General features: G+C 65.0%; 7 protein-coding genes across 17 annotated transcripts; 3 read left to right on the forward strand and 4 right to left on the reverse strand.

Moving 5' to 3' along the window:
- Positions 1-11,874: 11,874 nt before the first annotated feature.
- BAHCC1 (BAH domain and coiled-coil containing 1) lies at positions 11,875-39,423 on the forward strand. 11 transcript variants are annotated; one of them, XM_072880762.1, is made up of 27 exons: positions 11,875-12,011; positions 13,973-14,309; positions 22,770-22,949; positions 24,045-24,167; positions 24,635-26,359; positions 26,444-26,549; positions 26,651-26,859; positions 26,986-27,144; positions 28,400-28,593; positions 29,022-29,379; positions 29,471-30,193; positions 31,331-31,515; positions 31,633-31,769; positions 31,998-32,099; positions 32,925-33,039; positions 33,106-33,367; positions 33,592-33,756; positions 33,875-34,200; positions 34,429-34,536; positions 34,619-34,881; positions 34,980-35,055; positions 35,135-35,243; positions 35,350-35,475; positions 35,562-35,735; positions 36,254-37,398; positions 37,932-38,168; positions 38,265-39,423. In XM_072880762.1, exons 2-27 carry the CDS (start codon positions 14,135-14,137, stop codon positions 38,469-38,471), a joined length of 7,689 nt encoding a protein of 2,562 aa, XP_072736863.1. In that variant the 5' UTR covers positions 11,875-12,011; positions 13,973-14,134; the 3' UTR covers positions 38,472-39,423. The 11 variants fall into 11 exon arrangements, with proteins under 11 accessions (XP_072736863.1, XP_072736864.1, XP_072736866.1 ...); XM_072880763.1 differs by having other exon boundaries at positions 35,353-35,475; XM_072880765.1 differs by having other exon boundaries at positions 33,124-33,367; positions 35,353-35,475.
- A 5,273-nt stretch (positions 39,424-44,696) lies between these two features.
- On the reverse strand, positions 44,697-47,839 carry ACTG1 (actin gamma 1). The gene is made up of 6 exons (XM_072880958.1): positions 47,683-47,839; positions 47,161-47,293; positions 46,839-47,078; positions 46,061-46,499; positions 45,760-45,941; positions 44,697-45,646 (listed from the first exon to the last, which is right to left on the reverse strand). Exons 2-6 carry the CDS (start codon positions 47,281-47,283, stop codon positions 45,503-45,505), a joined length of 1,128 nt encoding a protein of 375 aa, XP_072737059.1. The 5' UTR covers positions 47,284-47,293; positions 47,683-47,839; the 3' UTR covers positions 44,697-45,502.
- Positions 47,840-51,268: 3,429 nt separating this feature from the next.
- On the forward strand, positions 51,269-55,201 carry FSCN2 (fascin actin-bundling protein 2, retinal). Its single transcript, XM_072880996.1, has 5 exons — positions 51,269-53,070; positions 54,174-54,330; positions 54,436-54,557; positions 54,637-54,804; positions 54,893-55,201. The coding sequence occupies exons 1-5, from the start codon at positions 52,248-52,250 to the stop codon at positions 55,096-55,098; spliced, it is 1,476 nt and encodes a 491-aa protein (XP_072737097.1). The 5' UTR covers positions 51,269-52,247; the 3' UTR covers positions 55,099-55,201.
- Positions 55,202-55,966: 765 nt separating this feature from the next.
- FAAP100 (FA core complex associated protein 100) lies at positions 55,967-65,377 on the reverse strand. Its single transcript, XM_072881305.1, has 10 exons — positions 65,277-65,377; positions 64,673-64,863; positions 63,593-63,711; positions 62,285-63,249; positions 60,925-61,075; positions 59,394-60,184; positions 58,893-59,029; positions 57,509-57,625; positions 56,881-56,967; positions 55,967-56,745 (listed from the first exon to the last, which is right to left on the reverse strand). Exons 2-10 carry the CDS (start codon positions 64,835-64,837, stop codon positions 56,620-56,622), a joined length of 2,658 nt encoding a protein of 885 aa, XP_072737406.1. The 5' UTR covers positions 64,838-64,863; positions 65,277-65,377; the 3' UTR covers positions 55,967-56,619.
- Positions 65,378-66,947: 1,570 nt separating this feature from the next.
- On the reverse strand, positions 66,948-97,632 carry NPLOC4 (NPL4 homolog, ubiquitin recognition factor). Its single transcript, XM_072880679.1, has 17 exons — positions 97,467-97,632; positions 96,120-96,200; positions 93,395-93,507; positions 92,401-92,580; positions 89,924-89,972; positions 89,014-89,108; positions 87,649-87,772; positions 86,844-87,023; positions 85,215-85,301; positions 83,526-83,597; positions 82,679-82,805; positions 80,545-80,705; positions 73,328-73,399; positions 71,400-71,495; positions 70,216-70,332; positions 69,110-69,212; positions 66,948-68,738 (listed from the first exon to the last, which is right to left on the reverse strand). Exons 1-17 carry the CDS (start codon positions 97,479-97,481, stop codon positions 68,581-68,583), a joined length of 1,830 nt encoding a protein of 609 aa, XP_072736780.1. The 5' UTR covers positions 97,482-97,632; the 3' UTR covers positions 66,948-68,580.
- A 2-nt stretch (positions 97,633-97,634) lies between these two features.
- TSPAN10 (tetraspanin 10) lies at positions 97,635-99,678 on the forward strand. Its single transcript, XM_072880680.1, has 3 exons — positions 97,635-98,271; positions 98,691-99,283; positions 99,369-99,678. Exons 1-3 carry the CDS (start codon positions 98,194-98,196, stop codon positions 99,673-99,675), a joined length of 978 nt encoding a protein of 325 aa, XP_072736781.1. The 5' UTR covers positions 97,635-98,193; the 3' UTR covers positions 99,676-99,678.
- A 261-nt stretch (positions 99,679-99,939) lies between these two features.
- On the reverse strand, positions 99,940-101,496 carry PDE6G (phosphodiesterase 6G). The gene is made up of 4 exons (XM_072881246.1): positions 101,392-101,496; positions 100,330-100,556; positions 100,173-100,213; positions 99,940-100,057 (listed from the first exon to the last, which is right to left on the reverse strand). Exons 2-4 carry the CDS (start codon positions 100,473-100,475, stop codon positions 99,981-99,983), a joined length of 264 nt encoding a protein of 87 aa, XP_072737347.1. The 5' UTR covers positions 100,476-100,556; positions 101,392-101,496; the 3' UTR covers positions 99,940-99,980.
- Between the last annotated feature and the right edge of the window lie 1,344 nt (positions 101,497-102,840).

Genomic DNA, 102,840 nt, shown 5'->3' on the forward strand with positions numbered 1-102,840 from the left:
CCTGGCCCTGCCCGCCTGCCCGCTTGCTCTCCATCCCCTCAGCAGGAGAAAACAAAAAAAAGAAAGAAAATAAAAAGCTGGAGGCGGGGGGCTCTGGATGGCTCCCCCAGGGCCACGCACCGCGGCAGGTCGGAAAGGCGCACGCCGACTGCACGCTGCCGTTGGAACGAAACACACGGCGCTTGTATAATTTGCAGCAATTGCAATGGGTAACCGCAGGAATTTGCTCTACAAAAGGTTTGCAGGGAGGTGAACACGCTTGCCTAATTCCCTCCAGGTGCTGTGCGGGCTCGGGGGCCGGCAGCGGCACTGCCGGCTGCGTTCCTCTGCCTCCTGCGCCGGGGCTGTGTCCGCATCCCTGCGTGTCCCCGGGGTGGGACGGGGGGTCCCTGCGGGGCTGTTGCTGCCCTGATCTGGGGGAGTCCCAGTCGTGGCCTGCAGCACCCGGGCATGGGATGTGGTACCCAGGTATGGGGCGTAGTACCTGGACACGGGATGCGGTACCCCGACACGGGATGCGGTACCCCGACATGGAATGCGGTACCCAGGCACAGGACGGGGGGCTGCAGGGGAGGGGAACCCCCTGTGTGCCGTGGGGATTCCCCTGTGCCCCCAGGAACACGCAGCAAGGCCCCCACGTCCCCCCCCAAAAGCTGCCACGGCCCCAGCCCCCGGCACAGGGTCACCCCTGGGGCCATCCCTGCGAGGGGGGCCAGCACGCAGCGGGGCGCACGCACGCCCTCACCCCGCACACGTGTGCAAATGCACGCGCGCACCCGCGCATCTGCGCCAACGCCCGCACACCCGTGCGTGCAGGCACCCCCATACACGTGTGCAAACCCGTGGACGTGTGCGCACGCACGCGCACGTGCACGCCCGTCCCTGCATGCGTGCGCACGCTATGGGGCCAGGAGCACCCCACAGCCCTGCCCTGGCGCCTGCCTGCTGCCACGGGACGGTGCGGGGCTGGGGCCAGGCATCTCCCACCCATGGGTGCCCGAGCACCCACCGGGAAGGGCAGAGCTGCCGGCACGCACCCGCGGCAGCCACCGGCCAGGCCAGGAAGGGAAGGGAGAACACCTTGCTCCTGCGCGGAGGAGACATCTGCAGCGAGTTAGAGGGGAAATCATGTTTATCCAATTAGCGTTACACGGCCCCTAACTCAGCACTGGCAGAAAAAAGGGCTCAGGTGGCTTCTCTGCGTGCCGAGCGGCCGCCGGCAGCCAAGAGCCCCGGCAAGTGCCGATAGCCGGCCGGCCGCAAGCCCCCGTGCCGTGGGACGGGGATGCCAGGGGAGCAGCCCCTGCTCTGCCACCCCTGCGGACCCCGACCCTGTCACCAGCACGGGTGAGCAAGTGCCAGCTCAGGGGCATGGTGCGGCACGGTAGCCCGAGCTCCTCTGCCCCGGCGCTCACCGGCACGGCCGGCACCAACATGGGGCCACCGGCACGAGCGAAGCCACCGGCATGGGCCACTGGGACAGGCTGGGGACAGCTCGGGCGCTGTCCGGCTCCCTGCGCGGTGCCGGCCGGTGCTGCCGGGACAATGTGTTTCCCATCGCCGTGTCCCCAGCCCCGCTGCAATCCAAACCACCTGCGGCCGCTCGCCTGCAACCCATCAGCTCCTGGCTACCGAATAAATGGATCGCACGCGGCCCCACGCCGTGGGCTGGCCGCCGCTTGCCACGGCACCGCAGGCAGGGACAGGCAGCTGCCCCTTCCCAGGGCAAACGCAGGGCGGGTGCTGCCTGCAGCCCCCCGGGGCAGGCCCTGCCCGTGCCGGGTGGTCTCCATCCTGCCCCCTTCCCGTCCCTGGGAACACCGTTGGCACGTGCATCCCTTCCAACAATGGCCCGTTCCTCTGGCAGGTGCCTGCGGCGGCCCGGCGCCCAGCCGCCGGCATCCCCTCGCAGCACCGTAGGGTAGGGGTGCTCCCCGGACCCCAAGGGGACACGGTGCCGGCCGCACCACGCACCGCACTGGGGGGACGTGACCGGGATGCCCAGGCTGGCACCAGGGTGGCATCCCAAGTCGGGTGCCGGGAGCCTGGTGGTGTGCAGGGTCCTGGGGAGCCCCAATCCCCCCCCATGGTGCCGGGCTCAGCCGGGGCGAGCCCCCGTCGCTCCCCTTCACCAGCATCACCGTGGACCTTGTTGGGGGCAAGACAAGGGCCCCCACCCCGGCCAACCCACCTTCTTCCCCCAAATCAACAGGGGCTCAATGCCGCTGCTCAGCAAACGGGAAAGGGGCTGTGAAAGGGCTGAAATAATTAGACAAATACGGACTAAAATGAAGGAAAGCGGAGCTGGCCGTGGCACCGGGGGCGGCACCCTGCAGCCGCCGGCGGGAGCCACTGCAAAGGGCAATTACCACCAGCCCAAAGCGCTCCCTGCGAGCCAGCAAATATATTTATTGCTCGCAATAACCGCCCGATATTGCGGCGGCGGCCGCAAGCTTGGTGCTGCCTCCTCCTCGGGTTATTTTATTTATTTATCCCCCCCAGCAGCGGCACCCCCCACCCTACACCATCCCCTCCTCCTGCTCCGCTGCTCTCGGGGCTTGTCCATGCCCGTCCCGAGGGACCACAGTTCTCTCCAGCTCCTCGGGTGCCTTCAGCTGCTTGGCAGTAACTGACAGCCCAGGGCCAAATCCTGCCTCCAGCGTGAGCCGGGGTCTCTGTCCAGCCGTCTGTCCGTGTCCCGGCCACGGCCAGACCCTCCCCAGCAGCACCGGGACCATTTCCCCACTGCAAACCTGCCGAGAGCAAGCGCAAAACTCCCTGGCAAGCGTTGAAGACCCTGCAGCCCCGGGAGCGCAGCCAGCCACTGGCACAAGGAGATGCCAACCGGGATGGGGACAGGGACGGCGGGGCTGCACCAGGGACCCCCAGCCCCGCTCAGCCCGGCACGGCGTGGGGCATCGCAGCTCCGGCTGGCTCCTGGGAGCCGGCAAAGGGCGAAGCAAGGCGCCGTTTGTTTTGTTAGCACGAGAAAGGAGCGGAGCTGGCGGCAGCGTCTCCGCCGCGGGAGCTGCCGGGAAGCCCTGGCAGCTCAGAGCCCTTCCCAGTCCTGCCCGATGGCCCAGATTCCTCCCGCCTGGATTTGGAGCCACCGAGAATAAACAGCCCCGGAGGGCTGCCGGAGCCGCGATTACTGGAATTAGAAAAGGTGGCTTAGGGCCGGCTGGGGATCCCGCGCTGTTTTATGAACAAGCAAACCCCCCCCCCGGGAGGTCCGGCAGCAGCCGGGGCTGGGCAGGGGCCGCTGCTTTGTCTGATGCTGCTCCGCAGGGGTGCACGCACCTCCATGCGTGTGCACACGTGTGCTTGTATGTGCACGCACGTGCACAGGTATGCTTGCACACACGCACCTGCCTGAGCAGAGCTGTGCAGAGGCAGATTTTGCAATTCTCACAGGTGATGTTGTCCCAGGAAAAGAGCCGGCTTCGTCTCTGCCCGGTGGGATGCAGGTGCCAGAGCTCCCACCCCTGCCCCGCCATCCCACCGACCCTTCCTTGCCCACAGCTGGTATTCACCTCTACAAGGATTCGCCTCAGCAGCAGTGCCGGGTCAGGGGGCTCTGTGCCGCAGTGTGCCGCGGGGCTCGTATGAACCACCCACGGCGCAGGGCAGCTCTTCCCCAGGACCCCCGAGCCCCCCGGGGGCATCCCTGCCCTCCCTTCCCTGCCAGGCAGCTTCCCTGGGGCGAGGGCGGGGGGGGGCATAGCGAGGGGCACGGCAGGGTGGGGGACCCCGGCTCAGGGTCCTGGGGGCTGGTGGAATGGGAACCCCCTTCCCAGGCTGCCAGGGCAGAGCCCACCCACGCCACAGCCCAGCGGTGGGTGCACCTGAGGGTCAGCACCCGGTTCCCCCCCTCCCTGGGGGACCAGCACCCACCGCCGAGCAGCCCAGGGCCGCTCCGCTCCCCGCCGCGGCCGGCCCCGATGACAGATGCCTGGCAGAGGCCGGGAACAACCCGGCAAGTATTTAAAAACATAAATTAAAACAAATTGCGTTTTTATATTGCAAATAAGGGCAGTTTTATCGGTTTTATTGCATAACAACCATTAATGAAGTGCAGTTTCAGGCACCTTAATTGCTCGGAGACTAAAGTTCAAGCCATATCGGCGGCGCGGGCTGGAGGCCGCCGCGCGTCAGGCAGCACCTGCGGAGGGGGAACGTAAAGAAATTTACGGTCGCTGTTTGGAAAACGGAGGAGAGGGACCCGCTTCACCCGGGCGATTTATCCAGGCGGGAAGCGGTGTGGGTGAAACCCCACAGACAGGCCCGGGGGGAGGCGAGAGGCCGTGGTGGCCCCCCCGGTGCCGCCCCAATGTCCCGGCGCAGGAGCCGTGGGGCCCCGCAGCCGGTGCTGGCCGTGGGGCCGGTGTCCCCAGGCCGTGGGGAAGCGGGTGCTGCCCGGGCCGGCTGACCCCCGTGGGCTGGGGCAAATGCAGGCCGCCCCCGGCGCCGCCCCCAGCACAACACACGCGTGGGCGTGCACGGGAGGCGCAGCCGCACACGCGTGTTTCTGCAAAGCACGCAGGGGCGTGCGGGTGCACGCTGGTCCGCAGCACCGGGGGGGGGGGGGGGGTGTGCACACCCGCGGGGGCTGCGCGGGGGCTCCACGCGCGGACACGCAGCCACGCACACGCCGGCCACGCAGCACACGGGCCACGGCGCGCGCCCGTCCCACGCGAGCCCCGGCACCGCCACACCCGCGCACGCGCCACACCCGCGCACGCTCCCCACCCGCGCGTACCCACGCGTACCACAGGCGCCGGGCCGGGCCGGGCCGCACCGTGGGACGGAGCCCCGCCCCGCGGGAGCGCGCGCCGCGAGCGCGGGCGGAGCCACGCGCTGGGACCGCCTCTCCCCCCACGCGCATGAATGGGCGCGCTCCGCCCCGCCCCTTATAAGGCAGCCAGCGCGGCTCGGAGGGCGGGGCCTGCCAGGGTCCATCCCGCCCCCCCTCGTCCCGCCCCCTCTCCGCGGCCCAGCCAATCAGGGCGGCGCGCCGGGCCCCCCGCGGGCGCCGGCCTTTGTTTGTGGAGGGCGCCGGGGCCAATGGGCGCGAGGGAGGGGGAGGGGCGGGCCAATGGGCGCGCGGGGGGAGGGGCGGGGCGGCTGCGTAGGGCCCGGCCCGGCCACGTGCGCGCGGAGCCGCCGCCGCCGCCGCCGTGCCCGGGGGCACCGGGCAGCCCCGGGACGTGCCGGGTCCGGCGCCGGCCCCGCCGCTCCCTCCGCCTGCTGGCGTGTCCGCCCCGGGGACACCGAGCCCCCCCCGGGGACACCGAGCCCCCCCGCCCCGAGCCGCTCCCCACGGGGGGGGGATGGGCCGCGGCGCCCCGCCCACCGCACCCCCGGGCCCTGCACCCCCGGGCCCTGCACCGTGCTCCCACCCCGCTGGGCTGCGCTGCCGGCGGGGTCCTGCCCGGCCCTGCCGGTCTGTCCCCGGGGCGCGGGGTTCTGGGCACCCCCGGCACTCGGCGGTGTCCCCGGGAGGGTGCCGCCTCCCCGGCGGCCCCCAGGAGCCGTGCCCGGCCTTGCACTCTCAATGACGGACCCCGTGCGCTGGCACCGGCTCCGCACCTTCCCGCCCCGGCAGACCCCGCGGTGTCCGGTGGGCTGCGGTGAGGAGCGGCCCCAGCCCCGCCGGGTCCCTCGGGCTCTGTCCCGGGGCTGTTGCGGGTCAGGGCAGGCCCTGAGCAGACAGGGCAGCAGAGGCAGCGTGGGGGCTGCGCCGTGCTCGGGCGCCTGCACCCCACTCACCCGCTGTGGCTGGGTCCACAGGGGCCGTCGTGTCGGGGGGGGGGTCTGGGCAGCGAAGCCCAACCGCCTGCAGCCCCCCGGTGCAGCCGGAGCTGCACCGCGCCTGGACCCCCAGGGCCGGGACTTGCAGCACGGGGGAGCGTGCCAGCAGGACAGGGCACCCCCTCCGAGCACCCACCTCCTGGAGGGGAGCAGGGAGCGGCCGTGGTGGCCGCGCTGGGTGGGAGCCTCCCGAGGGGCCCGGAAAGGGCCACCCGGAAATCCCAGCCCGTGCCTGGGTTGTGTCCGGGAACCGCTGGCCCGTCCTCGGCCATGAGAAATTTCCTGCTTCCCACCCGGCCCCAGCGCCAGGCCGGCCGCATGCCCGTGCCGTAGGGCCGCCCGCTGCTGGGCCGTGCTCCCGGCAAAGCCGGTGCATTAAGTCACTCCCAGGCTGGTGGCGGTGAGCACGGCTGCTTGAGATGAGCCCTTTGCTGGAAAGGTGAAGGTCACGGTCATTTTTACCATCACAGGCAGTCCCGGGTCCCATGTTTGACGGTTCCAATCCCCTCCAGCGCTCCAGGACGCTGTTTGTCACGGCAGGGGCTCAGCCTCACGCTGGCCATGGCGCCGCCGTTCCCGTCCGGGAGCCATGGCGGCGGCCGGTGATGGCTGGAGCGAGGGGTGCTGCCCCCACCACCAGGTTTGCCAGGCTCAGGCTGCGCTTCTCATCCCCCTCCCCGTGTCCCCCCGCCACCAGCCTCCAGCTCCGGGGCCGGCTGCCTGCACATCTCCACCAGAGCCCGAGGACAAGCTGTCCGTCCATCCGTCCGTCCAGGCCTGCCTATGATGCTGCCCAAACCGTGGGCAGCAGCACCGCAGCAGCCAGGCAGGGTGACAGCCCCGGTGTCACCGGGGGAGGCAGGGATGCCGGCGATCCCCGGGCCAGCACCGCCGCGCTCTCCGGCAGGCGGGGAAGCACCGGTGCATCTCCCCTGGCTCGGGGAGAGAACAAAGGAGGGCATCTGCGGCAGAGGGAGTGCCGCTGCCGGATGCGCTGCAGCGCGGCTAATCCGCCCCGCGCCCTCCTCGGGGCCCCGGCACACCCCGCTGCTGCCGTGCCCCCGCTGCTGCCGTGTCCCCGGCACAGCCCTCCTGCGTGGCCCCGTGCACCGGCCGTCCCCTGCACCGGCAGCACCGAGTGCCGGGGAAAGGGGCCGCTCAGCCCGAGACGCGAGGGCCCGTGCGGAGCCGGGGGAGTGGGCCCAGCCCGGCTCCCCCCGCGGCACCGCGGCACCGCAGCCCCGGCCTGCCGCCCTCGCGGTGTGCGCCGTTCAATCCCGCCAGGCGCACCGGTGTCGCGGCGGTATTCACCCCAGCTAATGCCGCGCCATAAAGGAAAAGTCTTACATTAATGACTTTTGTCACCGAAGTCATTAACATAATAGGACTTCCACATCAAAATTGAATATTAATGCTACACCCGGCTGCGGAGTGAGGCGGATAATTGCTCTAATACATTTTCCAGTAGGATTTTCGCATCGCAGCAGCAATTGCATTAGCAAACCCGATTATTACCACGGCCAATACAATGGGACAGTTAATGGGAGTTAAGTTCCTTCCTTTTTCCTTGGGACCCCAGAGCACGGAGGCTCCGCGTCGCCCGCCGCCCCCCACCCACAGAAACCTCCCCGGAGCAGGGGGACGACATCCCCAGGCTGGGAGCAGAGGTGACGGCAAGCGCTGAGCTGCCTCTTCCCTCCGCGCTTGCAAACACGACCCTTGGTCGCAGACAAGCCTTGCAACACGCCGGCAAACCGGCGGCCAGCTGGAAATCCGCCTGCCCCGAGCGCCAGGAGGCCGAGGCGCCCGCGTCGTGCCGCGCCGTGCCGTGCCGTGCTGTGCCACGCCGTGCCACAGAGCCTTTGGGATGGGCACTGCAGGGGGGTCCCGCCGTGGGGGTGCCGGGGAGAGCAGGGGGTTACTCCAGCCTCCTCTCCTTTCCGAGGGGGTTTGGCAGCTCCCGGCAGGACGAAGCACCGAAACATCCGGGGTAGGTGCCCGCTTCTGGGTGAGCGGCTCCGGCCGGGCAGGGAGAAGATCTGGGGACCCTGCCGTGTCGGGGCGCCAGCACGCAGGTTGCAGCCTCTTCGCTGCACCCCCAAATATGCCAAAGGAAGACCCCTACCCCCCTCGTGTAGGGCCATGTCCGCAGCCCCTGCCTCTGCCACCGCACGCCTTCCTCTCCTGCCCACCCAAGGGTGCTCAGGGTGCTCTGCAATGGTTCAGCCCCCTGCGTGCATGCACCGACACCCCGGAAAGGAGCGGGGAGCTCGGCCCGGCTCCGGCAATGGGCGGCGGAAGGGGCCCGGTCCGCGGAGCCCCGTCCCGGGGCTCCGCGGACCGGGCCCCTTCCGCCGCCCTTTGTCTCCGGTCCCGGTGGGGCGGCCCCGGGCGTGGGACAAAAGCGGCTACGGGGCCCGTGGGGGGGCGAGGAGGGTGAGTGTGTGCGTGGGGGGGGGCTGTCATTAAACTGCCTTTAATTGCACTTGTCCGGGCTCGCTTCATTGAGCAACTTCACTGGGGGAGCCCACGGGTGGGCTGCCCACGGGTGGGGCTGCCCACGGGGGGGCTGCCCACGGTGGGATGTATACCCACGGGGGGATGTATACCCATGGGGGATTGGCCCACTGGGGGGTGTGTGTGTGGGGGTCTGCCCACGGGGGATGTGTACCCACTGGGAATCTGCCCACGGGGGATGTAAAACCACGGGGGGGGTGTCTGTCTACCCACTGGAGTGTCTGCCCACAGGGAATCTGCCCGTGTGGGAGGCTGCCCACAGAGAGGGGGCCTGCCCACGGGGGGGGGATGTCTGCCCACGGGGATGTGTACCACTGGGAATCTGCTCACGGGGAATGTATACTCATGGGGGGGGGGGGGGGGCCTGCCCACGGGGGGGGGATCTGCCCACGGGGGGGCTCTGCCCACTGTACCCAGGGATGCAGGCTCGGGGCTCGCACATCTCCCAGCTCCACAAGCCCCGGCTCAGCCCCTTCCCACCCGGCACCGCGGGGTTTCCCGGCCCCTTCCCACTCCCACTCCCACCCGGCGCTCACTCGGGGAAGGAAGAGCCTCACAGCTGCTTTTTTGGGGGGTTGTTTTTTTTTTTTTTTGCAGTCAAGCAACTGTTTCCGAGCGCTCCCCGACCAGCAGTGGCTGAACAACGCGCCGGCCCCAACCCACCGCGCTGCTGGCACCCGGCACGCCGTTACCCCAACGCCGGGATCCGCATCGCACGCTCCCGGCTTGGCGATGATTCCACGCGCTGGGTTAATCCGTAATGTTACTTATCGGGCCGGAGCCCTGTCCCGGCCTTTCCCAGATGGAGAGGGATCCACCGGGGACGTTTGAGCGCGTTTCCCAGAGCGTGGGGGTGATGGCGGGCTGCGGCTCCGCACCGCTGGGCACGGCCACGGGAGGATGCTCGCCGGGCGGTCAGGATGCGGCCAGCCCTGCTCCCTGCGGCAGGTTTCCCCGGGAGAGGGGGAGTCCTGGATCCGGCCGCGGAGCTCAGCCCGTGCCGGCCGGGGTGCTCTGCTCCTGCAGCTGCTTTGAAACACCACGGGGAAAATAATCGAGGAAGAAAAAGAGCTTTTTTGGGGGGCCGCATGCAGGGAGGGGGTGTGCCGGGGCGGCAGGACAGCGAGGGGCTGTCCCCGGAGGGTCCCGGCACGTGCCCCCTCCCGCAGCGCGGCCCGCACCCCGCTCCCCACCCGGGCAGAGGAGAAATCCCCGCTGCAGCGATGGGCCCGCGGCACCGCGGTGCTCACCCCGGGCAGCGCTGCCGGCACTGCGCTGGTGCCTGCCGGCACCGCGGCCTTTGCACCGCAGCCGTGGAGGAGGCTGGGCGCGCGCCGCCTCTGTGCACGTGAAGTCCGTGCTCACGGCGTGATCCCGTGTCCCTCTGTCCGTGTGTCCGCGTGTCCCTGCGCATCGCTCCTCGCTGCGGCTGCACATCCCCGTGGCACCAGCGCGTGTGCCGGGGCTGGGCCCTGCGGTGCAGCCGGCTGTCCCCGCAGTCTGTCCGGCTGTGCCCGCGGTCCATCCTTGTGCCCCGTCACCGGGGGTGCGTGAGCGCTGAGCCGCGTGCCGTGTCCGTGCATCCGGGTGTGCGCAGGTCTGTCCGTGCGGTGCCGGGGCGCGGTGTGGCTGCGGTGCCGGAGGGTCCCCACGGGCTGTGCCGCATCCCCCGGCTGCTCGCCCTCCTAACTCGATTGTCGTCCCGGCGTAATGAATAGCTCTGTTGTAATCTAATAGCTTTTACAAGTTATTTGGATTTATTTGAGCATTTTCAATCAATTACGTCTTTTTATTTCGACTAAAAAAAAAAACCAAACCCCGCGCTGCCCTGACGGGGACCCGCGGTCGCAGGCGCTGCCGCTCCCGGTACCGGCCGCAGCCTCCCCGCCGCCTGCTCGCCGCCCTTCCCGTTGCACGGCCCCGGGGATGCACCGGCCCCGGCTCCCCTTACCCTGCGCAGCCCCCCTGTGCCCCGCGGCCCCTTAATAATTGCACTGCCCCCCCCCCTTGCACCGCACGGCCCCCAGCATTGCGCACCCCTCCAACACAGCACCCCCCACCTTGCACCGCATGACCCCCAACATTGCACCCCTCCGCATTGCACAGCCCCCTCATTGCACGCACAGCCCCCCATTGCACACACAGCCCCCAGCATTGCACACCCCCTCAGCGCTGCACGCACAGCCCCCCATTGCACACACAGCTCCCCATTGCACACACAGCCCCCAGCACTACACACCCCCTCAGCACTTGCACACACCCCCTCAGCATTGCACACCCCTCTTAGCATTGCACACACAGCCCCCCACTGCACACACAGCCCCCAGCATTGCACGCCCCCTTAGCATTGCACACATCCACCCTCAGCATTGCACACCCCCCATTGCACACACAGCCCCCAGCACTGCACACCCCCTCAGCATTGCACACAGCCCCCAGCATTGCACAGCCCCTCAGCACTGCACGCACAGCCCCCCATTGCACCCCCAGCCCCCAGCACTGCACACACAGCCCCCTCATTGCACACCCAGCCCCCAGCATTGCACCCCCCAGCATTGCACACACAGCCCCCCATTGCACGCACAGCCCCCCTGCACACACCCCCCAGCATTGCACACACAGCCCCCCATTGCACGCACAGCCCCCCCTGCACACACCCCCCAGCATTGCACACACAGCCCCCCATTGCACGCACCCCCCAGCATTGCACACCCCCCAGGCCTCCCGCCCCCCCGCAGACCTGCCGGCAACGCGGCGGAGCCGGTGAGTGACTCCGGCCCGTTCCCCTCTCGCCGCCGCCTTTGATCTCCCCGCGTCGCTCCCGGGCCTCGGGGTCCACCCGGGGGGTGGGGAGCCTAGAAACCGCCCCCCCGTTCCCTCCCCCTTCCCCCTCCCTCCCCCCCTCCCCCGCTCCTCCGGGGCCGCCTTGAAACCGCGCGCGGGGCCCGTCATCGCTGTTCGCAGGGGCTGGCCAATCAGCGGCTTGTTTACACTGCGTGATTGACAGCGGGCTGGCGGGCGGCCAGCCAATCAGTACCCGGGGCGGGGAGAGCTGGGAGGGGGTTGTTGCAGCGGGGTTGCATTGCACCGAAGGTGCAATGCAACCCCCGCTGCAACGCAACCCCCCCGCTCCCTTCACTGCGCCGAACAGCGCATGCGCCCTCCTCCCTCCCCTCCCATTCATCCGCCGGGCTTGAATTAAGCGCCCGCCGCTCGGCGTCGCAACCCCCACCCCCGCCCCGCCGCGCCCTGATGGGCAGGCCGCCTGGCGGGACGCCAGCCTATTGGGGGAGGGCGCGCTGGAGGCGGGGCGGAGGGGAGTGGGGGGGAAAGGAGTAAGCGAGGGGAGGGATTGTAAGCCGGCGGGGCGCGAGCGCCGCGCGGCGGCCAATCAGGGGGCGCGCGCGCGGGGCACGCGCTTATTAGCATGCGGGGCGCGTCGCCCGGCGGAGTGCGCGGCGTGAGCGGGGAGGCGCGGCGGGTCCCCCCCCCCTTTTCTTTTCCACCCCCTTTTCCACCCACCCCCCCAACCCCCACCCCCCATCCCCCCGGTTCCCTTTGCTGCAGGAGCAGCCGGTGCATGGGCAGTGCACGGGCACCGGCAGGAGCACGCTGCGCACCCCGGCAGGGCCGCCCCGCGCCGGCGGGACCGCACTCGCCCCGCGCGCGGAACGCCTCCTCCGGTAAGTAACGGCGGGTGTACGGGCGGTTATTGTTGTTGTTGTTGTTGTTGTTCTTCGGGGGTTATTTTCCTTTTTGGCGCTTCGGTGTTATTATTTTGGGTCGCCTTCGCAATTTTTTTTTTTGGCGTTATGGGTTTTTTTGCCTTAAAAAGCCTTTTTTTTTTTTTGGCGTTAAAATATTTTTTTGCCTTAAAATCTCTTTTTGCGTTATTTTTCCTGCCTTCAAGTGGCTTTTTGCATTTTTTTCGCCTTAAAATGTCTCTTTGCGTTATTTCTTTTCCCTTAAAGTGTCTTTTTGCGTTATTTTTTTTGCCTTTACAATGTCCTTTTGCATTATTTTTTGGCCTTAAAATGTCCTTTTGCATTAATTTTTCGCGTTAAAATGGTTTTTTGCATTAATTTTTCGCGTTAAAATGTTTTTTTTTTTGCGTTATTTTCCTTGCCTTAGAATGTCTTTTGGCGTGATTTTTTTTTTTGCCTTAAAATGCCTTTTTACCTTATTTTTTGCGTTAAAACGTCTCTTTGCAATTTTTTTGGCCTCCGAATGTCTTTTTTTTTGCATTAATTTTTTGCCTTAAAATTTTTTTGCATTGATTTTTTTGCGTTAAAATTTTATTTGCACTAAACCGGTTTTTTTGGCCTTAATTTCTTGCCTTAAAACATTCTTTCCCTTAAAAACCTTCGCGTTAAAAATCCCCGCCTTACAATTCTGTGCGTTAGAACGTGGTTTGTTGTTTGTTTTTTTTTTTTTTTTTTTGCATCGAGCCTTTTCTGCCTTAGAATTTTTTTGCGTGGAATTTTTCGCCTCAAGTTATTTTCCCCCTTAACATTTTTTGTCTTTTTTTCGTTACGGTTTTTGTCGCCTTCACAGCCTGCCCTCTCCCCGGGCTCGCCTTCAGTTTTAGTTACCAAAATGCCCCTTTTCTGGCCGTGCGCGCGTTCCCGCTCCCGGGCCGCTCCGCCGCTCCCAGGACAATGCGGCCGCGCTCGCTCCGCCGCGGCCCCGGGCCGCGCAGCCCCGGGCCGGGAGGGGCCGCGGGCCCCCGGCCGCGCTCGCTGCTCCGCGCCCCTTTGTTCGCCGGCCCCGGCCCCGGCAGCCGCCGTCTCCCCGCCGGATCGGGCCCGCCGGCCCCGGCGCTGCCGAGAACAATGCCCCGGCGGGCCCGGCGCACCGGGCGGCCTCCGCGCCGCTTCGGGCGGGCGGGGAGCGGGGCCGGGGAGAGCCGGGGAGCGGCGGCCGCGCAGCCCGGGGCGGGGAAGGCGCCGTGCGGCGACCGGGGAGAGCGGGGTCCGTGCGCCGGGGAAGGAGCGGGGACGCGGGGCCCGGGGGAGAAGGGAAACCGGGGCGGGGAAGGCGACGGGAAACGGGGCCCGCGCACCGGGGAGGCCGGGGACGAGGCGAGCGCCACGCACCGGGAAACGGGGCCCGCGCACCGGGGAAACCGAGGGCGAGCGGGGGGCCGAGCACCGGGGGAATCGGGGTAAAACGCAGCCCGAGCACCCGGGGAAATAAGGGCCCGCGCAGCGGGGGGGGGGAACCGGGGCCCGGGCAGCGGGGCAGGGACGGGGCCGTGCACCGGGGAAGCGGGCCCCGAGCAGCGGGGAGAACAACGAGCGTTGCAGCGGGGAGCGGCCGGGCCCGAGCTCCGGGCGGCCGGGGCGGGGCGGGCGGGAGGCCGGGGCCGTGCTCCGGGAGCACCGGGAAACCGGGGGGGAAGGGGGGCGGCCGTGCACTGGGGGTACGGGGAAATGGGGGGGGGGGCTGTGCTCCAGGGATGGCGGCGGAGTCGGGGACCGTGCAGGAGCGGTAGCGGGGAAACCGGGGGCCCGTGCACGGGGGGGGGGGGGGGTACCGGAGAAGAAGGGGGCCGTGCACCGGGGGAACGGGGGATCCTGGGGGGCCGCAGCCCCCGGCCCGGCCGCGCTCTCCCTCACGTTCTCCCTTCTCTCCCTTGCTCCAGGAGCGGAGGATGAGCCGGCAGCCCCGGCGCGGAGCGCGGCTCGCCGCCGCCCAGCCCGGCCCGCCGCCGCGGCGTTGAGGATCGCCGGCCGCGCCGAGGAGCCGTGTCGGGGTCCCGCCGAGCCCCCCGCGGGCGACGCGCGGGCGGGTGGGTGTCCCCGGCATGGACGGCCGTGACTTCGCGCCCCCGCCGCGGCTGCTGTCGGAGCGGGGCAGCCTGGGCCACCGGCACGGCGCGGGGCGCGTGGCGGGTTCGGCACACGGTGCCGTGCAGCCCCCCGGACACTTCCAGCCCACCAAGTACTTCCCCGCGCCCATCGCGATGGCCACGCACACAGGTCAGAGGCGGCGGGGCGGGGGGCCGGGAGGGGCGCGGGGGCCCGGGGCGCCGGGGGGGGGGGGGGCTCGGCCTCCCCTTTGTGCCGCGCCCGCTGTCACCGCGCCCGGTGGTTTTGGGGGGTGGGTGTATGGGGGCTCACGCACACGGGGGGCATTTCCCCGCGCCCGCCCGCCCGCTCTGCCGGAGCAGGAGGAGCGCGACCCCCGGGCCGGCCCGGCGAGATCCCGGTGCCTGAACAAGGAAGCGTTTTCTGGGCGAACAAGGAGGCCGTTATGCGCGGGGCCGGAGCGGCGGTGCCGTGGCGCGGCAGCGGGGAAAGGCCAGCAAACCCCGGCTCTCTATAAAGCGCCGAAGTGTCAGGGTGAGAAGGGGTTTGCAGGGCAGGCGTTCGCCTCCGCAGCTGCTGTCCTGCCGGAGACGGACAAAGCACGGCGTGCGGCCGAGCACGGCACGGCCAACCGTGCCGGCACCGGGATGGGACTCGCCGGATCAGGCCACTGCGCCGGCATCCACAGCATGCGCTGCCCGCTCGGCTTTGTCTGCGGTGGCGTGTGCGGCGTGCGCTCGGCTGCGGCCGTGCAGGCCTAAAGCGGGGCGCAGGGTGCCCAAAGCGGGGTGCACGGCGCAGGGTGGCTTTGAGGGAGCGGGGGCAGCGAGCGGGGCGCAGGCAGCGGGGAGCCCATTTGCTGCCACCGAGCTCCGGGACGGAGCCGAAGCGGGAGCAGGGCCGGATCCAGTGTTGCGGCGTGCCGGCTCGGCACGGTGCTGCCCAGGGCCCCCCGCTTCCCGCCGGCACAGGCGGTTTTCTCGCCGCAGCACGGCAGCAGCGCCGGTTATTGTCGCCGCCTTGATGAGCTGTGAATACTAATAAAATTATATCTGCTTTAATGGGATTACAATTAGTGCGTGGATTAGGGCGGGGGGCATGGCCGGGCCGGCGCGGGGGTGGCGGCGGGGCTCGAGGCTCCTGGAAGGAGAGGGAAGGGGGGGGACACGGGGGGTGCCGGGGAGGCGGCACCGGATCAGGCCTGTGGCCAGGGCGGTTTTGCTTTGTGCCGGCAGCCCCGGCGCTGCGGCCGGGCCCCCCAGGACCACCACCGGGCTGGGGGGGGCCGCCCTGGCCTCCCCTTGGCTTTGGGGTGTAGGGGGCCTGAGTGGGGGCTTGGTGCCCGTCCCCAGGGTGGGGGACCAGGGTGGGGGCTCGGCCCCTCTCTGGCTTGCGGTGGCCGGAGGGGGGGGAATCCCCGGGGGACGCCGGCGCTGGGGTGCCGCTGGCTTCCCTCCGGCTTCTCGGCGTGGCGGTGTCCCCGCGGAAGCGGCGGCTGGACCCTCGCGCCCACCGGGGCCTGGGCGACACATGGGAGCCCGAATGCAATGGAGGTTGTTAAAATTAAATGGATCAGGCTAAAAATACCCCAGCAGAAACTCGCCTTAAAATAAAAAAAAAAAAAAAAAAGGAGAAGCCAAACCCAACAACAGAAAGAGCTAAAAATATTCGGCTTTGGCAGGGCCGGCGCAGCCGGAGCCGTTCCCGGCGAGTCGCGCTTGGAGGCTCCCGCGCGTACGGGAACGTTGCTCAAGCGAATAAAAATGATAATTTAGTGCCCGGCACGGTGCCGGGGCCAGCGGGAGGGGGGGTCCCTGGGCCCGGCACCCCGGTGTCCCCGCGGCGCGGCTGTGCCACGGGGCCGGGAGCCGTGGCAGCGTGCGGAGCGGTAATTAACGCCGATGATTGATAATTACCCCACCCAGCAAATAAAGCCAGCCCACGGTTTGCCGGGCAGTGGTGGCGGGGCCGGTGCGGCACGCGGCAGCCCCGGGGCATCGTGCCGGCCGGGGGGGCTCCGGCCACGCTCCCCCAAATGGCTCCCGGCAGCGGGCCGGACTACACCTCCCAGGAGCCTTTGCCGAGTGCCGGGGGCCGGAGGCTGCCCTGGGAAGGGGAGATAAAAACTGTTTAGCTTGATTTTATTAAAGCCATAATTCAGGGCTGCGCAGTTATTGCAAACAAATGCTTCGGTTTGCGTCTGGTTTTGGCACCGGGACCATGCAAATGACGGTGCGAGACGGCGCTGGAGCGTGAGGAGCCGCGGCCCTGCCCGGTGCTGGGGGGTCAGGGGCACGGGGACCCCCGGGGCTGCCAGGAGCCCAGCCCAGGCTGGGGTGCAGCCCCCGCTCCCCGATCATGGCACTGCCGGGGGCACAGCCCGGCTGGGGGCCGCGGTCCCACCACCCCGGCACACCCGTGCCAAGCGGGGCCGGGGGTCCCAACACCCCCGCCCCGGGCAGGGGGGTAGGAAACTTCGGCAGAGGCTCAGCCGAGCCCATGCTTTATGCCGGGGCCTCAATTTTTGTCCTTCTGACGTTTTTATGGACTAATATATAGTTGAGATCGCGCCGGGCTGTTTGTCACCGCGGCGGAGCCCTCGGTGCATTGCAATGTATAATAGCGCCGGGGGGGCTTGCACAAGCGCGCCGGGCTTTGCCGGGAGCACCGCTGCTGTGGCGGTGCCGGTGTGCAGCTTGACCCCGGTGCTGCTGCTTTGCATCCTGGTGCCGGTTTGCAGTCCGGCCGTGGCAGTTTGCAGCCCGGTGTTGGTTTGCAGCCCGGTGTGGGTGTGCAGTCTGGCCGTGGCCGTGCCGCTTTGCAGCCAGGTACGGGTGTGCAGCCCAGCCGTGGTGGTGCGGGTGTGCATCCTGGTGCGGGTGTGCGTGCCAGTGGTGGTGGTCGGGGCGGCGAGCCGGCGCTGGCGGCCGGCTGGGCTCCCGCAGCTGTCCCCCTCCCTGGATTAAGTTGCAGGCCGGGCTCAGGCCGGGTGCTGCGCGGTTCCCCGGCGTGGCTGGGGGGGGGGCGGATGGCGGGGGGCAGGTGGGGACGGTGACCCCCGGCCGGGGTGGTGATACGGGGCTGGGTGCCAGCGCTGCAGCCGCTCCACATCGCAGCTTCCTCATTAGTGACCGAAGACGGGGTCTGACGAGGAGCTGGGAGGCCACGGCGTGGCACCGGCACGGCTTTGGCACGGCCGTGGCACGGGGGCTCCCCGCTCCCCCCCTTGGCACCGCGTGCCAGCCCGGCCACGCCGCCGCATGCGCTGCATTTTAAAAAGTAGGTGTCAAAGTTAAAACAGATTTTGAGATTAACTCGTCTGCTCCTCGTTAGCCACACTTGTGCCGGGGTGGGACACGCGCGCGTGTGTCCGGTGGGAAGAGCGGGATGTGGAGAACCCCAGATCCTGTGGAATTACCCTGGAGTGGTTTCATCTGTTCGTTAGCGATTAGCTGGACCCGTGCGGAGACGCTGCTGCTGCGCACCGGGGCCCGGGGGGACGGGCGGCCTGAGCGGCCACACGGTGCGATCCGGGCAGCTGCCGTGAGCCCCGGTCACCGCCGGTAATAGCGGTGATTGCCCCAAAGTGGGGGAGCGCGGGGGGTCTCGGCACCCTGGGCTGCGGGCACCCGGCCTTTACCTCCCGTCCCTGCGTCCCCGGGGCTGCCTGGCCTGGGGGGGTCCTGTGCCCGGGGGGGGGCTGGCGGCAGTGCCGCCGGCGCTGCTGCCACCGGGTTCTGCGGGCCGTGCACCACGTGCACGGTGGGCTTGGCCGATCCCCGAGTGGGGGCTGGGGGTGCAGACGGGCTCCACGGAGCATTCGGGTGCCCCTCTGGGCACCCCTGGCTCCTCGGGACCCCCCGGCCCGGAGCATCCCCGTTCCCCCCTGCAGCCGGTTCCTCTCCCGGTGCTGATGGCAGCGATACGCGACAGCCGAGCGGGGAATTACGGAGGAAAATAAAAATAGCAGGATTTGGCGATTCGGTGGCTCTGCAGAGATTCACACGGGCTGCACCCCCCACCCCCCCCACCCCCTCCGCGGTAAATAAACACTCGCCCAATAATCTCATTCTTTGAGTTCTTCTTTATCCGCTCCGTAAAACGAAACAGATGGGCGCAGCACGGCCCTGCCTGCCGCCCTGCCTGCCGCCCTGCCTGCCGCCCTGCCTGCCGCCCTGCCTGCCCTGCCTGCTGCCCTGCCTGCTGCCCTGCCTGCCCGCAGCATTGCTCCGGGGCAGGATCCGACCCCATGGGGTGCTGGGGTCCCCCGGCCCTGGGGGGACAGAGGGGACGAGTCCTCGCAGCCCCTCGGGGTTGCTCCCTCCCGCGTAGCGCACGGGCAGCTGGGACCCCGCGGGTGCGATGCTTTGCAAGGGGTCACGGGGGGGATGGGGTCACCGTGGGCCCCAGGTTTGGGGGGGATCCCCTGGGGGGGCCACGTGTTTGGCCTCTATGGGACAGCAGGCACCCACGGGGCCGTGCAGCGTGGGACACTGGGACCCCCCGGGTCCTCCCTGGCTTCCCCACGGCCCCGGCCTGGGCCGGGCCTGCGGCTGCTCCCAAAATGGCCTCTGGGTTTTGCAAGCCGCGTGCGTCTGGCGTGCAAGCCATGCACTGGGCGTGCAAGTCGTCTGTGCCGGCCGTGCAGGCGGCGCGCACCGAGCAGCGTGCACCGGTCCTGCGAGCAGCGTGTGCCAGTCGTGCAAGGAGCACGCGGGGAGCAGCCCGCGTCAGCCGCGTGCGTCGGCCGTGCAAGGAGCGGGCACCGAGCTGCGTGCACCGGCCGCGCAGGCGGCGTGCGCCGTCCTCACGAGCAGCGTGCGAGCCGCGTGCGTCGGCCACGCGAGCCCCGTGCAAGCAGCGGGCACCGAGCGGTGCGTGCGCGCAGCCCCGGTGCAGCGCGCGGCCCCGGCGAGCGTGCAAGCGTGCGGCAGCGTGCAGCCTCTCTCGGCGGCTCCGGCTTCCCCTTCCCTCCGTCGAAAGCCGACAGCTTGCGAGTGGCACTTAGCACGGAGCGACTGCCGTGTGATTACCCATCGGATAACGTTTTAATTGTACTTCTGGCACTCTGTCAAGCTAATTTGAACTGCATTTCAATATTACAGCATTTATTTAGTGCCATAACAATATGGATTAATCTTAAATTATAACACCGAGGAAATTATATTACACTTATTTCCTATTTGCCAAATATTTAAAGGGGCTGCGTGGGTTACAAAGCGGGGGGGGGGGGCACATCCTGCCCGGGTCCAGGGACTGGGGGCGGCACCTTCCTGGGGTGCCCGGCCGTGGGGACACGGTGCGGGAGGGTCCCTGCCAGCTCCCGGTGTCTCCGCGTGCGGCCCCGGCCCCGGCCCCGCCAGGAATGTTCCAGCCCTGAAATAGCCGAGGGAGTAACCCAACCCTGCGCCCCGCGCACGTCCCCGCTGCCGTGGGGACCCGGGGACCGTCACCTTGCCCGGGGCTCCGGGGGGCTGCAGCCCCCCTGCCTCCCTCCGCAAAACAGAGCCCCTAAATATCAGGGTGCAGCCGTGCGCCCGTGCTGGGGGGGGCTGCTGGGGTGCAGCCCCCACCTTCCCAGAGCCACAGGGAGGGGCAGGGCCGGGGCGTCCCGGAGAGGGGGGCCGGCGACCACCTCCTTTTCCCGGCAGCGCCGCCTTGGGGACCCCGCTGCCGGCCCCCGGCCCAGAAACCTGCTGGGCCAGAGCAGCCGTGGCCGGAGTGACCCCCCCACGGGGCTGCGGCCCCCCCACGCCCGCCCTGGCCCCGCTTGCTGGCAGGGGAAACTTTCCATCTTCCCAGCACATTCCCATCTGCGCCGCGCTCGGCGTGGGGGTGAAGAGTGGCTGGGGGTGGGGGGGAGTGCCCCTTGCTGCCCCCCCCCGTCCCACCAGTGCCCACCCCCAGCCCGCGTCCCCCGCCCGGTGCTGTCGGTGCGGTTTGCTGAGACCTGGCACGATTGTCACATGTGTGACCCTCTGTGGATTTGGGGCCAAGGCGAAAAGCCCCCCCCCCCGGCCCGCCCCGGCTGCGGTTTGGCAGTGATGAGGGGAAGCAGCTTCGCTTCCCTCTTAACCCTTTCCTCCGGCTGCCGCCTCCCCCCAGCCCCGGTTGGGGGGTCCCGGGTGCCGCCAGCCCCAAAACCTGCCAGCACATCCCCGCCCCCTGCCCTGCCTCGGTTTCTCTGCCGCAGGGTCCGGCTTGGCGTGGGGGTGAGTGGGACATGACCAGGGGTGTGCCGGGGCGGTTGTGGGGTGGCCAGGGCCAGCACGGTGCCTTCACAGCCGTGCTGGAACTGCCGGAGTTCCCGGCATGGGCGTGAGGTGTGAAGCCCCACACGGCCCCCAAAAAGCCGCCAGAGGCCGGGACCGGTGGCCGTGGCCGGGGCCACCCTTCCCTCCCCGCTGGCGCCCAGCATGGGGGATTTTCTTGCCGGCCATGCTGGTGCCAGAGCCGGGAGCGGTGCCGGTGAGGCTGACTCACGGCGCTGGCCGCAGGGAGCCCGGCCAGGGAGTTCCCGGGCTGATGCTGCCGGGGGGCGGTGGGGGGCCGGGGTGGGACCCCGCTGCCCATCTGCCCCATGCTGGCAGCCAGTCCCACGGCGACGCAACCGTCCCGGTGTGGGGCTCCTCCGGCACTGCCAGCTCACGGGTGAGATGAGTTGTGCACGGTCTCGGGGACCCTCGCCGGCACCGCAGCTGGAGAGGGCAGAGCCGGGGGGGGAGGGGGGCTGCTCACTGACCGTGCGCCATGCCGTGCCATGCCATGCCGAGCTTTGCCATCTCGAGCCGTGCCACGCCACACTGAGCCGTGGCAACACGGGGCAGAGCACAAGCGTGCAAGGGGCCAAGGCGAGCGTGCATGTGGGCGTGTGAGGCGGGTGGGAACCGCACGGCCGGCCGCGGGGCCAGCGTGTGCCGGGGGATCCGGCCATGCCAGTGGGCGTGAGTCAGCAGGTGGGAGGTGTGGGGAGCGGCAGCCGCGGCCCCGCCAGCCCCGCTGGGACGCTCCACGCCAGCCCGGCCCCGCCGCCGTCGGGGGGGGGTGTTATTTTTTTACAGCCTGTTTCACAGCTTCCAGAAAAGGCTCGTTCTGGAAACCTCGGCTTCCTGCCCAGCGCAGCCGCCCGGCACGCTGCCGGCTCCACACCCCGCGGCGGGGTCCCCCAGCACGGCCGGGGCCGGGGCACACCGGGGCGCTTGCCCATGGGCAGCACCGGGCACAACTCCTCCGGCACGCGTTGGCACGGCCGGGCCGGCCCGTGGGCTGCGCCCACCCGTCCCGGTGCGTGCCAGTGCAGGGGATGCAGCGTCCGGCCCCGGGGGCGCGTGGTGCCGGTTCCCAGGGCCACGGACAGGGTGCGGCCATGCCCCCGGCCCACGCGGCCCCTGCCCGGGCTCGGTCCCCGGCCGGCCGGCCGGCGCAGGAAGGAGCGAGCTGCCTGAAACCACATCCCCGACACTCATCCCAGAGGCATCCCGGAGGGATTAGCTGGGGAGCGTGGGCCGGCTTAGAGAGCAAAGCATCGCTTCCTGCCCCGGCCGGGCGGCCGGCCAGCCCAGGCTCCTCCGCACCGTGCCGTGCCGAGCTGTGCCGGGGAGGGGGCGGGTGGCCGTGGCCCCGCCAGCCCACGTCGGCACACACATGGACGCGGGGAGCGGGGCCACGCGGCAAGGGGCGGATGGTGCTCCCCCCCCCCCCCCCCCCCCCGGCTCCCTCCCGGCCGCTGGCCACCGGCTCCGATGTTTCCACCGTGATCTCACAGCTCGGCCGGGGTGGGGAGCGCCGGCCTGGGCCTCCCCGGGGGGTGCTGGGGTCCCCCCAGGCTGTGGGGGAGGCCACGGGGGTCAAGGTGAGGGCTGCCCCCCTGTCCCGCGCTTCCCACGCTACCCGTGTCCTCCCTGCATGCCTGCTCCTCCCTGCACACGCGTGCACGTGTGCACGTGCACGCACATGCACACGCATGCACCCCTGCCCGCAGCCAGTCCCCCCCTGCCCCGTGGTGTCCCGGCCCTGGGGAGCTGCTGTCCTGGTCACGGGTGGCTGTCCCCGTGTCCCCAGCCTTCCTGCCACTGCCCATGCTGGGAGCGGGATGGCCCGGCTCGCCCTGGCACGGCTCGGCACAGCCCGAGCCCCGGGGAGGTCGGGCTCGTTCCCGGCAGCGGGGGCAGCCAGAGTCCATCAGCAGCTCAGAGCTGCCGCTGGAGCCGGGGGGAGAGCAGCAGCGTGGGGAGCCACACGCGTGTGCAAAGCCTCCCACGTGCCGGCACACGTGTGTGCCGCACACGTGTGTGCCACACACGGGGTCAGGGCAGGGCACCGGCGCCCCTCGCACGGCTCTGCTGCGCCTCGCACGCCCCGGTGCGCGTACCAGCCCTGTGGGGCCGAGGGGACGCGAGGGGTGCAATCGCGCAGGGGACGTGCGTGCACGAGAGGTGCGTGCGTGCGAGGGATGGCGCGTGCACAAGCAGTGTGCGCGAGGGACGCGCAAACGCAGCGTGGGCTGTGCGCAGCCCTGCAGCGGGCGCGGGTGCACGAGTGTGCACGAGCGTGCCCGAGTGAGCGTGGCGGGGCGGGCGTGCGAGGGGGCATGCGGGCAGCCCTCCCTGACTCTCTCCTGTCCCACCGCAGCCGGCAGCGGCCTGATGGGGAACGCGCCCACCTCCTCCTTCATGGGGGGCTTCCTGAGCAGCAGCCTGGGCTCGGGGGCACCCAGCCACCCCGCCGGCCCCACCGCCTCCCCGCCGGAGCCGGCTTTCCGCGGGCCTCACTCCGGCACCTCCCAGATCTGGTTCTCGCACTCCCACGAAGGTGAGCGGGCGCCGGGGCAGGGACGGGTGGCAGCGCCCCGGGGCGGGCGGGCAGGGTGTCCCCGTGGGGTGTCCCTGCGGGGTGGCCGGGATGCGGCCGGGGCTCTGCCCGCTGCTGGCAGGTGACGTCCGGCCCGCGCGGACGGGATCCGGACCTCCCAGGCGCTGGCACGCGGGGTGGTCGTGGCAGCCGGCCGGCGCGGGCGTGCGGTTGGCACGCAGCACGCTTCGGGGTGGCGGCGGGGGGGGGCAGCGTCCCCCACAGACCCCCCTGGGCATCCACGGGGACCAGGCTCAGCCTCCCACAATTGGGGCTCGGGGCGGGCTGGAGAGGCTTGTGCCGGGCTGGAGAGGCTCGTGCCGGGCTGCAGACCCCTGCCCCGCGCCAGGAGCTGGGCTGAGGCCAGGCCCGCTCATGTCACCGGTGATGAACCGGGGGCTGCGCTCCCCTCCCGCAGCAGGGACCCCCGTGCCAGGCTGCGGCATGGGGACCCCCGGGGCAGCGCCCGTGGCCCCGGTTAAACGGACACCCCACGCGGTGGGAGCGGGGGGCTCCCGGCGCTGCCCCTGGTGCCCCACGGCACGCCGGCGTCCCCGTCCCCACCTGAGCGGCCAGAGCGAGGGCCGACAGAGTTAAGGAGCGGGGAGGTGGTATTGGCGCGGGGCCCTGGCAGCCGGCCCAGCTGGTAGTTTGACCGGCTGCCAGTTGGCTCCCAGTGTGCCGGGGCCCGCGCAGCGTGCCGGGGGGGGCGCGGGGGGGGGCCGGGCAGCGCACGCGGTTCCGGCAGCGCAGCGCCCGCCGCTGATGGACGGCCCGCCCGAGCGTGCCGGCTAACGAGCCTGCGAGGGCCGTGCCGAGCCGCCGCGATGTGGCCGCCGCCGCCACGAGTCTGCGGGGTCTCAGCGGCAGCTGCCGGGCGGGCGGGGGGGTCCCTGGCCTGGAGGAATTACAGCCTCCGGCAAAGCATTCATGGCCGGAGCGGCGCGTGGCCGGGCTACTGCGGCGCGGTGCGTGCCGTGGCACGGCACGGAGGTGCCGTGGGGAGCCGTGTGCCTGCGAGTGTGCCGTGGCCCCCCTGACCGCTGTGCCCCCCAGCCCCGGGGTACCCCCGCTTCTCTGGGAGCCTGGCCTCCACCTTCCTGCCCATGAGCCACCTGGACCACCACGGCAACAGCAACGTCCTCTACGGCCAGCACCGCTTCTACGAGAGCCAGAAAGGCAGGTACCGGGGTCCTGGCATGGCACCGCGGTGCCACCACAACCTCTGGGGCCGGTCGGGGTCCCCCATGGGGGCATGTGTCCCCAGCCTGTCAGGGGACGGCGGGGAGGCTGCCGGGCAGGGGTGGGGGGCTCAGCACCCGTCCCCAGTGCCGGTGCCCGGCGTCGGGGCTGGCGGCAGAGCAAGCGCTGGGTCCCCGGGGAGGAGCGGGACCGGCGGGCACGGGGTGGTGGGCACCCGTCCCAGCCGCCGCTGCCGCTCTCGCTTTTCACAATATTGTGGCGGGCGCTTAATAGGGAACATTGTTTGGGTGGGAAATGGAGCTAATTAGGCCGTGCCTTCCCCCGCGCTCCTCCCCTGGTTAGCGGGGAGCCGGCGCTGGCACGGCTGCAGCCCCGGGTGCCCCGACCGCACTGTCGTTCGGCAGGGGGGCCGCAGGGGGCTCACCCATCGCCCTCCCCTCCAGATAACTTCTACCTGCGCAACCTGCCCGCCCAGCCCGCCCTGCTCCCTGCCGGCCACGGCTTCCCCGGCATCGCCCGTGCCGCCCCTGGGCCCCCCACCAGCTCCTGCAGCCGGGAGCGGGAGGCCGGACCCCTGCCCAAGACCCCCAAGGACTACGACCGCTTCCTGGCGGGCAAGGAGAAGGCGGGCAAGGGGGATCCCAAGGAGCGGCCGCCCGAGGAGGACCCCAAGGATCGGCACAAAGCGGTGCTGCCGGTGTCGCCGGAGGGGCACTGCAAGGAGGGACTGCCCCCTCGGGGGGCCGGCGATGGCCGCCCCAAGCACCTTGCCTCCTGCCTGCTGGGCGCCAAGGGGCTGGAGGGTGACGTCGGCCGCGCCGTGCTGCCCAGCTGTGCCGGTAGCGCCCTGCCCCGCGCCGGCCGCTGCAGCGCCAAGGAACCGTGCCGGGGCGAGCGGGAGCCGGGCGCCCCCGAGGCGCCCCAGCCCTACGGCGAGTGCATGGAGCGGCGGCAGATGCTGCACCACGCCGTTTCCTACGCGGTGCCCACCGGGCCGGCCCCGCTTGGCCCCGCCGCCGGCTCCTTCCCCTGCCTGCAGCTGCACGCCGGCTCCGAGGTGCTGTGCCCGCTGCCGGAGCCGGCCGGCCGGGAGCTGAAGCTGAGCGGGGCCACGCTGGTGCCCTCGGTGGGACACCTGACGGACAAGAGCCGCTCCTTCCAGGTGGCGGCGGAGGCCGGCGGGCTGGAGCGTGCCGAGGGCAAGGACCGGCACGCCGAGGTGGGGGCCGAGCCCCCGGCCGCTTACGGTGGCCCCTTCCACCACTCGCTGAAGGCGGAGGGCCCGGCAGAGCGGCGGCTGGAGTGGGGGGCTCCCGGCGCACGGCTGAAGGGGCTGGAGTACCTGGGCGGGGGGGCAGCTGAGGGGCCCCCCTTTGCCGGCCGGGGCCCAGCACCCAAGGGTGCTCTGGAGAAGGGCTACTTCGAGGTGCCGCCGGCACCCGACTGCTCCCGCGCCGCCCGCCCCGACCCCCTGGGCGTCCGGGTCGGCCCCTCCTGCTGCACTTTAGAGAAGGGCCCCCCCAAGGACCCCCCCCCGGGGCCGGGTCCCCAGAAAGTGGCACGGATCCGGCACCAGCAGCACCCCGAGGCGGAGGCGGCCGCGGCCGGCCCCGGCCCCGAGGGCAAGCGCAAGCCCCTGGAGCTGAGCGCCCTGGGCTACGGCGGCCCCCCCCTGCCCCCCTGGGGCGTGCAGGGCCAGGGCCCCCCCCTGGCCGTGGCGGAGGAGCGGAAGGGGCCCTACCTGGACCCCTTCGGCACGAGTCTGCAGCAGGCTGCGTTGATGACTCAGGGCTCGGTGCTGGGCCAGGAGGTGCCGGCCGCCCCGGACGAGGTCTCGGCCATGAAGAACCTGCTGAAATACAGCAACCAGGCGCTGCTGGGGGGGCAGAAGGGCCCCCCCTTCGTGGGGCTGGGGGGCGTCAAGGGCAGCTGCGCCCACCAGGACGCCAAGTTCCCCCCGGGGAAGGGGCAGCCGGAGCTGGAGCGGCCGGACTGTGCCCGCGGCCGGGAGCACGACGGGCTGGCCCCCGGCGAGGGCGAGGTGCGGCAGCCGCCCGTCGGCATCGCCGTGGCCGTGGCGCGGCAGAAGGACACGCTCGGACGTCCCGAACCCTCTTACGGCGGCGGCAGCTCTGGGCGGCAGGGCCGGGCGGCTGCCGGCATCAAAGGTATGGCCCGGGGAGGGGGGCCGGGGGGGTGGGGTGGGGGGCTGGTGGTGCCACGCTGATGCCGCCGTCCTGTCCCCGGCACAGCGGGCACCGCGCGGCCCATGCACCTCATCGACCTGGAGGCAGAGGAGGAGCGGGGCCGGCTCTGCGAGGAGCGCCTGGGGCTGCCGGGGCGAGAGCTCCTTCTCCAGTAAGCGCCCGTGGCGGGGGGACGGGGGGGTCCCCGCGTGCCGGGGCTGGTCCCTACGGTGCCACCCTGCCCCTCGCCCCGTGTTCCCCTTCTTCCTGCAGGGACAACAAGGACCTGGTGGAGTTCGCCCGGATGCACCCGTCCGGGGGGTGTCCCGGTGAGCTGACCCCCCACCTGATGATCGCCGGGGGCTCCTCGCTGCCGGCGGGGCAGCTCGGGGGGGACCCCGCTGCCCACGCCCACCCGGCACACACGCACTGGCTGCCCCGCACCCGCAGCCCCTCCATCTGGATGGGGGGACACTCCTACGGTCAGCGCTGCCGGCAAACGGGATGGGGGGGGGGGTGCGGGAGGGGGGCCGGCTGGGTGCGTCCCCCCCCCGACAGCGGGGTGCTGGCCCCCCAGCCTCTGTGCTGACAGCCCCCCGGCCCCACAGGCATCGGCCACCCCGCGCTGCACCAGAACCTGCCGCCCGCCTTCCCTGCCTCCATGCCCAGCACCATGCAGCCCGTCTTCCCCCTCTCCCAAGACCCCCCTGCCCAGCTCGTCATCCTGCCCACCGAGCCCCCCGCCCACGGCACCCCCCACACGCTGGGTGAGCCTGGGACGGGGGATGGCGGTGGGCGTGCCCCCTTGTGTTGGGGGCCCCAGGGGTACTGCTGTGGGGTTTGGGGCTGGAGGTGCTGGTGGGGGGGAAATGGGGTCTCTGGGTGCTTTTGGGGGTGCAGGAGTGGGAGATGGGTCCCTCTGGGTGTGTTTGGGGGTTCAGGGGTGGGAGATGGGTCCCTGTGGGTGCTTTTGGGGGTGCAGGGGTGGGAGATGGGGACCCTCTGGGTGCGTTTGGGGGTTCAGGGGTGGGAGATGGGTCCCTCTGGGTGCGTTTGGGGGTTTAGGGGTGGGAGATGGGTCCCTGTGGGTGCTTTTGGGGGTGCAGGGGTGGGAGATGGGTCCCTCTGGGTGCGTTTGGGGGTTTAGGGGTGGGAGATGGGTCCCTGTGGGTGCTTTTGGGGGTGCAGGGGTGGGAGATGGGGGACCCTCTGGGTGCTGCTGGGGGTTGGAGATGCAGGGGAGGGTGATGGGGTCCCTGCTGGTACTGCTGTGGGTGCAGGAGTGGGAGATGGGTCCCTGTTGGTGCTGCTGGGGGTGCAGGGGTGGGAGATGGGGTCTCTGTGGGTGCTGCTGTGGGTGCAGGAGTGGGAGATGGGTCCCTGTTGGTGCTGCTGGGGGTGCAGGGGTGGGAGATGGGGTCCCTCTGGGTGCTTTTGGGGGTGCAGGGGTGGGAGATGGGTCCCTCTGGGTGCGTTTGGGGGCTCAGGGGTGGGAGATGGGTCCCTGTGGGTGCTTTTGGGGGTGCAGGGGTGGGAGATGGGTCCCTGTGGGTGCTTTGGGGGTGCAGGGGTGGGAGATGGGTCCCTCTGGGTGCGTTTGGGGTTTAGGGGTGGGAGATGGGTCCCTGTGGGTGCTTTTGGGGGTGCAGGGGTGGGAGATGGGGGACCCTCTGGGTGCTGCTGGGGGGTTGGAGATGCAGGGGAGGGTGATGGGGTCCCTGCTGGTACTGCTGTGGGTGCAGGAGTGGGAGATGGGTCCCTGTTGGTGCTGCTGGGGGTGCAGGGGTGGGAGATGGGGTCTTTGTAGGTGCTGCTGGAGGCACGGGGGGAGGATGGGGTCCCTCTGGGTGCTTTTGGGGGTGCAGGAATAAGAGATGGGGGTCCCTGCAGCTGCCGGGTGTGCAGGGGTGGGAGATGGGGTCCCTGCGGGTGCTGCCAGGGTTGCAGGGCTGGGGAGGGCACTGCTGGGGTCTGCAGGGCGACCCTAAGGCGGGTCCCTGATTGACCCCCCGCCACCGGCAGCCGACGTGATGGACCAGGCATCGCTGTGGCCCCCGATGTACCCGGGCCGGGGTCCCGGCGCCCACCTGCAGCACACGGGGCAGCTGCCCGTGTACTCGCGCTCCCAGTTCCTGCGGCAGCAGGAGCTCTACGCCCTGCAGCAGCAGCAGCGGGCGGCCCAGGCCCTCGAGATCCAGCGCCAGGCGCACGTCCAGGTGCCCACGGGGCTGGGGGTGGCGGGGGTGAGGGGGCGGGGGCGCGGGGTTGTGGGGCTGGGACGCGGGGCTGGCTCGAGGACGCGGGGCTGGCTCGAGGTTGGGGCGTAGGGTGGGGATGCGGGGCTAGGAGGGGGCTGGGGTCGGAGAGGCAGCGCGGGATGTGGGGCTGGGTTGCGGGATGTGGGGCTGGGGTGTGAGACGCTGCTGCGCGAGGGGCAGGGCAGGGGGGATGCGGGGCAGGGCTGGGGGGCTGGGGCCGGGCAGTGGGGCAGGGGCCGGGCCGTGGGGCTGGGCTGTGTGGTGCTGGGCAGGGCTGGGGGATGCGGGGCCGGGATGTGGGGCAGGGTTGCAGGGGGCTGGGCAGGGCTGCGGGGCAGGGGCCGGGCTGTGGGGCTGGCATGTGCCGACCTCGGTGTCCCCCGCAGCGGAAGCCGGAGGAGCAGCCCCTGGAGCTGGAGGACGGGGGTCCCGAGAAGCCCCTCAAACCCTCCCACAAAGCAGTTGCCTTAAACCCCCCGGCCAAGGGCCTGTCCTCGGCAGCCCCCGGGCCCCCCAAGCTGTCCCCTTGCTGCCACTCTCCCGCCCTGCGGCACCCGGCCAAGTGCCCCGTGGCCCTCCCTGCGGCCCCCTGCACTTTACCCGTCTGCCCCGCCGCCAGCTCCGCCGTGGCCCCCCGCTCCCCGGCCGACAGCCCCCTGCCCGTCCAGAGCAAGGGCAGCGACGGCGAGGACAAGCGCGGAGAGGGGCAGCCGCCCCGCGACTACCCCAAGTCCCTGGAGCCAGGTAGGACCGGGGCGGCGAGGAAGAGGAGGGCGGCTGCGGCGCCGGGGGGGTGCCGGGGGGTCCCTGTTGAGCATCGCCTGCTTCCTTGCAGACCTGCCCCCCGGCTACAGCTACCCAGCCGCTGGCATGGGCTTCTCCGAGGCGCACTCCGCCGAGCCGGCTGACCCCGACACTATGCACGCCGGCTCCCCGCCGGCTGAGCCGGAGCAGTCCCGGACCTTCAGCCCCGCCGGGGAGGTGCTGCGGGAGCCGGGCCCCCTGCGGGAGCCGGCAGCTGGGGGGGCGATGGCCGAGGGTCCCGGGGCGCTGCTGCACCGTCACCACCTCCTCCTCGCCCCGGGGTCCCTCTGCGGCGAGCGGGGGCCGGCCCCGGCCGCGGGGGCTGCCGAGGAGCGGGCGCCGGTGCCCTTTGGGGTGCGCCGGGAGGCGGCTCAGGGAGCGCCGGAGCAGAGCCCACCGGAGCAGCAGCACCCGGTGCCGGTGGTGGGGGCCTCCCCGCTGCCCCCCGCTGTGGAAGAGGAGGAGGAGGAGGAGGAGGAAGAGGGTGACAGTGATGGCTCGGAGCCGGAGGGCAGCTGCGACGAGGAGGATGGCGACAGCCCCAGCGGGCGACAGGGCTGCCCGGGCGGGCTGGAGGCCCTGATTGCCGCTGGCATCGACCTGGGGGAGCTGCCGGCGCTGGGCTCGCCCAGGGAGCCCCCCCCGGCCCCCCCCTCGCCCGCCCCCCACGCCTCAGGGATCCCTGGCATCGCCCTGCTCAGCGAGCTCGCCGACCTGGAGCTGCGCCGGCGCCGCTGCGACCTGGCCCTGGAAGGTGAGCGGCCCCCGGTGCCCCCCAGCACCCCCTGCCCCACGGCACCCTGTCCTCCCGGTGCCCCCCGTCCGGCGGTTGGGCGCCCCGGCGCCCCCCGCCCGCAGCGCTGCCAGCCCGCGGGGGCGCGTGGCGGGTGTCGCGCGCAGGGCTTGCAACGGGGGGCTCGTGTGGCGCGCGCGGGAGTGGGGCCGCTTTTGCACAAGCTCTTGCACAAGCAGGGCTGGGCAGGGCGCCTGCGGTGCAGCAGAGGGGGGGGGCTGCCTTTGCGTTTTTGGGGCTGGGGGGCCGCACGCGTGTTGGCGGTGGGGGGCCGCGCGCCCATTCGCGCCGCGGGGCCGCACGCGCGCCGGCGGCAGCGGGAGCGGGCTGCCCGCATGCTGGTGGTGCAGCGCGGTGCCCGGCGGCTGGGCCCTGCTCGCAGCCCGGCTCCGGGGCTCTGCTCCAGCGCTGGCTCCGGGCAGGCGCCGGGATTCCCTCCCGGCCCGGCTCCCCCAGGGAATCCCGGGGGCCCCGGCGGGGAAGGCCGGCCGGCCGGCCTGGCACGTCCCCAGCGCCGCCGCGGGCGGGTGGCAGCGGGGCCCCACGTGCTCGGTGCTGCCCGCGGCCGTGCGTGGCGTGGGGCCGTGCCGCTGTGGGGCGGGGGGGCGGGGGGTGGTGGCCGTGGGGCCCCGCTCCCCGCTGCTCGCCCCGCCGCAGATGGGGCGGCCGGATGGGGTGCGTCACCGCGTCCCTCCCAGCCCTGGCCTTGGCTCCGCTCGCCGATGAGTTCATCGCTGGCCGCCGCTGCGCGCCTGGCCCCGGCCTCCCCCGGCCCCACGGCCGCCCAGGGACGCTGGCCATGCCGCACGTGCGGCACCCTGTGCCCCGTCCCCCTGCCCGCCGCCACTCCCTGTGCGGCCCCACGGCCGCCCCCGGACACCCCGCTCGTAACATGGCACCCCGTGGCACGGCCCCGTGCCCCACGGCACCCCCTGCCCCACAGACACCCCTTCTCTCCCCGCACGGCCCCCGTGGTGGTTCTGGTGCCAGCGTGGCGCGTGCGTGCGTGCACGGGCCGTTGCACAAGCGCGCACGTGGGGCAGCGCGGGGGTCCGGGGCGCGTCTCGTGCTGGCCCCGCTGACCTCCCGTCCCGGCAGGGGAGGACGAGGACCTGCTGGCCTTCAACCTGCAGAACCTGGCCACGGTGGCGGCCGCCTGGTCGCTGGTGGAGGCGGCCAGCCGGGAGGGCAGCCCCCCCGTGCTCAGCCCCCTGCCCACCTCCCCGCCGCCCCGCGCCCGCGTCCCCCGCCGCAAGTACACCTGGACGCCCAAAACCAAGGCCGTGAGTGTTTCCGCGTGTGTGGTCGGTGCGGGAGGTGGGATGAGTTGTGCCCGGTCTCAGCCCGGGGGCTGAGGCTGCCGGCGCTGCGAGCTGCCCGCCCCCTCCCCCGGCCCCCAGGTTTGTCCCCTGAAGGCGGCCATCGAGCAGCTCAACACGCAGGAGGTGGAGGTGCGGATGCGGCTGGCCGAGCTCCAGCGCCGCTACAAGGAGAAGCAGCGGGAGCTGGTGAAGCTGCAGAGGCGGCACGACCACGAGTACGTCCCCGTTCCCGTCCCCGTCCCTGCTGGGTCCGGGGGGGCAGGCGGGGAGGTGGCCCGTGGGAAGCGGGGAGGCCGGGGAGGGAGCGCCCTCCGCCGAGTGGGACGGCGGTGGCAGTCACCGGTGTGATGAGTTTGGGGCCGTCCTCAGTCCGGCTCGGCGGAGGGGCACCGCCTGCGGCAGCCGCGTGGCTCAGGGTGCCCCCGGTCTTGCCGCGGCTGCAGGCGTGACGAGAGCTCCCGGAGCCCGGCGCGGCGCGGCCCGGGGCGGCCGAGGAAGCGCAAGCACTCCAGCACGCTGGGCAGGGCCGAGAGCCGCAAGGTCAAGTGAGTGACCGGCGCCGCGTGCCCTCCTTGTCCCCGGGGACGGGCCACCAGCCCTGCTGCCGGGGGGTCCGGCCGTCCCGCCGTGGGGGTGTCGCTGCTCAGGGGCCGCCCCATCGCATCCCCCCCCGCCCCCGTCAGCAGCAGCCGCATTTCGGGGCGGGGGGTGAGGGGGTCCGGCCACTCGCTCCGGCGCGCTCCCGCTCTCAGCCCGCTTGCGGTGGGGGGGCTCGGCTGGGCGGCAGCACCGCGTCCCCCCCCGCCGGCTGCGGGAGCAGCGTTGCATAAAAGCCTCTTTATCTGCGCCGTATAAAGCCATTGGTCACGCTGCAGCGGCGTTCATCGCTGCCGGCGCTTTATTATTACCCATTAGCCGCCCGGCGCAGCCGTTTCCCCACTCCCGGGCCCTGTATAATTGTCCTTCTCCGCTACAAATTGCCTCTCCCGACAGGCCCATTTGCATAAATCCTCCGAGCGAGTCCAAACACGCTTGGAGCGCGTGTGCGCGCGCGGCCCCCGGCCCCCCCGTTTGGTAATAACAGTTAAATCTGCGCTAAATGGTTCCTTCAATTAAGACGGAGGCGAAGAGGGGGGAAAAAAAAAAAAAAATTAATCTCTAGGTTTTATGTCACAAAACATTAGCGAGCGAGTGAAGGTTACGGGGCAGGGGAGAAAGAAGGGGGGAGCTGGCGGCGGACGGGGGGTGCAGGATGTGGCTGGGGGTGCAGGATCGATCCGGGGGTGCAGGATCCAGCCAGGGGGGTGCGGGATCCATCGGGGGGAGGGGGGGTCCGGCGGGCGCCGTGCCCACGCTGCGCTCCCCTCCAGGGCGGTGAAGACCAGCCTGTCGCTGCTGTGCGCCGAGCTGCGGGGGGACCCCGAGCCCAAGAAGAAGATGAGCAAGCTGGCCGAGGCGGCGTTCGGCAGCCTCAAGGGCTCCCCGGTGAGTCTGGACCCACCACCGGCCGACCCCACCCCGGGGCTGGGGGGGTGCCAGCCCCCTCCCGAGCCTCCCTGTGCCCCCCAGGAGAAGGTGCGGTGCAAGAAGAGCGGCTCGCAGGGCAAGCTGGCCTGCAAGGTGGCTCACAAGGTGTCGCAGCTGAAGCAGAAGGTGAAGAGCAAAGGGCTGCCCGCTGGCATCAGCCCCTTCCGCCGGAAAGACCCCAACCCCAGTGGCCGCATCCAGAAGAAGCTGTCCCGTCCCAAGAGCTCCAAGGCCACCAAGTACCAGCCGCAGGACCCCGATCCCCGCCAGCCGGCGGGCTTCAAAGGCAAGGCCGGCACGGGGCTGCGCGTGCGGAGCGGGTGCCGGGGGGCCGGGCCATGGGGGTGCATCCAGCCGCAGGGGTGGCTTGTGCCGGGGGGTCCCGCAAGGCTGGGGTCAGCCCCAGCCCACCCCGTCCTGCACGGGGAAGCAGCATCTCCCTGGGCGTGGGGGGTGCAGGGGCCACCCTGGGTGCACAGGGTCCCTCATTGCTGCCCCTTCCTCTTGCAGACGAGCACGATGGGGACACAGACAGCGAGGACGGTGACGACGAGCCGGGCTTGTCCCTGCTGCCCTCGGTGCCCGTGGCCGTGCTCGGACCCTCCCCGTCCTCCGTGGTGAAGATGGAGGCCAACGAAAAGGCGAAGAAGAAGAAGGAAAGGCAGGGATTGCTAGGTAACGGGATCGCCCCGCGGGGATGCCAGCGGTCCACAGGGGACGGGGACCCCCTGCGCGCACGCACCAGGGCCGGGTGGGCGCCCACGTCGTGCCCTGAGCCCTGTCCCCCCCACAGGGCCCTGCCGCCTCGGCAGCCCCGAGGGCGAGGTGAAGATCAAGCGGCGGCCGGTGAAGCCGGGGACCGGCAAGCTGGAGAAGGTGCCGGCGCGGCGGAAGGCGGGCGGCTGCGAGGAGGGCGGCAAGAAGAAGCTGAAGGCCAAGCCCAAGGAGAGCCTCCGGCCACCGGCCCCCAGCGGCCCCAGCGCCCCGGCCCCCGCCGGCAGCCTCTTTGCCGGCACCGACCCCCGGCACTTCGGGCCGAGGGACGAGGGGGCTCGCCTGGCCAGCGAGAGGCTGAAGAAAGCCACACGCAAGAGCAAGGTGCTGCAGTCAGCCCTGAGGGTGAGTGCGGGGGGCAGAGGATGGGGGGGGCACCCAGGGACCGCGGGGTGCAGAGGGATGGGTGCAGGGTTTGCGCAGGGGCTGGGGGTGCTGAGGCGGTTGGCAGCACCGACGGGCCCGTGGGGTGCGGGGGCTGGGGTGGTTGGGAGCCGCTGGTGGGCCCCAGAGGGCTGGGGTCGCCGTGGGGGGGGGGCCCTCGGCCGGCTCTGACCCCCTCCCCTCCCGCAGCGAAAGAACGGGGCGCTCTCGCTGGCCCTCTCCCCCCGGAGCGCCAAGACCATCCTGAGCAAGGGCAAGAAGCTGGCCAAGGTGAAGAGCAAAGTGGCCACCAAGCAGGTGAGAGGCAGGGGCTGGACCCGTGCCCCGGCACAGCCCCCTCCCCGTGCCCCCCGCCCACCCTGCGCTCCCTTTCCCGCAGTGCAAGGGCCGGGCGGTCAGCAAGCTGCTGGAGAGCTTCACCGTGGAGGACGACTTCGACTTCGACGACAACAGCAGCTTCTCGGAGGAGGAGGAGGAGGGGGGCTGCCTGGCGGGGGTGGCACGGGTGGGATGCCGCTCCCCCCTGCCCCACGCCTGCGCCATCCAGAAGGAGGATCTGCGGGACGGGCTGCACATCCTCATCCCCAAGGAGGACAGCCTGCTCTACGCCGGCAGCGTCCGCACCATCCAGCCTCCCGACATGTGAGTGGGGGCCGGGGTGGGGGTCCCTGCCGCGGGCGGGGATGCCGGGGCGGCCGGGCGGGCGCTGAGCCCCCCCCCTCTCCGTGCCCCCTCCCCAGCTACAGCATCATCATCGAGGGCGAGCGGGGGAACCGGCAGCGAATCTACTCGCAGGAGCAGCTGCTGCAGGAGGCGGTGAGCGGGGCGGGGGGCCGGGGCGGGGGTCCCGGCGGGCGGCGCGCCCCACGGAGCCCAGCACGCCGCTTCCTTGCAGGTCCTCGACGTCCGGCCCCAGTCGCGACGCAGCCTGCCGCCGGGCACCCGCGTCTGCGCCTACTGGAGCCAGAAATCCCGGTGTCTCTACCCAGGGAACGTGGTGCGAGGTGAGGAGCGGCCGCGGGTGGCTGGTGGGGTGTGTGTGGGGGGTGGCCGGCGGGGCCGGGGGGGGTCAGGGACCCCTGCCCCATCCCGATAGCCCTCCCCGTGCAGCAGGCTCCTCCAGCGATGAGGAGGAGGACGACCCCGAGGCGGTGATGGTGGAGTTCGATGACGGGGACACGGGGCACATCGCCGTCTCCAACATCCGCCTGCTGCCCCCCGACTTCAAGATCCAGTGTGAGTGGGCCGGGGCGGGGGCCGCGGGCAGGGGGTGGGCGGGGGGGGGCAGCGGGGCTGGCCCTGACCCCGCGCTCTGCCCGCAGGCACCGAGCCGTCCCCCGCGCTGCTGGTCTCCAGCTCCTGCCGGCGGACGAAGCGGTCGTGCGGCGACGTGCCCCCGCCCAGCGAGCTGCCCCCCAGCCTCTGCCCGGACCGCCATGACGGCCCCGAGCCCCCCAAGAACTCGGGCAAGAAGGCGGCCGGCAAGGACAAAAGCGGTATTGGGGGGGGGCTGCCACACATGGACCACCTTCCCCTGGGGTGCCCAAGGGAGGGGGTGCCAGCAGTGCTGGTGTGAGGGATGGTGGGATGCGGGGAAGGGTGCTGGGATGCGGGGAAGGGCGCTGGGATGCAGAGAAGGGCGCAGGGATGCGGAGAAGGGCGCTGGGATGTGGGGAAGGGCGCTGGGATGTGGGGAAGGGTGTTGGGATGCAGGTGTGGGGGAGGATAGGAGACAGGGAAGCAGGCAGGGATGCAGGCAGGAAGAGGGGATGCAGGGAAAGATGGGGTGCAGGGGTTTGGGAGCGGGGCACGGCAGGACGCAGGGAAGGGCGCAGGGCCGGGGATGGAGGGAGGGGGTGGCGCAGGGCGCCGCAGCGACAGGGGAACGGAGATCAGGCTGCAGGGAAGGCCGTGCAGGATGGGGGGCAGTCCCGGAGCATCCCTGCCTCGTCCATCTGTCCGTCCGTCCTCCCTCGCGGCCGCCAGCCCCCTCCTGACCCCCGTCTCCCGCCAGGCAAAGCCACGGAGGTGCTGTCGGGCGGCAAGGCGCCGGTACTGAGCGAACCCTTCCTGGGGCGGCGCGGCGGGCCGCTGCTGAGCTGGTCGGCGGTGGCGCAGACGAAGCGGAAGGCGGCGAGCAAGGGCACGGCCGTGCTGCAGAACCTCTTCCAGGTCAACGGCAGCGCCAAGAAGCTGCGGGCCAAAGAGGCCATCTTCCCCGTGCACCACCACCACCACCTCGCCGCCCCCGTCTTCGGCAACGGCTTCGGGGCCGACTCCTTCAGCCGCATCGCCAGCTCCTACGCCTCCTTCGGGGCCGGGGCTGGGCTGGTGCTGCCGGCTGCCCAGAAACTCCTGCGCTCCAAGAAGGCCGAGCGGCTGGAGGCAGAAATGGGCAAAAGCAGCCGGAGAAAGGCAGGCAGTGAGTACCTGGTCAAGCTGGACCACGAAGGGGTGACGTCCCCCAAGAACAAGAACTGCAAGGCCCTGCTGCTGGCTGAGAAGGACTTTGGGGCCAAGCTGGAGCGGCCCCTGGCCAGCCACGGCTATGCCCACGCGGCCCTGGCAGGCAAGGATAGGAAGGGGCGGGCGCCCGTGCACCAGCTGCCCGTGGGGCTGGCGCTGCGGAAATACTCGGGCCAGGCCGAGTTCACCCTGAACTGCGACAGCGACTGCCACAGCTCCTACTCGGACATGGACGAGGATGAGGAGGCGGGCGGGCTGGGCGCCGACGTGCCCTCGCGCTTTATGACCCGCCTCTCAGTTTCCTCCTCTTCCTCGGGCTCTTCCACCTCCTCCAGCTCCGGCTCCATCTCCACCTCCAGCCTCTGCTCCTCCGACAACGAGGATTCCTCCTACAGCTCCGAGGACGAGGACTCCACGCTGCTCCTCCAGACCTGCCTCTCCCACCCGGTGCCGGCGCTGCTGGCGCAGCCGGAGGCCCTGCGCTCCAAGAGCGGCGCGCCGCAGCGCTGCTTCCTCACCAAGGCCGCCGCCGCCGGCCCCAAGGCCAAGCTCAAGCGCAAGGAGGCCCTCAGCTTCTCCAAAGCCAAAGAGTTCTCCCGGAGGCAGCGCCTGCCCTCGGTGGAAAACCGGCCAAAGATCTCCGCCTTCCTGCCCGCGCGCCAGCTCTGGAGGTGGTCGGGGAACCCCACGCAGGTACGGCCGGCGCCTGCCGCAGGCGCCCGCCGCTCGGCACGGCCGGGGGGAAGGAGCGGGCACGGCACCTGGGGGCACGGGGCACGGGTGGAGGGGTATGGGTGCGTGGCAGCGTGCGTGGGTGCAGGGTGCACGGGTGCCTGGCAGGGTGCCTGCGCACGGGCAAAGCGCATGGGCGCGTGGGTGCAGCAGGGTGCCTGCGTGCACGGGGCAGGGTGCCTGGGTACGCCGGCCGTGGCACCCGGGTGCACACAGGGCCAGGTACCTGTGTGCGTGGGACGTGGGCGTGACGCTGGGCAGGGTGCCTGGGTGCGCGGCGCAGGGTGCTGGGTACAGCGGCTGCGGCGCTTGGGTGCACGGGGCAGGACGCCTGTGGGGTGCGCGGGGCTGGATGGGTGCTGTGGGAACATCCCGCCCCGGCTCGGCGCTGCTTCCCCCGGCTGCCCGGGGTCTGGCGGGGCGGGTGTGTGTGGGGCTGGGGGTCCGCACGCCGTCCCTGACCCCCCGCCCCGTTCTCCCCCCCACCCCCGCAGCGGCGGGGCATGAAGGGCAAGGCGCGGAAGCTGTTCTACAAGGCCATCGTGCGGGGCAAGGAGACGCTGCGCATCGGGGACTGCGCCGTCTTCCTCTCGGCCGGGCGGCCCAACCTGCCCTACATCGGGCGCATCGAGAGCATGTGGGAGTCCTGGGGCAGCAACATGGTGGTCAAGGTCAAGTGGTTCTACCACCCCGAGGAGACCAAGCTGGGCAAGCGGCAGAGCGACGGCAAGGTGAGGAGCGGGCCGGGGCGGGGGGGGGGGGGGGGGTGGCACGCCGGCGAGGGGGGGCGGCCGGTGACGCCGTGTTGTCGTCGTCCCCCCCCGCAGAACGCCCTGTACCAGTCGTGCCATGAGGACGAGAACGACGTGCAGACCATCTCCCACAAGTGCCAGGTGGTGGGACGGGAGCACTACGAGCAGATGACCCGCAGCAAGAAGTACCAGGACCGGCAGGACCTCTACTACCTGGCGGGCACCTACGACCCCACCACGGGCCGGCTGGTGACCGCCGACGGGGTGCCCATCCTCTGCTGACCCCCCGTGCCCACCCCGGGCGTGGGGAGGGGGACAGGGACGGGCAGCTCCCCCCGCGCGTCCCCTCGGCCGCGGGGCTCCTTCCCGGCAATTATGCAAAGCCCGGGGTGGCCGGGGGGGGGGGAGGTGAGGGGGGTTGCGGGGGCATCATCATCGTCGTCGTCGCGGGGGGTGCGGGGGGGCTCCCCTACAAGCCATACTTTCCCTAGTACCTCTGACTGTTTGCCAGCAGGTAAAGCAGAAATCAGGTGTGTTGTTCTATTTATTTTGCGTGTAAATATTGTATTTCTTCCGGGAAGTTTTATGGAAAAACAGATGAACCAACAAAAAAAAAAAAAAAACCAACAACCCCAACGACAAAAAAAGACAAAAAACCAACAAAAAAAATTAATAATAATATGGGGCGGGGGGGGGGTCGCGTTTCCGTTTCAGTGCACTGTTTCCCCCAGCCTGGCTGGGACGAGGACAGCGGGGGAGCTCTGTATATAGGGGGGACGCGGCGGCAGGGCGGGGGGCTCGGCCCCCGGCACGGCTGGGGCGCGGAGGCGGGCAGGGGGCTGGCGGGGCGGCTCTCCCGGCCCCCCCCCGGGGTCCCGCCGCAGCCGTCCGGCCCCAGTGCAATAGCGGGGCGGCCGCGGTGCCGGCGGACGCTGGCCCGTCCCGCCGAGCTCTGCCCGCCGCTGCCCGCCGCTGCCCGCCGCCGCCCCGCGCTGTAAATGTGTACAGGCCGCACGGCGGCGGCGGGGGCTTTTCCAGTGTAAACACTAAAAAAACACAAAACGAGACAAAAAAAAACAAAACAGAAAAACCAATAAGAAAAAAAAAAGGAAAAAAAAAGGAAAAAAAGGATTAAAAACACAAAGGTTTTATGAACAGCAAACTCTATGTAAAGGCCTTTTAGTATGGAACTTTTTTATTGATAACTTGGCTTATGAATAAATATATGAACCGTTGCTGGCGCCGGCTCTGCTCGCTGCTCTGCCTCAGTTTCCCTCCCGGCGCGGCCACCCCCAGCGGCACCCTGCTCCTCCCCCAGTTACGGGCACCCCCGGCCGGACCCTGACCCCCTGTTACGGGCACCCTCCCAGGCACCCACAGAGGCCTCCCCAGCTCGGTGCATACAGGAGACGGGCAGGGTGCTGCGGCCACGGCAACGGGGTGAGGGCGAAACCCCTGGGCACCCCGTCCTGCTGCCAGCCCGTCCCGGTGGCACCCTGTCCTGGTGTCACCCTGTCCTGGTGTCACCCTGTCCTGGTGGCGTGTGCAGGACAAGGCAGGGGCTGTGCCTCGCAGGGGGTGCAGGGATGGGGGGATGCAGGCAGGGATGGGGGACGCAGGCAGGGATGGGGGATGCAGGCAGGGATGGGGGCACACAGGCAGGGATGGGGGGATGCAGGCAGGGATGGGGATGCAGGCAGGGATGGGGGATGCAGGCAGGGATGGGGGCACACAGGCAGGGATGGGGGATGCAGGCAGGGATGGGGGATGCAGGCAGGGATGGGGGACGCAGGCAGGGATGGGGGGCACACAGGCAGGGATGGGGGATGCAGGCAGGGATGGGGGACGCAGGCAGGGATGGGGGACGCAGGCAGGGATGGGGGGCACACAGGCAGGGATGGGGGATGCAGGCAGGGATGGGGGATGCAGGCAGGGATGGGGGGCACACAGGCAGGGATGGGGGATGCAGGCAGGGATGGAGGGACGCAGGCAGGGATGGGGACGCAGGCAGGGATGGGGGATGCAGGCAGGGATGGAGGGACGCAGGCAGGGATGGGGGACGCAGGCAGGGATGGGGGACGCAGGCAGGGATGGGGGATGCAGGCAGGGATGGGGGATGCAGGCAGGGATGGGGGACGCAGGCAGGGATGGGGGGCACACAGGCAGGGATGGGGGATGCAGGCAGGGATGGGGGGGACGCAGGCAGGGATGGGGATGCAGGCAGGGATGGGGGACGCAGGCAGGGATGGGGATGCAGGCAGGGATGGGGGGATGCAGGCAGGGATGGGGGGACGCAGGCAGGGATGGGGGGATGCAGGCAGGGATGTGGGATGCAGGCAGGGTGCAGGCAGGAGGAAGCTGCCGATGGGGGAAGGGAGGCTGCAGGGTGGGAAGGAGGCTGCAGGAGGGATGCAGGCAGGATGCAGGAAGCTGCAGGCAGGAGGAAGCTGCAGGCAGGAGAGACGCAGGCAGGAGGGGTGCAGGCAGGAAGGTGCAGGCAGGAGGTGCAGGCAGGAGGGTGCAGGCAGGAGGTGCAGGCAGGAGAGACGCAGGCAGGAGGGGTGCAGGCAGGAAGGTGCAGGCAGGAGGTGCAGGCAGGAGGGTGCAGGCAGGAGGAAGGTGCAGGCAGGAGAGACGCAGGCAGGAGGAGTGCAGGCAGGAAGGTGCAGGCAGGAGGTGCAGGCAGGAGGTGCAAGCAGGAGGGTGCAGGCAGGAGGTGCAGGCAGCAGGGTGTAGGCAGCAGGGTGCAGGCAGGAGGTGCAGGCAGGAGGGTGCAGGCAGGAGGGTGCAGGCAGCAGGTTGCAGGCAGGAGGTGCAGGCAGGAGGGTGCAGGCAGGAGGTGCAGGCAGGAGGTGCAGGCAGCAGGGTGCAGGCAGCAGGGTGCAGGCAGGAGGTGCAGGCAGGAGGTGCAGGCAGGAGGGTGCAGGCAGGAGGGTGCAGGCAGCAGGTTGCAGGCAGGAGGGTGCAGGCAGGAGGTGCAGGCAGGAGGGTGCAGGCAGCAGGGTGCAGGCAGGAGGTGCAGGCAGGAGGGTGCAGGCAGGAGGGTGCAGGCAGGAGGTGCAGGCAGGAGGGTGCAGGCAGGAGGGTGCAGGCAGGAGGTGCAGGCAGGAGGGTGCAGGCAGGAGGGTGCAGGCAGGAGGGTGCAAGCAGGAGGGTGCAGGCAGCAGGGTGCAGGCAGGAGGTGCAGGCAGGAGGGTGCAGGCAGCAGGGTGCAGGCAGGAGGATGCAGGCAGGAGGTGCAGGCAGCAGGTTGCAGGCAGGAGGTGCAGGCAGGAGGGTGCAGGCAGGAGGTGCAGGCAGGAGGGTGCAGGCAGGAGGGTGCAGGCAGGAGGTGCAGGCAGGAGGGTGCAGGCAGCAGGGTGCAGGCAGGAGGTGCAGGCAGGAGGGTGCAGGCAGGAGGGTGCAGGCAGCAGGGTGCAGGCAGGAGGGTGCAGGCAGGAGGTGCAGGCAGGAGGTGCAGGCAGGAGGGTGCAGGCAGCAGGTTGCACGCAGGAGGGTGCAGGCAGGAGGGTGCAGGCAGCAGGTTGCAGGCAGGAGGGTGCAGGCAGGAGGTGCAGGCAGGAGGTGCAGGCAGGAGGGTGCAGGCAGCAGGTTGCACGCAGGAGGGTGCAGGCAGGAGGGTGCAGGCAGCAGGTTGCAGGCAGGAGGGTGCAGGCAGGAGGGTGCAGGCAGGAGGTGCAGGCAGCAGAAGCCGCCGTCGCTCCGGGCCCGTCCCCGGCAGCGGGGGGCGGGGTCAGAGCGCTCCCACCCCACGTGGGGACAGACGGACAGGCAGAGCTCGCACGCCATTGGCCGCGCCGTAGCCAACCAGAGGGTGTCGGGATGCAGAGCCCGGCGCCCATTGGCTGGCGGGGCGCCCTTTTGTTCTCACCACCCGGGTGCCGTTAACCCTTTCCCTCCGGCCGGCAGCCGCGGGGGGGGGCGGCGCCCATGGGGGCGGGGCGGGGGGATGGGGGCGTGCATGGGTGCGGGGAAGGTACCCGGGTGCGGGGGTGTTGGCGGTGCGGGGAACACGGGTGCAAGGGAGCAGGGGGGGGGGGGGGCGGGTGTAATGGGGCGGGGGTCCCGTTGGGGCCCTTCCGGGCCCCCCCCCCCCCCTTCGGGACCGGAACGCTACGGGAGGCCCCGCCCGGCCCCGCCCGGCCCCGCCCGGCCCCGGTGTCCGCGGAGCTGAGACCGCGCAAACTCGTGTCGTGCGGCGGAGCGGCGGAGCCGTGCTGCCCCCTGGCGGCCGCCCCGGGCCAGGGCGCGACCGACGGACGCGGGGGGGGGGGGCAGGATGGACGGACCGACGGACAAAGGGCCGCAGGGTGCGCGGCCGGCCCGACGGTGGCTGGGCGGTGGGGAACGGGCGGGCCGGACAGATGGACAGGCGGACAGGTGGGGGGAGGGCTGGGCAGACAGATGGGCGCACGGCGGGCTGGAGGGACGGACAGACAGACGGGCGGACAGCTGGGCGGGGTGCCGGGGGGGGGGGGGGCGGCCAGTTGGTGAGCACAGGTGCCACCGGCCGGGTGGCCCCGGGGACTCATCCTGCACCGGGGACCCCGGGGCCGGGTCACGGCCCCGCTGGGCGGGGGCGGCGGCTGCCGGGGCGGTGCTGGGGGCACCCAGACACCCCCACCGCCCCCACCCTCACCCATCCCCCCGCGCTGGGCCCGATCCCGGCCCGGGCTGCGTCGCCCCGGCACTGGGCACTCGCTCGCACACACCGCGCTTGCCCGGCCGTGGCCCCAGCCGGCTCCCCCTGCCCCCCGCCCGGGAGGGGTGCGCACCCGCCCCTTCCCTGCACCCCCAAATCAACCCCCCCCGGGCCTCGCGGTGGCCCTGGCACGGAGGCGATGGTGACCCGCAGCACTGCGGCCGCTGCTCGTCCCCACCGCCGTGCCGGGGCAGCCGCGGTGCTGTCCCACCGAGGGGCCGCGGTTCGGCCAGGCCCCGCGCGTGGCCGACGCCGGTGTCCTGGTGCCAAAGCGGCTCCTGTGGCCTGTGTGCGGGCAAGGACGAACGGGGACGCTTTGGGGACAGCCGGGCAGTGGTGTCACCGTGGGACACGCCGGGAGGCCGCCTGGGACAACGCGGCAGGGAGCAACGTGGCACGACACGGCACGGTGCAACACAACGCGATGACGCGGTACCACGAACCCCGCGCAGCACAACCTGGCACGGCACCCCGCGGTTCACCGTGCCACGGTGCCGTACGGCCGGTGCCGTGCAGCACGGCCGCGCTCGCCAGCGAGCAGAGGGGCCGTGGGCCGGCGTTGGCACCGCTTTGGCCTGCCCGAGCAGCCCCAGCCGCAGCTCGTCCTCCCCTGCCGCAGCCGGTGTCCTTGCGGCACGGTGACACGCGCGCGGAGCAGGCAGCGTGCCCCGGCCCCGCTGCACCCCCCCTTCCCGGGTGATGGATGTGCCGCCGTCCCCCTCGGCGGTCACGGCCATCCATCCCGCCCACGGTCACCCGCTCTCCTGGGGATGCCGAGCGTGGGCAAGCGGGCGCGGATCTGCACAAGCCCGTGGCCACCCCGAGCACCCCTACGGCTTCGACGCCGGCCGGGTGTCCCCGGAGCAAACCCCACCTGCCACGATGGACGCTGGGTGCTTCGGTCGGCGCCTGCCTCGCACCGGTGAAGAGGAGGAGGAAGAGCGTGGGCCCGGCTGGAGACGCTTGTGGTGGTGGGCAGCGTCCCCAGGGCCGGGCTGGGCCGGGGGTGCCGGGGAAGGGCGCGAGGGGAGCCCGGCCTTCGGCGGAGAACCGGCCCGGCACCGGGAGGACGCGGCAGCCCGGGAGCCCGTGTCCGGCTGTGCCATATGGCCAATGCACCGGATCCGGCTGACGGAGGGGCTCCGGTGGGTTTTGCCGGTGCCCCCGTGCCGCCCCGGCGTTTGACACGGCGCAGGATGGCGGCGAGCAGGGACGAGCGGAGCCATGTTTGCGGCAGCCCCAGGCGAGGTCCCAATCGCAGCAGCGCTGCCTGACCTTGGGTTACTTTAATTAAATTAATTAGCAGGGTTCTCTCTCCCCTCAGAAACGAGAGCAGTGCCACGGGGCCTGGCAAGAGCCGCGACACCGGGCACAGGGGGCTCGCTCACGCCGAGTGCAGGGTTCGGGGGACCCCCGGCCCCGCTCACCTTCGCCCAGGGCACCAGGTAGCCGCCGGTGGCACCGGCCCAGCGCCGCGGGACTCCCCGTGCCCGAGGCAGGACGGGCAGCTGTGCCAAACCAGTTCTGGCAGCACCAGAGCTCTGCCCTGGGCAGGGTGGGGGCAGGCGAGGGCCAAGGGCAGCACCCATCACACTTCCTTGGCACCCAAACAGCCACTTTTAACCCCAAAATGCCACCGTGGCTTCACCAACAGCTTCCTGGGGAAGAGGAGCTGGGAGCTCCACCTCGGTGCCAGCTCAGCTCCCACTTGTCACGCACAGGGGGACAAGCCTGGGGGGGTGTCACCCCCCCCCCCCAGGGACCCCCCCCAGCCCACAGAGCCCCAGCTGGACTTCACTGCAGCATTGGTTTTTTTGTAGTTTTTTTTTTATTTTCCTTACACCATGATGTGCTGTCGGGCATTACAATTTCTCAACTTTAGGATGACTTACAAATTTCGGTTTCCTACCGTCATGTGAGAACATTAAGGCAACGTACAAAAAAATCTGACATAAATTAAACGATGCATAAATTTACAGGTGTAAATGCCAAGTTTCAGCAACTCAAGTTGAGTAACTTCAGCCCCGTGATGTCGACTGGGATACGGGTGGGGAGGAGAATGAAGACTGGTTCGTAAGGCTCGGATGCGATATGTTTTTCCCAACCTTGCTAGAACGGCAGCGACAGAAGTGAATTCTTGATGGACTCCTACCAGCCTCTACAGGAAATCTGGAATACTCCACACTGGATGTACGGCAAGTCGGGACTCCGAATACCCTGTACACACCGGTCCCGGCCCGGGGCGCGGGGAGACGGGCCACTGTCAGTGTAGCGAGCTGCGGGAGCCCCGGTCAGGCGTGGGCTCTCCTCCGCGGCGAGGTGCCACGCCGGCCCCGGGGCTGGGAGCGGATCTGTACAGGGTATTTCACTCGGGTGTAGAGCGAGGGAAGGGTTAACTCGAGTAACAAGGTCAAATCAAGCGACAGCTCGACCATCCAGTGCTGACATTTGTCTAAACATCAGGTAGAGACTTTCCGAGGGCAAGTTTCTTTTGAGAGAAGGCTTATTCCAGTTTTATGAGGCTAGCATGAGGTGTATAGATTTGCCTGGGCAAACATATACTAGTGAGACAACTCATGCAGCAGGCGCGGCGCGCCTGCCAGCAGTCCGTTTAGAAGCATTTACGGTGGACGATGGAGGGGCCGGACTCGTCGTACTCCTGCTTGCTGATCCACATCTGCTGGAAGGTGGATAGCGAGGCCAGGATGGAGCCGCCGATCCAGACGGAGTACTTGCGCTCAGGCGGGGCGATGATCTGCGAGAGGAGAGCGGCGGCGGTCAGAGCGGCGGCGGGAGCGGCCCAGCCTTCTCCCACCAGGCCCAGAGGCCGCAGCCCCGTCCGCTGCGGGACGAGGGAGCGTTCCTTACCTTGATCTTCATCGTGCTGGGCGCCAGGGCTGTGATCTCCTTCTGCATCCTGTCAGCGATGCCGGGGTACATGGTGGTGCCGCCGGACAGCACCGTGTTGGCGTACAGGTCCTTCCTGATGTCCACGTCACACTTCATGATGGAGTTGAAAGTGGTCTCGTGAATGCCGCAGGACTCCATGCCTGGGGAGAAAGGAAGAGTTGCCGGCTCGTTTAGTACCCACGCAGCACCTCGTTTTGGTCACGCCAAGCCCACGCGCCACGGAGGCAACCCTGGTGGTACCGCCCCGGCCCGCACCTACCCAGGAAGGAGGGCTGGAAGAGGGCTTCTGGACACCTGAACCGCTCGTTGCCGATGGTGATCACCTGGCCATCGGGCAGCTCGTAGCTCTTCTCCAGGGAGGAGGAAGAGGCAGCAGTGGCCATCTCCTGCTCGAAGTCCAGGGCGACGTAGCACAGCTTTTCCTTTATGTCACGGACAATTTCCCTTTCGGCTGTGGTGGTGAAGCTGTAGCCTCTTTCTGTCAGGATCTTCATGAGGTAGTCTGTCAGGTCACGGCCAGCCAAGTCCAGGCGCAGGATGGCGTGGGGCAGAGCATAACCCTCGTAGATGGGCACGGTGTGGGTGACACCGTCCCCGGAGTCCATAACAATACCAGTGGTACGACCAGAGGCGTACAGGGACAGCACGGCCTGGATAGCCACGTACATGGCTGGGGTGTTGAAGGTCTCAAACATGATCTGGAAGGAAGAGGAGGAAAGACAAAAAAAATAGATCGATTAGCACCAAGTAACGGGCACTGGGTCACTCGCACCCACGTTAGAACACACATGCTGACATGCAGAAAAAAAACCAACACAACTCAAGTGTGTGAAGGAAAAAGCAAAGAATGCAGGCAGAAAACACAAATGAAAGAAACCTGAGGCGTCAGGAAGAAATGCCAGGAGTACAGAACCCTGAAATGTCGGAGAAAAAAACAAAACAAAACAAAACACCAGCTCAGGTTTAAGATGCCGCAACAAAAAGAGGTTTGTGAACAAGATGAGAGTAAGGGGCGGCCAGCGGGCGAGTGACGGTACCTGCGTCATCTTCTCTCTGTTGGCCTTGGGGTTCAGGGGAGCCTCTGTGAGCAGCACGGGGTGCTCCTCGGGAGCCACGCGCAGCTCGTTGTAGAAGGTGTGGTGCCAGATCTTCTCCATGTCGTCCCAGTTGGTGACGATGCCGTGCTCGATGGGGTACTTCAGGGTGAGGATCCCTCTCTTGCTCTGGGCCTCATCCCCCACGTAGCTGTCCTTCTGCCCCATGCCCACCATCACGCCCTGGGAAGCCAAGGGTGAGTCAGCGCCCGCCCGGCGGCAGCACCGCCCCGCCCGCCCTGCCCTGCCCTCCCCTCCCGCCTACCTGGTGCCGGGGGCGCCCGACGATGGAGGGGAAAACGGCGCGGGGGGCGTCGTCCCCGGCGAAACCGGCCTTGCACATGCCGGAGCCGTTGTCGATGACGAGGGCGGCGATCTCCTCTTCCATGGCGGAGCCTCTGCGGTGGAAGGGCGGCTCGGTCAGCGCACCCGCCCCGGGAGGCCGCGCTGGCGGCGGGCCCGGCCCGGCCCCCGCCCGCCCCCCGCCCCCCTTCCCGGGACGGACCCCGGCCCCCCCCGCCCCGCCGTTTGAATCTCCCGCGCCCTGACGTCACCCGCCGCCGCCGCCAATCGCGCCGCAGCCGCCCCCCCTCCCCCCACCCAACGGCCCGTTCAAACGGGCGAGACCATTCCAGCATGGCGCGGGGGGGGGGGAAGGGGGGGGACACACACACAGCCACAGGCCACCCCGGCGCCGGCCAGGACCGAGCCCGCCACCCCCCGGGAACTGCAGGAGAAGGGGGCGGCAAGGGCGCGGGCCACGCCCCATAGCCGCCGGTGCCGGTACCTGTGCGGGGGAAGTTGCTCTCGGCGCTGGGGAGACGGTGCCGCCTGGTCCGCTGCCGCCGGCTGAGTGAGACCGTCCGGCTCCCAGCCCCGCGCTTTTATACCCAGGGGGCGACGGCCCCGCCCGCCCGGCCGAGAACATCGCCATATATGGAGATCTTTCAGAAACACGCGTTCTCATTGGCTGGCGCGGCCCCGGCCACGTGGGGCGGCTGCCGGGCTGCCCCCGCCCCGCGGCACCCCGGAACCTGCATGGGGCGGGGGTGGGGGGTGCGGGGGGGGCGCCGACCCCCGGTCGCGGCGGGGACCCCCGGCCGCGCCGCCCGGCAGCACCCCCGGCAGCGCCGGGCACCCCCCGCCGAGCACCGGGCACCCCCCGGGCAGCGCCCGGTTCCCCTCCGGTAGCGCCGGGCCCCCGCGGGCCTCGCCGGCCCCGCACCCCGAAGGTGGCACCGCGCCCCCCCCCGCCCCCCCCCGGGCAGCAGCGGGCACCCCCGGGCAGCACGTGCGAGAGCCTCAGGCAGCACCTGCACCCCTCGGGCAGCACGTGCACCCCACCCACTCCGTGTGCACCCCACTGACGGCATCTGCACCCCACCCACAGCACCCGGCACCCCCCCGCAGCAGCGGGCACCCCCACCCGCTGCACCGGGCAGCACCCACACCCCGCCGGCAGCACCGGGCGCCCCTCGGGGCTGGGCGCCCTCGCCGCCCACCGCCCCGCCGGCGGCACTGCCCGGCCCTCGGGCAGCACCGTGCACCCCAGCTGCACCCCGGGCTCTGGCAGCGCTGCCCCCGAGAGCCCCGCGCACCCCCGTAGGTAACACCGCATATCCTATAGGTTCTGCGCCGCGCACGGGCGCGTGCATCCCACGGCTATAAGCACCCCCTGACCGTCCGCCCTCCTGCCAGCACCTATAGGCAGGCTGTGCCCCCGGTGCAGCACGCAGCACCCCGCAGGCAGCACCCTGCACCCGGCACTGCCGGCCCACCTGCAGCACCGCACGGCCGGCACCGGGCACCCCAAAAAGCTCTGCCTCAGCTCCAGCGCTGCTGTGCACCCGCTGACGGTGCCGACGCCCCACGGACGGTGCTGTGCGCCCCACCGACGGCACCCTGCCTGAGGGCGGCATCCCCCACGGCTGCACCACCCCACCCAGAGCATCTCCCCAGGGAGAGCCCGGCTGGCACCCCCGCTCTGGCAGCCCCCTGGCCCCCGCCAGCCTGGGGCCCTCCTCGTGTCCGAGCCCCCCTGCTTGGTCAGGGGGTGCCACGGGCTGTGCGCCCCACGCTGCTGCTGGGCGTCATGGGCACGGCTCGCACCAGCGCACCGTGCCAGAGACCCCTGCACCGTGCCGGATAGCCGTGCACCGTGTTGGATAGCCACACGCCACGCCAGAGACCCACGCGCCGTGCCGGCAACCCATGCACACGTCACCCAGTGTGGCTCCCGTGCCCCCAGCCCCTCCGTGCCGGTCAGGTGCATGGAGGTGGCGGCTGCCGGCCTTGCCGTCACCCGTGTCTGTGCCAGGAGCAGCCGGCGGCAGAAGCTCGCCGTCTTCCAAGGGATTCCCAGCACCGCTCGGGGATGAAACGCCGCGTGCTCGGGCCTTCCCCAGCAGGCCCCAGTGCCGCTGGCGGCTGAGCCTGGACGGGCGTCGTGGAGGGGTGTCAGCGGTGCAGCGGCAGCAGGCCGGGGGTGCCGGGTGTGGGGCAGGGCGGTGCTGGCGCCGGGTGGGTGGCAGAGGGACGGGGGGTCCCGCACGGGGCCCGGCACAGCTCGAGGGGTCTCACGTTCCCGTGCCAGCGCCGAGCGGCCGGCCTGGCCCAGCGTCCCCGCGGGCCACGGAGGGCTCGGGCTGGTGGCCGGGTGGGCGCCGGCACCTCGGGCTGGGGGCCTGGCTCAGGGGGGCTGCGCAGGTGACGGCCGCATCCCGCGGCTCCCCGTCCCGGGGCGCGGGGACCGGCTGGACCCCCCGCACGGGCACGCAGCGGCGGGGCTCCCCGGCGTCGGCAGCCCCTCGCCCGTGACTCGGGACCCCCCCCCGGGCCCACGGACACTGCGGGGGGCTCCCGGGCAGGAGACCCCGGGGGACGAATGCGAGGCTGCGGGGCCGGATCCCGCGGGGCGAGGCGACGCCGGGGGCTCCGGGGCGGTGCCGGGTCCGTGCCCCGGCGCTTCCTCCTGCCCAAACAAGGCAGCCCCGGCGCCCGGTGAGTAAGGGCCGGGCAGGGCCGGGCAGGGCGGGCAGGGCCGGGGGTGCCCCCGCGATGCGGGGCGGGCGCAGGCAGCGCGTCCCGGCCGTATTAGGAGCGATCGGGCCGGTGGCAGCGGGACGCCCGGCCCCGACACCGCCCCGCGCCGCCGCGGGGACCTTCGGCCGGGACGGGGGGAGCGGAGGAGGAGGAGGAGGAGGAGGAGGAGGAGGAAGGCGCCGCGCCGCGCCCCTCCCCGCTGCCCGTCGCCGCGGTGATGCGGGTGTGTCGTGTGTGTGTCGCCCCCCCCGCTGCCTGTGCGCAGCCTCCGTCGCCATGGTGACACACAGTCATCGTCCCCTCCCGTCGCCATGGTGACGGCCGGGTGTTGGCGCGGGGCGGGGCGATGGGGCGGGGTCCCCGCGGGGTCCGGCCGGGCACCGCCACCCACCGCCCCGATACCGACCCTGACCCCCACCCCAGCCCCCCAAACCCCTGCCCTGCCCCCTGGGCTCTTGGGGCGCGGCTGAGCCCCCCCCCCCCATCCGCCAGCCCCCCACCAGGGCTGGGGCCGCGCTGGCTGGGGGCTGGGGGACCCCCCCCATCCCAGCACCCCCCATCCCTCCCAGGGAGGGGAATGGATGGAAACCGGGGGGGAGGGGGCACACGACGACGGACACCCACCCCGGCCCCCTGCGGTGCCCGGGCGGGAGGGGCTGTCATGAGCTCGTCGGGTCTCAGAAGCCGCCACCCCCCCGCCCTGGGAGGGGTCCGGCTGTCCCCAAGCCGGGGGGTGCAGGGACAGGCGACGGCTGCGGGGCAGGGCCCAGGCGGGCCCCCCCTATGGGAACCTGACCCCCACCGGGGGGGCTGGGGGGGCCGGCACACATAAATACGGCTCCCGCTGCTCTGCCGGGCAGGTGCCGGTGTGCGCCCACTGAGAGCCGGCGCTGCCGCCCTGCCAGACCCCGGGGAGCCCACGTCCCCCCCAGCCCCCCCCCAGCCCCCTGGAGCCCCCCAGCCCCTGCAGGACCCTGACCTACTTATCCCTGCCCCGGCCCGAAAGCCGACCCGTATCCGTTTCGGCGGGGGTCAGTTACACCGTGCCGGGCAGCGCAGCCGCGGCTCGGGTAACGCAGCGGCCGGGGGGCCGCGGCACCCCCCGCCATGGTAAGAGAGAGCCCGGCCATGAAAAAGTCATGAGGCAACCAATCCCCGGGACCTATTTTCGGGAACAATAACTGGGCGCAGTGCTGACACCGGAGCCGTGGGGCCGGGGGGAAGGTGGCAGCGGGAGCCATCGCGGCCAGGGCCTCGCCGCGGCACAGCGGCATCACCGGTGCACGGCCGGTCCCCGGCGCAGGGGCTGGCACCGGGTGTCCGAGCGCTTTGGGGTGCAGGCGGTGGTGGGGCCCGGTGCCAGCGTGGACAGAGCATGTCCTTGCCCGTCCCCGGGTCACTGCGGTGGAGCGTGGCCGAGGCCGGCTGTCCCCGCGGCTGTGCCTGCCCCGGCCGGGGGGTCCCGGCTGGGCTGGGGGAAAGGTGCTGCAGGGCAGGAGTGGGGACGGTCCCCTGCCAAGGCAGCACAGCCGCACCGCTGTCACGAGCTTCAGGCGGTCTTAGCCCCGTGGAACCGAGGACCCCGCACCCCGGGCGATGGGGGGTCCCAGCCGTCGCCCCAGCGGGCCAGGGTGGGGGGGGTGGCTGTGACCCCGATCCACAGCTGCAGGAGGGATTTGGGGCCACAGGACAGATGGAGGCCAAGGGCCCCAAAGCAGGATAAAAGGTTTAAACTAATCAAAATGCCTGGCTAATTGGTAAGGCGCTTAGGGGCTGGCCGGGAGGCGGCGCGGCTGGAGGTGACCTGCTGCTGAATCAGAGGGGCCGGTAACCTTAGCCCGCCGGGAACGGATACGCCGGCCCGTGCCCGGATCGGGTTCCCACCCAAGTTTTCCACCCACGGCTCCGCGGCAGGACAGGCGAGAGCCGGGGCCGTGGTGACGGAGGGCGGCGGTGCGGCCGTGCACCCTGAGGAGCCGGCCGGGGGCTGCTGCGGTCCCCCCCTTGCCTGGGGTCTCGGTGAAAGCCCTGCTGTAGGTTACGGCCACCCCGGTGCCCGCCGCAATCTGGCCGGACTTTGTAATCCTACCTGCGGCTAATTAAACGGGCCGCGGCCCCCGGCCCACCCCCGGCACCCCCCCGCTGTGCCGCCCTGTGCCGAGCCGCCCCGTGGGGCCAGTGCGGCAGCGGTGCCGGGGCAGTGCAGACGTCCCCGTGGGTGCAGCCGGCCGGCCCCGCCGCGACGCCTGGGCTTGGCAGGGCCGGGGAGCCCCCGCCGGCCCCCCGGGGGCCACCCCGCGCCGGCGGAAGATGCCAACGAATGGGATCCACCAGGTCCTGAAGATCCAGTTCGGGCTGATCAACTGCGACAGCCGGTACCTGACGGCGGAGAGCTTCGGCTACAAGGTGAACGCCTCGGCGCCCAGCCTGAAGCGCAAGCAGATCTGGACGCTGGAGCAGGACGAAGCCGACAGCTCCGTTGTCTTCCTCAAGAGCCACCTGGGCCGGTACCTGGGTGCCGACAAGGACGGGAAGGTGCGGTGCGAGGCTGAGCAGCCGGGCCGGGATGAACGCTTCAGCATCATCACCCAGTCGGACGGGCGCTGGGCGCTGCAGTCGGCTCCGCACCGGCGTTTCTTCGGGGGCCGGGAGGATCGACTCTCCTGCTTCGCCCCCAGCGTGACGGAGGGCGAGCTCTGGACCGTGCACTTGGCCATGCACCCCCAGGCCAACCTGCTGAGCGTCAGCCGCCGCCGCTACGCCCACCTCAGCGCCCACGAGGACGAAATCGCCACCGACAGCAACCTGCCCTGGGGGGTGGACGCCCTCATCACCCTCTGCTTCCAGGACAAGAAGTACAGCCTGCGCACCGCCGACGAGCGCTACCTGCGCTGCGACGGCACCCTGGTGCCCGAGCCTGGCGCCCGCACTGGCTACACCCTCGAGTTCAAGGCGGGCAAGTTGGCTTTCAAGGACTGCGATGGCAAATACCTGGCACCCACGGGGCCCACCGGCACCCTCAAGTCCGGCCGCAGCTCCAAGCCGGGCAAAGACGAACTCTTCGACCTGGAGGAGAGCCACCCCCAGGTGGTCTTCACGGCGGCCAACGGCAGATACGTCTCCATCCGGCAGGGTAAGGGCTGCCTGCACCCTGCTGCCTGCTCCCTGCCTGCCTTGGGAGCCCCGGCTGCCCCAAGGGGATCACCGGGGATCAGCTCAGCCGAAAGCACCCACAGCCATGAAGGGCTCTGTGGGAGCACCCCGGGGACCCCCGCCACGGGAGGAGACCCTACAATAACAACAAGGGGGAGGCTGGGGCAGCGGGGCTGGGGTGGGAGCAGCGGCGGGGCTGTGCCGGGTTCCGTGGGTGTGTATGGGGGGGGCGCGTGTGTGCAGGGCTCCGTGGGTGTGTACGGGGGGGTGTGCGTGTGTGCATACGTGTGTGTGCATACGTGCGTGCGCGCGTGAGCAGGGCTCCGTGCAGTGCCTGCAGGTCCACGCATTTGTGTGTGCGGCCCGTACACGCTTGTGCACGGACGATGCTGTGCGTGCACAGCTCCGCAGCCCATACGTGTGTGCACGTGTGCGGGGCTCTTCCTAGCACTGCGTGTGCACGCGTTTGTGCGTGCACGGCTCTGCAGCGCTGCACGCGTGCACGTGCGCGTAGGGCGCAGCGCCACGGGCACGCGCGGGGGCTCCCTGCGGCGCCACGTGTGCGCGGGGCTCCGCGCAGCCCTGGGGGGACGCGCGTGTGTTTGCACACGCAGCTCCGTGTGCGTCCTGCCCTGGCGTGGGGCTGAGCCTGGCAGCCCGGGGCAGGCAGCTGCAGGCAGGAGGGGCTGGGCAGAGCTGTGCCCATGGCCAGACCCCGCAGCAGGGAGCCGGGCACGGGCCGTTAGATGGGACCACGGCCTCCAGAGCCCGTGGGGGTCCCCGAGCGGCCCTGCTTGCCCGGGCAGCGGTGGCTGTGCCGTGGCCCCGAACGCACCTGCCCCTGTGCCAAGTGGCTTAGGGCCGGGTGACGGTGGCGGGCAGGCTATAAATAGGGGGTTTGTGCGCCGCGGCGCTAACCAGATGGACACGGCAGCAATCAGATTAACCAGCCCAATTAGCACGATTGTTCGCAGAAGGATTTACCGCTGCCGGGGAGGGGCCAGGGGAGGGAAAGCGCAGCCGGGGCTCATCGGTGCACGTGGCTGGAGCAGGGCCAGTGCCAACGGCCGCTCCCACCCGCAGGCGTCAACGTCTCAGCAAACCAGGACGAGGAGTTGAACCACGAGACCTTCCAGCTCCAGATCGACCGCGACACCAACAAGTGCAGCCTGCACACCAACACCGGCAGCTACTGGACCCTCGTGGCACATGGGGGCATCCAGGCCGTGGCCACCGAAGTGTGAGTGGTGCTTTGCCGCGGCGTGGGGCTGCAGGGGAGCTGGTGGGGGGGGGGGGGGGGACACGACACAGGCCGCCCCGGCTCACGGTCTCCCTCTGCCGCCAGCGCTGCCAACACCATGTTCGACATCGAGTGGCGCGGGCGGCGGGTGGCCCTGCGCGCCAGCAACGGCCGGTACGTCTGCACCAAGAGGAACGGGCAGCTGGCGGCCGTCAGCGACGCCGTGGGTAAGTGCCAGGGGCGGGTGGGGGGGGTCCTGGCGTTGGTTCCCCACCCCAGGGTGCTCAGGGCCAGGCTCCCGTGCAGGGGAGGATGAGGAATTCACCCTGAAGCTGATCAACCGCCCGATGCTGGTGCTGCGGGGCGAGCACGGCTTCGTCTGCTACCACCGCGGCTCCAACCTGCTCGACTCCAACCGCTCCGTCTACGACGTCTTCCACATCAGCTTCAGCGACGGCGCCTACCAGATCCGAGGTGGGTGACGGGCTGGGGGACCGCCGGGGCAGGGAGCTGCCGGGGGCCCAGCCAGACCCCGCTGACAGCCCCCGGGGACTCTCCCCAGGCCAGGGGGGCAAGTTCTGGTACGTGGCGAGCAGCGGGTCGGTGTGCAGCGACGGGGACCTCTCCGAGGATTTCTTCTTTGAGTTCCGGGAGCGGGGACGTGTCGCCATCAAAGCAAAGAACGGCCGGTACCTACGCGGGGACCCGGCCGGCACCCTGCGTGCCGACAGCGAGTCCGTGCTGCGGGCCACGCTCTGGGAGTACTGACCCGCCTGGCACCGGCCCCCCGCCCCAGGCTGGCCGGGGGCAGTAGCTTGTCCCCAGGCAAAGGGTGGCGGTGGAGCCGGCGGTGGCACCATCCGTGGCAGCTGCGTCCCCGACCGCCCTCAACTCACGGCATTAAAGTCAGTTTGGATCAGGCGGGGGCAGCGCCTCGTCTTCCTTCACCTCCCGCAGCGCCCGAGGGCAGGGGTGCCCGCACCCCGAGGGCTGCTCGGGCGAAGCCTCGGGATCCCGTCCCCCGTCCCCCTCCCCAGCCTGGGGCCTGTAACCCCAGATGGAGAGTGCCGCCCCGTGGGAGCCCCCCACCCCGGGAAGGGGCTGATCCTGCCGGGGCATCCCGGCTCTGCCACTGTTCTGGGACGCAGGGACCCCCGGGCTGCCACAGGCAGAGCTGCCGGGGGTGGGCGCGGGGGGCCGGGGGTGCCGCTCAGGCAGCCGGGGATGGGGGCTCGGCAAAGCAAACCCGCTGCGGGCAGGACCCTGAGGGGCTGCGCAGGGAGCCGGAGCCCGGAGGGGCTGGGATGCCCGTGGACCCTCTTGCCAGGCTGGGGGAGCAGGAGGGGGCTGCAGCGAAGGGCCCTGGGGGGGCCGGCTCCCCGTGCAGCGCCAGCAGGGACAAGAGGAGAGAGGGGCTGCCAGGGCTGCAGACCCCCACGTGGGCAGGGTGAGACGGGGCGAGGAAGACGCGGTGCTTCCAACACCGAGCGCAGGGTATGGCCCTCGGGCTGCAGCCGGCAGCATCACCCCGAATGCGGTGGGGCCACGGGGGCCGGCGGTGGCGGCCCCCCAGGGAGCTGGCAGGGCCCTGCTGGGAGATGGAAAGGAAAAGAGACGGGCACTCGCTGAGCGGCACGATCGTTTTCATGGCAGACGACAGATTTACAGACAGTGGAGCGGTGCGGGGAAGGACTGGGCCAAAACACGCTGCACCACCACAGAAATACAAGATCATTTATAGAAACAACGGGGGAGCGGAAAACCCCCTCCCCTGCCCAGCAGAAAACGGGGCTCCCCCGGGCGGGCGCCCGCTGGGCACCCTGGCACAGCACCCTGTTTGTCCTGATCCTGAAAGGCAAGGCGGCACGGGGGCACAGCCCACAGCCGGCACGGCGCAGCGGCCGCCGGCACAGCACTAAACTACCACGGCTAAAACGATCCACAAGACAGCACGGCTCCGGGGGCTGCCCGCCGGCGTGGCCGGGCTGGGGGGCGGCAGGGCCAGGCTGGGCCAGCCCAGAAGCCCCCGCTCTGCCGCCGGGCGGCTCTTGGGGAGACGCCGCCAGAGCCCCGCGACCCTCCGGTGCTGCCGACAACACGACCACGAAACACGCACACACACACCCCCCCCACCCGGACCACCGCCGCGGCCTCCCTGCCCTCGCCGCCAGCCCTCCCGCCTGGGCCCGCTCCTCTGGTGGGGGGCTCTCCCCGCCACTGGCCCGGCGGGCACCCACCCCGGCCGGCGGGGCTCGGGGCCCCCGGGGCACGCTGGCCGCCCCCCCCTGCTCACAGGAGAACAAGGCTGGGGTTGCGCAGCTGCCGGTAGATGTGCAGGAGCTTCTCCGCCGTCGCGGCTCCCTCCTCGCCGAGGGACGGTCGCTCACGCAGGGTCTGCGCCTCCTTCAGCAGCATCTGCGCAAGGGAGATGGAGGTCGAGATGCGAGTCGGCTCAGGGCCGCGGTGGGGGGGGGGGTCCCATGCACCCCACGGGGAGGGGACCAGGGCACGGTGGGCGCCCATCACCGCCGGTGTGGGCTAGCGGCTCACCTCGTGGTTGGCCTGGATCTGGCGCAGGTACTGCATGCGGAGGTCGGGGGGCCCCGAGCCCTGCGCCGCCTGCTCCAGCACCAGCGCCTGCGGGGAGCGGAGAGCTCTGCCGGGGCGGGTGCTGGGAGAGCCGGCTGCGGCAGCACCCAGCCCCGCGAAGCCGCAACCCCAGCACCGGGCTGGAAGCGGGTCTCCACCCGGCAGCCGCGCTGCCCCGCTCTCCCCAGGCCTGGCACCGCGCTTGCCGGCACCGAAGCACCGCTGGGAAGGCTGCCAGCCCCTACGTGCCACAGGGGCCCTGCTCCATTTTAGCTGCCAAATTGACCAGGGCCCGTTCCTGGGGCAGCCGGCGGGCACCTCCCAGGGCTCCACGGCCCAAACGCCCAGAGCCGAGGCCGGGGCTCGGAACAGGGAGCGGGGTCCACGCCGGTCCCCCTCCCCAGCCCTGCCAGAGGCCGGGCCGTGCCAGGTTGCCTGCCACACGGTGGTGCCAGAGAAACCCTCCCGGAGCAACCGGCTGTGGCCCCAGGCTTTGGCCCCCGGGTTTTGGCTCACTTAGGGTCCCCCCTGCCCCCAGGGCCACGTCTGCTGGGGCCAGCAGCAGCCCCGTGGCAGTGGCCGAGCGTACCTGGATGCGCCGGATGACGGCGTGGTGCATCCTGCACATGTCGGCCAGGGACGGGCTCTCCATCAGGATCTCCACGGCCTGGATGGGACCTGCCGGGCTGAGGTCGTTCATGGCCACCTGGGACAGCGAGCACATCCTCACTGCAATCATCGCCAGGCAGGGGAGGGGGCGAGGGCAGCCCCAGGACCCCTCCCCATGGGCACAGGGCTCCCCAAGGGGTTCCCCCCCCGACACACTTGCTCTCCAGCCTGGTACAGGCAAACGCAGCAGAGACGCTGCCAGCCCAGCTGGGCCCTTCAGACCCCTTGCCCAGCCCCTCAGAGGGGCATTTGCCCCCGGCCCGGCCCCGGTGGCCATCAGGCCCCAGGAGAGCCCTCGCCCGCTCCTCCAACCCCGGCCCGGAGCAGCGGCAGAGGCGGGTACCGCAGCCAGGAGAGCTGGGTGCCGCTGCGGGTGAGCGGATGCCCGTTCCCTGATGAGATGCAGGCTGCCACCCCGGTGGATTTAATCCGGCAGGCTTAGCCCAAGGAGAATTAACACCGTCACTAATCACATTGGCAATATTAGTGCTCTCAAGCATGAATCAACCTGAGTCAGGTCATTGCCAGCACGCGGGCGGCTGGGCCCCTCGGCACGGGGTCAACAAGCCGCGGCAAGAGAGCTGGGCAGCAAGGAGTATTTTCCTTTTGCACTTCGAGGGGGATTTTCGCATTGAAGGGGGACGAGCTGCAGCAGATCAGATTTACACCCCAAATCCCGCCACATTTTCCCCTCGCTTTGCGGAGCCAGCAAAGAGCAGCCGGCCAAAGCTGCAGGGAAAGCCCAATCCTTCCTGCAGCCGAGCCTGACACGGCACGGCGAGCGTCCGCGGTTATTGTATCTCCGCGGGGCTGGGCAAGAGACGGGCAGGAGCAGGAGCCACGCTGCTCCAGTGGAAAGGCCGCAGCAAAGAGGGCCCGCAAGGCTCCCGTGGCTCAGCGAAGGGATGCCGGCAGGGGAGGGGACATCTGCCTCTGCCCTCACAAGGCCAGCCTGCTGCGCAGGGACACGGCAGCCGCTCACTGCCCTTCCTGGCAGGGAAATGAGAACATCTGGAGGACACAGGGAAGCGGCCACAGCCTTTGGGAAGTCCAGGGCTGGGAGAAGGGGGACCGGCAACGCAGCCCGTCCAGCCCAGCACACGAGCCCCAGCCCCACAGCGTTAGGCAGCCGGCAGGCCCCACGCAGCACCCAGGCGTCCGGACCCACGGACGACAGCCTGGGGTCAGCACGGCAAGGCCACACATCACCCAGCTCCCTGGCACGAGCGAGGGGCTGCGGGACGGAGCCGGCTCCGTGGGATAGGGGCAGGGGAGTTTCTCTGCAGGGCTAACCCATTCCTTGCCTCTCGGACAAGCAGCTGCACCATGCCTCCGTCCGGTGCCGCACCGCGCACCGATGCCACCTCCCCGCTGCTCAGCGCCTCGGCCCCGGCGTTCTCAGCCAGCAGCCAGCGCAGCGTGGCACAGCTCAGCGGGACATCTGGGGACGAAAGGAGAGAAAGCAGAGCTTGTTACCCCGATGAACGCCATCCCTGCGGCTCAGCAGCCCCGCTCAGGCCAGAGCGATGCAGGACCGAGCGGCGCGTGCCTGGTGCAGCCCCTGCGAGGCCAGGGCTGACGCTGGGGCCGTTCCCCTCCCCGCTGAGACAAGCCGAGCTCGGTCATGCAACTGCCACCGTGTCCACGTGCCAGCGGGGTGGTGACTACCCAGGGTCACGCAGCCCTCCTCACCCAGGGAAGGGGCCGGTGACCGCCCCAGCCGGCACGCGCGGGCTGTGACAGTGCCATCCCAGGCCACAAGCCGGGACGCAAGCGCCTCTCCCCGCTCCTCGCCAGGGACCCACCTGAGCCAGAGGTTTTCAGCGCGTTTTTCAGCAGCTCCGAGGACACCCTGATGGATGCCGCCGAGGGGGGCAGGTTTCCCTCTCCCGAGGCGTGCGGCAGCTCGCCGGCTTTCACCCCCTCGGGTTCAGTCTGCTCCTGGGATACTCTGAGGAAGGTCTCCACAGGGTCTGGGGGGGCGGGGGGGGCAGCTGCCGGCGGGGAGGCATCCGGCCCGGGGGGGCTGCTCTCGAAACGCAGGCACTGGAGCATGTCAATGGTGCATTCGCTGAGGGGCAGGCAGATCCCCTCTCTGTCCGGGGAGAGGATGGGCGAGTCGTCCGGCAGGAGGTCGTCCAGGGCCTCGGAGGAGTCGGAGCCGCTGCCCAAAATATCCCGTAAACTGTAGTAGAGGGCACAGGAGATGGTCAGAGGCAGGTCCAGCTTGGTGTCCGCAGCGGAGCCGAGGGGCAGCGTCAGCTCCCTCTTGTTCCCTGGGAGGAGCTGGTCGATGGGGAAGGTGAAGGTGGTGGCCGAATCCACAGACTCCTCCTCTAAGGCACAGGGGCTGGCCAGGAGCTGAACGCAGAGGGTCCAGCCCTCCTCCAGGCTGTACTCGCTGCAATTCTCCAGCAGACAGGAGATGGTGACGGTATCTTGGAGCAGGAGGCAGCTCCAGTTGGCAGTGACAGTGCAAGCAATGGGCTTCTGGCCTTCTTGGCTGGACAGCAAAGCCGCGCTCACGTTCATCACCTGGTTCAGGCTGGCCAGGGCTCGGTTCTTCTGGTCCACCGCCTTCTTCAGGAAGGAAACTCTGCAAGGACAAAGCGTCGGTGCTGAAATAGCAGGAGGGACGGCAGCCGGGACGCTCGGTCAGCGATGGGAGCGTGGCAGAGGCCAGCGCCAAGGGCTGCTGCATGAAGGGCGCTGCGCCGCCGCGGCAGACGAGCCGAGCAGCCCCTGGCACGAGCCCTGCGCCCTGAGCCACCCCAGGAACTCGCCGGCTCCCTCTCCGAGGCAGCCAGGATCCATGCTGCCTGCTGGCCGTTCTGCCCACGAGCCCCCATCAGCTGAGCTGACCCCGAGGAGCGGCTCTGGCCAGCCAGACCCCGGGGATCCCCCTGCCAAGAGAGAGGGACTCGTCCGCATCCCCTCCCCACACGCAGATGGCCGCGGAGGCCGGAGGCACACGCCTGTCCTGCCCGTTACTGCGGACTTGGCAAGCGCGGCAGGGCGTCTGGGAGCGCCTGGCACCCTGCCTCTCCCACCTTCTGCCGCCGAGGCTGTAAACACCAGCCCGCCCGCAGCGCCGGAGCCGGCTGTGCCCAGGGGAGGGGGGCAGGCGGCAGGGCTGTCCTTAAACACTATTTTTATCCTATCGAGGTCAGGGGGGCTTCCCAGCCAGGCTCCCGCATTCCGGAAAGGTAAATGCTGGAGCAGTTACTGCCAGAGACCTCACGGCTGATGCACAAAACCCCAGCTCGGTGCCCGTAAAGCCGGCAGCTCACAGAGTAAGAGCACGAGCGCGCGGTGCCGAGCAGCCCTGCCCTTTACCTCTCCGAGGTGTTGCCTATCCCAGACAGCAGCTCCTTAATCCTCCGGCCGGCCTCGGCGGGCGTCAGCCCCACGTCAGCATCCTCGGGGCTGCATAAGCCGCAGGTCATGAGGCGGCCTTTGGCAGACAAGGCCAGCAGCTCCGATTCACCTGCGGGCAGAGACGGGGGCAGGTCAGGCAAGGAGGGGAGGCAGGGGGGGCCGGGAAGGCAGCCGGGGCTTCCCTGATGGCTGGGGGGTGGACGCAGGGGGACGGGGAGCACAGGACGGCACTGCCTGCCCCAAGACGGCAGGAGCCGGCCGTAGTGCCTCCGGCTGCAGAGGGGTACGACGGAGACAGGACACTGACCGCGACGGCACACCCACCTTGCGCGCAGCTCCCCAAAAAGGGGTCGCCCCACGGAAGGGAAATATCCCCCTCCTGCCTGTCCTGTCCCCGTGGCTCCTGCTCGCCGACAGCCCCGCTGCCCCAGCCATGCTTCCCGGAGCTGGCTGCCCCCAAGCCAAGGCCAGCAGCAGCTGGGGGAGGCACCTGGGGGGCCGCAGCGCCCCGGGAGCCAGCGCTGCCATGCAGGGTCCTCGGCGGCGAGACGCATGCAGCTCCGTGGGCAGCGAGTGGGGCCGGGCGTGGGCAGGGCTGCCTGCCTTGCTCTCGCCTGGATGCCCCAGGATCCTCTCCTTGCTTGCCTGCCTGATCTGGCCCCGTTTGCTCCTCCTGCTGCCCCGAGCAAGGGGTTCAGCTACGACTACAAAATGCTTCCCCCCCCCCGTCTAGGCCCTCTGCTCTCTTCCTCCACTCCCGCGGGCGAGCACCGCACCTCGCTCTGCGCCCAGGCCGCGGTCAGGCGCCGCACGCTGCCCTCGCCGGAGCGGGGAGGTTAGCACCCAAGCCGTGGGGCTGGAGAGCACAGTGCGTGCAGGCTCCGAGCGGCTGCGCAGGAGCCCCCGGTCCCCCGAGACAGCGGCATGCCTGAACCCCCTTTCTGGAGCGAGCCACGTCCCAGCTCGCTCGGGGCTCCCCGCAGGCTGCCCTCCGTGCGAGGAGCCCAAGGGGACAGGCAGAGCTGCTGCGAGCATCCCGTGGGAACCTGCACGGACCTGCCGCTCCCTGCGACACCGGGCGGAGAGGAACCGCGAGCAGGCAGGGAAGAGCCGGAGCTGCGAGCACACCTCGCGTTCAGCCCGAGTCGGCATGCTCGACAGAAACGACTTACAAAAACGAGGGGAGTCAACAAGAACGGATGGAGGACGGAGCCCAATCTGGACCGTAAGGAGGGGTGAAGACGTACGGGCTGGAATAGGCAGCCATCCTGCCCCGCTCCACCCCAAGACCCAGCGCACGCCCCGCTGCCGGCAGTACCTTCTGACGCCCGAGAAGACAAGGAAAGAGCCACAACGCTACAGATACTTAAACTGGCCGGAGACAGGACGGGAGGCAGGACGCCGGTGCAGCTCTCCGCGTCCTCGGGGTCGGAGGAATCGCCAACCCAGTCCAGGTCGACAGCGGAGATGTCCGAGTGCGTGCTGTAATACATCCGGCTGCCGCTGCCGCAGGCGGCGCAGAGAATGGGCCCGCGCAAGTAGTACTCCCTGAGCTCCGGCACCGTTGCTTCCTCCCTCTGATCCGCCTTGACGGCCACCATCTTCCCGTAGTGGCCCACGGCCACCACGCAGTCACAGCCAGCGTCTCCAAAGAGCTGCTCGTCCTCGGCATCCTCCGCCGCCCTCCGCTCCGTTCTCAAGGCCCCGATGAAGACGATGGGCTCCTCCAAATGATGGAGGATCTTCACGGGGGGGTCTTGGTTCGAAACATCATGGCAGCCGTCGACGGCTGGGGAAGAGCTGAGGGCCTTCAGCGGCACGGAGCAGAGCTGTCCGTCCGGGAAGCCGCAGAGGATCATAGGAGACTCCAGCATGGCAGCGTCGATCCCGAAGAGCAGACTGAAGAGGGGCTCTTCCAGCACGAAGCCCCCCGAGCACCACAGCCCCTCCCCGGACCCCACGGTGCCTGGGGAGGACGCGCAGCACAGGACGGGCAGGAAGCGGGAGGGCGGGCTGTCCCCCTCGTCCCCGGGCGGGGGGCCGGGGCAGAAGCCCACCTCGCTGACCTGCCGGTACGGGGGACTCTCCTGCTCGGGGTGCGGAAGCTCGTGCAGTTTCATCCACCATTTGCCATGAGCCTGGGACAAGGTGATGACGAAGTTGTTGAGCAGAGTGAACATGCAGAGGCTGGAGTCTGGGAAGATGCAGGCGTCCGAGTCCACAGGGAAGACGCCGGAAGGGCAATTGCTTTCTTGGCCGTCGCCATCTGTCTGCTCCATTAACCTTCAAGCAAACAGGGAAGAGCTCTCAGCCAAGCCGTGGGGCGAAGCCAGCGCTTCCCTTGGCCGCCTCTTACCCTGGCCCTCGGAAACAAGCTCCCCGCAGCACGGCTTTTAGCATCTGCTGCAAGAGCAGCGATCCGGAGAGAGCCAGAGCTTCAAACCGCGTAACGCTTCCCCTGCCTGCGGGAGGACGGGCAGGGAGAAGGCAGCGGTGGAAGCCAGGGACTGGGCAAGGCCCAGCGTGCCACCCCCGCCCCGAGAAGCGGCCCAAGGACTCCAGGGCTGACGGCACAGGGCTGGCCGAGGCCACGCTCGTGTCCCCGGGGGGGTGACAGCCGGCTCACCTGCTCTGCTGGTCCAGGGAGACGCAGTAAATGCCACTGTGGGCACAGAGGATGTAGAGCTGCCGGGGCTGGGGCAGCAGCTCCACGTGCCACACCTGGTCGGGGCACCGGTACACGGCCTGGGTGGAAAAGCAGAAAGAAACGTCACCTTCCTACGGCACCCGGGTGGCGGGGACGGGGCTGCTCGCCGAGGGAGCCACGGCACCCACGCTGCCAGGCCGGGCAGAGCCCTGCTTGCCCGCACCCATGCGGGGTAAAGAAAGAAACCGCTTGCTGGGCACCGCTCCCTCCTGGGCAACCCCAACGCGACTGTGAATTAACGGGGTTATTTCGTGCAAATGCAGATTACAAGCAATTTCTAGGAATAAATCTATCCCTGGGCAGCACCGCAGGTCGCGGAGCCAGCTGGGCTTCCCTGGGTGAGGGGCAGCCGCCCCCGGTGAAGAGCGGCAGGGGGTCGGGAGAGGGGCTGCAGGTAACGAGGCAGCCCGTCACTCACGCTCCCCAAGGGGAAGGAAAATAGCGATCAGAAAGCCGGTACATGATCTACTTTCCTGAGAAGGAGCGCAGTGTAGGAGGCAAATCCTGGTATTACAGTGATGGCTTTCTTAGAAATGATAATAAGAACAAATTAAAAAAAGAAGCCGCGTATAACTCAACATGACGACTGCTGTTAGTTACAGCAAAGACAATAGCAAAACCCTTTGTAGGTGAGAAATGAAAGAGACGCCGCTTCGCTCGGGGCGGAAAAAAAGAAAACCCCTTCTGGTTTAATTAAATGTTTGTCTCGCACGTTCAGGAGAGGGGCCCGGCGGCAGCACCCCCCCGCCCCCAGAAGGGAGGCGGGTAAGGGGGTCTGGCGCTGCTCGTGAAGTCCGTTTGCGGGTGAGGGACCCTGACGGAGGGACCCCAGGAAGGCCCCTGGCCCCAGACTGGGTGACCAGCGAAGGGGGACACGACTGGTGTCCCCACCAGCGTCGCCCTGTCCCGGGACGCCGGCCCCGCGGGACGCCGGCCCCCGAGCACCCTCCCGGCGCGGGGGGCGCGGGACGAAGCCCCCCGCCCTGCCCGGCCGCTCACCTTCAGCACCTTCCCCTCCTGGTCGTAGACGTAGACGAACTCGCTGCCGTTGGAGAGGTAGATCTCGTTCTCGTGGCACAGCACCCGGGGCTTGCCCGCCACCAGCCCCCCCACCGGGCAGCAGAAGCCGGCCAGGTAGTCCACCCTGTGGCCCACGTGTGCCATGGTGCCGGGAGGGGCGCGGTGCCAGCCTGGGGGTGCGGGGACGGGGTCAGCGCTGGGGGGGGGGGGGCTGCCCACGCTCGAGTGGGCATCGAGGGGGAAGGGGATGGGGCCCCTCTGCCAGCACCCTGGGGTGCAGGTTGAGCCCGGCCCCCCCAGCCCCCCCGACAGCTCCAGGCGCGCGGCCAGCCGCCCCCCCGAGCCCCCACACCGCAGGCCCAGGCCCAGCCCCGCCCCCAGCATCAACCCCCGTCCCCCACCCCCTCACTCCCTGTCCCAGCCCCTCCAGCCTCAGCCCCACAGCCCCCAGACCCGCCCCGCAGGTGCAGCCCCCAGGACTGGACCGGACCGGACCGGACCCGACCCCCCAGCCCCCCATCCACCCCATCCTCATCCCTCGTCCCCCCCCCCCCCCCCCGCCTCCCGGTGGGGCTGCGGGTACCGGGCGGGGGGCGCGGGCGGCTCCGCTTTACGGCTGCGCGGCGGCCGCCGCAATGGGCGGGGAGTTTGCGACAGGCCGTAAAGCCGCGATGGGCGGGCCGGGGCGGCACCCTGCGGGGTCGGTACCGGGGGGGGGGGGAAGCCCCCAGCCCCGGGACCCGCCGTGGCGGGGACGCAGAGAGGAGCGAGGCGATACTGGCGGCAGCGGCTTTATTAACGGCTGAGCGGGGGCCGGGCTGGGCCCCCCGGCGGGCAGAGGCCTGCCCCGCAGCACGGGCCTGGCCCTGACCCACGGCCGCCCCCCCTCCGCGTCCCGCCCCGCTGCCCCGTGGGTGCGGGCACGACCCAGCGCCGGGATGGACACCCCCCCCCCCCGCCCCCCCAGCTTGGCCGAGGCCCCTCAAGCCGGTGCCCAACGTGCCGTGCCCCCCGCGGCTGCCGGGGCCGATGCCGGGGGCCCGGGGCGGCTACTGCGGGGCGGGCTGGGGCAGCCCCCGGCGGCGCGGGGGGGCTCCGGGGCCGCGGGCCCGGCTCAGCTGGTCCACGAAGGCCTCCACCTCGGCGAAGCGTGCCGACAGCCGGCCCAGCTGCTCCTTCAGGGCGCTGAAGTCCCGGTACAGCTCGTCCAGGGCCCCCGACAGCGACCGGATTCTGCGCCGGGGGAGAGGGGTGAGGGCGGCGGGACCCCCGCCAGCGCCCCCCCGGAGGGGCATCGCCGGCCCCCCGCCGCCCCTCACCTCCCGTAGTCGGGCAGCACGGTCTGGTGGTCGAAGAGCAGCAGGTTCCGCATCTGGGAGGTGATGGCGAACTTCCAGTTGTCCAGGACCAGCGTCAGGTTGGCGCAGCCCTTCGCCGGTGCCCTCTCGGCTGCGGGGACCGGAGGGGACGGGCTGGCCGGGGCAGGACCCCGAGCGGCCCCAGGAGCCTGGTCGTGGGCCGGACCCCCACCCCAGCACCCCTCCGGCCCCACACCCGGGGGTGGCTGCCCGCCGCCGCGCAGGGGTCAGGCAGGGAGGCTCTGGCCCTGCCCGTACCCGAGCGCAGGCAGCCCCTGCCCGGCGGGGAGGGGGTCCCGAGTGGCAGGGGGGTTACCGTCTGCTCCGTTGTCCCACGCCGCCGGCCGCCGCTTCAGCTTGGCGGCACAGCCCAGAGCCACGAGGAGCAGGAGAGGGAGAAGCCGCGACATGGCGCTGCCAGGGGAGAGCACGGTGAGAAGGGTCCCGGCCGCAGGCAGGAGGGAGCCGGGGCACCGCGTCCCCAACAGCCCCAGGACAGGGACCCCGAGGCTGGGTGGCCGTGGGGTGTCACGTCCCCGAGGGCCAGGCTGGGCACGTGGGACCGGGCGTCGTCGCGGCCCTTTCTGCCTCCTACCTGCGCTGAGGTCCTGGCCGGTGCGGACGAGGCAGCCGCTTGCCGGGCTCGGCTCCCCCGGCTCTGGCTCAGTGCGGCTCCCGCCTTCCCTTTTCAACGCGCTGGTCTGGCGTGGGGCCCGGCCGCACGCGGCTCCGGCGCTGATTGCAAACAGACCGCCCGGCCGCAGCAGAGCTGCGGGCAGGGGACGGGGTGCCGAGTGCCCGGCGATGGGGCGCAGCGTCACCCCGGTCCAGCGGAGCGTCCCGGCACGACGCAGCCCTCACCCGGGGAACAGAGCGCAGGAGGCACGGCGCTGGGGCTCGTTTCAGGTGCTTTTATTCAACGTTACTCGCAGACCCTGCGCCCGGGTCAGTCCAGTCCAGGCCCCGCACACCACTGCAACCCCAAACACCGACAAACCGAGGGGAAAAGCAAACCGCAGCCGCAGCCCGCGAGCCCTGCGGCGGGGCTGGGCGGCCGCTCCGCTACCGCTGGTGGGACAAAGCCTTCGGCAGAGCCTGGGCAGGCGCTTGCCGGCAGCAGCGAGGGGCTGGGGGGTCCCTGCCGTGCTGCCCACCCCGTGACGCACACAGAGGGTCCCTGCCCACCCCGCTGCCCGTCTGGAGAAGGCCGGGGAAATGCTGTCCTGGCGCGGGACGGGGCCTCACGCCTCCCTCCTACGAGGGGGGCACGGGGCAGTGCTGGAACCGGTGCCCCGGGGATTTAACTAAGGCCCGAACCCGCAGCGCCAGGGCAGGGGGTCAGAGGCCCTGCCAGAGGAGGGCCGAGCCCCCCGGGCGCCGCAAGCATCTGCCTGCCGCCTCCCCAGCAGCCTGGCACGGGGCAGCCCCCAGCTGGGGTCTAAAGGGGAGAGAGAGCGGCAAGAACACGGCACGACCCCCAGCTCCGGCCCCGCACGGGGAAGGACGCGCTCAGAAGGGATGTGGACGTGGGGGAAGGCACCAGCTGCGGGGGCCGGCTCCCTCGCCAAGCCAGGGCACGCAGGAGGCGAGGGTGGCTCCTGGTGCACGGCCTCGCTGCCCAAGGCACCGCGCGCCTTCCCCAGGAGCCAAACCGCGCTCTGCGGGGTGACAGGGCGCACGGGGGGGGGGGGACACGACACCCCTCCCGCAGCCCCCGCGGCAGACGGGCAGGACAGCCGAGCGCTGCGCCAGCCCCGGCGCGCGCAGCCGGTGCCGAAGCAGCTCTGCCGCACGCGAGGAAGCGAGCACGGCTTGGCCCCGTGCGTGCTGCGGGAGCGGAGCCAAACCCGGAGCTGGCACGTGCCCACCCCTCCTTGCCCGGTGCCAAGGTGGGCCCGTCCTGCTCCGGGAGCACTGCCAGCACACGGGGCCCAGCCTGGCAGAGCCGCCGTCTGGCCCAGCGCTGGTAACAGTTGTCTGCTCGCCCTGCCTGGGCCGTTTAGTGCGAAAGCTGTCGGTACCCGGGCACCCAAGGCTGACGGCAGCGACCCACACGGGCAGGGAAAGGGGAGCGAAGCTGCGGGCAGGGAGATGCCAAAGCCTCCCCGCCACCTCCGCTGTGCCGGGAGGCTGCTTCGGGCGGGCAAGCGGGCAGGGAGAGAGGTGCCCTGGCTGGCCACAGCCCCAAGGCCCCAGCGCTCGCCCAGGAGCGGGCTCGGACAGCAGCTGGAGGTGGCGGGGGCACAGCCCGGCCCCACTGGGCAAAGGCTGAGGTTAAGCATTGGTTTCCCGGGCCCGGGAGACCAGCATCAAGATAAAGCCAGGGCGCCCGGCTCCTGCTGCGACTATGGGGCTGCCCCGAATGGGAGCGAGGAGTAACTGGGGAGGGCTGGAGCCACCCCCTGCCCAGCTCTGCACCCTGGGGTGCCTGATGGCGGGAAGTGGAAGGGAGGACGGGGAAGGGACAAGCACCACTCCTGCTGCTCGAGGGTTTGCTCTGTATTGGAGTCTGCCGCTGCGCTGGCGTGGCTAGGTCCGGGGCAGGCTGCACATCTCGCAGTGGTCCGTGCCTGGCTGGTTCATGAAGGTGCAGTGCTGGCAGGCCCACATGGCTGCCGACACGGCGTGCGTCGAGCCGCCCATGGCACCGTACTCCTGTAGTCCTGAGATCTGGACACCGACTGTGCCTGCGAGAGAAAAAAGCCCAGTCAGAGCAGGGGGGGGAAGCGCTGGGACCAGGCAGGTCCCCTGCTTAAACCCAAAGCAAGTTTCCTGTCCCAACCCAGGCAGGAGGGTCCCTGCCGAGCTGCTGCCAAGGCCGGCACCCCGGGGAGGCTCTCGGGTGGTGGCAGATCTCAGCACCCCACCACTGAGCACTGCAGCTCCCACACTGCAGCCCCAAAGCCCAGCCCCGCTCTCCGAGCAGGGACTGCTCGGGACCAAGGAACAGCTTTCCTCCCGCCCGAGCCTCCAGCGGCCTCTGCGGCAGCTTGAGAGCAGCCACCGGCCAGCTCAGCCCAGCCCCGGCCCAAGGGACAAGGGACCCCCCCTTTCTTACTGCAGAGCTGCTCGATGGTGGCCCACTGCTCTGATTTTTTCCAGGTCTGTGCGAGCTCCTCATTCTTGGTCCTCACGGCTTCCAGCAACAAGCTGATGCTGTCCTGGAAGCCATAAGAGGGAAATCGGCGCTGGACGCTCCTCCGGCACCCAGGCTGGAGCGGTGACCAGGGACGTGCCTCCTCCCTGCCCGCCTCCACCAGCCACGGCAAGGCAGAGCTGCGAGTCTGAGCTGCTGCCCCTTTGGGTTGCACCGGTGACGCTCACCGGCAGGGAGCAAGACGCAGTTTATCCCTTCTGCTCCCCCCAACATTCAGACACACCCCTAAAACCCGCACGCTTCCTTTTCCTCAGCGTAGAGGAGGTGATCACCTAACCCAGGCTGCAGCTCTCCTGCGCGGGAGAACGTGCCGGCGCTGCGGGCCGAGCCCAACTCTCGGGGGTGCAAACCTGCCGTGCCGGAGCATGCCGGCACCTGGCCCCGCACGCGGCCCCGGCCCGATCTCCGGCTGCCCAGGGTCAGCCCGGCTGCCCCGCACACGCGCAGTCCTCGGCACCCTCGAAGCCTCTGGCAAACACATGGCCCTTTTCGCTGGCGTGCCGCTTCCATCGGGAAGGTCCGGCGGTGCAGATGTGAACCAGGGGCCTGGGCAGCCGCCAAGCCCCCAGTGCCCGGCCAAGAGCGGCAGAGCTGCACAGCCAGGAAGTCGTTAGCCTCACCGAGATTTGGGGGCTCTGATCTCGTTATCGTTACAACAGGAATTTCTGAGATATTTTTAAAAATGTTTCCAGCTCTCAGAGCCGCAGCCAAGTTGGCTCTATCCTGTCTGCGCCCGTGCTAACAACCACCACCCCCTCACTGCTCCGAGCGTGCGTGGAGAGCTCTTCGTCTAATCGGGGGCTTTGGTTTCACTTTTTAAACCCTCTGCCGACAGCTCAGCCTGGAAGAGGTGGCGTTGGGCCAGCTGCACGGCCTGCCCTGTACAGGCACGCAGCCGGGGGACGTGCCCGGGGGTGGCAGGCTGGGTCGGTGTCCTCCACCCCGCAAGGAGCTCGGGGCCCTGGGGACAGCGATGCTGACACGGCCCTTTCCTCCCCGTTACGTACCCGCAGAGGCATGACCTCGTTCGTGACCAGGAAGAGGAGCAGATGGAAATCGGAAATGATGTCTAGGAAAACGGAGGAAGTATTTTGGGACAGGTACGTGGCCAAGCTGTGGAAGTCCTAGAGAGAGGGGACAGTAATAAAGAGAAGTCACTTCCCCCCACGTGATAACTTTATTTTCCTATTTGGATCCACTAACAGACACCGTAACATTCCCGTCTCTTCTGGGCATCGGCTGCAACGTGCAGAGACCCTCCCAAAATCAGACCCCAGGCTGGCTGACCGAGTTGCAGCAAACAACGTCCAGAGAAAAGGATCTTTGGGTCCATGCTAGCTCTCCTATCCGAGCACCTGAACGACCCCAGTGTACACGGAGCTGATCCCAGACCCAGGAGATGCTGAGCAGAGGTCAGTCAGCTCAGTTCAAAGCCCAGTCCCTAAGGAACAGAGGCAGATGAGGACAAAGCAGCCCCTTCTTCCCCAACTCCCTCTTTTTCCCTGCTCTTGAACCCAGGGCATCCTCAGAAACCAGGACCAAAGCCGTCGCTGAAGAGCCGACCTCTCCTGCTCTGCCAATGGAGCCGCAATGGCCAGCAACCCTTGTCTCGTGATGACTTCTGGAGGAAGCTTTTGACATCTTTGGCACGGCCTCGTTAGAGAAACGAGCTGTTGCTGCTTTAAAGCAACTCGAGCCTTCTGTGTGCTGGCAAAACCCAGCGAGAGCCTCGAGCTGTCCGGCAGCTGCCTCTGCTCAGCGCTATGGGCCTCTTGCTGTAAATGGTCTCTGCCTTTTAAAAATCCATCCAGGAAGAGAAGTCAGCACTCTCTGAGCTGGAGAAACAGACCCCAGTCCTGCTCCTGTCCGCAGGGAGAAGCGGGTCCCGTGCCGTCACCGTGGGGCTGGAGCCCCCCGACCTCTTTGGTGCTGTCTGGGAGGTGCCAGCCCTGGCACAGAGCGAGGAGCCCTCGTCCCCATCACCGAGCAGGCGGGGAGCAAGGCGCCCAGCCAGCTGATCGGCATGCAGACGCTGCTCTGCGCAGGAAGGTGTTTGGCAAGCGCTGGACTGAACTGCGAAGGGGTGATTTAAGGGCACAACTGCAGCCATCCCTTTGCGGATATTAGTAAGTGCAAAGGAGACAGGCGACCTATCTGTATTCAACACAGCTCTGTTACGATCACTCCTTACCTGAGTTTCTCCCAGCACATCACGGTTCTCAATGGGGAATGGATTTTGCGAAATAGAAAAAGTGTAGACTGGATCCTTGGGGAAAGTTGTAGTGATCTAAAAATCCAAGAAAGGACGATCAGAGCGCTGACAGCAGGAGAGGCAAGTGGGATACGGGAAGCAAGGCTCCCGATAGCCGAGAACAGCCACGGCTACAAATTAGAGCTCAGGCAGGAAGACAGCAAGGCAATTACAGCAGGGACCTTCTGACGGGTTTCAACGTTTAAAGCGATATTCCAATCGGCGCACCCCTTAGCTCCTGGCAATCGTTTCTAACGAAGCTGGAGGGAGACGTACCGAGCTCGGTCCCGACAAGAGCACAGCACGATGCCGTGGAGAGCATCCCTCTCTGCAAAGGTCACCGGGACGCAGCAGCTCCCAGCACAGCTCTGCCCCATGCCAGGCAGCTGCTGCTGGGGGTGTCACCCTGGGGGTGTCACCTTAACACCAAGGGGTGACAGGGGAGAGCACGGCCCCCGCGGCTGGCCACGAGGTAGCCAGGGGACCGTGCTGCTCCATTCGGGGCTGGAACGGGTGCCAAGAAAACAACTTTGCACTTCGCTGGACAGAGGCACCCCATGCTCTGGGTGCATTAACCCTGCCTCCTCCCTGCGCCCTGTGCCGAAGGCATGGGGAACGGGGTAATACAACATTGCGCCCACGTTCCTGAGCTCACAAGCCAGTGTTTGGGCCAGCTTCTGACATTTAAAGCAGTCCTGATGCTACAGGCTTTAAAGCTTTGGTGTCACTTACTGACTGCTGGGCCCTGTCGGCGAGGCCCTTTGTAAGCAGGGATGCAGAAATACCTGCCAGGACAGTATTAACTGGAATAATGCCCTTTTTTTTTTTTAAGGAGACAAAAAAAGATGCTTCAGAAATGCAGCTTTCCAGACTGCTCCTAAATGTATGTTCCATCAATCTGTTTTCATCTTAATTACACCCCAGGTAGCCCGGAAACAGACGCCTTTACTACTCGAGTAATAAATACGCTCCAGCGCTGCCGACTGGCACGGGGCGTCCGAGGGCACAGCACAACGGGCCCGTTGTTCCAGACACGACATTTCTCTGCGTGTCACACGTCCCAGCGTCAGCCCGAGCGCCACTCCGATAAGCGACACACACAGTAGATGGTGAACGGGGAAGAAGGACAAGCCAGGGGAAGGCTCCAGGCTGCCAGCTTCCCTGTGCCCGCGGGACACTGCCTGTGCCAGGGGCAGCTGGACCAGACCAGTTGCTCCGGTGGATTTAATTGTTATTGGCACCACCTCTAACTCAAGCAGTATCATCTGTCATCCAAATTATTTGCTTTCCAGCCTTCCACACCGTAACAGTTTCCTTTCAAGCCAAAGGGCAGGGCCGTGCCCCAGTGCCTGGCAGCGCTTGCTCACGGGCAGGCAGCAGCCCTGCTCCAGCCAAGCTGTGCTGTAGCGTGAACTCCCTCCCCCAAGAAAAGGCATTTCTGTACAATCAACCTGGTCTGCTGAGTCACTAAAAGGAGCTGGATTCTTAATTGCTGCTAAGAGACAGACAACTGGAGCTCTCTAATTAGCTCCCCATGAGGTAGTGCCCAGCACATGTATCTGTGGGGCTGGCTGCTTCCCCTGCTGCGTGGCTACGCGCCAGTTCGGAGCCATGATAAGACACCAGGCAGTGCCTTCCCTGGAAGCGAGCGTGTTCCCTGGCACCACACCGCTCCCAAGGAGCACTGCAGTTACCCCAGAGCACACCAACCTCTGCGTTAGAAGTGCCTGGCAGCAGAGGAAAAAGGAGAAAGAAAGAAAAATCTGTCCTATGAATCACCTCCAATGTGAATTTTAGAGGTGGGTTAAGAACTTCACTCCACCCTGACCATCTCCTGCTGCAAGCAAACAAGTGCAACAAATACTTACATCTATGATTAAGTACTCAACCGGGAGTGGGCGAGCCAGCTGTGTGATCTCGTTGCCAAACTTGTCTATATCCTGAAAGAAGAAGAGTTTTATTATTCCTCAGCATGGAAGCAGCGTGAAGCCTAAGGGATCCTGCCCTGGAGATGCCCACGCAGGAGCCCGGGGATCCTCAGCTCTGGCAGATCACTAAGGCTGTAGAAAAGAACCCGCTCGTATGTGGCTGGGTGCTGGGGAGCTGCCCAGTTACCTGCAGCTCCTCGGGGCTAGAAATCTCTAACTCCATAAGCCAGACCCTCTGTTTCCTCGTGAGCCAAGGGAGTGCGTGGTCACAAACCACCCTGGTCTTGTTTGCCTCAGTCATCGCCACCAGAGAGGTGCCTGGCATTTTCTAAGGGGTGTGATGCCATTTAAGGAGCAGCGCTGTCTTAAAAAGGGAGGGACAACGCCACATCTGCTTTCTCAGCCAAGGCAAACCTGACTTTCTGCAAAACCGGCCACGAGTCTCTCATCCAACTCTCGCTTGGGAATTGGAAATCCAGGCACTTTCTCATACACAGACCTGAAGAGCCAGCATATGACAATGCGTAAACTTGTTTTGCTTTGCCAGACGAATTGAACATAAAGTTTAATTGTGGAGAAAAACGGCCAGCATATGTTCATTAATCATAAAATGACAATTAGATGTGATTTATGTCAAACATGCTGAGTTCAAACACAGCTTCAGAAATAAATTCATGAGAACTGACACTTTTCATTAAAGATTCCGTAAGAGGGGGTTGTATTTTCTACCTAAATCATCACTTAACATGTCATAAATCATTCATTGAGCCCCATATAAATCATACGCCCATAATTTCCAATCAGGGACCTTACATTAAAGTTTACATTTACTGAGCTCTCAGAAGTCCCAGTGGCTGGAGGCAGACCCAGGGCCGCCGCACGCCGGCAGAGCCGTCACCCTGACACCTCGGTGGTTTGGGGGAGCTCGGCGAGAGGCCGTGACCCCCGCGGGGTTTCGTGCGGCATTCCTCGGGCTGAGCCAGCGAGCGCCGTGCATCAGGATGAGCTGCCCACGGCTGACGCCCTCCTCTCCCGAGCCGTATTTTCTCCCAGAGCATGCCACTCCCCTGCTATCAGCATTTCTCGGTTACGCTAGTATTTACACAGCACAAATATGTGGTGCGGCAGCCAGCACCCCGCTCTCACGCTCTGCTCTCCCGGTACACCCAGACGGACATCGCCCGAGCAGGCTCCGGCACGCTGCTCCCCTCCAGGCACCAGCCCCCCTTCCCGAGCCCCCTCCCCAAGCATCCTCTGTCCCTAGGAACGGTTCTTCCCTTTGTAAAAAATCTACCTTCCAGTCTTTGAAGCTCCTTTTAAAAGCAATTCCGATAAGGATCTTTTCTCCTTGAACATGACAGGTTGTTGGCCCTGTGGTTATTTCAGCAACAAGCCTAGTGGCTCGTGGCCTCAGATCTCTCTGGCTCTGTCAGGACCAGGAGGAGACGTGGAGCCTTTTCGGGGAGATCACAGGACCTGAAAGCTAACCTGCTTCTAGATCTCGGTGATACCACAAGAGTCAGGAATCAAATCCAATCAGACCAAATCAGCTTCCCAAACACAATCCTGCCCCTGCAAGAAAGAACCTGCAACAACTCACACATAATTAGCCCATCTGGAATTCATTTTCAAATCTAATTAAGTTCTAATATGCAGAAACATTTTTCCAGCACCTGTTCGCTTTAATCTCCGCCTCTGGGGATTTCCATGTTAAATGCCTTCTTTTTAATGTCATGCTGCTGAGGCCTTCAAGACATGCACTGGACTGTTACCACCAAACTGGAACCTCGCTCCCCCTGAGTCGAGGACACGTCCTGACCCTGCCCCTCCCTAGACAGAAAAGCCCCCCACCCCCAATGCCGGCACTCTTCTCCAACCCCCATGCACCATTTTATTAGGCAATTACGTTTTAAAGGCCTTAACAAACGTCAAGCTGGGAGAATTGCCGCGAGAAAGACATCTTCATCCTGAACTTGGCAGTCGCTGGGGCCCCAGCAGCGCCTCTCGGCACATTATTGCTGCAGCCCCGGAGCCCGAGACCCCCAAAGCCGTGAGCACCCAGGGGCAACCACTCCAAAGGGAGACCGGGAAGGGGTTAACGAAGGCGCAAGTATTTGGCTCCTGGACAAAAAAAAGTCAAGCAGCAAGGCCTGGAGGATTTGGACAATGAATCATCCTGAAGACAGGAGCAAACTGGAGATTGCATCAGGCGCTGCGATTAGAGCCTTTCAAACCACTGTTTGGAGGCAGAAGCTGCAAACGGATGAGGTCAAACAGGGAAAAGGACGGGTGCGCTCGCAGGCAGCGCGGCCGGCCAGGTCGCACACCTCTGCGGCACTGCAGGATGGCTGCAGCGGGAAAGGCTTCAAGATTTCTGAGACGAGGGTGATGGGAACAGCCAAGCGAGGAGCCCAGGCAGCTGTCAGCCAGGAGGGAGGCTCCAGCTCCGTGTCCCAGGGCTGGTCAGCCATTAGCATCCCATGCCGTTAATCTTCCCCACGGGTTCACTCTGCTGAAGGTACCGTGGAGCCGAGCAGCTGCCTGTCCTTTCTGTGTGTTAATAAAGCCCAGCCTTGCTCTTCCCTCTGCTGATTTCCAAGAGCTTTACCGGGCAGTCCTGCCCCCTTGCACAGATAGAGCAGCTGACGCACAGAAATGAAGCGACTTTTCTAAGAGCAAACGATAGGTCAGTGAGAGTTGAAACCCTTCTCAGGAGACTCCTCGTGAGATAATCAAGCATCCTCCTCCCCAGAGCAGCTGGGACATTTAAGGCTAAGAAGGCTTTTCCAGTCCAACACGAACCATTGGTAGGAGGCCAGGTAGGGGAAGTCCTTCGCTGCTAGCGAAAACCCTCCGCAGAAGTCTCCATGCAGCCTGGCTATTGTGTTTTCCCTGGGAAGAGGATTTCAAAGTGAACGGGTGGAAGCAACTCGTGCCACACTGGGGACAGCGGGGCTCAGAGGTCCCATTCGGCTCTAATAAAAGCAGTGCCCTGGCTCAGGACTCTCCCAGGGCCAGATGGGACTACATTTAACAGATGACGAGCCAAGGCCCAGACATCATCTCAGCCGTTGTAAATGCAAAAAGCACGCACAGGACTGTACGGGGGCAAAGGGCTCTTTCACAACACCGGTGCCATTGTAAAGGGCTTTCATCTTACACCATCCCAAAGAAACTCGGGGGAATATTAAGGCAGCTGTAAAACGCAATTCGTTGCAAGCATGACATCTTCATGTTTGCACTGAGCTGAGGCAAATACCTGTGATAAGAGACAGAGCCAGCCAGTCCCAAAATCCAATTATTCAAGTGTTTCAAAGGGTCTGTAAAACACAGCAATCTCTTTCCCCGATTCGGTGGGAGGTTGAGATGCCCATGAAGCTAACCATGGAGCAGAGTTAGGCAATGCTGCGGCACGGCAAAGTTACGGGCTCGGCAGACTGAGTGCAGGCAGCTGGGAGCAGACGGACAGCAGGCACAGGGTGCAGGCAGCCCAACGGGAGGGGTCGCACCCGGCTGGAGCTCTGAGCACCAGTTGCAAGTAACTTCGGCTCTGAATAATCAACCCATGGTTTGGAAGGTACATTCTTAGTGAAATCAAAATCAATACGGTTATTTTCTAGAACCAGATGGATAATGGAGGAGGCTGCTCGAGGGCAGAAGACAGGGAATGGAAAATGCCCATATGTAATATTCAGCTGGGCTCTCCCTCACCCAGCTGAGAAACAGAATGAAGTGGCCATTGCAACAGCGTCGTCTTTATTGACAAAGAGAGTGGTTAGCCCGACTTGTGTGTCCGTGTCTTGACAAGAGCGACTCCTTCATGAGTTTCGTTGCACTGAACTCGCCAAGAAGCGTGTGCCGGTTGTGCAACATTCGAATTGGAAACAGCACTGTGCTGTGACGCTTCACAGGCAACCCGGGAGGCGAAGGGGGATGTTTTCTTCCTTCTGGCTAATCTTACCTGGAGAGGCATCTCAGAGCAAAGTAACTTGCACTCATGGTCCCCAAAGCCCTCGGCTTTCACGCTAGAGCAGAACTCTAGCCTTCACGAGCCAGGAAAGCAACGGCCGCATGTAGAAAGCGCATACTGCCAATTCCACTGGGGTGGTTCCTCTGAGCAGCAGGGCTAGTGGCCAACATAAAGAGAATGGTAAAGAAATACAGAAATCACAAGACTAGAGGCTCAGGAAAAACGCCTTGCCTCCTGAGGCAGGACAACGCTGGTGCCATCAGTTTTCCTATTTCCATGGAAGAAAAGTCCATCTATGCTAACACACCATCAAGGTGAGTCACGTTCAGGCAGGAACAGCTGCAGCCCCGGGGGACGTGGTAGCCCCTGCTCCCGCTCCACAAACACAAAACGTGGTGCAAACCATGGAAAAACAGCTTGCTGACCAAAGACAGCCGTTCCTCTCTTTCCAGGCACCTCTTCGCCTGTGCAGTGAAGTCCCTGAAGCCGCAGCTCTCCTGCCTGCAGCGCGGGTCCTCACCCCCTTCTTGCGGCTGCAGCGTTACCAATCCCGATGCGTTTCTTCCCAGTTATCGCTGAAGTAACAACACCTACTGCGAGCGGAGGTACAAGACATCTCCTTTGAACAACATGACTGAAGTACAGTTCTTGGTTTACATTTCGCTATAGATGCAAACAGCAGCACCCTTTCCTATTCGCTAAGCCGAAGGTGAATCTACTGCGTTACCCTGCTGTAGACAGATACGAGAGTTCAATAGATTTTGCCTTGCATCTGGATGTATAGTTGTTCTACAAATACATCGACACTACACAAACATTGGCCTTCTGGTTCTCATCCAGTTAGGATAAATTTTTACAGCTCCTTTCATCCTTAAGGGCTTTTCAAATGAATATTTGCATATAACAGAAATATATATATGGACTTTTCCCTCTACCAGTGATAGCTTCTCAGTCCGAGACAAAATGCAGCAACTACCCAAAAGTGCAGCTTTCTGGCCAAAGCTAGCTGGGGGGGCAACACAGAGGGGAACCCCCACATCAAGGACTGGGGAGAAAGCTGCTCGGCTCCTGCAGTTTCAGCAGAGAAAGGGGGAGCAGGGCGCTGCACCACGAAGCAGCTGTCCCCTGCTCCGAGGCCAAGCACTGGACTCCTGCTCTCGTACTGTATTTAACCAACGCTTTGACACCATTGTTGTCACCAACCCAGTAACTATGAGGTAGTGTCTCTGACCTCAAGCCTCACACATTTAATGAGACCCCAAAGGTTTTCAAAGCCAGGAGTGACTAAGCTTTCCATTGATTTAAGAACATTCCAAAAAAATTAAGAGATCCTACAGCCAAACACGTTTAAGACTGAAGGACAATTACACCCGCCAGAGCAGTCCTCAAGCCTTCCTTGAGCACATCATGAAAAAGGCAATTACGGATAGAAGTTATAAAACATATGAAATAAGCTGCAGCCCGACCCAGTGAATCAGTGGTTCATGGAAATTTCCACAGAAGGCTGGAGCCATCAGTTAGCATTTTGTTTATCTCCCTGCTTCAGATTACGAATGGGAGCGAAGAGCTTATGGGAACACCCACTGGCTTCCTGCTACTCCCAACACCCAGGGTGGCCCACATGTGGGACACAGACCTACGGGACCTCCTGCAAGGCTGCACCCTGACTGTGGCACAGCACGGGCTCCTCCAGAGCAGGACCGCAGCACGCCAGGAGATGATCTCATCTTCACATTCGGGGCCAACCCTTGCACAATCGAGCTCCGCTGTATCTAAATCGGACCTGGCTTATCAGCTCCTAAGAGCAAGCCGTCTGCTTGCTAAGGAAAAAGGCACGGATTCCATCTACCTTTCCTCTCAAGCACTGAATTTAGCCAAGAGGCGTTCCTCATTTTCAGGTGGTGTCAAGACAAGCCGGCAGTTCAGCATTAAGGGGTGGAGGGGGAAGACGGAGTCTCACAGGCTAATTCACCCAGGCCAGCATTTCCCGGTCTCAGGTTCAGGGCACGCAAGCGCTTTTTGACCAGCTCCATTTCTGTCGCTGGTGCACAATACGCTCACTTCAGTTGTCCCAAAGGAAGGTAGTTTTGCTTATCCTATGCTCCTTAAGGGACAGCTTTAATACAGGCGGCAGGAGCGCTGCAGGCTGAGCGGGCTGTGAATATCAGACACAGACAAGAATGAGATAACTAACTTGGGTGATGGATGGCTAATTAGTTGGCAAGCAGTGCCATTAATTAATTCCCCTGTCCTTGCTCATGGGGCACCAACATACACAAGTTTGAGAAGCAGTGCTATTAGCCTCTGCAGAGATCCTGTCCCCAAGTTTCTAACTCGGCCCTGCAGATGCAGGGGGGCTGAAGATCTCCAGAAGCAACTGTCAAGGGAATAATGACAGTCCATTCATCACTAACAAACCGTACTGACAACTGCAGCAGACAGGTTACCAGCAGTGCTCTTGCATGATGCTTCAATAAGAGTGGTTTGGATCCGCTCTGGATGCACGTATCCCCCGCTGCTCCTCAGGACCGGTTTTTGGAGCTTACTGTCTGACCCAGGAACAGGACCTGGGCACAGGCAGTAACCCCAGTACTAGAGAGGAAAGCCAGGGGCACACCCCGGTCCTGGCCTTGCTCTTTCTTGCTGAAAAGCATGCACAGGGCTGTCTCTCCTCTTGCTGCACAAACTACACTATCTTTTGTTGCATCTGCTGCCCAGCTGGTGCCCGTAAGCGTGTCATACACGAGCGAATCCCTGGCATCACGTAAGGAACCCACCGCTTTCACCGCACCATTTGTGCTAGCACACATCATATGGCTGTGGAGTGGAGGAAGCTGAACTCAGCTGGGGATTAAAATCAACAGAGAAGCATGGCAAATGCTGCCAACAAATACGGAAGAGGAGGTGAATTCAGAGGACTTGCTATGGGCTCTCGGTGGATCACTGCAGACCTCATTTAGAAGCTGGATAGCCAATGGCTACTGCTGCACTGGAAACCATAACAGCACGTTTACGAGGGGGAAATGGAGCTTATGCAATTACTTCGCAGACATGTGGTGAACGGTTACTACTGAAAATAGTTCAGACCTCAAAGACATCCTTTCCTGAGCTGGCCATACTGATTTCCAGACACACGGCAGAGCCGTTTTTGCAGCCTCCCCGCCTCCCCCAGGCACGCGGCCCTTACCTTATAGAACACATCAGGCACATACTGCTCACTGCTGGACTCCTTGGCATAGCCCAGCTCCGGTGCATCTCGGCAGGGCAGCAAACACTCATCTCGAACCAGCGCCATGCACTGATTCGAGACCTGGTACCCCTCAAAGTGGACCTGGTTGTCGGGACCACCTGGAAGAGAAGAGGCTGGTTACAAATCCCACACGAGAGCGATGTGCCCAGCGTAACTCGGAGAGACACGACTCAAAGAGCAACATTAAACACGACGGTCTTGCTAACAGCGAAGAATGGCGAGATTAAACCGCTGGTGCTGTTGCATGAGAAGTACTTCTAGGCAAGAATCCCTTCTAAGCTCTACGTTTATTTAGTAACACGCATTTTCACAGCCAGCCTAACGGGACAGACCCCTGGAGTGACAGCAAAAGTGCTTTGCCAGCAGCTTAAAGGAGGTGAAGCTGCCCTTTCAGAAGGCTCCTGATAGCATCACCCTCCCGCTACCCTGCGGGTATCTTCTCTCTTTCAAAACAAAAACCAGGCACACAGCTCCTGTGAGCCTGTTTCATTTCCAAGGAGCCGTGAGCTGCAGATTCAGGGTTGGTCACCTAGTAATGTCAGGCATAAGAAGAAAAAGTGTTTTCTCAGCCTGTAATGGATGGCTTGGCGGAAATCTGACATGGAAAGTGGAAATTAAGACCCTGGCTCACTGATAGATCACATGCTTGGTGCTTTAATTTGGATAATGTAAGCAACATCAGGTCATATGTCATTAGAATACAACTGGAAAGAGAAGATACAGACAGATGGTAGGAAAACGTTACTACTTCCAAACCTAGGAATTCAGGAGGGGATAGGAATTAATCCGTGTAGAGGATTTAAAGGCAAAGTTGATGCAAACTACCCAAATATATTTATACGGCACAAAAGGAAGGAATCAAGTGTTTAAATAGAAGCCTGATGGGCCGATTTAACAGAAGAGAATGAAATTATCTGGAACAGAAAAGAGGAAATATTCGTTTTCTACCCTTTGATCTCTAACCTCAATCACTCACTGCTCCAGAACAAACACTCCTAGAAATTAAACATAGACCAAGACACAGGGAAGGCCTGAACAAAGCTAGCCATCATTTTCTCAGTAAAACACCTTGTTTAAAAAAATAAACTAAAAAAAAAAAGAGTGAGCAAGATACACATCTATCTTTAATGAAAGATGGATGCGTTTAGCAGTCTGGAATGTACGGGCAGCTGTCTGATTGCACGGGCCTGTTAACTGAAAGAGAGCGTTTTCACTGAAAAAGGCTCCGGGAACACTTACAAAACCTGGGCTCAGAGGAGGCAATATAATATCACACTTTCGGTTTTCACATTAGATGCTATTTGGAAGTCATGCATTTTTTTCATTGTGTTAAATAGACCCAGAACCCAGCGTATCTGCTCCAGGGAAGTTTTAAATGAATACATGTGTCATCCCGTGGAGAACAGCAGATTGAACTTCTAACGCTACAACTCTCCCAGCACATGCCAACATCTCCCCTCGCAGCCCGGGCAGCGCAGACTGTTCCACAGTGCCTCTGGAGACTTGCTGTGAAAACGGCTAAAATCAGAGGTGACAAAGCAAAGCATTTCGCAGGCTTCTCTGTTTTATTCAGGCAAACAAAACTGTTTCCATGCACGGAAGAGCACAGCATCCTACGTAAGGGTTTCCCTGACAGCGACACAAGGGAGATAAAGGTCCCTCCTTTATGCTGAACCAGCCAGAGTAACTTTCAGGATCTGGATTGCCACGGTTCTGCACTGCCGCTTTCAGGCAACAGAATTTGGAGCTTAAAGATTCGAAACAGAAAAGCGAGCAACAGTTATTCCCCTGGCTGCAGGCAAAAAATGCTTTCTGGATCAGAGAGGTGGATGCTCCAGCTCTGAGCCTCAGTTAAGTTTCCTGCAGGGGACAGGGTAAATAATTGTAGAGAAGATAGCACAAAGAACGAAAAAGTATTTTACTTGATAGAGCAAGGCAAAATCCTTGTTAAATAGGACAGATGGGGAGCAGGACGCCTGACTTCTGGCAGAGCTGCATATTCTTCTTCTATTAACAAGAGATAATTCATGTGTAACCAAGAGAGCCGGGGCGAGCCGAGGCCAGTTTATACCTGTAGCCACAACTGTGACAAACTTGGATCCAAAATGACCATCTGGAGAAAGTCGACAGATGTTGGGCTGCTGGTTCTGAAAGTTTCCAGCTGTGATGCACTCTTCTGCACTCAGATAATACGTGTCCTGAGGGAAGAACAGAAATGTCAATAAAAAGGACAACGTGATGCAGCCTAGACCTATTTCCCTGGTCTGCAGCCAAAGAAAGCTACCAACGCGCTAATAAAACATGCTTTCGTAGAAAGTTGCTGCAGAGACTGGGAAAAGAATGTGACATGTCAGCTCTCCAGCCCTGAGCCTGGCTCTCACCAGAAGGACTGTCCCACTTCTAGTTCCACCCACCCTTACACACCTTTTTTTTTTTTTTTTTTTCAAACGGGGTTTCATTTTCCAAATAGGGCTATCATAGATTTTAGAATTACAGGAAGCCGAGAAGGTCAGAGTTTGAGCCACATACATCTCACCGAGTCCAGCCCATAGGAACATTCTCTGACTGAGTCACTTTTGCTCACTGAGTTTGCACCTCACACAACCCCATTCCCTCCACTCTACTAAATTTTCTTAAACCACGAGCACCACGTTCTTAAAGCAGAGTGGGTGAAGGACTGCAGGCAGCTTTGCATGCTATCCACACAGCTTCAAACCCCTAACAGCGCTCTTCAAGCTCAAGCTCCTTTTCCTTCAGAAGCTTCTGAAAAACCCCATTTCAGAAGAATTCCAGTCCCAGTGTCACCTCCAGCCCTGTGCTGCCCTGACTCAGTGCTCTGCTTGGCACAGCCAGCGTTTATGCGATTACACAAACCCTCAGTACCAGCAGCTGTAATTAGCTGCGTGCTTGAATCTCACCTTGTTTCTGCTGTATCGAACAGTCCCTTTCCGTGTGTCTTCAGAGACCAGATCAGTAAATATCCAGCCAACCTATAAAGCAGTGTTATGGAGAAAGTTGCTTTAAGAAAAAAAAAAAAAAAAACAACAAACCCAAACCAGAAGAGAGCTTATACATTTTCTCCTAGCAGGACAAGATGTTCTTGGCTCCTCGCACGGCCCTGCTGTATGCTGCCTGAAGGAAATGGCTCTCCCAGCTGTGCTGGGCTCATTTGAATCCGATTTCCAGGAGCAGCATGCCAGCTGGCCGGCCGGGGGCACCTGCAGCTTTATGTTTCACTATGGAATATTTTTTCATGGAAAGATCTGGAGGCTGCAAGAGGCCTCTCAGCCGCTACCTCCTCCCACCCACAGCAAAAAGCATTTCCTATTGAGCATTCAGAGCAAAGCAGCATTGGGAGCGCCAGCAGATGACAAAGCAGCTCACATGATCTCATTTTGAAGCTCGCAGTCACTAGTTAAGATAAAGCTCATATGTTCCCCCGGAGTATGATTCATTCCAAATCAGAGTCTGCTCTGATCCAAAAAACACATTCCTGCTTTCTGCATTGTTTGCACATAGGAGTGTAGATGTGTACACACACACCGCTGCGTGAACCCTTCTACACACATGTGCTAAAAACAGCCCTGAGCAGCCCCCTCGTGACCAACTCCCACGGCATTAACCCTTCAGAGGAAGAACTGCTGATTCAGATTCCTAGCAGAGCCCAGACAGACAAAAATCTGCAACCAGCAGTAAGCTATGTGTTAAGTCATATTGATTAAAAGTATCTGATGTGAGTAGCAGAGGAAAAGCATGGAAATAAATAACACACACAGAAGCTTTGCTTCAGACACTGGCAAAAGGCTAAAGATCTTATCTTCAGAGAACAAAAGACCTCACCACAGATGTTTATAGTCTACTGTACAGAGCCTTTTCTGATTTGTGTTTTCTTTAGCAAGTCAAATCGTGTTTGTGTACATCTCAGTCCTGGCATTCACATGATACCAAAAGATTTCCCAAACTGGAAAATATCAGCACATGTTTGAGAGATGTCAGCAAACCCGCAGATCCCAATACCCCTACGTCCTGATCGGATGACCGGCAGGCTGCAGGCACGAGGGGAACAGAGGACTGAGGCTCAGCTGCCGGGGGACCTGCACCTCTAAACCGACGCACGGCTTAACTCGCCGCAGCCTGCCTGAGCAGCACCAAGAGACAGGACCCCACAGAGGAGAATAAAACACAAGCAGGAGCCTCTGCTCCTGGAACTGGAGCACCGATTCTGTCAAAAGGAAGAACAAACTCGGAAGGCAACTCCAGCTACATCTGTGCCAAATTAGCACTCACCGGGGAGACGCTACCAGGAATGGCTCCTATCTGAGGAGAAATAAAGGGAAAATCGTGTTTCTGCTTCTTTGCTACTCCCTTTGATGCCATTCATGACAGAGGACTGCTGACTTCAGCTGCACAGCCCCGCTAGATGCTTGTGCTCAGGAAAATGCTCTCCTTTTGTCCTTTCATACCTAACCCCGTAAGAGCTACCAACACTTAAGCTAGATTTCAGATGTGCCCAAACGGTCTTGAATAACCCCGTGAAGCTGAAGAGAACTGCTGACGACTTTCTTCATTGCCAAACAAAGACGCGTGAGATCCAACAACATCCTAACCTTTCTCAGTCCAAGCTTTGCAGCGATCTCATCCACAACCTCAGCTTTTGGATCTTCCAGGATCTCCAGGCTGTTCTGTGTACCAATCTGCAGCAAAGAAAAACTCACTAGTAAGACAGAACAGGAAAAACCACAGCACACTTAGTCATTGTCAGGAGCGAGGCAGAGGATGGAAGCAGAGGTCTGGGTCTCCCCTTTGGCATTACCACTGACCCGTTTCACCCCGGAGACCTCCTCTACTCACAGACCCATCCTGTCGGAGCTCTTCAGCTAAGTTTGCAAACTGTGTCGGGATTTATGAATGAAAGACTCAGCATTAACAAACAGGCCATTGCTGTTTCCGAGCACTTTGGAAACGGCGAGAGATTATATAATTTTTCCAAAGCTCTGTGTTCAACCTGCCAGTTTTGTACCGCCGTTTTGTTCGTTTGAATCTTCGAGCAGCAGAGAGGCAGAAATCCAGCGAATCCAAAAGCCCACGCCCGGGCCTTCCCCCCGCGCTCTGGAAAATACGACTCCATCTGGGTGCGTTTCCGAAGCAAGCTTTCTCGTGTGGGGAGATGCCGTGCCAAGAAGCACAGCGGAGACTGCTGGCCAGGAGAGCAAAAGCTTCCTTGCGTTTACCGTGCACAACTAGAAGCATATGAACTTCCAAAGCAGGGGCTTAACAGCGATATTGAAACAATAGCGGGCACGGCTCTGTTCATATAGGAAAGAAAGGGAAGAACTTATAAGAGGCTTGCAATTCTGGTCTCACACGCACAGTCCCAAAGATCCATTTGTCCTTTTCCACTGACAAATCTGTTGCACTTTACTCTAGCAACCCTGCAGAAATCATCGAGAGGAAGAAAACATATGATCCACCACAATATGTTTGTATACATAGTGTCTGCGCTTAGAAAAGTGACTTTGGTCAGCGGTGAAGCCAGTAGGCAAACTCAACTTCAAGCCGAGCCTCGTGTTGTGGGCAGAGTGCCTTTTGTATTTGCTACCTCTGTTTTCAGCCCTCCAGAGCTGAATCCGCTTTTGGGTTCCCCGGGAGGCCAGGCTCGGTGGGACCCGCTCCGGCTGCAGCCCCCCGGGAGGACTCGGCGTGCCAAGCGCGGCGCCGTGCGGTGCCGTGCACCATCTAGCGGGGACTCCCAGCGGCTCCACGGCATCAGATCGCACCCTCGGCCTCTCGATCAAGGCAGCAGACTTCATATTTGTCCAATTAAGCTGCTTAAATTTTCCCAGAGAGCTGGTACAAAATCGAAGCGAGGGCCGCAACTTTTTTTTCCTAGTACAGAATTTGTTTTCAGGCTGTTCTGTACCATAGCTTTGGAAATCCAGTAATCAAGGAAACATGAAAAGTGAAATCCACTGTTACGAAGTTACCCTAGCTTTAAATCATCTGAGCAAAGAGTGATGTAAAAGAAAGTGTAAAAATAACAAAAAGCAAATCTGGGTTTTAAAATTCTTTCGGTGGCAACAAGACAAAGACATAAATCACAACATCTTCTTCATGGGACCGTTTTCCTCACGGAGCTGCAGTCGGAAATACTGCATGAGATTTCCCAAACAAAAAAGCATTTCCGTGTTCCCCGATCTTTACGAGTCGACACCAACGCCACGGCGCCCAGCTTTTACCTGTGGGGGTTCATAGATGGCAGCAACCTCCGCCCGGATCCCCAGAGGGATGTCTTTGTGCTCTGTGTACCGGCCGTACAGGTACCCAAGATGTTGGTTTCCTGTCTTCCGCCAGAAGTCTAGGAAGCGATCTGCAATTGTGTGGTTCTCAAACATGATGTTGTCAACATGCCTGTATTTCTGTTTGACAAAGTTCAAGCGTCAGGCCATCCTCGACTAGGTCCATTTAGTTTGCCTATCGCCAATACCTTCCCAGCTGCCCAGGACGCACACCACCCCTCGCAGCGGAATCCTGCCAGAGCAGGGACAGGCAAAGCTACCTGGCTCCCTCCCTCTCCCCTCTGCTGCCTTCGGCACCACTCCCCTGCCCAGCAAGCAGAACCCACCACGGGCTGGACTGTGGGGAAGCACTGAGCACCCCCAGCACCCCATTAGCTTGGCTTCTTTACTAGGGCCCTTATCCCAAGAGCCTTTACAACTAAAAAAAAAGGCAGTGAAATTTAAGAGGAAACAAGAAGAAACAGCGGGTGGCCTTTTGGATCCCACGAGGAAAAAGAGTGGAGATTCATTGCTAGTGGTGCCAGCTCAGATGTCCTCCACATTAAGAGGAAACTGCTGAACCAGATACATTTTGGAGTCCTTTTCTGCAAGGACTGAAGACCTTAACAGCCAGTTCCCCAACAACTGCCAATACGCAAAAGGCTCCTTGCTCCAAATTGGCTGTTCTTGAAGCCATCTCTCCAAAAATAAAAGTCAAGCCCCTTCTCAGCCTTAAGCACAAGGGCTCCTGCGAGCTCCGTCTCACCTGTCTATTGAGAGTGATGGCACTTGGCTGACACTTTGTGCAAATGCCTTCTGGCCAAGGAGGGTGCCCTTCACAGCCCGATTTGATCTTGCAGCTGATGTTTTCCAGGGCAACAAATTTCCCCCTGCAAGAAGGAAAAGAGAAGGCTGCTGTTACCACAGTAAATGCTTTTGGGTCTCAAAATAAAAAGCAAGTGGCTAGAAATATCATAGAGGAAGCAGGGCAGGGGAGACACGGTGGCACCGATGCTTTGTGTCTTCAGAGGATCTCAAAGCACCCTGCAAACTCCCACTGGGGGATGCTCCACTCCCCCGTCCCCACGTAACCTCTGCTGCCCACTTAGCGAGGGAGGTCAAGAGGCCGACATGTGGTCCCTGACTCAGCTCCTAAGCAGATAATCGAGCAAGAGCAGAGACAGAAAACTCACGGGACCCTGCTTAAATAATTTATGCAGCACGTGGGAAGTAATAGATTATACTGCTAGGGCAAATTAGAGCTCCTTTCATGTGCACGAGGCTTCCTGCAAAGGGAAGTTCCCTTCAAATGGAAGTATGATGGGCTTGAGCCGCATCTCACAAAGACATTAAAAAAATCCCAACAGCATTTAGGAATAGGAGGGAGAAGGTTACACCTCTGCAATAACGTATTTAAAGGAGCTGCATTTCAGAAGACAGTGGGTTCCCTGACATCACTGAAGGTGACTTTAGATCCTTCGCTGAACACGTGTGCCACAGCAAGGCATAAAGAAATAAATACTTCTTTCAGCGCTTCCTCTCTGCTCAGCACTTATCTGGCCTGTGTCACCACAGCATCCTCCACCCCATCACGGGGCAGGACGCCTTATTTTCCAGTTACCGGGTGGTGAACCACGGCACCGTGACAAGAAAGGGTTTCACAAAGAAGACATGGAGCATAGGACAGAGTAGAATCAGGCCCTGAGGAATGTTAGGCTCGTCTTTCTGTCCTGTTCACATTTGTAGGTAAGAAAAAGCCGTTGGTGAATAAAAGCTCCCCTGGTCCACCACAGTCTCAGTGCCTCTCCACAAGGTTTGAGACCCAGGCTTGGACCTTGGTATAATTAGGGAACCTCTTTCCTTCCATCTGGCCTTCCTCCCCCATCAGCAGTGTTTCCTGGAAGCAATTACATCGCCACAGCAAAAAAAGAAAAGAAAAAGACAGACTTAATTTTTTTCCCCCTGTCTTCCCCCCCCCCTTTTTTATTTTTTTTTTTTAACATGTCTTCTCCTCAGTTTGCCATTCAATAGTTGTATCCTTACTGTTGTACGGATGTTGTATCTGTACTTTCATTTGTATTTTAAAAAAGTAGCTACAACTAGACTCCCTTAAACACAGAAATTTTCTTACTTGTCTGCCCCTCCGGTCAGCTTCCTGATGTAGGCATGGAAGGACATATGCTTCACAGGAGGTTCCAGATGGTTTAAATAATCCTCATCAAAAGGCTGCCAAAAACACCACACAAAGAAAAGCCAGGTCAGACACCTGTCTGATAATACACTGATCACTAAACAAATGGATGTTCTAGAGTCAACCCCACTCGCTCTCCATGTGGAAACAATCAAGAAAATTTAGGCTCATTTTCAAGGCAGCTACTACTGTGATAGAAACAGTGGGGCTTTACAACAGCCAGTTTTATTATCGCCTCCTACTTTTATAACAGATTGGCTCCACAAATCAGAACGAGCCTCAAAGGCAAAATGCTTTTTCCTTTCAATATCTAACAACAAACAAAAAGCCCAGCTGTTCAAACAAGGCCAAAGAACTTCCAGAGCACACGGCAGGGAAGCGGGGGAACAGCCATCCTGGCTCGCAGCGACTTTTGAGGGATCGCTGCTTCATGCCATAAATTATACAGCTTAGCACGTTTGTAGGCATTACTAAAGCTGCCTTCAACCTGAATAACACGTGGTTAAACTGGGAAGTGCTGGGATCCACAAGAGAGGGGATGAAACAAGAAGATCCAGGCAAGAGTGAAGAGGGAGGAAAACTGGAGCTTTTCTAAAGCACTTTCTGTTAAACCCATTACTGCAGAAAAACAGAGCGTTAACCAGAATAAACCCTGGGTCACGAAGGCCTAGAGCTTTAGCGATCCTGGATGCAAGCTGGCACGTTTGACAGTGCACAGCAGGATTCTGACCCAGAGCTGCCATCTCTACGTGGGCAGCGCTCTGAGGAAAAGCGTTCATACTGGAAGAAACCGAATCCAAGAGGACATGTGTTTGTGTGACTTTCTAGAGCACCTTCGTGGGGCTCTTACCTCCAGCGGTACACAATGCACACATTTACCCAAGGGGCCGTGGCGACACCTATGCAAAGAGAAAGAGAAATAGCATTAAATCTTATTTAATAATGGAGAAGTCAGACTGTAAAAGTTGCTCTAGACCAACAGTTCTGGTGTGGAAGATCTGTGCAATCATACGGCTCTGAGCAACTCCCCACCCACTAGGGAATACTACAGAGGGGTCACCACAAGATAATTTCACATAAAGAGACAGCAACAGCTTCAGGTTAAATCTGAGAGTCCCAGGTCAAGATCAAACCCTCCTAACGTCTGCGTCACTGGCGAGCGGCTCTGCTCTCTGAACGGCCACGTGAGCCGATGTCAGATCACAGCTTCTCAAGTTTTACAACCCTGCGCTGAGGTTGCGTTTCAATTCAAAGAATTTTAAATCTACGTCACGGGGCTGGCCTCTGTGGTTTTAACAAAAAGACAACCAAAACATTCATCCTTTATCAGTCACTAGAGGATGGTCTGGGACAAACAGGGAAGCATGTATTTATTGGACAGATAAAGACCTGCTGGGTAAAGTTACAGAACAGAAGGGAAAACATCTCCTTCTGAGGCAATCGCTTTAAAAAAAAACCCAAAACAACAAAAAATTCCCCCCACAGCTCTGCCCCAGCACTAGGTCAGTGCTAGTTTTCAAAGGAAAGCCTCTAGAGAGGAGCATGGATGTTGGCTCTTGTAAAGATGAAATGGATGGGATCCAGTTGCAGCACTGCTTTTAACAAAGTATTGTGGCAGATAATGTACATAAAGGACCACTAAAGGCTGCTAATGCACTCAGCCGAACGCCAGCATCCCTTCATGCTTAGATTGATATGCACTCACAAATACAGGAACAAGCCCAGACACACTCTTTTTATCATAAATATCCACCGCTGTGCTTTGGCTCCCTGCTAAGAACAATACCTTCATTTATTCTTTTGAAAAATGTGGTCAAGTTAAAGACAATGTTTTTGCCATGGAGTGGTGGGTTTTGCCTTTATTGTTTCAGTAATGCGACATTTCCCTCATTTATCATCAGCCTGAAAAGGTTAGATAGGATTTGCCATGTAAAGGCTACGTCTCTCCAAACTTCCTTGCTGCTGCAGCGCTAAAGATAAACCATATGGAAGACAACACAATGGGGAAGGGCGAGCTATTCTGTTTTGGAAAGAATTCCTGATTGCCTTTAAAATTTTCACTCAAGGCCTTTCAGAAGCTACTTTGCAGAGGGGTCCAGCCCCAAGCCCACAACCAGTACAGACATCAAGCCAGGACCCAACTGGGACGATGTTGATGATGAGCAATAAAAAAAACCCATCCAGACAGAGGACATTTTAGCAGCATCAGTGTAGATTTATGGTGGTATTAAGTCACCATTGTATTACTACTTTTACAAAAAATACAAGCTGCTTTGTTTACCCAAGCCTCTTGCAGCTAAGAGTTTTGGCAAAGCTAGACTTTGGTGCATTTCTGCAAGCAAAATGGACTCCCTGGTTTCACAGAAAGGTTAGAAAGGCACGTGATGGAAAGGAAGCCAGAAACCAAGCAGGCAGAGACGCAAGTCCCACTTCCACATCTCTGCCACTGGCTACTTCCACTCACTTCTTTGGTTTTCCTTTATAAGGAGTGGCTGGATCTGAAGACGTAGAAGTGCTCCTGCTTGGGACATCCTAGGTGAGGTGCCAGATGCACCCATCGCAGTGCCGAAGACAGCGATGCAGGGTTGTGTGGGCTCTGCCCAAGCAGGGAGAGATTGCACAGCAGCCAGAAAAGGCGACAGAGCTCAGGTCTCCGCTCTGACAGAGAAGCTGCTCGTGATTTAGAAAACAAATCCGACCTTGATGCTCCCCCACTGCTGGCTGGGTGATGCTGAGGCAGCAGCTCTGGCTGAAAGCACGTTTCCCCGTCCGCGCCTCTCCTACGAGATAGAGACCTGGCCCTGCCGCCCCGCACCTCGGGACCCAAACAATGGGGAGCTACATATTGAGACCATATGGAACAGAAGCTACTGCAGACAGGAGGCCCCTGCTTGTTAAGCAATATGCCACACACAGAGCATAACCTAGTATTTCTACACAGCACCGGCTGCCAGGACATCCTGGGGAAGAATTCAAAGTATTCACTTTAATCTAGAGAACTCCAAATGGTTTAGGAGTACAAAATATATGATCACAAGTCCCATAGCAGGGGCCACCTTGTTCAGAACAATAGATGGTCCGAATGAGTCCTTCCTGGCAAAGACCCTGGGATTTTGGTATCTGCTTCCTTCCTCAGGTCACCAGAGCTCGATTTAACCTTCCAGGACAATGGCAAAAGCTGTTTTCCCTTGTGAACGTTTCAAGGGCAGCAGTGGCTCAGAGGGCAGTTGCCATAGCACATTTCCTGGCTGCTGGCTGCAGACAAGACGTTACAAGCTCCAGTGGGGCACAGATGCATCGGCAGAAACAAAGTCCACCCGTACTTACAGCTGCTGGTCTCGATTTCGGTAAATCTTCCCATCCTGTTTGATGAGATACTGGTCGATCTCATCTTCCACCACCTGCGGGGCCCCCACGGGCCGCAAGCCTTGGGAAACAGAGGTGTCCATGGTCTCTGAGGAGGAGCCAGCCGGGCTCGAGGGGTAGAGAAACAGCATATCGCCATGCCTATAGGTGTGGAAAAACAACATAGGGTATCAGCTGAGCGTGAGCTTTGCTTCCAGCTACACCAGGGTGGGAACCCAGGCAATAAGACACACACCGAGAAGACAAGGCCGAGGGGAAAAGATGAAGAAAAAGGCGAAAGGAGCCTACGGAGAGAAGCAACAGCTCCAGCAGGGAAAAGGACTAGTGCGGATCCCGTGCACATCAAGTCACAGCCTTCCCAAGGCTGCTGCCAGCACCGACACATTCAAGTGACAAGTCGCACGTGGTGGCAACAGCTCTTGCATTTTTAACCAGTTTAACATTATTCTTGACATGAACAGAACAAAGACATTCCCAACCAAACATGAAGCGATTGCACCATTTGGCACCTCTGATCTCCCTAGGCGCCTGGCTACAGCAGGCAGGAACCCTGGCTTCTGCACAGGGGACCATCAGACGCTGACAATGATGCAGAAAAAAAGGATAGCGTGCGTGAAAGCAGGGATGAGGGAGCTTGCTGCAGGCTGTAAAAGAGCAAACAGGAGGCCTGTTGCTGCCTCACCGCAACAAGCAAACACAACGCGAGAAGTGACCTAAGAAACGGCTGCCGCAGCCTCGCACGTAGTCAACTTGATCACACCAATTTCGACACGTCAATCACGCTTGCCCCTTCAAGTAGTTGGTGAGTGACAGCTGAAAGCTTAGGACTGCTGTAACATGATGTTGCCTGCTACTGCCCGGTTCGGAGGGAAGAGCTCAGGCAAGCTCAGAGAAGAGGCAGCCTGTAGTACAAAGCCCCCCCTCCACCCACAGCTCGCTCTCTGTCAGGACTCACTTGATTTTCAGTAAGTTGAGGGATTTGTTTTGTGATGCTGTGATCTCTCCTGTCCTGTTTCTATTGATGTAGACAGAAAACCCATTATTCCTGAAACCAAATTCTTTTGCAACCTGAAAGAAAGAGAAGAATGACAAGGTTTAAGATACCTCACACCCCCAGTCTGAAAGCTGCTCAGAGCAAGTACTAAGTCCCGGGAACTTCTATTGCAAAACTTTAGCTGAATTCATCCGTATTTCTGAAGAGTGTAGGATAACTGAGAAAAATAGAAACGCTTAGTAACACGAGCAATCTATTAAAAAAAGCAACTTAAACAGAACGTGTCTCTCACACAACACAAATGCATTATTTTATCTAAATCCAGGCAAGCACTGTCATGACTAGAGGGGGGAAACCATCTTCTCCGTTACCCCAGTTCTCTCGCTCCAGCCTTGCCAGCACACACCAGCCAAGTCATTCCCACCTTCCTAGGACCAGAATTCCTCCGTCCAGATCTTCACCTCTGAGGATCTTTTGCCTTCAGCTCCGCTCTCGCCTACCAGTTGCTACACGAGGTTCACTCAAGCTCTTCCTGCTGTTCTCCTTTCTGTTTTTCTCCATTTGTCTCCTTTCTCCTGATGGAATTTACCCTCTCAATAACCACCTCGCAGTCCCCAGGCAGGTCTTTTCCCTGCTCATCCTCTCACCAGTTCAGTTTAAGGCTGCTTCACTCTTAATCAGTCCAATGCCTCTTCACAGCAATAGCAATTTTCACATTTGGCCACTTAAAAACACAATCAGTCTAAAAGTGGCGTTAAAAATTTCTCTAGATGACAAGTTTCTCCCTAAATTCTTAAGTTAATAGCCTTCATTTTTATTAAGTACATCTCACGGTGGCTTTGGTAGGACTCAGAGACAGTGACTGCACGCAGAACAAAGCTAACAAGCCACAAAGAGAACTGTCACGAGTGAAGTCATAGAAAGCGGTTTCTCTACTGTCAGCTCCGCCACGATATGTGGCAGCAAGCGACCTGCCGTTTGAATGGAAGCACAACTTTCAAACGCTTCGTCTCCTGCGTTACAGAGTTAAACGTTAACTCGTCAGGCCGCAGACTTCAATAATTTTGGGGGGGGGGGGGGAAGACAAAAGGCTCGAGTTAGTTCCTAACTCGATTCTAACCTGAACGCACCCCAGAGTTTACTTTTTTGCTCCTCTTACCTAGGATGTGCTGCAAAAGACAGAGGAAGATTAGCGAGGCCCTTATCGCTCTGAAATGCGCTTTCTGGCACACTTCTTTTGCAGCTTCTCCGGAGTCGTCAAGGAGGAGAGCTAAGTTAATTGCTAGCATAGAAGCAGCAATCTGATGCCTCTTTAATTACAGCTATCTAGCTAAATACGAAATCCACCATATGGATTAACATGTCAGTGTTAAAATCCACAGCTATTAATACACACAGATCTTAGGTGGTAAAATTTGCAGCTTTTCTCTTTCAAGTAAACCCTATATCAGGAAAGAAACCCAAACATTTCCTGTATTCGGCTCAGCAAGAGGATATAGCTCTCCCCAGATCAACAGGCAATTTTAGTGAGTGCCGATGCTTTTGTTCCGAAGGTAAGTGGTTGCAAGCACGATTGTTCCACACTGCCTCGGGTAACATGAACCCTTGAAACCAAGCAGCTTGTTTTGCACAGGTTCCAGAGATTTTGAAAGCGCCGCTTTTTTCCTTGGGTGAGACTGTTCAGAGACTGCAGCGGGTGTCTGACCCAGCCCTGAAATCCATCAGGATTTTTGCTTGGTCAGGTGGGGATCGCTGTCGTGGTCTGGGCCCAAGCTTTGAACAAAGCAAATGACTCACAAACAGCAGCAGGTTTCAGTCTGCTCCCCTTCCCCCTCGCAGGGGGAAAGGAAATCTAGCTGACTAAAAGAATGGCCCTTCAGGCACTGGAACACAAAGTACTTCTTTTATGAAACAAAGAAATCCTAATCTGAGGGTTCCAGGTTACAGTGGAGTTCCAGGAGGGAAGGAAATGGAGAACTGCTCACTCTTAAATAGCAAACTTTGGTCTGATGCAACTGCTCAATGTTTAAAGAACATGCTACAGCCAACTACTCCAGATTTGACAACTCCAACACTCAGTGTCTTCTCCTCATCCCAGGGTGGAAATCTTTCCCAGGAGGCTCTCACATCACCTTAAGATCTCGCCCCAGGAGACCCTCACATCACCTTAAGATCTCGCCTTAATTCCTTCCTTGCTCTCTCCAAAACCATATTGGAAAACCAGCGGCACACAAAGCACATTCAAATAACATTCAAAGCGCAAATCAAGCAGCTGAGTTTCAACTGGATCACGCCTGAAGAGGCCAGTCCCTCGCAGCAGGCTTTGACTATCAACAGCTTTCCTGCGTCACTGTCAGCCTCTGCTTCCCCAGCTGCCATTTCTTTGGGAGAACACTAAAAACCTGTCCTCCCCTAGGAAAGCTCCCACCCCAGGACACTCCAACTGACAAGCTGAGTAAGTTTTCTTCTTTAATTTTGTTATTTTCCCTCTGGAACAGCAACGAGAAAACTGGTTTTGGCTACACCAATAAAAAGGCACGCCGATCCTCGCTGCCGTCAGCACATTTGCCCAGCAAGGTGAAGCGCGTCTCTCCCGAGAGAGAGAGAAAGCCGCTGCAGGCTGAGCCGCAGGAGCCCTGCCTCGTCCTGCCGGCGAGCAGGAAAGGCGCAGAGCAGCTCGGGGTACCTTCTTGAGGAACGTCGCCACCGTTTCTCGCTTCGTGGCCGTGATGCGCTTCACTCCTTCCGGCGACTGCACGCGGATTATCTGCGGGGTTAAGAGGACAGCCCGAGTTAGTGACGGGGGGGACAGAGTGCTCGCCCTGCGCTCGCAGCCTGCTGAAGCCACGCTGAAGTTCCACACACCCAACGCAGACCATCCCCCCTGCTTTTAACGCTGCTCTTCATAAGGGAGCGCAAACGCACAGGGAAGTGATTTGCTCGCGGCAGGGCAGCACGGACCGACGTTTGTGTGTGCGGGATGAATTACCCTAACGCACGAGGCACGGCCAGAAGCCGGCGCCGAGAAAAACGCTAACGCTGCTTTTTTTGTCAAAGCTGTGAGTTCAGCCGTGGAATGAAACTTTCAGAAGGAGGGTGAATCAGAGCTTCCACGGGAGCGATTTATTTGGTGCCTACACACAAACACTGGCCTAACTGGTGCTAATGGGCACCTGCGCCGTCGTTATGCTTCAGCCCACGTTGCTGACGTGCAACTTCCATCGCTAATGAAAAGACGAGGAGAAGAGCCGCAAGGCTCAGGCTACTCCCGTGCAACGCCGAACAGCCGCTCTGCTGCAACCTTAAGTCCGAGATGGGAAGAGCTGGCAGCTTTCGGGGGAAAAGGCCGGGGACGATTCCTCGTGTACTGGCAGGGAAGTGGCAAACGTAAATGTCGGAGTCGTCCTGCTGCCGGGGACCAGAGAAGTGACTCACGAGGTGCTCTAAAGAGCACGTTCACCTGCTGCTACGTAACGCTGGGCCACGATCAGGATGGCAACGTGTGTGCTAAGGAGGGACACGGGGGGCCACGGAGGGACACGGGGGGCTGCCGGTGGCCCGGCGTCACCTCGCAGGAGCCCCTTTACGTTCTCCCAACTTCCAGCACGGGAGCAAGCCCAGCCTGACGGGAGCGGGACACCTTGCCGGTACCGACGAGCCCCTTCTCCGGCGACGTCGGCACCTTCCCCCGAGACGTCCCCGCCCGGGGCTGAGCGGGACCCCGCGGCCACGGTCCCAAACCCCACACGCTCCGAGGGGACAAAAACACGGGGAATCCGTTCACGGCACCGCTCCGGGGGGGCTGCCCGGCTCCGACACCGCCGGCCCCGGCCGGGCCCGGCCCCGGCCCCGGGGGTGCTGCGCTCCCGGCCGGCTCCCGGCGGGATGCCCCGTCCCTAGACGCCGGCGCGGCCCCGGGGCGGCCCGGTGCGGTCCCGCCGGGCGGGGTGAGCGCGGCCCGGCCCCGCCGCCCCACAGGAATCTGCTGCCTCATCGCCCCTCCCCCCGGCCGCCGCCGCCCGGCCTCACTCACGATCGTCTCCGCCATGGCGCTGCCCGCCAGGGACCGGGGCTCGCCGCGCCGCCCAGCTACCGGCCCGGCCCGCTGCGGTCCAGCCCGCTCCGCTCCGCTCCGCGCCGCCTTAGCCCGGCCCGGCCCGCTCCGGCCCGCCGCCTCCCGGGCCCGGCCCGCCGCCTGCACCGCCGCCGCCCGGGCCCCGCGCCCCGGCACCCGCGTTCCGCCGCGCGAGGGTTCCTAGGCCGGGCGGGGCGGGGCGGGGCGCCCTCCACAGCCGCCCCCCGCGCTGCCTCGGTGCCACCGCCACAGTTGTCCCCCGCGCTGCCTCGGTGCCACCGCCACAGCAGTCCCTCCCCGCCACCGCCGAGCCCGTCCCTTCGTTCCGCCCACAACCCGGCCCCCCTCGGGGTGTCCCCGTTGCGGGCCCCGGCCCGGGCGTGGGGTCCCTCGGTGCCCCCTCGCTTCCTTCACGGAGCTCGGGGGGGGCTCCCACCGGCCGGGCAGCGGGATGCGGGCTCTGCTGCGGCCTGTCCCCCCACTCACCCCAGACCCCCACGCCTCCCGCTGTGCCCTCGTTACCCACCCCGCTAACGGGGCGTCGGGCGTGGGTGCTGCAGCGGGGCTGGGCCGGAGCGGGCCCAGCTGCGGGGCCGGCAGCTGCAGCCCTATTTAAGCACCGGCCACAGCCCCTCACATGATGGGAGCGTGACTGCCTGGGCCCAAGCACCGGCTTGCGAGCGGGATGGCGCTGAGCAGAGCGTGGCTCTCCCGGCCCCGCGGGGCCGCCGGCGGTGGGGAGAGCACCCAACTGCTGCCCCAGGTAACGCCGGGGCCCTGCGGGACCCCCGGTCCCCTCCTTTGGGGTCCTCAGCCTGCGCTCCCGCCCCAGGTGCCCTGTGCCCCCCGACTGCTGGGTGCCGGGGTGCTGGCTCTGTGCTGGAGGCTGCAGCACCCACATCCCTGGGGGTCTCCGTAGGGATGAATCGGGGGGGGGGGTGTCTCTGTTAGGGGCAGGGTCTCCGGGAGAGCACCCACATGCTCCCCAGACCCCAAGGGTCTCTGTGACGGGCAGGGTTACAGCGGGGGGGGGGATGTGGGGTGTCCTGCACAGGGGCTGCGTGGTGGCTCCGGGGGCCTGTGACAGCCTCGGGGTGGGGGGTACGTAGGCTAAGGGGGGCTGTTTCTGGGGGTCTGCTGGGGCCGCCCCGCCGGCTGTGAGGGGCTCGTCCGTCCACGCAGGTGTCCAGGCTGGTGGAGCTGCCCTACTCCTCCTCCGATGACGATGACAGCTCGCTGGCTGGGGACACGGACCTTCCCGCGGCCGAGCAGGACCCTGGGGCGTGGTGCCCCGTCCCCCCCAAGCCGGGCCCGTTCAGCCAGTGCGTGCGGTACCTGGCCTTCCTCTGGAACCTCCTCTTCCTCCTGCTGGGCCTGCTGGCCCTGGCCGTGGGGGTGTGGGGGCTGCTGGCCAAGGGCTCGCTGCAGGGGGAGCGGCTGGCCCCGCTGGGCTCCGACCCCATGCTGCTCTTCGTGCTGGCGGGGCTGGGGGCCAGCACCGTCTCCCTGGCCGGCTGCCTGGGTGCCCTCCGCTCCAGCCCCTGCCTGCTGCGCTTCTTCGTGGGGGCCGTGCTCACTTTCGGGGGGCTGGAGGTGCTGGGGGGGCTGCTGCTGTTGGCGGCACGACACCGGCTGCGCGACGCCCTGCGGGACGCCCTGCTCCTCTGCCTCCTGCGCTACCAGGAGGAGCCTGACCTGCGGTTCCTGGTGGACGAGGTGCAGCGGAGCCTGCGGTGCTGCGGCCTCGGCTCCTACCGCGACTGGGAGACCAACCCGTGAGTCGGGGTGCCGGGGGGGTGTAATGGGGGGTGGAGGGGGAAGGTGCGTGGATCCGGCAGCTCTCCTTGTCTGTCCCCGCAGGTATTTCAACTGCAGTGCCCCGGGAGCGCAGGCGTGCAGCGTCCCCGCCTCCTGCTGCCTGGACCCCTGGCAGAACGGCACCGTCACCAACACCCAGTGCGCCTTTGGGGTCCTGCGCCTGGGGGACGTGGCGGCCGGCACCGTTGTGCACTTGGGGGGTTGCGTGGCACAGCTCAGCGCCTGGCTCCGCGGCCAGGCGGGCGGCATCGTGGCCGGCGCGGCCGTGCTGGTGCTGGTCGAGGCCGCCGGCGTGCTCATGGCGCTGAAGATGCTCGGAGACATCGCGCCCGTCGGGGCGCGGGATTGAGGGTGTGCTGGCTGCTACCGGGGCGGGGGACGCCGTGGGGTTGGGGATGTGGGGGGGGCTGATCCAGCCCAAAATAAACCTCGCCGGAAGCCTGAACCCCATCCACGTCCTGTCTGTCCCACCCTGCGGCTTGGGGAGACGCTTTCCATCCGCATCCCTGCCAACCCCAGACCACGACACCAGGCTCCCGCGCTCGTTTTGGGTTTTAATGAGCATTTCTCCAGGCTGAGCCCTGCCGCACGGACAGGGCGGCTTCTACCTACGCAGTGCTACGGGGTGGGCCAGCGGCGGTGGCCGTGGCCGGCCTAGATGATGCCGTACTGAGCCAGCTCGTGCAGCTCCAGGTGGCTGAAGGCTTCCCAGGGACAGATGACCGTGATGTCTGGGGAGACGAGAGGCTTTGTCAGTGCGAACCCCCCAGCCCGGCCGCAGGCGGCTGTGCCTGCAGCAAGCCCCGCTCCCCACCCGCTGCAAAGGGGGGACAGGGACCCCCGTACCTGTTCCCAGCCCCTCCATGCCCGGGATGTCGTCGCCGAACCTGCAAGGAGAGAGAGCGTCTGCGCTGACCCCCGACCCGCCCCAGGCTGGCATGTACGGCCGTGTGTCCCCCCCACTGGGGCCCTGCCGTGGGTCCCGGGGCTCTGCTCCACTCACCCCTGCACCCCCTTTTTGGGGGGCTTGCTTTTGAACTGCCTCGTTTGCCTCTGCTTGAATTTGGGTGGTCCCTTCCGGGGGGTGGCGGGTCCCCCGGTCACCCTCGTGGCTGATTTGATCTCCGGCTTGGGGGGCTCCAGGCTCATGGCTGTGCCGGGGCCGGTGGCCTGCCCTGGGTCGCGGTTGTCCCTGCGGGTCCGGCGCTGGCACGGGATGGCTCCTCACACCTGATGGAGGGGAGATGGGGGGGACACACACGACACACCAGCTTCTCCTACCACCCACGGGCACCCTATGCTCCCACTCCCACCCTGTCCTGCCCCGGGGCCCCTCGGCCGTCACCGATCGGCTTTCCTGGCCGCTATGGAGGAGAACCCCGTCCCCGCAACCTTGACTTAGCCCAGCTCGGAGCCTGCTAATCCCCTTACCCCAAAGGCAGGGAAGGGCGTCCCCGGGGCCAGCAGAGCTGCTGCCTCCCCTTGGGGCTGTTCCTCCAGCCCTTGCCCCCCGCCCCAGCGTGGATGTGACACCCGGGGAGCCCCTCGCCGGCACTGCCGGGAGCCCCCGCCGCGGCTCGCCCCGGGGTCTGTGCCGTAGTGAGTTGGCATCGGTGCAGCCGCAGGCGTGGGAGCGAGGCGTCCCTCAGGGCTTGTTTGCCACGGGATGGGTTTTGGGGACAGTGGGCACCCTCGGCTGCGGACCCCTCGGGACCCGTGCTGGGATGCGGGGGGAGCGGAGGGTGGCAGCTGAGGCGGACATCGCACATGGGCTCCGTCCCGCCGCAGTTGTGCCTCCTCCGGGCACGAGTGCAGGAGTTTTGTGGCACAAGAGACGGCTCCGGCATCGGTGCGAGGGGGTTCGGCCCTGCTGCGGAGCCCGGGACCCCGGCAAGAAGGGACCTGGCCCGGGGAGATGCCGGAGACGCCGCTCCCGGCTGCAGATTGCAGGAGCGGGAGGCGAGAGCAGGCTCCTGCCCGGAGCGAAGCAACACCCTGCCCTGGGAGCCCCGGCGCCACCGGGACCGGGTCCCATCCCACGCACGGAGCAGAGCGCCCGACTTACGCAGCCGCCGCGGACCCCGAGACCAGCGCTGCTCCACCGGAGACCCTCCGCCCCGCTCCTGCTCCCGCCGGCGCACGTCCTATAGACGCTCTGGGTGGCTTTTAGGGGAGGGCAGATTTATCCTGCTCTGGGGTAATAGGATTATTTATGTCCCTTCTTTTCAAAGGGGTAATCTGATGTCCTTCCCCCCGCTCCACCCCAGTGGGACGGGGACGAGGGGGGGAGATGCGGAGGGGGTGTCTGGATTAGTGCCGCTGGGACCGACAGTGTCAGGACGGGCAGCAAATCACCCGTGGGGGATCCTGCCTCCTCTCCCCAAACCACCAAGGCACCTCTCCCGTGGGACCCCCCACTCCCCGAGAGCTTGCCCGGTGCCCCTCGATCCCAGGGGCAGGGACGGGACCCCCAGCCTGCCCGGGACCGTGGACTGGCTCTCCACGAGGAGCTGCCAGCCGGGAACCAAACACCCTTTGGGGTGGGTTGACCCCAAAAGGGCAAGGCACCAATGCAGGCAGCCGCAGGCAGGCTGTGCCGGGAAATACCGGCAGCAGAGCCCACATGGCTGAAATCACCGGGACGTGCCGGGGTTTCAGCCTGCGCCCTGTGCTCGGTGCTGAGCATGGCGTGGCCCCGAAAGCGAGGGCTGCGGGGTGTTGCTGCCGGGGCTCCTGCCTGCAGGCGCTGCCAGACTCTGCCCTGGCCTGCGGTGGGGGTCCTGGCACGAGGGCTGCCCTCCGAGCCTTGTCCCTGCCGGTGCCACCACGGACGCCTTCGCCGGGGGGATAGCCCGAGCGCTGCCTGGCTAAAAGATTTTGTCTCGGGCCAAAATCTGGCAGAAGAGGGGCCGGGCAGCCCCTGCCCAGCAGCCCCGCTGTCCCCAGGATGGTCTGACTCCAAAGCTTCCCTTAATCCCAGCGCTAAAGCAATTACAAAAAGGAATAATCTCAGTACACTTTAATTGAACTTCAGCCCCTGCCACTAATTGCAATTAGTTGGACTCCAACAAATAGGATTACCCGGATCCGGGAGTGTTTTCTACGAAGCCGGCAGAACCAGCTACTTCTCCAGCAAAGAGCAGGGCCCTGGTGTTAATGGCTGCTTCCAGGTTGAGTTGCGTTAGCGAGCGCCGCTCAGGGGCTTCGTGGCTCCTTGGGGAGCTCATCCCGAGAGGACGGGGGGGTCTGCAGGGGTCCCGATGGCCAGGAGCCTGCGAGCCCCCCAGCCCAGCCGGGCAGGATGGAGGTGAGGTTGTGCTGGGCCAAATTTATGGGGTTTTAAGATGGAGGCAAAAGCAATCAAGGAAGAAAAGGCACCGTGAAGGGCAGGCGGGCAGGCTGTGACCTCGGTGCTGGAGCTGGGGACGGTGCCCTTGCCGGGAGGCTGCCGGGCCCCATGTGCTCGGGGCTGCACGCTGCCCGCACCTCCTGCCCGGGGAAGGGGCCGGCAGCC

The sequence above is a fragment of the Ciconia boyciana genome, chromosome 16, assembly GCF_034638445.1.
Source record: "Ciconia boyciana chromosome 16, ASM3463844v1, whole genome shotgun sequence".
NCBI lineage: Eukaryota > Metazoa > Chordata > Aves > Ciconiiformes > Ciconiidae > Ciconia > Ciconia boyciana.

Bases quoted from the DNA above. Each gene is read 5' to 3' on its own strand.
- BAHCC1 (XM_072880758.1), top strand. From the start codon at position 14,135: ATGGACGGCCGTGACTTCGCGCCCCCGCCGCGGCTGCTGTCGGAGCGG. The intron at 14,310-22,769 runs GTCAGAGGCGGC...GTCCCACCGCAG, and splicing joins CGCGATGGCCACGCACACAG to CCGGCAGCGGCCTGATGGGG. The intron at 32,100-32,924 runs GTGAGTGACCGG...GCTCCCCTCCAG, and splicing joins GCCGAGAGCCGCAAGGTCAA to GGCGGTGAAGACCAGCCTGT.
- ACTG1 (XM_072880958.1), bottom strand. From the start codon at position 47,283: ATGGAAGAGGAGATCGCCGCCCTCGTCATCGACAACGGCTCCGGCATG. The intron at 46,500-46,838 runs GTACCGTCACTC...TCTTCCTTCCAG, and splicing joins ACAGAGAGAAGATGACGCAG to ATCATGTTTGAGACCTTCAA. The intron at 45,942-46,060 runs GTAGGTGCGGGC...CTTTCTCCCCAG, and splicing joins CTTCCAGCCCTCCTTCCTGG to GCATGGAGTCCTGCGGCATT.
- FSCN2 (XM_072880996.1), top strand. From the start codon at position 52,248: ATGCCAACGAATGGGATCCACCAGGTCCTGAAGATCCAGTTCGGGCTG. The intron at 53,071-54,173 runs GTAAGGGCTGCC...TCCCACCCGCAG, and splicing joins ATACGTCTCCATCCGGCAGG to GCGTCAACGTCTCAGCAAAC. The intron at 54,805-54,892 runs GTGGGTGACGGG...GACTCTCCCCAG, and splicing joins CGGCGCCTACCAGATCCGAG to GCCAGGGGGGCAAGTTCTGG.
- FAAP100 (XM_072881305.1), bottom strand. From the start codon at position 64,837: ATGGCACACGTGGGCCACAGGGTGGACTACCTGGCCGGCTTCTGCTGC. The intron at 63,712-64,672 runs GTGAGCGGCCGG...TTTTCCACCCAG, and splicing joins AGGAGGGGAAGGTGCTGAAG to GCCGTGTACCGGTGCCCCGA. The intron at 61,076-62,284 runs GTACTGCCGGCA...CTCTGCCCGCAG, and splicing joins GTCTTCTCGGGCGTCAGAAG to GTGAATCGGAGCTGCTGGCC.
- NPLOC4 (XM_072880679.1), bottom strand. The intron at 89,973-92,400 runs GTAAGTACGGGT...CTCTTTGCATAG, and splicing joins CGAAATCGAGACCAGCAGCT to GTGTCGCCACGGCCCCTTGG. The intron at 69,213-70,215 runs GTACGTAACGGG...TATGGCTTCCAG, and splicing joins ACGAGGTCATGCCTCTGCGG to GACAGCATCAGCTTGTTGCT.
- TSPAN10 (XM_072880680.1), top strand. From the start codon at position 98,194: ATGGCGCTGAGCAGAGCGTGGCTCTCCCGGCCCCGCGGGGCCGCCGGC. The intron at 98,272-98,690 runs GTAACGCCGGGG...CCGTCCACGCAG, and splicing joins GCACCCAACTGCTGCCCCAG to GTGTCCAGGCTGGTGGAGCT. The intron at 99,284-99,368 runs GTGAGTCGGGGT...CTGTCCCCGCAG, and splicing joins CGCGACTGGGAGACCAACCC to GTATTTCAACTGCAGTGCCC.
- PDE6G (XM_072881246.1), bottom strand. From the start codon at position 100,475: ATGAGCCTGGAGCCCCCCAAGCCGGAGATCAAATCAGCCACGAGGGTG. The intron at 100,214-100,329 runs GTGAGTGGAGCA...CTCTCCTTGCAG, and splicing joins CCCAAAAAGGGGGTGCAGGG to GTTCGGCGACGACATCCCGG. The intron at 100,058-100,172 runs GTACGGGGGTCC...TCGTCTCCCCAG, and splicing joins CATGGAGGGGCTGGGAACAG to ACATCACGGTCATCTGTCCC.